General features: G+C 39.9%; 1 protein-coding gene across 6 annotated transcripts; it reads left to right on the top strand.

Moving 5' to 3' along the window:
* The first annotated feature begins 35,824 nt into the window (after positions 1-35,824).
* Positions 35,825-108,985, top strand: CPEB2 (cytoplasmic polyadenylation element binding protein 2). Of its 6 annotated transcripts, none has more exons than XM_043906170.1 (12): positions 35,825-37,653; positions 40,579-40,860; positions 41,637-41,726; positions 50,149-50,239; positions 71,374-71,424; positions 78,825-78,848; positions 90,417-90,563; positions 91,902-91,991; positions 97,297-97,415; positions 97,682-97,796; positions 99,691-99,872; positions 105,000-108,985. In XM_043906170.1, the coding sequence occupies exons 1-12, from the start codon at positions 35,962-35,964 to the stop codon at positions 105,225-105,227; spliced, it is 3,111 nt and encodes a 1,036-aa protein (XP_043762105.1). In that variant the 5' UTR covers positions 35,825-35,961; the 3' UTR covers positions 105,228-108,985. The 6 variants fall into 6 exon arrangements, with proteins under 6 accessions (XP_043762105.1, XP_043762103.1, XP_043762107.1 ...); XM_043906168.1 differs by having other exon boundaries at positions 90,393-90,563; XM_043906172.1 differs by lacking the exon at positions 41,637-41,726 and having other exon boundaries at positions 90,393-90,563.
* Positions 108,986-144,179: the final 35,194 nt, after the last annotated feature.

The following is a 144,179-nucleotide window of genomic DNA, read 5'->3' as shown; positions in this document are numbered from 1 at the left end:
CCCATGGACTACAGTACACCAGGCTCCTCTGTCCTCCACTGTCTCCTGGAGTTTGCTCAGATTCAGGTCCATCTAGTCAGTGATGCTATCTAACCATCTCATCCTTTGTCCTTCCCTTCTCCTCCTGCCCTCAATCTTTCCCAGCATCAGGATCTCTTCTAGTGAGTCATCTCTTCTCATCAGGTGGCCAAAGTATTGGAGCTTCAGCTCCAGGATCAATCCTTCCAATGAATATTCAGGGTTGATTTCCTTTCAGACTGACAGATTTAGAGGCCATACTTACTTTATTCAGAAAAGAAAATACCCTTATGGGATTGCACAGAAAGTTAATCTGTTTTTGGAACCGGAATTACCCATTATTGAATAGAGATTGTCATTAGGAAAGTTGACATTGCTTTTTAGCCACCAAAACTATAACATCAATAAGACAACTTTCTAAGGTTTTCCTCTTGAAATGAGATCACTCACCACATTCCAGAGCTCTGCAGCCCCAGCTGACCCTCGGCCTGTGTGTTGTCTGCATCTCTGGTCAGTACCTAGCACAAGGAGCCCAGAACACGAAGGCTCAGTGCCAAGGCTTGGAGAACACACCCTCTTAGATGGGACAGCTGAGGACGAGAGAGCTAGAAGAGGTGGAGAGGAGATGTTTTGGGAATTCAGGGGAATGAACCACAAATAACCATTATGGGAGTGGCACTGATAAGCCGAGACTCCCAGACAGGCTGTCAAATGCAGGACAGTCAGCTTTTTCCTTATCTTGCTTCAAACCTTGGCTTCTAGCTTAACCTTGGCTTTTCCAGTGCAGATGGCTCAGTGTGATCTTTACCACCCCAGTTCCTGACTGATGTTATCATCCATCCATCCATCCATCCTTAGTCAAGGACATACTGAGTACAGAGTGCACTTGGATCACAGTTTCTACTAACAGAATGCCCCTTACAGTGAGTATATATTTTGCTATACTAATTTGTAATGTTAGCCAATGCAAATCACTTTGGGAGGGAGGGGTAAATTAGGAGTTTGGGATTAACATATACACCCTACTATATATAAAATAATCAACAAAGACCTACTAGAGATCACAGGGAACTTTACTCAATATTTTGTAATAACCTAAATGGGAAAAATATCTGAAAAAGAATAGATATGTGTATATGTATAACTTTGCCGTACACCTGAAACTAATACAACATTGTAAATAAATTCTATTCCAATATAAGGTTAAAAAAAATTAAGCCGAAAAAAGAAAAAGCCAAACCAAAGCTTTTTTGACTGATTTTAGTTTAAAGCCCCCATATCTGTGACTCACCCTAGAGGAGCAGCAAATGGCAACCTAGTCCAGTATTTCAAACATGGGAGAAAGCCAGCTTGAACTGACTTTGCAAAAAATGAGTTACTGCTGTTATCATTATACAATGGTTGGGGTATTTCCCGAGTTACTATATTGCTCAGAGAGTTTGGCATCAGAGACAATGGGGACCAGACACTCATGTGGCATTTGAACTCATCTCTTTGGCTCTTTCCTGCTTATTGGCTTGAGACATCTCTCTCTTGGTGCTGACTTGCTTTTACTGTTTGGTGGGGAGCACAGCGATCAGAAAATTCTGAGTTTTATATCTCACAGCTTCAATCAATAGAAAATGACTGATTCAAGTCTCAAACTCCCCAAGTCCAAAAAGCCTAAGGATTGGGACTCACTGGCTCTGGAAATATCCACTGACCACTCTTGCACCAATAATTGATGATGTAAGAACTGGGGTTCCATGATTGACCAAGCTTGAGTCTGAGCCCAGTCCTGACCCAACCCTGAGTTTATATTAACTTGGCACCTCCCACCAGAAGAATAATAGAAGGCATAATTCCTAGAAGAAGGGAATGTTATTCCCAGAAGAAAAAAATATGCCAGCCAAAAACAAAGGGGGTTAAAATACAGAGGTAAAAATTATTGGTATAGTCAATTGGAAGAGATATTTATCTATCAAGATTAAACATATATAATCTTATCCCAATTCAATGGATATGAGTTTGAGCAAACTCCAGGAGATAGTGAAGGACAGGGAAATCAGGTATGCTTCAGTCCATGGGGTCGCAAAGGGTTGCACATGACTTAGCGACTGCACAACACCACCACCAAATCTTAACCATTATTTCTACTTCTAGTCATTTACTCTAAAAAAATTGCATATACACACACAAAATGAGATTAACTAAATTAATTTATTCAATAGATCTTTGGTGTAAACTGTATGCTCTGTACTAGAGCTGAAATACTAGTGGTAAAAAAGGAAAAGTTTCCTGCATTTGTATTGATCAAGCATTCTGTTCAATTTCTAGACTTCACAACTGCACAACGCAAATGTATTTTCTGTTTGTACCCAAGGAGTTTTCATTATCTTCAAAGTTCCATTGGTGATACCGTATATCAGATTATGTCTAATTTTTATGAAATTATACACTTTACAAAGAACTTTCTCATCTAATATCTCATTTGCAGCAACACTGTGACTGAAAGACAGGCATTACTATTATTTTCATCATCACTCAATCACTAGAGCCTAGTAGGATGCAAAGTATACAGCAGGCACCAAATAAAAGTTTGCTGGAGGAATCAAAGTCAGGAGGCATGGTTGAAAACACAGAGATAATGGGCAGCAATCTAAGTTATCCAACCCAAGATCGCCACTTCAAGTTCTTGGGTTTTTCCAGCTACATTATGTTCACAATTTCTAGAATCATCCAATCATAAGATTTTAGGTAACCCATTTTACTTTGTGGGGCTTCCTGGTGACTCAGATGATAAAGAACATACCTGCAATGCAGGAGACCTGGGTTCAATCCTTGGGTCCAGAAGATTCCCTGGAGAAGGAGATGGCTACCACTCCAGCATTCTTGCCTGGAGAATCTCATGGACAGAGGAGCCTGGCAGGACACAGTCCATGGGGTCGAAAAAGAGTTGGACACGACTAGACGACTAACACTTTCACTTCATTTTACTTTGTAGCTGCCATAGAAAATTAGCTATTTTATTGATGATTGCTTCACAAAACATGAACCGTTCTAAAATAGAGAGTGCATGTGTTCTCAGTCATGTCCAACTCTTTGTGATCCCGCTGGAGCCCTTCAGGCTCCTCTGTCCATGGAATTTTGCAGACAAGAATACTGGAGTTGGTTGCCATTACTTTCTCCAGGGGATCTTCCTGACCCAGGGATCTAACCCACGTCTCCTGCATTGTCAGACAGGTCCTTCACTGACTCAGCTGTTTGTGCTGTGAGCTCAGTTGCTCAGTCATATCTGAATCTTTGCAACACCATGGATTGTAGCCCGCCAGGCTCCTCTGTCCATGGGATTCTCCAGGCAAGGATACTGGAGCAGGTTGCCATTTCACAAGCTCGTTTTTCTCACATAACCTAAAACCAATAACAACTAGAGCTCAAAGACTGGAGTATAGAAAGAAGTGTTGGTAACACTCAGATCTGAGCCTGACAAGACATCTAAGACTTGTGTTTCAATCTTAACCACATATGTGTGACTTGGACATGAAATTAGGTGATTATTCTAATTAAAAGCCGACTCTTTCTGGCTGAAATATGTGATGATACATCGACTTTTTCAGGCACACCTGCTGTATAATTATGGATATCCAAGGTTGTGTTTTAGTTGACTCTGAAGGGCAGGGATACACATTGCAAAACAAAGTCATTTCAGGCAGTTCTCTGAGCAATTGAGCGTTTTAGGCTCCATAGGTTGCAAACTTAATTACAACAAAGAACAAGCATTAGTGCTTTCACATGATGAAATGAGTCAACAGAGGAGAGTGTGTTCAGGCGCACCCTCTTTCTTAGAGAAGTAAGACTCAGCAAATGCCATGACATGACTTTGCAGATGCCTAGTTAAAATCAATGCATACGGACTGCAGAAAAGGAAAGTCTGGTCTTAGGCAATCGCTTTGTACTGAAGGTCGGCTAACGAAACCAGTCCTTAGACGGGACATAGCACGATGAGTGAGAGATGGCTAGATACCCCACTGACTCAACAGACATGAGTTTGAGCAAACTCCAGGAGATGGTGAAGGACAAGGAAGCTTGGTGCGCTGCAGTCCATGGGGTCATAGAGTCAGACATGACTGAGAGACTTAGCAAAAACAACACTATCCTTTCAGATTACAAAGAATAACAAACACACATAGTCCCTCACCTAATTTTTTTCTGCCTAATTTGCATCTTAGTTTCTTTTCTATCATCTTTAGCATCAATAATAAATACTTAGTGAGTGAATATCGTATGCACTGCATGACTCTTGTACTAATCTGGTCAGAGGACCCAGTTCTAGAGAGTGAATTCTATAATGGGGAAAATGTTGTACTCTCTCAATTCCACAACCAATTCAGTTCTACAACTTATCTGAGAAGAACACCCAAAGGCATGTGCCTCACCTAATTTTAATAATAGTCTGTGTGGTGGAAAGCTAATGGACTTTAGAATGTCAAAAACCCTGGGTACAAATTCCAGCCTTTGCTTTGAATGACCTTGCAAAAGCCATTTAATCTCTCTAAACCTCAGATTTCTAATCCACAAAAATCAGGTTGATAATAATATTTACCTTCCAAGATTTAAGTCACAAATGTATTTAATCACCCCAGTAGAGTCCTAACACCAAATAAATGTTGAATAAATACATGGATGTATGCCAGTTTGTTTACCATTCACCTGTTGAAGGACATCTGGGTGGTTTCCAGTTTTTCTCATAACAAATAAAACTTTTTTGAACATTCCTGTACAGGCCTTTGTATAAACATGAATTTTCATTTCCCTGAGATAAATATCCTAGACCGTAATTGCTGGACTATATGGCAGTTGCATATTAGGTTATAAAAAATTTGCCAAGCTGTTTTCAAGAGTGGCTGTACAATTTTACATTCCCACCAGCCACAAGCACATGGACAGATCCAGTTTCTTCATATTCTCACTAGCATATGGTATTGTCACTATTTTTCATTTGATCCATTCTGATAGCTGGGTAGTAATATCTCATGGTGGATTTAATTTGCATAGTTGCTTGGACTGCAAGGAAATCAAACCAGTCAATCCTGGGGGAAATCAACCCTGAAAATTCATTGGAAGGACTGATGTTGAAGCTGAAGCTCCAATACTTTAGCCACCTGATATGAAGAACAGACTCATTGGAAAAGACCCTGATGCTGGGAAAGATTGAGGGAAAGAGAAGAAGGGAGTGGCAGAGGATGAGATGTTTAGACAGGATCACTGAGTCAATGGAAGTGAATCTGAGCAGATTCCGGGAGATAGTGAAGGACAGGGAAACCTGGCATGCTGAAGTCCATGGGGTCGCAAAGAGTCATATACAACTTTGGGACAGAACAACAACAACAGGGGCTAATGATATTAAACAAGTTTTCATGTGAAAATTGCCCATCTGTCTGTCCTCTTTTGTGAAATGTCTGTTCCTGCCCTTTGCTCATTTTCTAGCCAGGTTGTTCATTTCTTTGATGTTGAATTTTGAGAATTCTTCAAATATTCCAGATGTTAATCCTTTGTCCGACAAGTGTTTGCAAATTCTTCCTCCTGCCTGTATCTTGTCTTCATATCCACTTTAAAAAGCTATTCCCTATAAGTTTCTAATTTTGATGAAGTCCAGTTTACCCATTTTTTAAAGAATTTTATGGATTGTGATTTTAGTGTGACCTAGTCCTGGGTCACAAAGATTCTTGCCTACATTCTCTTCTAAAAGATTAGTGGTTTTATGTTTTATGTTTACGTCTATGATCCATTTTTGGTCTGCACCTGTGGCATTTTCAGGTTCTAGCTTTTCCAGCTCTAATTTTCAGGTAGATAAGGCAAAAAGAACACCCAAGAATCTCACAACCTTTTTTTCCCTTGATTCCAAGGTCCCTTGACAGTTTGTCATCTCTTTACCTTTCAAGTGGTCTATATTTACTTTTGTATAATGTCCAGGCCTATTAGGAGTATTATTAATAAGTAGGAGGAGGAGGAAAAATCATCTTTTCTATTGTTATGGAAGTAGAAGTTCTGAAGATTCATTTTTAATAACATTTTATTGTAAAGACAATTTTGAGTGAAATATGAAATGAAATGTTAAAGCTAGGGAAAACAAATGGTTTCTTATAATGCTTACTGATATTAGCATGGAAATTACACACAAGATTAAGATTTGCAGGCGGCATTCATTTGTCACAGTCATAGCAAAAGCAGGTACATGTCCTGCTATGGATCCAAGCTAAAGCCTAGTCTTGGTAGGGAGATAGATAGCTGCCTATGGGTGTGTGGTTTGATGGTGTTAAGTAAGCCAGACTTCCTCAAATAAATCCTCTCTCTGGCTGGTGCATAGCGTTACCAGGCTTAAGCTTTATCCCCTAAGCCTATGTCTATAATACCTGTTGAAGAATAAACATCCATGGAGAATATATGGTACTATTCATGACCCCAAGAGTGCCGTATGCTGTGAGCACTCACTGTAGACAGGAACAATCAGATACTTAGCAGAAGCAAGTAGATATGAAAACAGGTCATCACAACCTCCAAATATGCCCATTCAGGTACACACACGCACAGTCACATACTTACATCTCTAACAAGCAGCTGAAGGAACAAATACACATGCCCAATTTAAATGGAATTTTGGATTATAACGAATACGTTTATTGACAACTGCTTGATGTGCTGAAAAGGTCACAAGAAATTGAATATGATACATCTTCTACCCTGGCTGGAGGAGAGATTTGGTGTCCTCTGCTCTCCTTCTGCCATTCAGGAACTCAGCTCAATAAGTATTTATTAAGCACTTACTATATGACAGGCACCACATAATATACTAGAGATAAGGACTTATAAATCACTTCTCTATGCTGTCTCCTAGTTGATGGTTCTTATACCAAAAAGATGTTCCGAGGAAATTGGCTTTCTTTATCATAAATCTGTATTGCATTTTGGAAATTGCTTTCCCTTATCGCTACCCATTAATTCTTAAAATAAGGTGGACCCATAACCCATTATTGTCCTTATTTAACAAATGGAGGGAAGCGAGGCCCAGAAACCTGTGTCTTTCCCATAGTCCCACATGGAGTCCATGCTTAGTCATTCAGTTGTGTCTGACTCTTTCTGACCCCATGGACTGTAGCTTGTCAGGCTCCTCTGTCCATGGGATTCTCCAGGCAAGAATGCTGGTGTGGGTTGCCATTTCCTTCTCCAGGAGATCTTCCAGAGCCAGGGATCAAACCCTTGCCTCCTATATTGAAGGCAGATTCTTTATCTGCTGAGCCATAGAGGAAGCCCCCCACAAGAAGTATTAGCCTTAAATAGTGGTCTTCTGACCCCCAAGCCCAGGATACTCTTCACATCACAGCTTGACAATGCTCAGTTCCTGAGAGCCATTTCCCCTAGAGATCTGTCATCCTTTTGTTAAAATCCCACCTTATGTTTATTTTTCTAACTCCTTCCACCAGATCAAAAACTCCATGAGAGTGGGGACTTTATTATTATGAAAGTGAAAGTCGCTCAGTCATGTCTGACTCTTTGCAACCCCATGGACTGTCCTTGGAATTCTCCAGGCCAGAATACTGGAGTGGGTAGCCTTTCCCTTCTCCAGGGGATCTTCCCGACCCAGGAATCGAACTGGAGTCTCCCGCATTGCTGGAAGAATCTTTACCAACTGAGATATCAGGGAAGTTATTATAACTCAATGTAATTTTAGACACTTGTCTTTATTGGCGTTCCATTGCTATTTGTTGGATTCATTTGAATGACTACATGAGGATATAGATTCTGAAATAAAAAAATAATCCTTATGTTCCTCCTTGTTGTCAATCAGTCTGCTTCAGTCCCTTCCTAGCTTTGTGAACTCAGATAAATCAATGGCATTTTCTTAGTGTAGGCTTCTCTTTTGCAAAATAGGCAAAATAATAATGCTTACTTTGTTGAGTTGCTGTGAATATAGGAGATATTCAATAAATGGTAACTCTCTTTCTAAAATATGTAAAATTCCTAGGTTAGTGTTTGTAATGGAGCAGGCCCCCCTCCCACATTACTTGCAATCTCCCAACTAGATAGGGAACTTCTTGAGGACAAGGACTTGCCTATTTAAAACCAATAGCGCAGTGCTTTATATTTATCAGACATTGGAAAGAGATTTGTTAAGTGAATAGATGAATGAACATAATACTGTAAAAAAAAAATGCTTAAAAAATGCTTAATTATCAGTGTTACAAAATATGTAACTTTACTAAGAGCAAGTTGATACAGTATTTTGGCAGTACAGTAAATCTATATATGGTGATGGTTTAGTTGCTAAGTCGTATCAGACTCTTGCAACCCCATGGACTGTAGCCCACCAGGCCCTTCTGTCCATGGGATTTTCCAGGCAAAAATAGTGGAGTGGGTTGCCATTTCCTTCTCCAAAATCTATATATATCTTTTGACTGAAAGAAAACATATGATCATCAATCACTCTGAATCTTTTCATTTTAACATGTTTACCCTATTGTTTATTTTACCTTTAAAGTTCCCATCAGCTCCCTACTATCTGCCTTTAACCTTTCCTGGGAACTAATTGTTCATCCATGCATGCAATTAACATTTACTGAGCACTCTCTGTCTACCACAAACCAGGGCATAAAGATTCATAAGACCATCTCTGTGTCTCTAAAGGATTTATACCCTACAAGGAAAAACCAGTGTATAAACAATTTATAATTAATGGAGGTGTTATGATAGAAGTACGAAAAAGCGCTATGGTTTATAAGAGTGATTCATCCTGCCTGGGGACTTGGCTTATGAAGCATACGTGTGGGAAAGTGATTTTTCTTTCTGTAAACTGAATTGACTTAGTGGTAATAAAAATAGTTTCCATTTGTATAGTACTTTGCAAAGTGCTTTCACATCCATTTGTTTCTTTTAATCCTCACAATGAAGGTTCTATAGTTGTGTGTGTGTGTATGTTTTATAAATTCATCAAAAAAAGGTAGCTATGAAGCCAACAGATAAACAATATGGAAATTCATTCTAAAGCCAGTGCATGCATGCTAAGTAGCTCGTTGTGACCAATTCTTTGTGACCCCATGGACTGTAGCCCACCAGACCATTCTCCAGGCAAGAATACTGGAGTGGGTTCTCATGCCCTCTTCTAGGGGATCTTTCCAACTCAGGGATCAAACCCTCTTATGTCTCCTGCATCGGTAGGTGGGTTGTTTACTACTAGCGCCACCTGGCAAAGCCCCTAGGTAGATGACATAAGTTGAAACTGGAAATAAGACTCTGTTGGAGCTTCACAGACATCATTCCAAGAAAAGCCAAAAGTAAAGACCTGTTCCTTCCCCTTTGTCCTCAGTGTCATTGCCTACTTCAGGCCGAAATTGCCGTCTTGCTCAAAGGTTATTATAACAACTTTCTAGCTGAATCTAGGTGGATTTGTCTCATCTCTGACCGAGCCTGGTAATTTTTAAATGCAAATCGAAGCATGTCATTCTCTTGTTTAAAGTTCTTGTATCCTATAGAGCTCCCTACTTCCTCTAGAATAAAGTTCAAATGCTTTTGTATAGTATATAAATTCATCATCTAAACCTGCCAAATTCTTCAAATTCTTTGTTATTCTCTTCCAATATTTTTAACATTTGCTCAGAGATATCCACTATTTGCACTTCTACCCCTTTATAGTGTCTTTGGCCCAGAATGCCTCTAACTCTCCATCATTCTGTCTGGCAAAATGCTGGCGGACACAGGAGTTGTGGCTTTTGCCAGTTGTTGTTTGTATATGGACTCATGTAACAGTAACAGCCTAATCCTAACATGAATTTGGCTCTTGCTTTTCTTTTCTTAATTCATCACTGCATAAGATACAGTTTAGGAACCACTAGACTAGCATTTCCTTTTAAGATCTCAGGAAGAGATCACTATACCTTTTATTACATATCAAAGACTTATGACATTTATATTCATTTAACCTAGAACTAAAGTGTATTCTCTTGTGAGCATATTCTGGGCTATATGCTAAAAAACCAGTCAGAGATAAGTCAAAACAAGGCAGACAGGAGTCTATCATGGATCTTACTTACACTCAATGAAACAAAGGGACAATAAGATAAGTGAATAAATTAATCTCATAGATGAAGATAAGGGCTAATAAGGAAATAAAGAACTGTCTGGGAAGAGAGGCATTTTGGAGAAGATGGTCCATGAAGGTCTCTATGAGGAAATTTCATTTCAGATGAGACTTGAAAGATGAGGACCTAGCTATGTAGCTGGAAGAAGAGTCTGCTGGGCCAAAGGAGGATTTTAGAGTGACTGAAGAACTGAACAACCAATGTGGGCGCACATAGTGAGAGAGGGAAGGTGATGGGAGTTGACAGTAGATTATGCAGGACCTGGTTGGTGGGCAAAGGCGAGGAAACCACTGAAAGGTTTTTTAGCAAGTGAACAATGACCTTGACTGCAATACCAGCTGCAGGGAGCAAGGTGAGGAATGAGACCAGTTATAAAGCTATGACATCAGCAAGGCCATTTTGGAGGACAGCAAATAGAAACAAGGGTGAGTTTTAAGTTTTTGGCCTAAAGTAATAGGAAGGATGATGGAGGCATTTACTGAGATAAAAGAGACTGAGGGGAAAAAATAGAGCAAAATTGAGAGTTTCTTTTCGGACATGTTAAATTTGAGATATCTATGAGCCAATCAGGAGCTATCAAGTAGACAGTTGGATAAATAAATTCATACTTCAGAAATGAGTCCTGATCTAGATCTATCAGTGTGGGAGTTTTTAATACATAGATGGACTAAGATGAATTAATGCCTTAAATGTATTACTGAAATAATTCATGGAAAATAGCAGACACTTGGCATGTAGCAAATATGCTCAAAGTATATTAGTTAGAGGACGCTGCTTATGGTTAGAAAATTCTTCACACAAATTTTTTCTACTAAGAATAAACTGCTCTTGTATCATTTTCTTCCCACTAGTAATAGAAAACACCCAGTAGTTTTAATAAGGTATGTGTGTACTTGGAGACTTATTTACAATGTTTTATGTATTCATATGCAGGAATACAAGAGAATAAAGAGAAAAGTCAACTACTGTAACAAATGCATGGCTATATAACAATATATTATATCAAATAGATTGCATATCACAGAACATAATTTACTTTAAAAACTATTTTTAAGAAACTGAATGGAAAGACAGATTCTTCAGATTTTCAGAATCTTAGCACCTACATACAAAAAATACATTCCAGAATTCTGATAATTTATAACACAGTAGATTAATTATTTTTATGTTATGGGATGCTATGTTATGTTATGGAATTACAGTTATGATTAAGAAAATGTGGTTTCACCTCAAACATCCTGTCTCTGCTGTTTACTTGATGTGTGATCTTGGGAAAATTATGTAACACCTGGGCTGTTCAATTTTCCTCTTCTGTAAAATACAAATAATTATAATACCTATGGAATCAGGTTGTCAACACAATGTGTAAAATGATATGTAAAATGCATAGCACAGTGCCTAAAGTAATCAATAAATGATCCATCCATCTCTGTGGTTCTAAACCCTGGATAACTATTAGAATTACCTGGGGAGTTTTCAAAATACTATGTCCAGGCTTCACCCAAGCAAACTAAATCAGAATCTCTGGGGGTAGGATTCAGGCCAAAAGCAAATTAAAAAACAAAAAAAGCTCCCTAGATAATTCTAATGGGTGTCAGGGTTGAGAACCACAATCTAAAAATTAATGTTATATATGATATATGAGAATATAATTTTTGTATTGAAAAGTTCATAAAATATGGTGTGATGCTGATTAAACAAGTGGCCAAAAGAAATTCAAAACTTGTCTAATAATTTTGGGAAAAAAAAAACAGTAAACTGAAAGTAGATAAATGATAATTAAAGACATTGTCCAGCATCTCTGGAGTAAGATGCCCCCACCCAGCTCCCAACCCCACCTCTTAGCAGCTTTGTAACTTCAGGCAAATTACTCAACTCCTGCTTCCTCATTCGCAAAGTAGGGATAATGATGGCGCCTACCTTTCATTGTGTCGTTAGATCACCGGATGATTTAATATTTATAAAATGCTTAGAACAACACTGGGCATACAATAAGCACTATGTATTTGGTCTTTCTATTTTAAGTGCTTGGAGTTAAATAACACTGGCCATTAATACTGAATCTTGGTAATGTGCTTTGGCATGGAGTTAGAACTGGAAGCATGTGCTATATGAAAGCTCTGGGGTGATCATTTAAAAAAAAAATTCTTTACAATTTATTTCAAAGATCAGACTGATCCTACGTTCATAGCTCTCTCTCCTCCTAGAAGATGATATGTTAATCTTGCCAGGATGTGCATAAAATACCAAAAAATATGCTAATAAAAGGGGGGTTCCCTGGTGGCTCAGATGGTAAAGAATCTGCCTGTAATGTAGAAGACCCGGGATCAATCTCTGAGTTGGAAAGATCCCCTGGAGGAAGAAATAGCAACCCCCTCTGATAACCTTGCCTGGGAAATCCCAAGGACAGAGGAACCTGGTGGGTACAGTCCATGAGGTTGCAAAGAGTTGGACATGACTGAGAGACTAACACTCACTTTCACGTTAATAAATGCACCCACTGTCCCTGAAGCTCTGACACTCAAATATTATCTGGTGAACTACAGGGAATTTTTAAAACAAGATCACCAAATACAGGTGCTGTGTTGTGTTTAGGTGGATCCTAAGATCCTGGAGGTGGATCTTCCAGAGATTTTCCTCTCTGTCACACCTGGTCTGGCCCTAGCCTATTTCTCTACTTTGTTCTAATAGCCTCAATTCATACCCTTGCCCCATGCAGGAAACCTTCTTTCTACTTCCCCCAAGTTCAGCTGTTTTCCTCCTCCAGTCCTTTACTACTATGAGCCCTCCTCCTGGAAAGCTCTTCTTATTTTCCTCTGACCATCCCACCCCCAACCTGCATCTTTTAAGACTCAGTTCAGGTACCAACCTCTTCTGTGAAGCCTGTCCTGGTGCCCCAGGTGGAGGTAGGCATTTCTTTTTTTGGTGACTGCTTATACCATGAACGTTAGGCTTCCCAGGTGGCTCAGTGATAAAGAATCTGCCTGATAAGCAGAAGATGTGGGTTTAATCCCTGGGTTGGAAAGATCCCCTGGAGAAGGAAAGGGCAACCCACTCCACATCCTTGACTGGGAAATCCCATGGACAGAGCAGCCTGGGGGGGCTACAATCTAAGAGGTCACAAAGGAGTGGGACACAACCTAGCAACAAAACGGCAACAGTACCGTGAACACATGGCCATTTTAGAGATCAGGAACCTTTAAAATGTGTTTGAGTGTTTTTAAAGGTCAGGAACACTTATTTGATTTATTTCCAAATATATGCATTTAATCATCAACACCTAGCACAGAATTGGGCTCATTCAAGTGCCTTCATTGACTTTCAGAAAGGAAGGAAGGGAGAAAGGGAACGAAGAAGAAATGGTGTCCATTTGTACGGTGTTTAACGGAGAGGTGTCATCCGTGGGCACGAATGAAGCACTAGGAATTTATGGTGGTTGAAGCCGTCAGCTCCTCATAGACCCCAGACACCATCACGCCTCTGCCGCACCGGGAGCCCCTGCTCCAGATTTCAGTGAGGCTCCGAGGTCTGAGGGAAGTGGAAGAAGTGTGACTCAGAGCCACCCAAGGGACAGTGCATCTATACACATTGTAAGTTCTCTCGCTCTCCCATTTCCCAAATTGACTCCCGTCTCTGGAAGATTTTCCAAAGTCCCATCATTTCTTGGAAGTGTTCCCCAGTGTTGCAGAGACAGAGTCATGAGACCCACAGCACTTTTCGCACAGTTACATCAGAACCCCTGGGATTTTGGCTCTATGATTAGCTCTGTGGTTTCAGGCCAGCTGCTTAACAATCCTGTGCCTCAGTCCACTCACCTTTAATATGAGGACAATAACAGCATTTATCGTAGGTCTATAAGGTGGATTAAATGTTTAGAGTAGCACCTTGTATGCAGAGAGCTCTGTGTGTGTGTGTGGGTACTAAGTCGCTTCAGTCGTGTCCAACTGTTTGTGACCCTGTAGTCTGCAGCCTATGGGCTGTAGCCCACCAGGCTCCTCTGTCCATGGGATTCTCCAGGAAAGAATGCTGGAGTGAGTAGCCATTCCCTTCTTCAGGGGCTCTTCCCTATCCAGAGGTTGAACCTGGGTGTCCTGCATTGCAGGCAGATTTTTTACCGTCTGAGACACCAGGGAAGCCCATAAATAAACACGTCTACTTATAAAACAGGAGATTTCTCATCTCTGAATTCTCTGTGGTATTTGCTCCTTCAGAGTCTACGCTAGCAGTGGTGAAACTTGGTAAGATAACCCATCTAGCATAACGGCAGAGAAATGACAAGCCAACATGGCCTCAGATTCATAAAATTCCAATGAGGCAGTAACTGCCAGAGGCACCAGCACTGTATTTTTTTAAAATGAAATGAGCTGAACACAAATATAAAGCTTATTATGAATCTCATTTTCAGTTCTTCGGAAATCTTTCACGAGTCTCTGCTATCTAAGGAGATCGTCAAAGGAGAGTCTATGTGTAGTAGGGGATTAGGTTAGACAAATGCCTATAGAAATTCAATATCCATCTTTCTCCTTTCAATTCTGCTATGAAGAGAAGAAATCTTATCCTCCTTAGTAAATGAGCTTACAGAGACCTCTAAAGTGGCAGAGGTCATTAGACTGTATAGGGACCCTGAACACTATGCCTAAGGACAGATTCCAGGTTATGTCCCCAGCAAGGGTGAATAGATATATCAACAGATTATTTTTCATTGACATCTAAAATCAACAAACCAATCATTTTTTACCAATCATGAGAGCTGTGCCTAAACATTGAGCATTCATGATTACTAATAAAAGAGACCATTCAGCAGCTTTACGACCCATTTTGAACTTAAATAAAAAAAAAAAAATGCTTGAGTTTGCTTTTTGTCTAACACATTTCTGTAGTCTAAAATAAATATAAAATAAAGAGCAAGTGATAATTCACTAGCAAAAAAAAAAAAGCATAAAGCCAGAGATGTGCATTAAAATGATGTGTAACATAACCACATTCATTTAAGGAAGTATTCCAATATCAGAGGGCAAAGCTCAACAATGCAAAAACACAATTACTTTTTGCACCAACCTAATAGCTGTGTTTCCTCATGAATTCTCTCATTGGAAAACACCCTGATGCTGGGAAAGACTGAAGGCAAAAGGACAAGGGAGATGGTTGGATGGCATCACTGACTCAGTGGGCGTGAATCTGAGCAAACTCTGGGAGACAGTGAAGGACAGGGAAGCCTGTCATGCCGCAGTACATGAGGTCCCAAAGAGGTGGACACAGCTTAGCGACTGAACAACAATAGCAACAAGCTGTGTTTCTTCATGAGTTCATGTACTTTAACTTTCATTTACTTAACAAAAAGAATTTCCCCTCCCTCCATCTCACAAAGTTACTTGGAGGCTATTAGAATTAACTCTGAAAGCAACCCCAAACTGTCAAGGGCCAAACGGATGTCACTCTGACTCTACTCATTCCAGAATTCCAGAGAATGGGAGTTATGGGCCAGCAGCCTTTGGTGTTGGACTGCCTGAGTTCAAATATGAGCTCGCACTCACTAACTGTGACCTTGAACACGTGCATGCTTCCATTTCCCCATCTGTGAAATATGAAATGGATGGGCATCTGTATGGCAGTTACAACAATGACTAGAACCTAGGAAAACTTTCCGTGAAAAGTGAGGATGTGATTCAGTAAGGGCTTTTTAAATTTAGCTTTTCCTGGACTATAGTTGATTTACAATGTTGTGTTAGTTTCAGGTGTACACCAAAGCAATTCAATCGTATACATATATACATCTCTCTCTCCATATATATATATATAGTCTCCATCCTTTTTCAGATTCTTTTCCCATATAGGCTATTACAGAATATTGAGTAGAGTTCCCTGTGCTATAAGTGGCCACCCCTCAACTATGTATAAACTTTGAGGATGCTGAAGAATGGACAAGATCTAGTTCCCACCTTTAGAGGTCTCATAGACTCAGGAGCAGCAGACACAGAGGTAAACAAATGTTATAACGGAGATAAAATGTGGTATGGCACAAGGCACAGAGCCATTCCTAATCCCATGCTCTGTCCTTTTGTCTTTCTTCTGCTTCCCTGCTCTTCATAGACAAATTTCCCTGATAACCACATCTACTTTTGAGGCTTAAGTGATAAACTGTGCTCCCGCAGAGCTAAGACCCACAGCCGAGGACTCCACCCTCACAATCCCTGTGAGGTATCCCCTGTGAGGATGCCTGCAGGGTATCCCCATGTGGCTTCCTCCCATCACCCACTCCTGAATCTAACCTCTTTCAACTAATCCCTCCACCTAATTAATGATCAGGCCATGATAAGTCTATCAGAGAAACATGGCCCACTTCTCAATCCCTATACATATCTGCTGTGTTCATCTTGACTATTTTAAGAGCTTCCTATGCATCTCTGGGCCTCGAGTCTCAACTTCCCTACCCTCCACTCATTCCCCATTCAGCCACCTGAGTTCTTCTAAAGCCTGTACCTGTTTTCACAGTACTTAGTCTGGTAAATGGTTTCCCACTGCCAACCCTATTGAATTTGCATCTTCTTAGGTCTACAGGACTCTAAACTCAAATCTCAAGCTCCATTATAATTTAATTCATACTTCTCAGATTTCAAAAAAAAAAAAAAAAGAAACCTCATGTACCTTTCTAGAACACACATGTACCTTCTATTCTCTCCACTTTTGCTCTTGTTGACCCTCTCTGCTATTTCAAATATCCTATCTTCCAGCTATCCATCTACTAACCTGTTTCATCCTTCAATGTCCAGCTCAAATGCCGCCTAATGTATATTGCTTTCCCAGATTAACAAGAATCCTCCAAGACTTCTCATTCTTTAACCTAGATTTACACATACCATGTAGGTTGAACCATATGATTTACCATATTTTGGGTAGGTCAAAAATGGTCAAATAACAGCAGTTTCAAATAATTCAACCTATAATTCAACTGAACATGTTTTCTGACACCATTTATCCTGCTTCAGTAGACTTTCTTATACCCTGTCTTCATCCTTGCATGCCCAGTGCTTAGCGGTGACAGAAAAGTAAATGCTCAAAAAATGCTTGAAGAATTCAAGATAATTGATATGTAAGGATCTTAGTACTTCACTAAGTTCCCTTAAGCCTGTATCCATCTTGTTCTCAATCCTCTGGAGCCTGACAAGGTTAAAGTCAGTCACCCAAGACTGTCTTCTCAAGTCAGGAGTGTAGGTATCCTTTCTTCATTTCTATCAGGACCTCACTCTATCTACCAATTAATAATTGCCTAACCTAGAGTGATAATTGGCTCAGAGATGGTAAAGAATCTGCCTGCAATGTGGGAGACCTGAGTTCAACCCCTGCGTTGGGAAGATCTCCTGGAGAAGGGTATGGCAACCCACTCCAGTATTCTTGCCTGGAGAATCCTGTGGACAGAGGAGCCTGGCGGGCTACAGTCCATGGGGTCGGAAAGAGTCGGATACAGCTGAGCGACTAAGCACATAGACAAACCATAGAGGGAAAAACCCACCCCCAGGGTCATCTTTTCTTTAAGTACATGTGTGTTCAGTCGCTCAGTCTTATTCGACTTGTCTCGAGCCCATGGACTGTAGCCCGCCAGGCTCCTCTGTCCATGGGATTTCCCAGGTGAGAATACTGGAGTGGGTTGCCATTTCCTTCTCCAGGGGATCTTCCAACCCAGGGATCGAACCTGCATCTTCTGCGTCTCCTGCAACGGCAGGCAGATTCTTTACCACTGAGCCGCTTGGGAAGCCCTTTCTTTAGGCAGCAAGTGTGTAATTTGTAATGTTAATCTTTCAGGACATTCACTCATTCATCATTTAATCATTGGTGTGCAATTGGTCCTGAGAATACAGCAGTAAATGAGGCAACCAGAGACGATGAATTTAGAGTGCCTTTGTTCTTCAGTCGGGTCTACAGACATTTCTCCCTGAGAATCACCTAAAGATATTTTAAACATTTGAACAATATTTGCTATACTTAACACTTTCAAATGTCTTGTAAGCTGTCTAAAATTTTTAGCATAAGCTGAAATTGTTACAAAGGATGTGATTTTCACATATATTAATAATTTTACTTATATATTACTATATTAATGTAAATGTATCAAATGAAATTTGTATATTATAAATTAAATGCTCAAGACTAGTTATTTAACAGTATATTATTGATAAAAAGTATTTTGTAAAATTTGGAAATTTTAGGCCTTTCCTCTCTGTTTTTCAACTCACATTTCCATAATACTTTCTCCCTGGATTTTATACACATATATTAAATCAAAACTGTAGAACTGCATAGCTAGGTCAATTTACAAAAATATCCCTGGCAAACAAGAAGCTGAATTACACTTTCTTTCAGAAAAAAAATCCTCACTTATTATACCAGTTCAAATAGATATACTAATAAGCGCTACCAGACACATTATAAAAAACACTGAAAAATAAGTTACAAAATGAATCCTATAAAACAGATTATAAGTATTAAAAATTAAAATAATGTAGATCTAATATGAATAATTAATTCATTTTCCATAAATTATAAAAATAAGATAAAGCAATATGTTTGCTCTCAGCAACTAATTTATAATAAAACAATAAATGTATAGTTTATGAAATAATGAAAATATCATTCCTCTAGTAAGAGTGTGTATCTCTGTCCAGTCAAAGGCAAAGAATGGTTACATGAAGCAAAGATGACCTAACTATATACCATCACAAGAGACACAAAGATGTGAAAAGTTGAAAGTAAAAGGACAGAAAAATATATCCCATATGACGAGCATCCAGAAGTGAGCCGACGTGGCGACAGTTCAGTTCAGTCTCAGTCACGTGCAACTCTTTGCAACCCCATTGACTCAGCATGCCAGGCTTCCCCGTCCATCACCAACTCCCAGAGCTTGTTCAAACTTATGTCCATTGAGTCAGTGATGCCATCCAACCATCTCATCCTCTGTCATCCCCTTCTCCCACCTTCAGTCTTTCCTAGCATGAGGCTATTTTCCAATAAATCAGTTCTTTGTATGGGGCAGCCAAAGTATTGGAGCTTCAGCTTCAGCATCAGTCCTTCCAAAGAATATTCAGGCCTGATTTCCCTTAGGATTGAATGAGGGTCCAAGGGACCCTCAAGAGTCTTCTCCAACACCACAGTTCAAAAGCATCAATTCTTCGGTGCTCAGCTCTCTTTATGGTCCAACTCTCACATCCATATATGACTACCAGCAAAACCGTAGCTTTGACTGGACAGACCTTTGTCGGTAAAGTAATGTCTCTGCTTTTTAATATGCTGCCTAGGTTGGTAATAGCTTTACTTCCAAGGAGCAACTGTCTTTTAATTTCATGGCTGCAGTCACCATCTGCAGTGATTTTGCAGCCCAAGAAAATAAAGTCTGTCACTGTTTTGTTTCCCCATCTATTTGCCATGAAGTGATGGGACTGGATGTTATGATCCTAGTTTTTGAATGCTGAGTTTTAAGCCAGCTTTTTCACTCTCCTCTTTCACTTTCCTCAAGATGCTCTTTAGTTCCTCTTTGCTTTCTGCCATAAGGGTGGTGTCATCTGCATATCTGAGGTTATTGATATTTCTCCCTACAGTAGTATAAGGCAAAAAAATCTTTGAGACAAACTTTGTTACTAGAGACAAAAAAAGGACATAATAATAAAAGGGTCAGTTTATCAGGAAGACAAAATAAGTATAAACAATGCATCTAACAACAGAGCACCCCAAAACATGAAGTAAAGCACATAAATTAAAAGGAAAATAGAAAATTCAACAATAATATTTGAAAAGTTCAATATCCCACTTTCAACAATGGGTAGAACAACCAGTCAGATAAACAATGAAATAGAAAATGTAAGCACTGTAAACCAACTAAATGTAACAGACATCTACAGAGCACCCCAATCAACAACAAGCAGAATACACATTCTTCTCAAGTACACATGGAACACTTTCCAGGATATATTAGGAGGCCATAAAACAAATCTCAATTAATTTAAAAGTATCTCAGGTGGCGCTAGTGGCAAAGAATTGGCCTACCAATGCAGGAGACAAGGGTTTGACTCTCGGTTTGGGAAGAACCCCTGGAGGAGGAAACAGTGATCCAATCCAATATTCTTTCCTGGAAAACTCCATGGACAGAGGATCTTGGCAGGCTATAGTCCATAGGGCTGCAAAGAGTAAGGCACGATTGAGTGACTGAGCATGCACACACAATTTAAAAATATTTAAATTATACAGTGTTCTTTGACCACAATGAAATGAAATGAAAACTCATAACGATAGAAAGAAATTTGAGAAATGAAAAGTTAAAAAACTCTCCTAAGTAATAAATGAGTCAAAGAAGAAATCACAAGGCAAATTTGAGATAAATGAAAATAAAACCACACAAACCAAAACTCATGAGATGCCACTTAAACAGCAATCAGAGGGAAACTTAGAGCTATAATGCTTATTTTTTACAAGAAGAATAAATATCTAAGATCAAAAACCTGAACTTCCATCTTAAGAAATTAAAAAAAGAAGAAGCTAAAACAAAAGCAGGCAGGAAGAACATAATAAAAATTAGAGCACAAATAAATAAAATAGAGAATAGAAGTACTAGTGAACATCAATGAAATAAAAAGCTAGTGCTCTGAAAAAGATCAACAAAATTAACCTCTAGTTAACCTGGCCATGAAAAAAGGCAAGGACTCAGATTACTGAAATCTGGAATAAAAGAGGGGACCTCAGTACTAACCTCAGAAATAAAAAGAATTGTAAGGGAATAGTCGGAGAAGGCAATGGCAACCCTCTCCAGTACTCTTGCCTGGAAAACCCCATGGGCAGAGGAGCCCGGTAGGCTACGGTCCATGGGGTCTCGAAGAGTCGGACACGACTGAGTGACTTCACTTTCACTTTTCACTTTCATGCATTGGAGAAGGAAATGGCAACCCACTCCAGTGTTCTTGCCTGGAGAATCCCAGGGACGGGGGAGCCTGGAGGGCTGCCATCAACGGGGTCAGTGTCGCACACGACTGAACTGACTTAGCAGCAGCAGCAGCAAGGGTGTAATATGAGTAATCTTATGACATTAAATTTGATAACCTAGATGAAACAGATAAATTCTAAGAAAAACACAAGCAACGGAAACTGAAATTAGAAAAAAAAAAATCTGAATAGACTTATAACAAGGAAAGAGATATCATTAGCAATTTTAAAACTTTCCACAAAGGAAAATCTAGTCCTAGATGGCTTCAATAGTGAATTCAACCACACATACAGACAAGAACTAATACCAATCCTTCACACACTCTTACAAAAAATTTGAAGAGGAAGGAACACTTCCCAGCTCATTCTATGACACCAGTATTACATTGAGACCTAAACCAGACAAAGACATGACGGGAAAACTACAGGCCAATATTCTTTGTGTGTGCTGTGCGTGCTACATCCCTTCAGCTGTGTCCAACTCTTTGCGACCCTATGGGCCACAGCCCGCGAGGCTCCTCTGCACATGGGGATTTTCCAGGCAAGAATACTAGAGTCGGATGGGATGGGCAGGGAGGCGGGAGGGGGGATCGGGATGGGAAACACATGTAAATCAATGGCTGATTCATGTCAATGTATGACAAAAACCACTACAATATTGTAAAGTAATTAGCCTCCAACTAATAAAAATAAATGGGAAAAAAAATAAAGTATTATAGAACTCATCGAAAAAAAAAAAAAAAAGAATACTAGGGTCGGTTGCCATGCCCTCGTCCAAGGGATCTTCCCAACCCAGTGACTGAATCCACGTCTCTTATTTCTCCTGCATTGGCAGGCAGGTTCTTTACCCCAAGCACCACCTCAGTTCAGTTCAGTTCAGTCACTCAGTAAGTCTGAATCTTGGCGACCCCATGGACTATAGCAAACCAGACTTCCCTGTCCATCACCAGCTCCCAGAGTTTGCTCAAACTTATGTCCATTGAGTTGGTGATGCCATCCATCCATCTCATCCTCTGTCGTCCCCTTCTCCTCCGGACTTCAGTATTTCCCAGCATCAAGGTCTTTTCCAAGGGACTATTAAGAGTCTTCTCTACCACCATAGTTCAAAAGCGTCAATTCTTCAGTGCTCAGAAGAAGAATTATGGACCAGAATAAGAGAGTCATAGTCCAACTCTCACATCCATATGTGACTTCTGGAAAAACCATAGCTTTGACTAGACAGACATTACTTTACCAACAAAGGTCTATCTAGCCAGAGCTATGGTTTTTTTCAATAGTCATCTATGGATGAGAGTTGGATCATAAAGAAAGCTGAGTGCCAAAGAACTGATACTTTTGAACTGTAGTGTTGGAGAAGACTCTTGAGAGTCGCTTGGATGGCAAGGAGATCCAACCAGTCAATCCTCAAGGAAATCAGTCCTGAATATTCATTGGAAGGACTGCTGCTGAAGCTGAAACTCCAATACTTTGGCCTCCTGATGTGAAGAACTGACTCAGTGGAAAAGACCCTGATGCTGGTAAAGATTGAGGGCAGGAGGAGAAGGAGACAACAGAGGATGAGATGGTTTGGATGGCATCACCGACTCAATGCACATAAGTTTGAGCAAGCTCTGGGAGTTGGTGGTGGACAGGGAAGCCTGGCATGCTGCAGTCCATAGGGTCGCCAAGATTTGGACACAACTGACTGACAGACTGAACTGAACTGATACAGTTGCACACTATGACAAAGAGGAATTTTTCCCAGAAATGCAAGATTGGTTTAACATTCAAAACTTAATCAAACAATATTAATAGAAAAAACTGCAGAAACCACAAGGATCTCAATAGATGCAGCAAAGGAATAACTTTTATATCAGCTACATGAATAAATGATAATCCTTTGCATGCATTGTACAGGAGACAGGGATCAAGACCATCCTCAAGAAAAAGAGAAATGGCTGTCTGAGGAAAACTTACAAATAGCTATGAAAAGAAGAGAAGCAAAAAGCAAAGGAGAAAAGGAAAGATATACTCATTTGAATGCAGAGTTCCAAAGAATAGCAAGGAGAGATAAGAAAGCCTTCCCCAGTAATCAGTACAAAGAAATAGAGGAAAACAATAGAATGGGAAAGACTAGGGATCTCTTCAAGAAAATTAGAGATACCAAGGGAACATTTCATGCAAAGATGGGCTCAATAAAGGACAGACATGGTATGAACCTAACAGAAGCAGGAGGTATTAAGAAGAGGTGGCAAGAATATACAGAAGAACTGTACAAAAAAGATCTTCACAACCCAGATAATCACAGTGGTGTGATCACTCACCTACAGCCAGACATCCTGGAATGTGAAGTCAAGTGGGCCTTAGGAAGCATCACTATGAACAAAGCTAGTGGAGGAGATGGAATTCCATTTGAGCTATTTCAAACCCTGAAAGATGATGCTGTGAAAGTGTTGCACTCAGTATGTCAGCAAATTTGGAAAACTCAGCAGTGGCCACAGGACTGGAAAAGGGCAGTTTTTATTCCAATCCCTAAGAAAGGCAATGCCAAAGAATGCTCAAACTACCGCACAATTGCACTCATCTCACACACTAGTAAAGTAATGCTCAAAATTCTCCAAGCCAGGCTTCAGCAATACATGAACCACGAACTTCCAGATGTTCAAGCTGGTTTTAGAAAAGGCAGAGGAACCAGAGACCAAATTGCCAACATCTGCTGAATCATCAAAAAAGCAAGAGAGTTCCAGAAAAACATCTATTTCTGCTTTATTGACTACGCTAAAGACTTTGACTGTGTAGATCACAATAAATTGTGGAAAATTCTGAAAGAAATGGGAATACCAGACCACCTGACCTGCCTCTTGAGAAATCTGTATGCAGGTAAGGAAGCAACAGTTAGAACTGGACATGGAACAACAGACTGCTTCCAAATAGGAAAAGGAGTATGTCAAAGCTGTATATTCTCACCTTGCTTTTTTAATTTATATGCAGAGTACATCATGCGAAATGTTGGACTGGAAGAAGCACAAGCTGGAATTAAGATTGCCGGGAGAAATATCAATAATCTCAAATATGCAGATGACACCACCCTTATGGCAGAAAGTGAAGAAGAACTATAAGAGTCTCTTGATGAAAGTGAAAGAGGAGAGGGAAAAAGTTGGCTTAAAGCTCAACATTCAGAAAACTAAGATCATGGCATCTGGTCCCATTACTTCATGGCAAATAGATGGAGAAACAGTGGAAACAGTGGCAGACTTTATTTTTGGGGCTCCAAAATCACTGCAGATGGTGACTGCAGCCATGAAATAAAAAGACACTTACTCCTTGGAAGAAAAGTTACGACCAACCTAGACAGCAAATTGCAAAGCAGAGACATTGCTTTGCCAACAAAGATCCATCTAGTCAAAGCTATGGTTTTTCCAGTAGTCATGTATGGATGTTAGAGTTGGACTATAAAGAAAGCTGAGCACTGAAGAATTGATGCTTTTTAACTGTGGTGTTGGAGAAGACTCTTGAGAGTCCTTTGGACAGCAAAGAGATCAAACCAGTCCATCCTAAAGGAGATCAGTCCTGAATGTTCATTGGAAGGACTGATGCTGAAGCTGAAACTCCAATCCTTTGGCCACCTGATGTGAAGAGCTGACTCATTGGAAAAGACCCTGATGCTGGTAAAGACTGAGGGCAGGAGGAGAAGGGGGCGACAGAGGTTGAGATGGTTGGATGGCATCACCGATTCGATGGACATGAGTTTAAACAAGTTCTGGGCGTTGGTGATGGACAGGGAGGCCTGGTGTGCTACAGTCCATGGGGTCGCAAAGAGTCGGACACGACTGAGCGACTGAACTGAACTGAACTGAACTGACTTTGCATACATTGAATTAAAGGAAATATACTACTCAAGTTAACTTCACCCTCTTGTTTTTCCTCTTTCAATGGTGCTTCATATGTAGCTCTCATTATATTTTTCTTGGATTGAGATGGTCTGACTGTGTCCTAATTTCAAGACCAGTGGTCTCGTGGTATAACATGTTTTTTGGGCATAGTTCCCTATGTTATTTATCAGAGGAGAAAACAGACTGACAAACGGTAACCTGACTAGGTTAACACACTCCACCCTTTAGGTGTTAGAACTGGTAATGGAATTCAGTTTTTCCCATAAAGACAGAGTTTGTTCTGTTTATGTCGCTGGTTTTCCTTAGAGGTTAATTAGTCAATGAAGATGTTTAATATTTAACATTTAGAAGTTCTTTCTTCCTTTCAAATATAGAAAGAATTTAGTCTCCTTACATTTTCCCATTTTTGGAGTGCATCTTGACTTTCCTCTGCATAGAATAATTTATCAGTAGAAAGAGTTAAGCTTTCGAGAATGTGAATAAAAAAAAAAGAATTAAATGCGGTATATCCAATATACACTATCATACCTCATTCTTCTAATAGGAGGAAAATGAGTAAGCTTATTTGAGAATTATTTCTGAATTTTCACGGGATACAAATTTTGAAAACAGGAAGCTTTCACTCCGAGGTCACTGCTATCAACTGTTACTCTTTCAGTTTGGAGTTACTGGGAATGCTTTGAGGGTTGTCTTCTCCATTGTGTATCCTTTGGTAGCATAGCCACCAATGTTTTTAGGGCTTGTCACCATGACTGTTTTGTGCTAACATGTTGCATGTTTTGAGTGACAGCCTGATGCCCAAGTAACAGAGCAGGAGACTAAGAAATAGGAAGGTGGGGGCACTCAGTCCAGCTTATGCCAACTACCTAGGCAAATTATTTTGTTCCTGGGCTTCAGTTTTCCAAGTGTAAAATAGGGATATTGTTTGCTTTTGCTTTATCTACTCACAAAATATATTCTGACAAGTATGGGGGCGGTGGGGGGGAAAACGGGGCTTCCATAGGAGGTGCTAGTGGTAAAGAACCCACTTACTAATTCAGAAGACATAAGAGCCTGGGGTTAGACCCCTGGGTAGGGAAGATCCTTTGGAGGAGGGCATAGCAACCCACTCCAGTACTGTTGCCTGGAGAATCCCATGGACAGAGGAGCCTATCAGGCTATAGTCCATGGGGTTGCAAAGAGTCAGACATGACTGAAGCCACTTAGCATGCACGCACATGGAGATAACAAATGAACATCTCATCGCAAGCCAGGGTTACAGTGTGTTTCAGTGTGGTTTCTTCTACCTTCTCGCCGAAGTTGCCTTACCTCAATATCCCACATGCATGCCATTGCTCCACCCATGACTGGCCTAGCAAGTCTATGTTGCAGCACATAGGACTCCAATTTAGTAGGTCAGTTTCAGCCTCGAATCTCACTGTTCAAGAATCTGTCAAGATAATTAGAGCTGCAAGTTATGGTAACTAGTATTAACAGTAAACACCGATTTACAGTATCTCTGACTGCGCAGAATAATGCACGTGCCTTCCGTTTTGTTCCTGGTTGTATCCCCAGTGCCTCGTAGTGGCTGGCACATAGTAGGCACTCAATAGTGGATACATAAATGCATCAACAAGAACTAGGAAAATAAACATAGAAAGCCACTGCCTCCAAAGATTTATAATCTAGTCAAATTGACTAGATCTCAGTTCAGTTCAGTTCAGTCGCTCAGTCATGTCCAACTCTTTGCGACACATGGACTGCAGCATGCCAGGCCTTCCTGGCCATCACCAACTCCCGGAGTTTACTCAAACATGTCAGTTGAGTTGGTGATGCCATACAACCATCTCATCCTACGTCGTCCCCTTCTCCTCCTGCCCTCAATCTTTCCCAGCATCAGGGTCTTTTCCAGTGAGTCAGCTCTTCACATCAGGTGGCCAAAGTATTGGAGTTTCAGCTTCAACATCAGTTCTTCCAATGAATATTCAGGACTGATTTCCTTTAGGATGGACTGGTTGGATCTCCTTGCAGTCCAAGGGACTCTCTAGAGTCTTCTCCAACACCACAGTTCAAAAGCATCAATTCTTCAGTACTCAGTTCTTTATAGTCCAACTCTCACGTCCATACATGATTACTGGAAAACCATAGCTTTGACTAGATGGACCTTTGTTGGCAAAGCAATGTCCCTGCTTTTTAATATGCTGTCTAGGTTAGTCATAACTTTTCTTCCAAGGAGTAAGTGTCTTTTTATTTCATGGCTGCAGTCACCATCTGCAGTGATTTTGGAGCCCCCCAAAATGAAGTCTGCCACTGTTTCCACTGTTTCCCCATCTATTTGCCATAAAGTTATGGGACCAGATGCCAGGATTTTAGTTTTCTGAATGTTGAGCTAGATCTAGTCTAGTCAAACTGACTATAATCTAGTCAGATACATTCCAGTCAAATTGACGAAGCCTAAAGACAGAAGGTGAGACCAATGAAACTGTTAAGTCAGTCTACCCAAGTGTTCAGGAGCACCATGGCATGAATTAGAGGTTGAAGTTTTCTTCTCTAGGTGGGAGCGCTGGACTTGAATAACAAATCTCCCAGGCTTCATAAAGGGTAACACTTCCTGGAAAACCTTTTATTTTGGTTTGGGGGCTATACTTTATCAGAAGGGGGAAGATTCTAGATATTTGTCTCTGTAAATGAATGAGTTCATCCTTGGGTGGCATAGTGGGTGGAGTGAAAACTGCAATAGAAAAATGGATCTTTCAGTTTAGTGTCATCAGAGAAAATGCAGGGAAGTTGAGTGAGGTTTTCCTTTTATTTATTTATTTATTTTTCCTTCAGCAACATAACTCTTAATGCCACTATGCTGTGCTTAGTTGATCATTCATGTCTAACTCTGTGATCCCATGGACTATAGCCCGTCAGGCTCCTCTGTCCATGGGGATTCTCCAGGCAAGAATACTGAAGTGGGTGGCCATATCCTTCTCCAGGGGATCTTCCCAAGCCAGGAATTGAACCGGGGTCTCCTGCATTGTCGGCGGGTTCTTTACCAGCTGAGCCACCAGGGAAACCTGGTAGCTTAATGCTACCATTCTCTAGATAACAGCACATCCCTTTTAAATGTGCTCTAGAAACATTTTCTTCCTTCTTTTCCTTCCTCCCCCTCCCTCCCCACTGCCTTCCTTCCTTTCTTCTCTCCTTTCATCTTTCCTTCCTACAGCATTAATTGCATGATGAATAATTAATAATCAATAAACATTTATTGGGAACCATGCTCCAGGTACTGTGACAGAATCATGACCTATAAAGCAACTCACAGTCTAAAAGGGCAGATAGTCAAGGAAGTATATTAATAATTATGTCCATGTGACACATAACAATAAAAAATTATTACAATAATGTTCAGAGTGTAGAACAGGTCTCAACTCACTGTACCAGGGGGAGTCAAAAAAGACAGGCATTTAGGCTGGAAGGAAAGGAAGCATTAGATGATGAAAAGAGGCATTCCAGGAACTAGAAGCATCATGTGCAAAGGCTCAGAGTTATGAAATGACATGGCTGAGTCAGCAAATCTGGTAGGATGGAGAGTGACAGGTGATCAAGGCAAAGTGGAAAGCTGAAAGTAAGTCCTGAAGGGACCTGTCTGCTAGCAAGTTTGGACTTGATACTGTGGAAGTTAGGTAGGGAGTGGTTATTGACAAGGACAGTGTAACAGGATCATAGTTGCTTTGAGGACTATTAGAGGGGAAAGAATCAGAAGAGGAACTGTAGGGAAGTCAGCTAAGAGGTTGTTGCACTAGGGCAGGAAAGAAGAAAGATTCAGAGCTAAAACATGGGGAGAAGGAGAGAGAGCTAAAACATGGGGAGAGCTAAAACATGAATGGGGAGAAGGCTAAGGGGTCTGCCTTTGATTCTACAGTAGAATTGACATACAGTAGCTACCAATTACTTTTGGAGACGGAGAGACAGAGAAGAGGACAACTCAAGTTTCCAGCTCGAAAACCTAGTTGTGTAATGATGCAATCAGTCAGACAGGGAGAAAAAGAGGAGGGAGATGGTAAGTTCAAGTATGTGTGCATCCTAAGTCACTTCACTCATGTCCAACCCTTTGTGACCCTATGGACTGCAGCCCGCCACACTCCTCGGTCCATAAGACTTCCCAGGCAAGAGTACTGGAGTGGGTCACCATTCCCTCCTCCAGGGGATCTTCCCAACCCAGGGATCGAACCCTCCTCTCTGGTGTCTCCTGCATTGGCAGGCAGGTTCTTTACCACTAATTCAGGTATGGACACACAGAATTCCTGGGTCTGAGACAGATGATGTTTTAAAACATGATCATGCTAAAGTCATCTAGAAAGAGAATGCAGAAGTAGAGAAGAGGACCAAGAACATAAGATAAGGACTGTAAGATAGAGATCTGTAAAAAGAAAGGAAGATGGAGGAGAGGATGAAAGAAGGTTTAGAAAAGCAGCAGAAGAACTAGAAGCAGGACGAACAACCTGAAGATGATGTTACCATGGGATGTTGTCTAAATAAAGCACCCTGAAGTTGGACAGCATCCGTGTGGACCTTAATTTCTATTCCCTCCCACCCCCACCCCATAGCCAAGACTAATGAGCTCCCATCTGTTGACTAACCCTTTCCCACGGTGTGGGGTCACATTCACAGGCTGGGCAGCAGGAATAACCGTAGTCAAGGCCTAGCATCTGAGTCGAGGCTCAGCATCATCTCTGTCTCATTGTCCCGTTGCCTAAACTTGTTCTGTTTCCACGAGCTGGCGTCATGATTCCCTGTTTTTGTTCAAGTTCCTGTACCGAATCCCTGTGTTTTCTTCTCTTTCCTCAGTAACCCAGTCCCTGGAGCCTGAGTCCTTCTCTAGGTTCCTAAGACAGAAATCCTGTCCCTTGGAGTCCAGATTATCTATCCCCTGATGTTAAAATTAGGAGTTGCCCTATCTGTCTTTGCTCATGTATCCTATCGATGCCTGGAGCTCTCTTGCCTTGCTTATAATTCCTCGGAGCATCGGGGTGGTGTTTGGGAAGCTCTTGCCAACCAGCAACTGATAAAGGGGCTCTCATATTACTACAGTATATTTATAGCTATTAGTTCCTAAAACTATTTGTTAATTCACAGTGCCTTCCTGCAGTGCATGCCTTTGACAACACTTGGGTGCCTACTGTGTGCCAGAATTGTTCCAGGTGCTGAGGATGCAATGGTGAACAAAACGATGTGCCTTCTGAAAACTGGGGAGGACAGATAAACAGTTGAAGTACAGAGTGGGCCCCACGGAGAAAAATCAAACTGCCTGTGAGGGAGAAGGGGGACTTTCCAGGTGGCGCGGTAGTCAAGAATCTGCCTACCATTGCAGGAGACACAAGAGATACAGGTTCGATCCCTGGGTCAGGAAGATCCCCCGGAGAAGGGAATGGCAACCCATTCCAGTATTCTTGCCTGGAAAATTCCATGGACAGAAGGGTCTGGCAGGCTACAGTCCATGAGGTTGCAAAGAGTCGGACATGACTGAATGACTGAGCACACATGAGGGAGAAGGAGGCTGGAATGGAGGGCGGGGGGTGCTGTTTTACAACAACAGGCAGGGAAGATAGATAGCACTGAGAAAATGAGCTTGAGCAGATAACTCCAAGTAGAGAGAGAGATTAAAAAAGAAAAAACAAAAAAAGTGAAGAGTGAGCCCTGCTGGTATCAAGGGGACAAGTATTCCAGACAGTGGGAATTGCAAGAGCTAAGGCCCTGAGGCTAACTTGGCCTGGAATGTTAAAGAAATAAGCATTACACTGTAGGGTAGAAGTTGTCAGTAGGATCAGTGAGGGCAGGAGGCCATGACGAAGAACTTTCCAGTTATTGAAAATGTTCTGACTTTTATTTAAATCAGGATTTCACCAGAGGAACTGATGTCATCTGTCTGGAAGTAGCATTTCGGCTGCCTCATGGAGAGTAGACTGTAGACAAGAGCCAAAGCTGGGTCACTGGTTAGGATTTGAGAGCAATGATCCAGAGGGGACAGCATGGTGGCCTGGACCACGTTGCTTGAGGTGGGAGTGGTGAGAAGTGGTTGGATTGTGGTATAACTTAGAGGTTGGACACGCAGCATGAAATGATGGCTTGGATATCCTGTTTTAAAAAAGAAGTCAAGAAGGATCCCAAAGTTTTTGGCCTAAGTAGCTACAACAGTGGAGGGATATTTACCCAGATGGGGATTAATGAGGTTGTTGTTGTTCAGTTGTTAACTTCTGACTGTTTGAGACCCCATGGACTGCAGCATGCCAGGCTCTCCTGTCCGCCACTGTATCTCTAGGAGTTTGCTTAAATTGATGTCCATTAAGTCAGTGATATTATCTAACCAACTCATCCTCTGCTGCTCCCTGCTTCTCCTGCCTTCAATCTTTTCCAGGGTCAGGGTCTCTTCCAATGAGTGGGCTCCTCCCATCAGGGGGCCCAAGTATTAGAGCTTCAGCTTCAGCATGAGTCTTTCCAATGAATATTCAGGACTGATTTCCTTTAGAATGACTGGTTTGATTTCCTTGCAGTCCAATAAGGAAGTGGGGAGTTTAACTCAGGCCATGTTAAATTCGGGATGTCTATGAAGCTGTGTCCCGAGCAAGCAAGGATGTGGTCCACCAGTGGAGGGCTGGGCTTAGACCGGAAGTGGGGTGAGGACAGGCCCTCCATGTACCAGGGGGAAGGTGAGGTATCAGGGGACAGATGCAGAGACTGGAAAGGGGAGCCATGAGGACCTGGGGAAGCTCACCTATAACTGCTTCTATCTTCTCAGCAAAATAGGAAGCCAAGTGAGCAATTGAGGGTGAGGACAGGAGGTGTAAGCAGGATTTAAGACAGAGAAAGTGAGAAGTAGTCTTCTAGAACAGTGTTCTTCAATTTCAGCTCATGACCTAATCATGAGTCTAAAATTAGAGATTTGAAATCATCCTGCTTTTTTAACTTATATGAAGAGAACATCAGGTGAAATGCCAGGCTGGATGAAGCACAAGTTGGAATCAAGATTGCTGGGAGACATCCACAACTTCTGATATGTATATGATACCACCCTTATGGCAGAAAGCAAAGAGGAACTAATGAGCCTCTCAATAAAAGTGAAAGAGAGTGAAAAAGTTGGACTAAAACTCAACATTCAGAAAACTAAGATCATGGTATCCAGTTCCATCACTTCATGGCAAAAAGATAGGGAAACAACAGAAACAGTGAGAGAGTTTCTTTTCTTGGGCTCCAAAATCACTGCAGATGGTGACTGCAGCTATGGAAGTAAAAGACGCTTGCTCCTTGGAAGAAAAGCTGTGACCAATCTAGACAGCATATTAAAAAGCAGAGACAGTACTTTACCAACAAAAGTCTGTCTAGTCAAAGCTACGGTCTTTCCAATAGTCATGTATGGATGCGAGAGTTGGACCATAAAGCAAGCTGGTCACTGAAGAATTGATCCTTTTGAACCGTGGAGTTGGAGAAGGCTCTTGAGAGTCTCTCGGACAGCAAGGAGATCAAACCAGTCAATCCTAAATGAAATCAATCCTGAGTATTCATTGGAAGGAGTGATGATGAAGCTAAAGCTCTAATACTTTGGCCACCTGATGCAAGGAACTGACTCAGAAAAGACCCTGATGCTGGGAAAGATTGAAAGCAGGAGGAGAAGGGGATGACAGAGGATGAGATGGTTGGATGGCATCACCAACTCCATGGACATGAGTTTGAGCAAGCTCTGGGAGTTGGTGATAGACAGGGAAGCCTGGTGTGTTGCAGTCTATGAGATGGCAAAGAGTTGGACATGACTTATCGACTGAACTGACTAGTGATTTTAAAAAGTGATTTTAAAAGAGTTTGCCCCATGTACTGAGGTAAAATTGCCTAATAAAAGCTTTATCTCAGGTGCATGTGTATATATGTGTGTCCTGGGTTGTAGCAAAATATTTTTAAAACCACTGGCCCAGGCCAGTGGCTGGAAATGAACAAGGGACTGTCAAATTCAAGCCACGGACTGAGTTACTGGTGATGCAACTAATATACTTTCATGTAAAAATGATTAGAATATAGACTCATAAGATCTTGGTTTTGGACTTGCTAGAGCAGTAGTCCCCAACCTTTTTGGCACCAGGGACCGGTTTTGTGGAAGACAATTTTCCCATGGATGGGGTGGGGGGATGGTTTCAGGATGATTCAAGCACATTACATTTATTGTGCACTTTATTTCTATTATTATTACATCAGTTTCACCTCAGATCATTAGGCATCAGATCCTGGAGGTTGGGGACTCCTGGGCTAGGGGTCCCCAACCTCTTTCCTCCCATGCAGGTCTACCTGCACTGCAGGGAAACTATTTTCAATGATAGGATACTCATCAGCTTAAAAGTTCTAGCTTTCAGAATATAACTTGGGACCCTCAAAACACAATCTGAGATGTTACTGTGGTGAGTAGAGGACATGGCAGTGGAACTTCAGGATTCAGTGTACTTACTATGAAGTTTGACCTTATTACATAATACCAAACTTGATGGTATTTTTCCATTTTGGAGAGCTCGGAATGTTCTAAACTGAAACTAGTCTCAGCACACTAAGAAGTCTTGTTTTTGTTCAAACTTTAGCCCAGAAGGGCACCATTTGGCTTTTAAATGTATGCTCTCTCTACATTGCACTAACTGCAATTTTAATGGATGATTGAGCTAATTTCAGTGCCTGCCTTTTCAAGATTTGTCTTGGATCCTCAGATGAGTCCAGTCAAGTGTAACTTTACTTAGGAAAAAAAAAAATTTGTTCATTTTAAGATTTTTATATGCCTCAGTTGCTGAACATTTTCCTTGCAAAATGGATTAGTGAGTATTAACAGATATGTCAACAGGTGTTGTGAAAATAGCTATTTATATTTTTAATTCTGAGGAGCTCAGGTTATTTTCCAGACATTGCTAACTTAGAGTAAAAAAGGAATTCTCTGGTTTTATATTTTGCTTGATTGTTAAAAATGGTTTCGAGATTACTAATTCAAACCAATTTTCTATACATCCACTGATTTCTAAACCATTTATGAGTTGTTTTTTAAAAGTACTTTCTCCTTATTTGAAGGCAATGTCAAACTTAGTTCATTAGACAGGAAAGCATAGACGTTATATATAGAATGTATTTTCCCCATGGAATGTTTTTCTCTCCACTGTATTTATTTTGATTTGTATAAATTTGAAACACTGAAGTAACAAAAGCGGGAATGAAATTTAACTAATAGAAAATGAGGACTCATAAAAATGAACACTCCTGCCTACAGCAGTAGAAATGTGCTAATTAACAACACGGAATATTTAATCTTAGTTCAGTTGTAAACCCAAACCAGGTAGACTCCAAACCCATTTCTATTGCTTTTGAGATTATCAGTCTATGTTACTTTCTAGAGTTTTTTCAGTAGTTTTTCTCTGAACGCCAAGAAAAGTTAAAATGGCAAAAGAGGAACATAAAATTCAGTAGCTTACTAGTATGGATCACTCTGCTGTTCCTTTATCTAGACCCTCATCCATCTATCTATCATCTATCTTATCTATCTATCTATCTATCTTAAATGTTTCTTTAGGAAATACACATGTTGAGGGCCTCTTCTGTCACTTCCAACAAGAGCTCTACCATGGAAAGCTCTCCTCTTCCCGTTTTGCAAGTCTCAACAAGTCTGCTGCTGAGTCAGAATCTCCTTTTCCTCCCTGTTGTCAAGAAGTCTTTCTCCCTTGAAAATTCATAAAGCTTTGGAAATAGTTGAGTCTCCCGGGGGAAGGGGCGGGGATGCCAGAACAAGCGCGGCCGGGGAGGAGTTGCGCTTTCCCGACCCGGAGGGCTGGGGAGCGGACCCAGCTTTCCCCGGGAGCTCGCCGCAGGGCCCGCCGTGTGCGCATCTGCGTGTAAACCGCCGCGCGGGGCCGCGGGGCTTGCGGGGACTTTTGTTCGTCACCACTGAAGTGAAAACGCTTGGGACGAGGCCGGGGCTTCGTGTTTCCACGACAAGGAACACTTCCCCGCGGCGGCGGGAGGGCGGATGACAGCACGCGCAGCGAGAGGCTTAAAAAAAAAAAAAAAGGAAACCCGCACGAAAAGGCGTTTTCCAGGGCAAGCCGCCCGGCGGCCTGCGAGGCGACCGAGCCCTGCACACGCGAGCCGGTCAGAGGCCTCCAGCGCCAAGTCCCGAGGGGACGCGAGGCGCCGGGGTCCCCGCGCGGCCGCCGACGCGGAGAACCACTCCCGGGCCTCAGTTTCCCCCGCGGGCCAGCACCGCCTAGGGCGGACCCCTATCCCGGCAGCCGGGGGCTCCCGTGACCCCGGGCGGGGCCCTGAGGGAGACGCGGTCGGAGGGCAGGTGGCGCGCGCGACCTGCCGCAGATTCCGCCGGGACCCCGCGCCAGGAGGGGCGGTTGCCCAGGAACCGTTCGAGCCTCGCGCACGCGCGCGTGCTTGTTCTCGTGAGCGCGCGCCAAGCGCTCAGGCGTCGCCAGCCCCACGCCGGTCCAACCGGCCGCTCCTTTTCCCGGACGCGGGGGTAGCCTGACGAGACGCGTCGCTCGCGCTCGCGCCCGCGCTCCCCGCCCCACCCCGGCCCTCCCGAGAGCGCGAGCGCGTCCCCGGCCCTCATCTGTATATTCATGAGAGGCGGGGCGGCGGCGGCAGGGGCGGGGCAGTGGGGGGCGCGGCGGCCGCGGGCCCGCGCGTGCCGGGACGCACCGCGGGGGGCGGCGCGATTGTGAGGTGGCGCTGACGCACGTTCCGGGCTTCTTAAGCGGCCTGGGCGGCGGCGGCCGCGGCGGCGGAGCCCGAGCCGGTCTCGGGGGGTGGCGGTGAGCGCCGCGAGAGGTGGCGGGGGCCGAAGTCGGTGCCCCCCTGGCTCAGTCACGGTGTCCCTCTCTCACTGACTTCCCCCGCCCCACCTCCTTCCACCACGGCCGCGCCGCCTCAGATCCGGTGGCTTCTTAGGCAGGGCGGCGGCGGCGGCGGACGGGGCGCGTCTCCTCCCGCGGCCGCCGGCCTGATAAATGAGGGACTTCGGCTTTGGGGTGCTGCACACCGCCCCTCTCCGAAGCAACAGCCCCGGGTCCCTGTTCAGCGGCGGAGCGTACTGTCCCTCCGCCGCGGGACCCGCCGCCCCGCTGCCCTCCGCCACGCCCTTCGGCCCGCTCTCGCCGCCGCCGTTGCCTGTCACCGGCTTCTCCGAGGCCGCCTCCCCCTTGTCGATCCCCCTCCGCTGCGGCGGCGCGGACCGCTCGGCTGCCGCCGCCGTCGTCGCTTCCTCTTCCTCCCCGTTCCTGGCGCATCAGCAGACCATGCAGGATGAGCTGCTGCTGGGGCTGACACAGCAGCCGGCGCGGCCGCTCTCGGGGGCGGCGGCCACGGAGAAACTCCCCAACCACCACCCCAGCGGCGGCACGAACGCGGGTGTGACCCACCTCCTCCCCTCCCAGGACTTCAAACCGAGTCTGCACCACCCCTCCTCCTCCTCCGCCTCCTGCTGCTGCTGCCGCCGCACCTCCTCCCCGCAGGACTTCAGTAAGCGGCAGCAGCAGCAGCTGAGCAGCCAGAAGAGGAAAGAGTTCAGCCCTCCCCATCTTCCCCACCCTCCGGACTCGAAGCCGCTGCCGCCGCCGCTCCACTGCCCGGGCCGGTTCAGCCCGCCGCCGCCACCGCCGCCGCCGCCACCGCCCGGCCAGCTCCTCCAGCCGGCGCCGCTCGCCCAGCGCCAGCCGCCGCCGCCGCCGCCGCCGTTCAGCCTCCCGCATCCGCAGCACCTCCCGCCGCAGGACTTCGCCCAGCGGCAGCGCCCGGCCGACCTGACCCCGCTCCCGCAGCTCCAGCCTTCGCCGCCCGCAGCCCCGCGGCGCCGCCACGGAGGCGCGGGCAGCCCTCGCAAGACCCCGGCCGCGGGCGAGGGCAGCGCCGCCGAGCCCCCTAATGCGGGCTTGGCCCCCTCGACGCCGCCGGTGAACCCCGCGCCGGGCTCCATGGAGTCCCCCAACCACCCTCTGCTCAACAGTCCCAGTAACCTCCTGCCCGGCGGGGCGCTCGGCGCGGGCGCCTTCAGCAGCCTGCAGAGCCCGGACCTTCCGCACCCGGGCGGCGGCGGCGGCGGCAGCAGCGGGGGCGGGGGGCCCCCCGGAGGCGGAGGGGGAGGCGGCTCCGCGTCGCCGCCGCCGCTGCCCGGCTTCGGCACCCCCTGGTCGGTGCAGACCGCGTCGCCGCCGCCCCAGTCCCAGCCGCCGCCGCCGCCCCAGCAGCCGCCGCCGCCGCCGCCGCCCCAGCAGCCGCCGCAGCCGCAGCCGCAGCCGCCGGGCTCGTCGGCCGCCACCCCGGGTGGCGGTGGCGGCGGCGGCGGCTCGCTCAGCGCCATGCCGCCGCCCAGCCCCGATTCGGAGAACGGCTTCTACCCCGGGCTGCCGTCGTCCATGAACCCGGCCTTCTTCCCGAGCTTCTCGCCTGTGTCCCCGCACGGCTGCGCGGGGCTCAGCGTGCCGGCGAGCGGCGGCGGCGGGGGCGGCTTCGGGGGCCCTTTCTCGGCGGCCGCCGTGCCCCCGCCGCCCGCCATGAATTTACCTCAGCAGCAGCCCCCGCCGCCCGCGGCGCCGCAGCAGCCGCAGAGCCGGAGGTCGCCAGTCAGCCCGCAGCTCCAGCAGCAGCACCAGGCGGCGGCCGCCGCCTTCCTGCAGCAGAGGAACTCCTACAACCACCACCAGGTAACGGCGGACGGCCGGCGGCCCGGTTGCGTCGCGGGGCCGGGGAGACCGCGGGCGGGGCGGCCGGAGACCGGGCTCGGCCCGAGCGGCTCCGAGGAGCCGCGGCGAGGGCCGCTCGCCCGAGGGAGTGGGACGCGGAGGGCGGTGAAGGGCCACGGGACTCGGGCCGCCGGCCGCCGGCGGGGCGGGAGGGCTGTGGCCACCGTGGGCTGTGAGGCTCCGGAGGCGGGCCCGGCTGGAAGTGGCTCCGGCCGGGCGCCCCCTCGAACGCCCCGGCCTGGCGCTGGGGGCTGGGGCCGAAGCGGAATGGCGCCGGGGCCGGGGCGGCGGGCGTCCGGGCGCGACGTCCCCTCCGGTCCCGCGGAGCGATCGACCCCAGGACTCCGCCGGCTCCCCTCTGGCCGGCCGGCCGGGCGGCCGACCGGCCGGTCGACTTCCCCGAGCCCGGGAGACGCGACGAGGCGGCCGTGGTTCGGGGACCGCGGGACCGGCGGGCACGGGCGGCGGCCTCGGGTGGAGCGGCTGTGGGAAGCGAACTGGGGAAGGAGGAGAAGGATTACCGGAGGCCACGCGTGTGGGCAGCCCGTGAGCCTCCGCCGCCGTCCAGTGAGGGAACGGGCGGAACGGCCTTTTTGCTTTGGGGTTTCTTTCCTCCTGAATTGGCCGGAGGGAGCCGTCGCGGGCGAGGCGGTGGCCGCCCGCACCGCCTAACCCGGTGGGACCCGCGTCGGCGAGCGGCCGCCCGGCAGCACTCCTCCCGCCGACCTGCCTCCCTGCCGGCGCGGGTCCGGCCCGAGCTGTCAGATGCTTGAGGAGATAGATGCTCCAAGGTCGTTTCACTTTCTGTGCCTTTCAAGGTTTGGGTATTATCTTGTAAGTTTTAAAACTAAACGAGCCTGCGATTAGTGTGTTACCTTGAAGAGAAGACTTTTCCATTTTTTTTTTTTTTTTGGTGGCCTTAACCTTCTCTTGAATGATAGGGTGTGTATATTTTAAGGGGGTAGTGTAACTATGAAATCACAACGCGCAGGTTATTCATCCGGGTCCTTTCTGAAATTCAAGGTCTGTGTTATCCTGTCAGGACAACGTCTTGAGAGACCGCTGGGTTGGTTAGTTGACATTGAAAGAGTATTTTGTTGTTCTTTTTTTTTTTTTTATCTAGTCAGCATTTATTAAAGTGCTTATTCTGTCTAAGGCCACTTCAGTGATTAAAGATTGAGGAGCAAAATTGGACCTTAACCTTAAGTATTAACTTACTGATGTAACTTTTTCCATTGACCAGTTAGTTTTTAAGGATTAACCTTTTCAAGAGGTGACTACTATCTAAATTAGCCCAAGTAACAGTTAACAGTTTATTTAAATTAATCAGAATAACAGTTAACAGCTTTTGTTGAATCACTCCACTGGTTTCTCCCTGAGAAAGGAGAATGTGGCCTGTAAGAGTTGAAATTAGGTAATTTTGAAATAGTATGCCACTTTTCCATGATTTACCTGATCTTGAAGAACTATCTTTTGGATGTCAGGGTCTTTCTGTTTTAACTAGAAACTTGTCCCGGCTATTATCAATAGGTATGTTTGTGTTCTTGAGGCCATGGACTATTATTAGAAGACTGTATACAGAGATCCATATTTAACTGTAATCTGCTTTTTGTCAAAAAGAAGGGTCTCGAAATGGAGTGTTAAAGGTCACCCAGCTATTAAATGGAATTTTAGATCACTGCAAGAGAAGTTTGAGCACTGTGTCCATGAGGAAAGTAAGGCCCTCAAGAATGAGGGATTTGTCCATGGACCCTTAGCTATGCTTTTGAAGTATGTAGAGTGGGAAAGGGTAGTATATATTCATGGTTATATTAGCATTAAAAATTTTTTTAAAACAGATACTATAGACCAGGTTTACCAAAAAAATAGATTTAAGAGTGCTTGACTTAACAGTAACTTATTAACTTATATAGTAACTCCATGACCCATACTCCCTTTGGCTCAATGTTAGCACAAAATTATTATAAGCTTATTGTCAATTGACAATTGCTAGTAATTAATACTCTTCAAAATCTACAGTTATAGCCTCTTGGAGAATTTTTCATTCTTTGATCACTTAACTTTTCTTGCCATTGGTTCTGTTTTGGAATATAATTTATTTTTGAAAATGGATGACATTAATGGAGACTTGTATTATTAAGATCTCTACTAGAATGATCAAAGTATATAGTTATCTCAGTGTATCTGCCTATGGATAATAGCAGATAATAACAGTTTCTTGGATAGTTAAGTGAAATAACAACTACAAAAATTTCAAAGAAAGTACATTAAAACTGGAATAAAATTTTTTAAAAGTTGAATAAACAGTGCAAAAAAAAAAAAGAGAGAGACATTTCTTGTATTTTCTCTGTCCCCCAAAGGCATTTTTATTCCATGCAATAGAATAAAGCCAAATGTTATTAACCACTTTTACAGTGATATAACTTGTTTTAGAAACGTAAAGTCTAAATATTTCACTCATATGGTTGGCGTATTTTAATGAATAAAACCCTATTTCTAGTGGTATGCTTAGCAGAATATGATTGCGTAAAGATCATAGTGTAAATTATATCTTAAGGATCTTCAAAGTTAATTTCAATTTTTATCTTTAGCTTTTTCTTCATATCTGTCATGTATATGGCTCTCTCTGAAGGGGAAAACAAGTAATTGCATGGTTCTATGTTAGTAATTGTCATGAAATATCTGCTTGCTTCATTATAATTTATGTAGACGAGAGTAGGAAAAGACACCTAGCATTAAGTGAGTGTGTTTTCATACACAAGGTCTCAAGTCTATTAAATGCTTATTTTTTAAAAGATTATATAAATTCTTACCTCAGGCCTAAGTTTGGATTTCAATTATAAACTCTTTAAATGCCTATAATTTAAATAGATGTATTTTCCCCAGCCTCTTCTGAAACAATCTCCTTGGAGCAACCATCAAAGCAGTGGCTGGGGCACTGGAAGTATGTCCTGGGGAGCAATGCATGGCAGAGATCATCGTAGAACTGGAAACATGGGAATTCCAGGAACTATGAATCAGATATCTCCATTGAAGAAACCGTTTTCTGGTAATGTCATAGCACCACCGAAATTCACTCGCTCTACTCCATCACTGACTCCAAAATCTTGGATTGAAGATAATGTGTTCAGAACTGACAACAATAGTAATACACTCTTACCCTTACAGGTAAGAATGGTGTGTAAATGGCCTTGTTTCTAATGTTAATCTTTCAATATAGGAAATTGGGTGGTGGTAGTAGTCATAGTATGATAAAGTTCATGGATTAAAATGAGAAAGCTCAAATGTTTAAGTGTCTGATTTAATTATCACAGGATAAAATACCTATACAGAGAAAATGAGACTTAAAAAAAAATTTTCTAAACACATAATAGAAAATAAGCTTCATAAAGTGTAGAAGAACCCTGCTATATTTCTTAAATTCACATTGAAGCTTTTTAATTGGCAGCTCCTTGAAAATGCCTTAATTTATTAATCTTTAATAGGCCACCAAAATGAGTTTCTCCTCCAATATAGCTGAACTAAAATATTTAGTAATTGTTCATGAATTTGACTATGATCAGCTGTATGTATATTCAAATATAGTTAGTGCAGCTCTGATCGAGGCAAAATAATATTAGGATGTTTTACATTGAATTCAAATTTGTTCACTGATTCAGTGACTTTTTCTAAATGTGGCCTAATATTTATGATGATTAGACATTTTTTCAGACCTTTAATATTTTGTTGATATTTTAAGTTAATGAAGTCCCCTTATATTATTTAAAATGAGAATATCTTTCCTTTAACACTGTTAGAGGATGGAACAAAGATACAAGATAGAACTTTTGATTGTTTTTTTTTTTCTTTTCATTCTTTGTTCCTTTTCTTTTTCTTTTTTTTTTGTGGGTGGGTATGGGGAAGAGAACTGCTTGTTTCTGATGAAAACTTCTATGCTATTGAAGGTGAGATCTAGTTTGCAGTTGCCAGCTTGGGGCTCAGATTCACTCCAAGATAGTTGGTGCACTGCAGCCGGAACATCCAGAATAGACCAGGTAGGCTGCACAGTGTGTACTTACCAGGATTTTGGCTAGGGGTTTAGTATTTGTATTGTGAGTAGGATTTAGTATGTACTTTTCACTTATACTTGTTTAAGCATATGTCAGAAAGCGTGAAAGCAATTTATTTTTAAAGGATTCACTTAAATTATTTAAAGTGTTTCGTTTTTAAATTTGAAAATAACTCATAATCTTTATACATTTCCTGAACGTAATTGTTTTTGGAAAAAGGAATCATGTACCCAAGTGCACCTGACTTTAAACATCAGTCAAACTGAATACCTTTTATTTCTTTTCAGAATCATTTAAACTGAACATATTTTATGTCTTCTCAGAATCATTTGCAGTTAGGTATAAAATCATATGTTTGTTTAACATCTAATCATACATTTCATAAATGTTTTATAGAATTTTTTGGCACACTGTTTCATGAAACATGCTGTATGTGTCTTGAGATATATGCTTCTAAGAAAACCCTTAGTTCAGTTTTTCACCTTTATAAAAAAAGTTTATGGTATTTCTCTAAATTTTGTTAGTGCTATGAAATGCACTTATCTTTTCCCAAATAATCAGTTCCTTATAGAAAAGAAACTGAGTCAAACATCTGAGAGTCAAGTCTTGATCGAATTGCCTTCAAGTCCTTTATGGTTACAGAATGCTCTCTTTCTTCCTGCAGATGAAATTTGAATGCGAACTGGGTACAGGTGATGAGAATTGTTTGCAGGACAAGTAGGACACTCAGTCCTCACAAAAGAGGATTCTTTATTACAGAGCCCAAGTGTGAATGACCATAGACTTGACTCTGTGGGGGTCCAGTGAATGGAGCTCTGTTATCCGTAGTTACTTTATCAACATGAAATGATTTTACAAGTAAGGACTGTATAAACAGATTAATATTACATTTGAAAATACCTTTCTAACCTGTAGGGTTGGCAGTAACTTCAGTAATTAGCCATTAGCACTTGTTTTAAATAAGTCCGCCTATTTACCAAAGTAGTCCTGCCAGGATCTCCAGTTAGAAATAAGTACGTATCTCATGTAATTTGTAATTTGTTATCTTGTTAATGTTGCAGTGTAATCCATCCTATTTCTACTCTCCTCTCTTCTCTGGCACAGTTAGGCTATATTAGTGGCATTTTCAAGTAATGGTGTTCAAATTAAATACATAAATGCCTAGGAGATGGTATGCTAAAAGAGAAAAACTGGTAATTATTTTGAAGGTGTCAAGGGACATGTTTTTAGACAAGAAAGGACATAATTATGTGAAGAGGTTGTACCAGGAGGAAGCAAGAGGATATGTGAGCGAGATGTGTATCTGTGGAGGAAAAATAAGACAAAGATGTCAGTGAGGATCCATGGGGCTTTGGGGGGCAGATGTTGAGAGATTAGGTTATTAAGATGGCTTCAGTGGGTAGAAAAATGCTGCGGTAGATAGAGGTCATAATGAAAGGGAAATTTTCAAACTGGGCTCTGCAGAGATGCCCATGAGACTCCCACAGGATGAGGGCTGTCAGCCCTCCCATTCAGCTTCTCTGCTCTTATCTATGCCCTTAGGATTCAAGGTAAATTCACTTTAAGAAAAAGGATGTTGATGCGTAAGGATAATTTTTTTTAATTTTTATTTTTTGGTAAATTGTTGAGATATTGGCAATCCCTATGGATTCCTGAGCCTGAGATATGAGGATGAAGTTGAAGAGAATGGTGAAGAAAAAGATAGTGGAAAGTGAACTGACCTAGAAGAAAAGGAGATCTGAAACCTGAATCATCTTCCTCTCACAAGTTTTTTGATATTGGATGACACATTTTATGGGCTTTCATCTCTTTGGGTCATAGTCTGCCTATCTGTAAGAGGAATGTCTAGAACTAGATCCTGTAAGGCCTTTGTAGCCAGCTCTTGTGCTTTCTTTCATCTATTGTGGCCATGTCTTTTGCTCCCTGCTTCCTAATCCCCCTCCTTTATTTTTAGAATGCAAGGGTCTTGCTTTATTTGGGGGGCAGGGAGAGCAATGGGCATTGGTCCCACGCAGTGGAGGTACTCTATGACGTCCCACCTGGCCTTAAAAGCAATGTTGTTTTTTCTTTCAGTACCCTAAGGGTACTTATTATACAAAATTTGTTCAGGGTTCCTATCTTTCCATAAAAGGTTGAGGTATTTGAAGTTGAGGTTCTTAGAAATACAGCAGCAGCTACAAACTGCAATTGGTATCTTAAACAGTTGGGTAGTTCCTCACTATTTTGCAAAGTTAAAATTATAGAAAATACTTAGACACTAAAATATCTGGGGAGATTATTTTCATTTCTGATCTTTTTTCATCATATACAATATTTTTATACTAATGCATTTTAGTTAACAAATACATTATTTAAAAACATTTAACTTTTAAAATTTCCTTAAGTCTCAAATTGATTTAAGTCTAAAATGTAGTAAACCGTAGAACTGAAGTCTTAATTCTTGTACCTGGCCTAACCTATACCAACAATGGGACGTGTAATTGAATTTAGTAAATGGAAAAGAAATAGTTTTGTACGTTGGTTTTATTTCAGTTGTATGTAAAATTTTCACATTGGCATTTCCTTATTTAAAATACCCCCTCTTTTTTTTTTTTATCAAAAAACTTCAGATTAAAAACTTTTTAAAAACAAATATAAATTGTTATATTCATTTCTGAGTTTAAAATGAATGTATTTTTGTTAGTTTTTTTAAGGCTAAATATAATACTACTTTTGTTTAAAATGCTATTTGCTACTCTTGCTAATATGCTAAGTCATACTCAAAAGTATGAATTCTAAGTTACCTTCAACTTGAATTTTCAGGCAGATAAACAGGCTACAGTATATTTATTCATTAATACTGGAATATTTTCAATGGAGAGCGAATATACTAGGAGCTGTTATTACTTAGTTTATATATGGCATATCAGTTTTCTGTAAACAAACCAACACCGTGCCTTTAAAACTGTATTATAGCCTGTAAAGCCTGTGAGAGTTGGCCTGCTCTTTAGCTGAGTGTATGTGTGTGTGTATATATATATTTTTTTTCCAGCTCTAGACTTGGGGTCTTATAGATGTTCTCCCTGCAATTCCTGGGAATGTACATAAACTACCTTGACTTAACTGAAGATATTTTTTGCTGATCTTTAATATCCAGGCTATTATGATAAATGTGATAATCTGGGGACCTCTGAGAAAAATACATTCTTTGGAGACAAGAAACAAGGCCAAGGCCAAGTTTTCATTTAGTGAAACTTTCCTCAAATTGTGATTCTTAAACTAGATGAGTTATAGGGACATCGGTAGTTGTGAAACTACCTACTGAAAATAAGGTAGGATGGGATCTCTTATTATCTGTGCTTATGTAATGAATTCTTTTTATGTTTCCTATCTGTGTTCAGTTCTTTACTTGTACTTGATACTTTCTTACACCAGGTATTTTTTTACTTACCTTTCCATTTTATTTAACCATTGTGGGTACTAAATTAGCTTTGGCTATTTGGGGCTTGATTCCACCCCCACCCCCCACCCCCCACCAAATCACTGTTACAGCTCTTTGTTGAGGATTAGAATAATAAAGGAAGATCAAGAAGTGTATATTCATTGTATATGCAGTAGTACTTTACCCTGGAGATATGTCCGGGGAGATACTGTTCTTTGCTTTTGAGAAGATGAAAGTCCGGTTGGATGAATAAGGGATATCTCTGTGTGGAGCAAGCAGAGACTCGGGTGGGAGCCTATGAGGTGGAGAGCTGCATTGCGTACTGAGGCAGAGCAGCACAGTACCTGCTGCTCGGTCAGTAAGTGCAGTGGCAGAGTGTAATCAGGAGAACTAAGCACAGAAATACAGCAAAAGCTGATCTTTCTACTTAGGCAGAAGAATATATGCCCGAGCCATCTGATATAACTTTACATATGATGTTATGGAGTTTTTCTATGGGCTTCTCTGGTAGCTCAGATGGTGAAGAACCTGTCTGCAGTGCTGGAGACCCAGGTTCAACCCCTGGATTGGAAAGATCCCCGGAAGAGGGCATGGCAACCCACTCCAGTATTCTTGCCTGGAGAATCCCATGGACAGAGGAGCCTGGTGGACTTTCTGTAATCTGCCTCTTTTTTCATAGGGAGAATACATCATCGCCAAAAGGAAAAGCTTCTACTTACCCACTTCTTTTGAAATAAATAGGGTTTTGATTATGTCAAAGCAAAAATACAACATCCCATAAAAAAGTTCCCATTTAACTAAGTTCAAGTTCCTTTTGTTGTATTTTAACGTCACTGTTGACCTCATTAGTTACCTTCAGTGTTTATAATCTTTCCCAGGTCATCCTTTTTAAAGTTAGAATGACTTTGTTCTTTCTGTCTTTCTAGGAGTTCGTTGTTGCTTCCATAAGTCTTTGTGGCAAAATGTCTGTATTTAAAGCAAACTATTAGAATATAAGAGATAGTAGTTTTTTTTTTACCACTGTGTTCTAATTTTTGCCTGTTCATTGTTGTGGGATACTGTAATCTCAGTTTCTGAAAGCCCATTTAGTTGGTTCTTTGCCACATAGCTTTCATATTTCTGCAGTAGATTTGGATAAACTTTTTCTGGTAGATTCTTTCTTTTGTGAAATGTATTGGCTGTTTTTAAATAACCATGTAGTAATAAATGTAAATTACATTGCTGTGATTCCCCATCTTTTTATGATAATCAGTATTCCTGTGTTTATGGTAACTTTAAAATGGATTCAGGATTTCCATTTAGCTTTTGAACCAATGGGAGTTTACATGAACACAATTTGTTCCAATGTCCCTATTCCTGAAGAATGCATGAGTATTTGACTTTTAATCAGATATGTTTCTGTTTTTTTTTTTTTCCAGAAGTTATATTTTAATCCCCACACTTTACTTAATGGAATTATCTGTATTTTTTTTTTTAATGTGAATAACCTCCAGGTTCCATTACCCAGAAAGTAACTTTTGCGAGGTCATGAGCTCTTTGTCTGCTCAAGGCTATTTTGTATTTGGTGATTTAAAAATCATGTGGGCTGCAGCTGATGCTTAATAAAGTATAACTAAGTTAATAGTTTTAAAATAGCTTGCTGTTTTCTTTTCTGAAATAGGAGTTTGTTTCATGATGAAAGACTTGATATGCAAAGGAAAATAAGGGACTTTATAAGTCGGCATCTCACTGTTTCAGTTGGATATAGGCATTAAAGCTAAAGCTGCTAATCCATGTGGCTTTTTTTATTTTAAAAATAAGAGTTGCCAGAGTTGATACATTTATTGAATAACTTGCTTATATATTTTCTCTTCATACCTTAAATATTATCCATGGCCCATTTACAGTATGTATAGGATTCTGCATTAATTTTGTTGTGCTCTAAAGCAAGTTCATACTCCTTGGAATGGAAGTAGAGGCTGGCCAAATAAATACATAAACAAAAGTTGTATGGGAAATTCAAATTTGGGTGGTATTAGTCACCATTACGGAGAAGGCAATGGCACCCCACTCCAGTACTCTTGCCTGGAAAATCCCATGGACAGAGGAGCCTGGTAGGCTGCGGTCCATGGGGTCACTAAGAGTTGGACACGACTGAGTGACTTCACTTTCACTTTTCACTTTCCTGTGTTGGAGAAGGAAATGGCAACCCACTCCAGTGTTCTTGCCTGGAGAAGCCCAGGGATGGGGGATCCTGGTGGGCTGACGTCTGTGGGGTCGCACAGAGTTGGACACAACTGAAGTGACTTAGCAGCAGCAGTCACCATTAATTAAGTTCATAGGTTGGCTGAAGACAGGGCATGGTCTGATTCTGTTCAGAAAACATAAGCCTGAGAAAATAGCCCTGAACCATAATACATTTCTTTGTAAGAATTTAAGATCAATAGACTATAAAGTGTCTATGTTGTATTCCATCTTAGAACCCTTTGATATAGCATACTTTTTTAAAGATTTGTTTGTTTAATTACATGAACAATTTTTGTCATGCCAGTTTACTTTTTAAATTCCATATTTTAAATACATTTTGGAACTTTGAATATAATATTTAATCTTCCATTGTGTGGTTGGAAATTCTCAAGTCGACAGACAGCAAGGTCACATTATTACTTGATACATGTCTCAGTTTAGTTACTTAACGTTTTGAGTACCTAGTCCATGGAGGATTCTCAGAAGATTTGCAGTCCTTTGTAATTACCACCTAAAAGTGCAGTCTTTGCCCTCACTGAGCTCAACTTAAACTTTTGCAAAGTTTTTATGGTAAAAATAAAGTACTGTTCATTCAACAAACATTTGAGAGATAGCTATATTCCATAATTAGCAGGTCCCTACCCCTGATTAACTTAGAAATTCATTGACAGATGCAGGAAAACCAACAAATTAGTTATGACCTCATACAGTAGAAGCACAAAAGATGGACTTAATTGGATAGATTACAAAAATTGCATGTCATTTCTGCCCGAGTTTTTCTGTATTCCAGTTTTATTTATTATATACTACTGTGAGTCTTTTGCTTTTCCATTATTTCTATTATTTTTAAAGTGGACTTTAGAGATCATCTAGTTTGATGCGATTATTTTATTTTTTCGAAGATGGAACAAAGCCTAAAAAGGTTAAGTAGCTTCAGGTTAAGAAGCACAATGCTTCTTAAAGTGTGGTCTTTGGACCAGCAGTCTCGGGATCAGCTGGGTACTTACTGGAAATAAAATTCTCAGAGGCCACTCCAGACCTATTGAATCAGTTGACGAGTCCCAGCAACTTATATGTCTGACAAGGCTTCCACATGTTTCTGAAGCATGCTTAAGTGTGAGAGTCGTTGTTAAAGCGACTGTGCCCCCATCCCCAGTCAAGGTCATTGTTCTAGGGAACACCTATTACTGGTGGGTGTGTGACATCTACGGAGTCTAAGTTAAACTAAGTAAGGGGTGCTAATGTAGCTACTGATGAAGCTCCAGCAGGATCCTCCAGGTCTAGTATTCTTTCCATCATTCACTGTTGCTTTGCAGTTTCAAATTCTCTGACAGTGACTTGTTTAGTCTGCAGTGGTGATCTGCCTGCCCCCTCCTTCCCCCCGTCTCTGCAAAAAAAAAAAAAAAAAAGCCTGCAACCCTCATTGAAACATCAGAGGAGAATTAAAAAAAGTCAACATACTCTCAGAAAAGCTTCTTATGTATTTCCTCGACTTTCTAAAAGAGTGGTTCTGGATCTTCTCTGGATTGTGGACTCCTTTGGAAAACTAAGGAAAGCCATAAACCTTTTCAGGAAACAATCACATATACATGTCCATACAGAGTATTACATCATCTCACAGATGGCATGGTCCTTGAAGCTCAGGGACCTTGGTTAAGCCTCATTCTGATTTCTGTGGAGACTTTTTTCCCCAACTTTTCTGGTTCTTCCTTTCCTTTTTCTGTGTTCATCATTCTTTGAGAGTTGGAAATGACCTGCCTGCTCAACCTTCTCCTCATTTACATACAACACATAAGCACCAGATAGGGTACACACTTAAACCTAAATGAGTGGGACTAACATGGACATAATTTGGGAACAGACTGCTTGGCAATTAGGGGGCACAGGCCAGGGCTTGCTGTGGTGGCTCCCTGTGTATATTTGTTCAAGTTTATTGAATGTATTTTGAACAGAATACAATATAAATTCATGAGCATTACAGAATCAGATTCCTTCTAGTAAGCAAGTTGAGGGGTTTGACATTCAGCAAACAAAACTTCCAACTACACAAAAGACTTTATTCTGAGATGATATAGGAAATTTGCTGCGGTGAAAATCCTTTCACCTTTTTCTCCCCTGCTTTCATTTTTTGCAACAGTGGGTAGAGGGAAGAGGAGATTTGGAAGTGCAGAGATCAATATGTTAGGATTATTCTTGATGTTTGTCTTTGTTCTGAAATTGGTATTTCATGCTTTTAATTTTTACTGTTTAAGATGCTTATGCATTCTTTTATGAAATTCTGACTATTAGATAGCATACAATGTTTGATGTTTAAAGTATGGTGCATTATGGAGCCTTTTCACCCCAAATATTTATTTTTCAAGGGCCAGTGTCCAAATTCCTATATATATGTGAAAAGTTTAAAAGCTAAATAACAACTGAAAATGCTTTCTGTGTGTATAAGATTTCAGAAGTATTTATAAGTTGAGAATGATAACAACAGAAATTGTTTTTACTCTATTGCATTAATACTGCTGATTAAGATACTTTTGATATGTGATTTTGGAGATAAATGTATGAAATCTGTTGTTCTCCAGTACAAGAGATATTAATATTAAGCTCAGGATATCCTTAGCTATTGATACTGTCTTGGGTTGCAAACTGACTAGTAATATTATATTAGTCAAATGTCCTAATTTATGTAAGAGATAGTACATTAATCATCACTTTTTGAAACAATTTGTGTAGACTATATTCTTTTTTGTTTTCCTTCTCTTCCAGGATCGAAGTAGAATGTATGACAGTTTGAATATGCACTCTCTGGAAAATTCCCTCATTGATATTATGAGAGCAGAGCATGATCCTCTTAAGGGTAGGTGACTTTTTTATTTTCTTATGTCGTCCAGCATTTTGTCTGCTTACCTTACCATTTCTCATATGAAAATGAGCACTAAGTAACACCTGTCTCATCTATAAAATTCTAAATTTGTTAACAAGAATCTTTATTTTTATGAAAGATCATATTTTTACCTTGGTAGCTGCTTTAACTTTATGCTGATTTGTAGAGAGAGATGGAAAAACCTAAATTTCTTGACTTGTTATTTAAGAAAAAGCCACTTTTTAGAGATAACTCAGTTCACCCAAGGATGAAGAATGGCTCTGAAGGCATTATAGTCACTATTCTAGAATTCTTTCAAATACAGAAATATTAAAAAAGAAAAAAAACTTTCTTAGAATACTTGCATTTGCAGTTTGCAGTAATTCCAGCCTAAAATTGTCATAAGTTAACTTCCTTTCTCATTTTCCTTCCTGCTGTCATGTTGTAGGGACTTGAAAGGGTTTTGAGGTAAAGAAGCTATTCATAAAAGTTAGGGCAAATTAGGTAAAAGAATCAGCGCACGTAAGGTTATACTGTCAGCCTTATCACAGTTACAGTTAATTGTAACTGAAGAAATTGTGTTAACAAACTTGTTTTCATTTGTCTGCATGTTACACGTTAATGATTATATTTATTCATACAAAATATATTCTTACCTTTTATATTATTGATGAGAATCTAGCAAACTGTGTGAACTTGAGTCATGAGAAATATTAGTGTCTGTTGCTGCATAATGAATAGTCCCCAAACTTAGCAGCTTCAGACAACAATAAACATTTATTACCTTACACAGTTTTGTGGGCCAGGCAGGAATCAGGGACACTTTAACTGGTTGGTTCTGGCTCAGGGTCTTTCAAACCGTTCTCTTTTTAATTCTGTAAAGCCGAGGATTTCCTTGTAAGAGTCAGCCTAAAAACTCTGGAACTCAAGAGTTGGCAGCAAGGCGATGGCTCTGGCTGAGCTGGCAGTACTGACCAGCTATCTCAACACTTTTTGTTCTGCCTCTGGGTTTTGCTTGTAAAGGAGTTTCTTATCTTTCTGTTTCCTTTGTTGGTGAGGACTTTGAGAAGCTCTGGGGATTTTGGTAATTGTCGATGATGTGTAACGATGCTAATTCTCTTCACAAACTAATTAAGATAGTTTTACTTTGATTATTATTATTTTTTTTTTTTCTGAGGGAAATTGCCTCTAACCAAATTCAGCCTAGCTTTTTGAGTATTTGAGGTCTTGTTTTGTTTTGTTTTTTTTTTATCCCAGTTACTCCAACAGTTCCAGGGACATTTTCCCTGGATCCACTGTTTAAGAATAGAAGCTGGCAAGCAGCTTATGATTATGAAGACCTTCTCTCTGTTGATTTCATTGCCTTCTATAGAAAGAAAATGCTTAGAAATTCTAATATTGATAAAGTCAATATTAACTGTAACCAGTGGATAATTAAAACTTTTTTTTCATCATTGTTTCTCCCAGTCTTCCTTAAAGAAGCCCTTTGACTATGTTAAGAGAAAACATTGATTATATACTCACTATTAATTATCCCAGTTTTTCTGTTTTTCTAGCCTATTTTATAATAAAAGGGGAAGGAAAAAGACTTTGAAAGACTAGAAAGAAGACTTTGAAAAAGAAAATAAGCAGTATGAGGCTAAAAGGAATTTAATATCAATAATTGAAATACTCGAATGAATTCAGAATTCTTCTGTTAGGGGAAAAAAAGGCTCATTAACCACCTTTAGGAATCATGGTAACACATCTCTGTTTCTAATTGGAACATTTTATGTTCCACATTTTTTATGTCAGGGAATAGAGAAGAAAACAAAAGAAAGCATTTGAGCATGCTTCTCCATAGAATTGAGAAATAAGACTGGTACTTTTGCCAAATTGCCATCATATACCTTTCTAAAATTGGAGCTTCCCAGATGACCCTAGTGGTAAAGAACTCACCTGCCAATGCATGAGATGTAAGAGACGCAGGTTCTATCTTGGATCAGGAAGAGCCCTTGGAAAAGGGAATGGCCACCCACTCCAGTATTCTTGCCTGGAGAATCCCATGGACAGAGGAGCCTGGTGAGCTGCAGTCCATGAAATGTAGCAGAGTTGGCTACAACTGAAGCGACTTAGCACACCCACACACATGCATCTTTCTAAGATTATCTTGATATCCAAGTGCTGTCACCTAGTTTTTTCTTTTATTACTAGTACAAATTTTCTCACCTCCTGGGATTTGTCATCCTGGGTATCTTACCCCCACACACTGATCATTACACATTTTCTTGGGGCTGGGCCTCAGTAAAAATTTAGGAAAGCAAGGTTGTGACATACAGAAGAAACCAATCTCTGAATTTATTTCACCTCCTTTCCATTCCTGATCTTTAGGGCATCATTTCAGCCTCTGTCCTATCTCTCGTATCTCATCTTTTCATCACCTTCAGAAAGTTCTGTTCTCTACTTAGCATATGAAAATTCTTTTCTCTAAAAAAGCAGAATGAATCTTATTTTATCCTTCTAAAATATTTTTCAATAACCCAACCAGTTGCTATGTCTTCCTTATGGAATCTAATGAACAGAGAGGTGAGACTTGTGGGGTAAATGAAAAACTGAAAATAAAAATGAATTTCTTATTTCCCTTTGTGTAAGTGGTGACAGTTTCTTGAAAATTTTCTGTGCAAACTTGAGTGGTGAAAGATTGTATTAGTTATACACTGCTGCATAAAAAATTACTCCCAAATTTACTGGCCTGAAGCTACAATGAACCTTTATTATCACCTGCAGTTTCTGTGGTTTAGAACTCGGAAGCTCTTGAGTAGGTTAGTTCTGGCGAGGATCTTAGGAGGTAGCAGTTAGGAGAGCAGTGAGGCGGCAGTCATCTGAAGGTCTGACTAAGGCAGGGGGATCCTTTTCCAAGATGACTTACTTATGTGGCTGGCAAGTTGGCGCAAGCTGTTGGCAGAACACAGTTCATCACAGACCTCTGCTCAGGACTGCCAAACTGTCCTCCAAGTGTGGCCCCCGCCACCCCTAGAGCAAATGATAAAGCTCGAAGCAGGTGCCCCAGTGTTTTCTAGGATTTAGCTTCAGTAGTCTCATGCCATCATTTCCTGACAGCATACTAGCCATGTAGATCACCCTGCTCAGCTCGGCGGAGTCTGTTGCCCAAGAGCTGTGAGTCCTGGGAGGCAAAGAGCAGCAGAGGCAGTCATGGAGGCTGCCTTCCACAGAGATGAAAGGCAGAAACAAAATTTGCATTGGGTTCTGCTGTTCTAAAGGAAAAGAAAAACTGCGTCAGGTAAGAGTTTATGTTGGTAGACAGAAAAGCAATCTGGCAGCCCTCTGGAATCCAAAAAAGTCCATGGCCAGTTACTGGCGTGACTGTTGACTGATTAGACTGACGGAAGGACCCTCCTGCCCCTACTTTAGCCCAGAATGCAAGCCTGGTGGTTTTTACAGGTCAGTAGAGAACCTCCATTGTTTACTGTTAAGGTCTTTCTAGTCTAGCATGGCAGGGGCAATGGTCTTGTCACGGCTCTGAGGATGTGAAGTGCTGACAGCCATAGGTGAAACCCTGGATGCATTCTATTCCAGAAAGTGTGCTTACTTTTGTACTAGGCAGTATCCAAGAGCCCGCTGTGTGTTATGTGAAACAGACACGGTCTCTGTTCTTGTGGAATGTACAGCCGAAGAGGAAGAGAGACCTTCTAGTTACATGTGTGATATGCATAGATACATATAACACATTAGTATAACATAGTATAAACATGCAGTAGGGCTTCCCAGGTGGCCCAGTGGTGAAGAGCAATCCGCCTGCCAGTGCAGGAGACATTGGAAGCTTGGATTTGATCCCTGGATAGGGAAGGTCCCTTGGAGGAGGAAATGGCAACCCACTCCAGTATTCTTGCCTGGGAAATCCCATGGACAGAGGAACCTGGTGGGCTCGATTATGTACACATAACGGTAAGGATTAGAATACTATGGAGGGGAGGCTATGAAGTGTTTGGAGGTAATAAGTGGAGGTACCTAAGGTAGATGTGGAGCAGGTTGTGTTCAAGAGCTTGTCATAACTGAGGAACTGACAGCAGACTTGTCCTGGCATAGCTGTTTGGGGCTGCCTGACGGTGACTGGGTGTGACGCTGCTCAGCCAGTCCTCTGAGGGCGGGGGAGTCTTTGCTCTGGGCTGTGAACACTAACACACTGTTTTACGTTTCTGTAGTACGAGTGGCACTGACGGCTCTGTTTTATTTATTCTGCAGTGACTTCTCCTCATGAACATCCATTTTCTGGTGACTGTCTTTAATTTTTGACAAATATTTTCCTTTTCATAGGAAGGACAATTATGAATTCTTTTAATGGTTAAAGTAAATCATGCTGTGCCAAGTAAAGTTTTGTGATTTTGCAATTTTGTGTTTGCATACCTATGTTAAATAATCTGTGATCTTTTTTCTGTATGTGTGGGTCAATTCATTCCCCTTTAAACAAAAGAACAAGTCAGTGATTATTGTTAATCTCTCTCCCCTCTCTGCCCTCAGCAGTTTACAAAAAAGGTCTTACTGTGTAAGCATTTTTACCCCAAATTGCCTACCCCTCCTCCAAATCATAAGGGCAAACAAAAAATTTACGCACATAAAAGATTATTTGAGAACAGCAGGAAGAAATGTAGTTTATTTAGCAGTCTTAGGAGGTTCTGTGTCAGCAAATCACAATGCCTTTACTAATGTTCTCTGAACTATTAAGGGGAATTCAAGAAAAAGGATTTAGAGCATGATTTTTCAATATTGACATATTTTTAGAAGTGAATGCCTTTAAAATGTTTTTCTTTACTGTGCTTTCGTATATCGTAGCATCATTTTTATTTCTTGATTGCTAAAGTCCTGAAGAAAAAAATCTCTGCTTATTTTAAGGAAAATAATCCTTGAGGAAATAAGGAATGACTTCTATAAATGCTAAGTGGTCCTGGTGGTATCAACTAAATTCTTGCCTCTTTTCAAGACATTTCTTTTCCCTCTGATATTCTCCTCACTTACCTTAGTATACAATGGAAGTTGTTGCTCAGTTACTAAGGCCTATCCCACTCTGCAGTCCATGGTCCTGTCCAGGGACAGGCTTCCCTGTCCTTCACTATCTCCCAGAGTTTGCTCAAACTCATGTCCATTGAGTCAGTGATGCCATCCAACATCTCATTCTCTGTCGCCCTCTTCTCCTGCCCTCAGTCTTTTCCAGCAGCAGGGTCTTTTCCTGTGAGTCTGTTCTTATCAGGTAGCCAAAGTTTTGGAGCTTCAGCATCAGTCCTTCCAATGAATTTTCAGGACTGATTTGCTTTAGGATTGACTGGTTTGATGTCATTGCAGTCCAAGGGACTCTCAAGAGTCTTCTCCAACACCATAGCTTAAAAGCACCAATTCTTCAGCTCTCAGCCTTCTTTATGGTCCACCTCTCACCTCCATACATGACTTCTGGAAAAGCCATAGCTTTGACTATTCAGACCTTTGCCGGCAAAATGATGCCTCTGCTTTTTATTTTTTCTTCATTTATTTTTATTAGTTGGAGGCTAATTACTTTACAGTATTGTAGTGGTTTTTGCCATACATTGACATAAATCAGCCATGGATTTACATGTGTTCCCCTTAATATGCTGTCTCGATTTGTCATGGCTTTCCTTCCAAGGAGCAAGCATCTTTTAATTTCATGGCTGCAGTCACTATCCTCAGTGATTTTGCAGCCCAGGAAAATAAAATCTGCCACAGTTTCCACTTTGCCCCTTCTATTTGCCATGAAGTTACGAGTCTGGATGCCATGATCTTGGTATTTTGAGTGCTGAGTTTTAAGTCATCTTTTTCACTCTCCTCTTTCATCCTCATCAAGAGGCTCTTTAGTTCCTCTTCACTTTCTGCCATTAGAGGGATATCATCTGCATATCTGAGGTTGTAGATATTTCTCCCTGCAGTCTTAATTCCAGCTTGTAATTCATCCCACCTAACATTCCGCATGATGCACTCTGCATAGAAGTTAAATAAGCAGGTGACAGTATACAGCCTTGATGGACTCCTTGCCCGATTTGGAACCAATCTGTTATTCCATGTCTGGTTCTTACTGTTGCTTCTTGACCTGCATACAGGTTTCTCAGGAGGCAGGTCAGGTGGTCTGGTCTTCCCATCTTTTTAAGAATTTTCCACAGTTTGTTGTGATCCATACAGTCAAAGGCTTTGGCGTAGACAGCGAAGCAGAAGTAGATGTTCTCCCGGAATTCTGTTGCTTTCTCTGTGATCCAGTGAATTTTGGCAATTTGATTTCTGGTTCCTCTGTTTTTTCTAAATCCAGCTTGTACATCTGAAATTTCTCAGTTCATGTACTGCTGGAGCCTAGCTTGATGGAATTTGAACATTACCTTGCTAGCATGTGAAATAAGTTCAATTGTGTTAGTTTGGACATTCTTTGATAGTACCCTTCTTTGAGATTGGAGTGAAAATTGATTTTTTCCAGTCCTGTGGCCACTGCTGAGTTTTACAAATCTGCTGACATATTGAGTGTAACAGCATCATCTTTTAGGATTTTAAATAGCTCAGCTGGAATTCTGTCACCTCCACTAGCACTGTTGGTAGTAATGCTTCCTAAGGCCCACTTGACTTCACGTTCCAGGATGTTTGGCTGTAGGTGAGTGATCACACCATTGTGATTACCTCGGTCATTAAGACCTTTTTTTTATAGTTCTTCTCTGTATTCTTGCCACATCTTCTTAATATCTTTTACTTTTGATGGGTCCTTGCCATTTCTGTCTTTTATTGTGCCTGTCCTTGCATGAAATGTTCCCTTGGTATTTCCAATTTTCTTGAAGAGATTGCCAGTCTTTCCCATTCTATTGTTTTCCTCTGTTTCTTTGCATTGTTCACTTAAGAAGACTTTCTTTTCTCTCCTTGCTGTTCTGTGGAACTCTGCCAGTGCAGGAGATGTGAGAGACCCAGGTTCAATCCCTGGGCCAGGGAGATTCCCCTTGAGGAGGAAATGGCAGCCCACTCCAGTATTCTTGCCTGGGAAATCCCATGGACAGAGGAGCCTTGTGGGCTACAGTCCATGGGGTCGCAAAGAGTGGGACACGACTCAGCATCTGAGCACATCAGTAGCTATCACATTGTACTCATCAGGTGAAGCCACAGTTTAAAATTGAAGTACAGAGTCACAAAGTAACTTGTATCAATTTCTAAAAGTCTGGTGTGAGAACTTACATTTTTGAGCTTAAGAGCTTCTAGCACCTTGCCTGGTTGTCCAGCAGTTGAGACTTCACCTTCCAGTGCAGGAAGTGTGGGTTCGATTTCTGGTTGGGGGGCCAAGATCCCACCTGCCTTGTGACTGAAAAAACCCAAACATAAAGCAGAAGGAATATTGTAATAAATTCAAAAAAGACTTTAAAATTTTTCCATATTAAAAAAAATCTTAAACCAATCAAATTTCATAATTAAAAAAAATTATTACTTCTAAGCTGGACAGAGGTTCTCAGAGTTGGAGAGCATGTTTAACATGTAGCTTTCAGGGCCCTGCTCCTAGAAATTAGGCATGGCAGGTTATGTGAAGAGTACACTTTTGAGAAACTCTCCTCTAATAGAACAAGATCAAAGAAATCTATAAGAAGTTTAAAAAATTTGAATGGTATTTATTAAAATAGAGCAGAGTGAAAAATAAAACTGATACCAGCAATATCCATGCCAAAGTATAGTTACCTTCCTCCTCTTAAACTGCCCTCACTTATTAGTAACTCTGATAGTCATGTATTTCCCAGAACCATTTTGCTTTTCTTCAGCCACCTGTGTTGCTTGAAGTCAAAATTTTCACATGTGCCGAAAAATAGTATAGATGAAAATCATTTTATTAGAATGTTTTCCAAAACAAGATAATAGATTGCTATGTATGCTTTCAGTTTTTAAGTAAAATGTTTCTTTTTATTTTAAAAAGGAGTAAGTAGAATTTACACATTCTTTCCCTTTTACTTCATTGATTTTGTGTTCTTTTTCCTGTAGGTCACTGGCCTTTGATAAAGAGGAAAAGAATAATTATCTTTGGACTAAATTATATAGAAGCCATATACACTTTATTAAATGTGTTCTGATTTTAAGAGGTGATCACTGTTGTGATATACTTGATACCTTTACCCCCAACTACTCAGAATTTAGTTCATTTTAAGGGTACAATTTATTAGAGTAGAACTTCTGTTGTCAGTGTTACCTGCAGATTGAAAAGGAAATTTTGAAAGTGTGATTGTAAAAGTTCTTGTTGTAGAAGATTCATTTGAAATACGATATCTTGGATAGAGATTTTAAACTTTAATTTCAGTTCAGTCGCTCAGTGGTGTCCGACTCTTTGAGACCTCATGAATTGTAGCACGCCAGGCCTCCCTGTCCGTCACCAACTCCCAGAGTCCACCCAAACCCACATCCATCGAGTTGATGATGCCATCCAACCATCTCATCCTCTGTCGTCCCCTTCTCCTCCTGCCCTCAGTCTTTCCCAGCACCAGGGTCTTTTCACATGAGTCAGCTCTTTGCATCAGGTGGCCAAAGTATTGGAGTTTCAGATTCAACATCAGTCCTTCCAATGAACACCCAGGACTGATCTCCTTTAGGATGGACTGGTTGGATCTCCTTGCAGTCCAAGGGACTCTCAAGAGTCTTCTCCAACACCACAGTTCAAAAGCATCAATTCTTTGGTGCTCAGCTTTCTTTATAGTCCAGCTCTCACATCCGCACATGACCGCTGGAAAAACCATAGCCTTGACTAGACGGACCTTTGTTGGCAAAGTAATGTCTCTGCTTTTTAATATGCTGTCTAGGTTGGTCATAACTTTACTTCCAAGGAGTAAGCGTCTTAATTTCGTGGCTGCAATCCCATCTGCAATGATTTTGGAGCCCAGAAAAATAGTCAGCCACTGTTTCCACCATTTCCCCATCTGTCTGCCATGAAGTGATGGGACCGGATGCCATGATCTTAGTTTTCTGAATGTTGAGCTTTAAGCCAACTTTTTCACTCTCCTCTTTCACTTTCATCAAGAGGCTCTTTAGATCTTCACTTTCTGCTGTAAGGGTGGTGTCATCTGCATATCTGAGGTTATTGATATTTCTCCCAGAAATCTTGATTCCAGCTTGTGCTTCCTCCAGCCCAGCATTTCTCATGATGTACTCTGCAAATAAGTTAAATAAGCAGGGTGACAATATACAGCCTTGACATATTCCTTTTTCTATTTGGAACCAGTCTTAGCAACAATATTTTGAGTTTTTATTTCTTCCAAGCATCTTTAAGTAGTCAGCTAAATGAGTTGACTTACATAAGATTACAGTTTCTTTTCTAAAAACTAAAAACTATTGCACAGAAATGACAATGAATTTTCTTAAAACTCACATTTATTCAAAGCATATGTGTACTTATTAAAAGTTTATTACTCACGCAAAACATCTACCCTAGAACTTTAAATATGGGCTTACAGCCCTTATTTTTAAATTGAAAATAAAAGCAGAAAGAATATTGTTTATATAGAACCTGAAGTGATAAAACAAATACATGGGATAACTGGGCCTATGAATTTTAGCAGCATATAGTATTTGAAAAGTATCTGAGAATCTCTAATGAAAGGTTTTCCTGCAAGATATAGGACATTATTCTTTTAAATGTTTTCCTTATTTCAAAAAAGTAGTGTGTATTCATTAAAGGAAATTTGGAAAAACTTGGGGAAAAAAGTTTTTAAATTATCAATAATTCCACAAGCTAAAATAACCATGTTTAATATTTTTGGTATATAATTTTTGTCATTTTTTCTTTTTAAATATATAAACATAAGATATTTGAGATATTCAAATAGTTACCTTCTCTCTAACCTTGTTAACTTTCAAAAAGTTAGTTTAAAAAACATATGTACATAGATTACAAGGTAAAATAGTGCCATAAGGTTTATAGAAGGAAAAAATAGAAGTCTTTCTTCATTCTTCTCTACTTCTGATTTCTGTTCCTTGGATGTAGCCACTTCAACTGTACCTATTCTTTGTGTAATTATTTATAAATAATATGCTTATGCTTTATAGTTCCTACATTTTAGGTATTGTCTGTAGGCTCTCTACTTTGATTTACCCATACCCCCAACATTTTCACTGCTTTGTCCTCTAAAAATTATTTTAGGACCACTTTTGTTTAGAGGTTGCAATTACTGTGATAATACAAATGCTATTTACAGGTGAACCTCATATGTTTTGTACTGTAACATTTTCTTTCTCATATAACTTTGTTTTTCCTGGAATTCATCTCTGTCTCTTTTGGTTTGTTTGCTTAGTTTTCTAAGTACTTACACTAATTCATCCCAGAATATATTTGTAAAACACTGAAGCTTCTCTTTTAACATGTAAAACGTGTAAAAACATCAAATAGTCATGTAAGTTGTCTTTTTTCCACCTCCCCCCTCCTCCCCCCCGCCCCTGCCCCGGTGGTGTGAGTATCCTTGTAGCCCATCATAACTGTCATTTTAGGGTTTCCCTAAGCCCAGGAATTCCTTTTTCCTTTGGGATTCATGTCCTAATTTCCATGTTCTTTCTTAATGGTTTATATATGTTTTATTGGGCCTATCTTACAGCCTTGTTTCAGATGGGATATCAATTTTGAGGCTTGTATGTATGAAAACATGTTTATTCTACCTACATAAGATGGTAGGCTTGTGTGGAATTATGTATTAGTGATTTAGAATGTTGAAAGCAATGCTTCATTACTTCCAGGGTTAAATTTAACACCATTCTAAAACCTGTTCATTTGTATGATGGTCTTGTTTTCTGTATTTTAATTTTAATTTTTTTACTGGAAGCTTTTTAGAATATTTTCATGCCTGTGGTTCTGAAATTTTGTACTAATGAATTTGGTCTTCCCATGTATGATGGTGGGGGACTTTACCTATCTGTCTTCTTCCTCTTTCTTCCATCCATCTTTCCTTCTTTCATTCCATTTTATTGTTTTATTTCTTGTACTGCACATTAGTTGAGTCCTCCTATTTCAGAGATTAATTTCCTTCAGTTCTTGGGAATTTTGGGTACTTTTTTTTTTTTATAATTTCTTCTCTTCTATTTTTTATATTACCCCTCTCTGAAATTGCTTTTCTTGAAATATTAAGTCTCCTATATTCACCATTTGGTTTTCTAACTTTCATGACTTTATCTTTTGTTTTGCTTTTGGAAGTGTTTCCTCATCTCTTACTTTCAATCCTTCTAATGATTTTTTTATTTAAAAAATTTTCTCTGAATGACTTTTAAGACCCTCTTTAGAAAAATTCTCAGAACTTTCTTATTTTTATTCTTTGATATTATTTCTCTGAAGTATTTAAACAATTATTTTTCCAGTTCCTTGTATTGTCTATGCTTCTTTTAAGTTCCTCTTTTGTAATTATTTGGTTTTGTTCTTTTTTTTTTCTCATGCTGGAGACTTTTGTTAAGTATCTTATGATCCTTTGCTGTCCATTCATTTTTAAAGATAAACAGAAATGGTTATTGGAAACTGTGTGTAGTTACAGCTTATGATCTAGTGAGCATTACTGTAAGTGGATCTGCATGTCACAGTATCTGTGTTCATATATTTTCTTTTGATCTGGGGAATGGACTTGGATGTCTGCCTTCCATTCTTCTGCCTGGAAGCTGTAGTCCTGCCTAGTTAGCCTTCTTAGAAGAGCCAGAGAAGGGGCTGCATGTGTCTCTGCTGAACCAATCATCCGCCTCCCAGTTTTCAGTTCTAGTCATATCTACTCTGAGTGATAACCAGAGCTGCTTATTTCTCAACTTTTGGGGGCTTTCGCTGTAGTAAACAGCTTATTTCTTGATAATCTTCCCCACGTACACACCAGGTTATCTTTAGTGTTTTCGGTGATTTCTGGTCTCCGCAGTCAACTACCACTCAGCCATTCACGTTCACAGCTTTTGAAAATGTTGATATGATTCTTCTGTGATCCTGTCCAATCCTCTTTGTCCTAATGGTGGTTATGCCTCTTTAAAACTTCTATGCTGTCATTTTAGGGGTTTCAGAAAGCAGCAGAAATATTCAGTCCTCCATGTTCAGTTGGAAGACTCTATAACCCCTGGTTCAGGTACCTCCTTAGTGAAGCTTCTTTGACACTCTAGTCAGTAGTGGGTTACTTTGTAAGAATTGCTAAGCAACCATGTTGATTTTCAATTGGAGCACTTTTCTCATTTATTTTTGATTCAGTTATTTTTTTTCAGTGTATATTTCTATTCACATGATAGTGTATCATGGGAACATTGACCACTTCTGTTTTTGCTTTATCTTGAATCAGCATCTGTATTAGTGCCAACCAAATAGAACAAGCTCAGTATATTATTGGTTGAAAGATTAAACATTGCTCCACCAAATTTTTTTATCAATATTTATTTAGAACTTTTAAAATCATTTACATGCATGCAAAATAGTTTGTATAACCATTCCCCTACAGTTGTACATTTGGGTATTTGAATTTTTAAATGAAAGTTAATGAGCTTTTTCTGAGTTTATTTCCATAGAATAGACATTACATTTGTTTTCAAGGCACTAGACACATGTTGCCAACTTTTTTTTTCCCCCAAAGTGTGAAAGTGTTAGTCACTCAGTCTTGTCCGACTCTTTACGACCCTGTGGACTATAGCCATCTGGCTCCTCTGTCCATGGAATTCTCCAGGGAAGCATACTGGAGTGGGTTGCCATTCCCTTCTCCATGGGATCTTCCTGACCCATTGATTGGACCAAGGATTGAACCTGGGTCCCTTGCATTGCAGGCAGATTCTTTACTATCTGAGCCACCATGGAGGCAAGGTTTCTTTTGACTCCTGCTACAGCAAAAGGGAGTGAAAACAAGTAACAGGTTTTCATTGTTCCCTCCCATGCTTCCTGAGGCGGGGGTGAACTGGTCCTTTAAATGGCGTGAAGGTAGGGGTGGATCTGTGGGTCAGGCCAGCGGGTGGCCTAAGTGGTCCACCCACCGTTGGTGGCCCTGGAGGCGCTGTGTGCAGGGATCGATCATGCACAGGACCCTGCTTTTGTTCCTGAAGCCTTAGAAGTGGCAGTTGAGCTTTTTATATTTTTGTATCTTATTGTTCATAATGTGCTGCAACCGCATATGTAGGCACTTTATTTTTAGTTCCGTATGGTTTCTTTGTATTCTGATGCTCAAAGAGACCTTTGTGCAGGTGAACTCACTGCAGCAAAGGGTCCCAGGTCCCAGCCTGTCTCAATAAGCATAAGAAGGAAGGAAACTCATGTATCCTCCTGGGTGAGGGGCAGAGTCTCAGTTTGGAAGTGGGATCCTTCTTTCTCTGGCTCTAAAACAGTGTCTTTTGAAAACCCGGTTGCTGCCTGACCTGTGGTGGTTGGTTGATGCTGTCTCTGCTACTGGGAGACTCTTGTGTTCCAACTCTTGTGGGATCGGACCATGGTTGTGACCAGCAGTCTTAATATTCCCTCAGTGTGACTAAGGTTATTGTTTTATTACTTTTTATTGGAGTATAGTTGCATTACAGTGTTGTGTTAGCTTCTGCTGTGAAGTGAAGTGCATCAGCTCTGTGTACACACACCCGCTCTTCTTTGGACTTCCTTCCCATCTGGGTCCCTGTGGAGCGCTGAGCGCCCTGGGCATGCAGGAGGCGCTCACTGGTTGTCTGCTTTATGCACACTAGTGTGTCTGTGCCAACCCAGTCTCCTAAATCATCCCACCCCCCACTTTTGCCAATTTATTTTTAAGTTTTATGTCAGTTTATACTACCACTGATGATGTTTGATTGCCCATTTGTTATTCTCAATATTCCTTTTGTTAATAAACCCTTTTATAATTTAAAGTTTTGTGACCATTAGCGCAACATGATTTTAACATTTAATTGCATATATCAATTATTACCAGTTTTACTGAAGTGATTTTACAGTAATACATTATCTTACCAGATGATTAACGACTTTAGTTTAGGCCTTTATTGTTTTTGTCTTTCTCTGTGGTTATACTTTAAAGAAAGTTATTCATATTCTATGTTCCTTGGTGTTTACAGACCCCAGGGACTGTAGCCCTCACAAGTCTCCTCTGTCCATGGGGATTCTCCAGGCAAGAATGCTGGAGTGGGTTACCATGCCCTCCTCCAGGGGATCTTCCCAACCCAGGGATCAAACCCAGGTCTCCCGCATTGCAGGCAGATTCTTTGCCAGCTGAGCCAGCAGGGAAGCCCAAGAGTACTGGAGTGGGTATCCTATCCCTTCTCCAGGGAATCTTCCCAACCCAGGAATCGACCCAGGGTCTCCTGCACTGCAGGCGGATTCTTTACCAGCTGAGCTACTGGAGAAGCCCTCCTAATGTATGGTCTAGTATTAACTGGATAAAGGTTTTGAAAGTTATTAAGTGAAGAAAGTTATGATGGGATCCTTATTTAAGAGTGAATTAGCTTGATTAATTTTCCTCGAAACTAAAGTAGACTGGTGGCTTTTATTAGATGAAGGTAAGGAATGCTCCTGTTGCTTTCTTGGGATCTGGATCTAAGGGTCTTTCCTATGTTTGTATGATCTTATTCTTAGGTTTTTATGAGGCATGCATTGAGATTTGGGAGTGAGGTCAGGAATGACTGACCTTCCCTTTGGATCTGAGCAGAGATTGAAGTTATTCAAGGTTGGTAATGACCACATTCTGAGTGGATTTTACCAGGCTTCCTGTGAACCATTTTTTTTTTTCCTAATTGGATTTCAAAATAAAGGTGAAATGTAGATAATGAAAGATACATGAGAAGAGTCTTCCAAAGCAGTGGGAGCAATGCTTTGTTTAAAGCACATAAAAAGGAAGTATTAGTTCTTATTTAAGAGTGTTGTGTATGTGTTGGTTTAATATATGTACCCAGTATGTAACATATCATACCTGTCATTTATTGATCACTTGATACATGCTAAGCTCTGTTCTGAGGACTCTACATGTATGTATTAATTTAGTTAATTATCACAACTAAGGGTAGATATTTAGCTTTAATTTACAGTTGGATAATTGTGGTGGCTTACTAATAATACATATCTAAATTTCATTGCTAGTAGTTGGTGGAATTTAATAGTTCTTGAGTTTGTGCTTTGAACCACCACACCATACCACCTCTCTTACTAGTTGGTTAACTATTCTAACTCAAACTCTGAATGTGTGATTTTTTTTTCCCCTGTTTAAAAGAGTTGGCAGAACGTGTGGCATTGTTGCTCAGCAACTTTCTCATCACTAATGAGAAATTGGTCGGCATCATTAACTGTGAATATTGGGGCTTTGAAGATCATTTTTTGGATGCATTCATTAAAGAAAAAGAAAACAGTTGTGGAGATGGGAAAAATTAATCTTGGCAAAGAGCAAAATTAGGACTTGTCTTTTTCTCTCCCCTCCCCATATTTAAGGGGTTTAGAAGTGAACTGATGAAAGCTTGTTTTGTGATTTTTTTTTTTTAATTTACTGAATGTCTTTTCCATGCCTCACATACAGATGCATATTTAGGTCCTGTGCTTTAGATCGAGCTCATAGTTCACATAACAGAATGAGATTTTTTTTCATCCATTTAATAAATATTTGAATCTGTTATGTACCAAGCTCTGTGTTACATACTAGAGAAAGAGTAGGGAATAAAAAATGACAGTCTTGCCCTCATGGGTCTGGTTAATGAAGGACAGAGACAACAGAAATCAGTGTTGTCAATCAATCTGCCTTCTGTTTGAAGGCAGAAGCATAGTGTCAAGGGTACAGAGAAAGAATGAAGCTGCTGCTTTAGACAGGATTGTCTGTGATGGCATCTGTTAAAGACCTAACTTAAGTGAGAGGTGTGACTTTGGTCATATGTAGGCAAGTGCATTTTGGATCCAAAAGGGGAGGAAGTATACAGATCCTGAAATGAGAATGTTCCTGGCATGTTTGAGTAATAGCAGAAGCCACTGCGGTTAGAATGGTAGACGATGAAGGGTCAGATAAATGGGGGAGGGTTTTAAGCAATAGAGCAACATAAGCCGACTTAGGTTTTAGAAGGATCACTGCTGAGTGGAGACAAGACTGTGAGGTTATTCTGGCCATCTGTGAGGAGATGGAGATGGCTTAGGCCAGGCAGACAGTGAAGGAGCTGGTGAAGAGTAGTCAGGTTGGGCAGTGTGTTGATAAGAGAAAAAATACTGTATACTAATCTAGGGAAATACAGAGTTAGAGTAGAGAGTTGCAGTTAAGAGATATAACATGAGTGTCATCTGCTTAGAGATGACATATGAAGTTTTGGTAGCAGATAATGTCATCCAGGGAGACAGTGTAGAGAGAGAAATCTGAGGATTGACCACGGGAGCTTTAGCATTTAAGGGTTGAGAAGAGGAGGAAGATAAATTACTTGCAAAGAAGACCTTAGGAGTGGCTGCTGATAGAGGAGAACCAAGAGAACATGGGATCCGGGACAGGAAGTAAGACTATAGGTTGAACGGGCTTCCCTAGTGGCTTAGCGGTGAAGAATTCGCCTGCCAATGCAGGAAACGTGGATTCAACTCCTTGGTCAGGGCCATCCCCTAGAGTAGGAAACGGCAACCCACTCCAGTATTTTTGCCTAGAAAATCCCATGGACAGAGGATCCTGGTGGGCTACAGTCCATGAGGTCACAGAAGAGTTGGACACAGCTTAGCAACTAAATTCATCAAATGGGTATCTTCTCATTAACTAGAAGCTTTAAATTTGAGAATACACAATCATTAAGAGATGTTGGGGAAATGATTGCTTCATTCTGTCCTTCCTAATTCATATTTCTATAGCTTTAAAAGAATGTTTATAAATCTAAGGAAACATGAAATAGATGTTATCATTTTGTCACTAATAAGTTCTTTGTGTTGGTAGTGTGAATAGTCTAATATTGGCTTAACTTATTGCATGTCTTTAAATATTGACCTGTGAATAATTTATCTTTATTTTATAGTTGGTAAGTTGTATGCAATTGTCATATTTGTCAGTGTTTTTTGATGTGGTAATATGCATCTAAAATGGCTAACATGAATTAGTCTTTTTGTATATGTATTACGCATATTGTTAAAAATCAGACTAATAAGACAATTTTTAAGGTATTGTGGGTCTTCTAGTTATTCACCAACACCTAAGAATACAGATTTTTCAAAATTATTTATTTTCCACTTTATAGTATTTTAATGTAAAAGAGACCAAGAGGGAGTGTATACCTATTTCTTTAGATATGTTAAAACCATCATGACACTACTATATTTTGTCATATTTTTACAATCATAAATAATAGCCCAATTAACTAAAATTCAATTTGCTCAAATTCGTTGCTAGAGGACTTTATCTGTAAAGTTAACTTCTTCTGGTATAACTGAGAATTCCTAAGTAGCTTAAATATGATAGGCGTTTTCTCTTTTACATAAACATAAGACTCGGAGAAGTAGTGTTGTGGTTCTCATGGGTCTGGGGTCCTTCAGTCTGGTAGTCTTCACACCCAGCTTCTGCCTCATGATCTAAGATAGCTGATTTGGTTGAGCCATTGCATATGCATTCCAGAAAGCAGGAGAAATGGTAAAGAAAAGGGAAGAGCTTCCCTTTTAAGGATACTTGCCAGAAACTTCAGTTACCAGTTTTGTTTTACATTTGTTGACCACACGTTAGATACGTGGGCACACTTGACTACAAGAAAGGTTGGGAAAATCTATAATTTTTTTCCCTGTGGGCAGCTCTCTGTCTGCCCATTTGTGTGCCCTAGTATTGACAAAACAGGTGTTAATCTACAACTACCTCTGTGCCACAGGCCTTTAGACAATAGGAGGAAACTGGTTTTATAGCAATGTGGCTTTTTTCTGTTTTTTTTTTTTTTTATGTATTAAAGGATAAGTTATCTATGCTGCATAATCATTCTGTGAATATTTTCATTGAATGAATTTTTTTGTACAACCAACCATGCATACTTTGATCCAGGTTGTTATTAGCTAGGAGGTCATTGCTAAGATAGTGTTAAGTGTGTAGGTCATCTGCCTGGATCGAATCCTGCCAGTGCTGCAATCTTGGGCTAGATGTTTTAACTTTTGGGGGCAAGGTTTATCTTCCAGTGGGAAGATAATGGTACCTAAGTCAGGATTGTTGTGAGGGTTAAGTAATTCGCTGTAAAGAACTTAGAAAAGCTCCTGCTGCTGCTGCTGCTAAGTTGTGTCTGACTCTGTGTGACCCCATAGACGGCAGCCCCTAAGGCTCCCCCGTCCCTGGGATTCTCCAGGCAAGAACACTGGAGTGGGTTGCCATTTCCTTCTCCAAGAAAAGCTCCTGGTACATCATAAACCCGCCAAGTGCAAGTGTTAGTTGTTCAGTTGTGTCTGACTCTTCACAACCCCATGGACTGTAGCCTGCCAGGCTCTTCTGTCTGTGGAATTCTCCAGGCAAGAATCCTGGAGTGGGTTAGGCCAATCCATTCTCCAGGGAAGCCCATAAAACCTCCAGTGTTAGTTATTACTGTCAATTGGCAGATTCTTAATGAAAGTAATTTTAATACTATCCCTTGTAAAATAGATGGGCTTCCCTCATGGCTCAGACGGTGAAGAATCTGCCTGCAACGCAGGAGACCTGGATTCTACCCCTGGGTTGGGGAGATCCTCTGGAGAAGGGAATGGCAACCCATTCCAGTATTCTTGCCTAGAAAATCCCATGGAGAGAGGAGCCTGGTAGGCTACATACAGTCCGACACGACTGAGCAACTAACACTCACTCACTCACTCACATGTAAAATAGAGCTGTGAAAGTTTACTTGTAAAGATGTATTAGTATTTCACTATGGTAGAGGAAAAGTAACTAGGTAATTTTAAAACAAATCTAAATCTGCTTATTTCAATTTGGAGTATTTTATTATCTCGAGAAATTTTCTTCTTTGAAGAATTATATTTTAGAACATATTTACGCATGTCTATCCATTTGCAAATAGAATATCTGTTTATTGAACTTTCCACATAAGATGTGCCTTTTAAGTCCATTCAGAGCCAAGAAGTCAAAAGACTATTAGTAATGAAAATATCTTGTTACCTGTGTCTTGGGATAAAAAATAAAGTCAACAGTGAACCTATTAGAGGATAATTATGTGGCAGTTGGAAGTTGAGTGTCTTTTGAAGTGGAACTAGGCTTAAGGCTTTGCTTAGTTTGCTTTTGTTGGAAATCTTGCTTGAATCCCTGGACTTGGTTAAATACTCATTTGTGTTTTTGTTTTTTTAATATAGGCTACTGTACATAACTGTTTACCCTTGGCTAAGTGTATTGTAATTGTTTATTTGTGTCTGTCTCACCTACCGCATCATAAGCAGAGACTATCTCACTAGTGTTTGTATCCTTAGTATCAGTGTACAGACTAATGAACTTGTTACACTGAACAGAGCAATACAGGTTGCCACTTTGTTAGGGGTTTTGGTTTTCAGTCTCAAGTATAAGGGTGATTTTTTTTTTTTTGTAGCCTTAAATTGTTCTCTAAATTTGGTCATCTGCAACAAGATGTTTAGAAATAGGCATATTTCCAAAATAAACTATGATCCTTCAAAGTAATGTTCCACACTGTTGAAATATCCAGTTCAAGAGAGCTCTGCTTCCTAACTCTATCTTATGCCCTTTGTACTTACTCTCCTGTTTCTCATTCCATACTAAAGTATCACATCAGTAAACTTATTTGTATGGTATTCCATTAACTAATGTCATGTTGCGTGAAACTTAGGCGTCAATAAGGGCTGGTAAATTGTCCTTTGAAGGTCAGAAACATTTAGTTTAAGTTCAGTGTGAAAACGAAGTGTTTAGTTAAATTAGAACTCAGATGACGTGTGTGTGTGTATGTATAGGTATATGTGTGTGTGTGTGTATATATATATATTCACACACATATACACACACAAATATGTATATATCTGCTTATCTGTTTTAACATCAAAATTGGATTACCTTTGCCACTTGCTCTTGCACCAGACATGATAAAATTCTTTAACTTCATAATTAAAAGCCAGTAGAAAATATCTGTTTTGTGTGGGATATTTTGAAGAGGACCCTCAAAATATAAAGCACTTGCTGAGGTGGTTACTCTGTACTCCTTACAAATCATGTCAGGTTCATTGACAGTCGTTGGTTTCTCCTTCTGGTATCAATACACTGCACTGTGTCATAGTGTCTTTTTCAAGGGCTGTGCTAAAAGTTTCTAAAATGCAATCTCACAGATATTTAATTTTTCAAAGTTTTCTGAGCAGACTTTAATGTACGTTTCTAATAGTCTATCACAGATTCAGTCATTCAAGGAAAATCCTATATTTTCACGGACTACAAACAAATGATCATCCTCACTATTGGGATTTAATCAAATAAATGTTGATGTAAAACATCATGTAATACATGAACAGTTGTTCATGTATAACTTTTTATCTTCCATAGCAGTATATAGTAGTTGTCCCTTCTGTATTTTTCTAAATGCAAAATTCCCTAATGAAGGATTACTCAAAAAGAAGTATTCACGCTCCTAAGCTTTAATATTTGCATTTTTTATGTTTTTATTTTTGTCTCATTTATAAACTTTGAATAATACCAAACAGTATTAAATTTCCAATATTATTTGTAGTAAAACCTTTAAGATGTTTTTATTAAGCTTTATTTAAATTCAGCTTATAAAATCATATTGAATTCAAGAGTAAGTTGAGAAGAGTTTTTGTGGCTTATTTGTGTGTGTGTGTGTGTGTGTTTTTAAGAATATAAGTTTCTGTCCTTCAAATATGATTTTTGGGAAAATAGACCTTTAGAGAGAATTGCAAACAGATTTGAGAATTTTTTTTTTTTTAATTTTCACATCCTGTATTAAGTTTGAAAGACTAGGATTACCTACATTGTTTTTATATTCCAAAAAAACAAAACTTGGTTCCATAAGGGTTGCCCCCAAATCACATTGTGCTCTTATAGTCTTAGAACTAAAAGTTCACTGTTTTCATTTTCAACTTGCAAAGGTAGTTTCAGTTAATACACTTTGAACTAAACATTAATTTTTTATTCCTGAAGAACTGTACTATGCTCAGTAAATTTATTCTCCTTACTCCCCTTCCTTTTTTTTTTCTTTTTTGCTTTTCAAATAGCTCCATAATCTTCAAACTTCCCTTTCCCATCTTTTTAAAGGTCGATTGAGCTATCCACATCCAGGAACTGACAATCTATTGATGTTAAATGGTAAGTTTTTATAAAACATTTTATGTTTTCAATTGATTTATATAAAGATGACTGAATACATGTTTCTCTAAACCTTCCCCATACATACAAGTTAATCATTTTATAAGTATAAAAATGAAGCTGCAACTCTTCCTGTATAGAAAATAGAATTAGGAGTTTGAGCATATTCTCACTGGCAAAGCAGCCATTGAAGCATACTTGTGACAGCATGATTTGAATCAATGGTTATGACTACGGAAGCAGTCCTGAGTTTGAATATCAGCTTTCCAGTTTATTGTGTTAACTTGTTTAAGTAACTTCCATGAGCCTTAGCTTCCCATCTGTGAAATGGGAATAGCAGTCTCAAAGTTCATTATGAGAATTAAATGAGATACTATTTACAAAGTGTGTAGAACCTGTTATTATATATTATAACACTTGTGTTTATGTTCAACTGGGAAATATACTGGTGATTCTCTAAATATGCTAGTCAGACTTAATTTTTTTCTAGTTATAAAGTTTACACAGTGAATTTTACTCTCATGAAAAAGAATAAATAGACTTTCATTAAAGTTGTTTTCTTTCTGTTGGACAAATATTGCATTTGGAGTCACAGTACCTAGCACTTCCACGACCTTGGAGTAGACACAGCAGGATTAAAATACCCTTCGCAAAGGTTGCTTTTATTTATTTATTTATTTTTAAATTTTAAATAGCATTTATTTATTGTAGAGTATGTTCAAGGGGCAGGTCTGAGAAGAGGGAAGAAGGATGAAGAAGGAATGGTAAAGATAGTATAGGACTTCCTTTAAAATACATAATTAATTGCTAGAGTGGCTTGACACTTCTTCAACTAAAGCTTTGCTTAAAAAAGTTGGCAATGAAGTTGGGAAACAAAGAGTGAAAAAACAGCCAGTGTGAAGCTAGACCATGTGAACTCTAGTGTTAAGTAAAAATTAATATTAAGTAAAGATGGAAAGATAGGAAGAAAGTCTAGGCTACCTAGGAGATAGTCAAGGTAGATAGGATTATGGAATAAAAGAAGAATTGAAGAAGCAAAGAGTTAAGTGAGGTGACAGATTGATTTGTTCAACATTTGACCTTTCTGTAGTGAATACCCATCACATGCTAGCCTAGTCTAATCACTGGTTTATTTATTCCTGAGGATCTTCTAGGATGGTTAGAAGTAGAATTGTCACAGTATTAACAGACTCTGCACTCTAGACTGAGGTCATGTTCACTCTAGGCCTTACAGAGGTCTAGCAGTCTATAGACTTTGACCAGAAAGGCACTGGAAATTACATTCCAGGACTTCTTCATTTAGCCTTTTTTCTACCATGGAATTAACAAACCATATCGTCATTTAAGCAGCTGGTCTCTGAATTCTAAATCTGTGATTGAAAATTATATTGTTGAAATTGAGTTTACAAAACAGAAAATAGACCATAGTCTTTATTACTTTTATGGCTTGATTTATAAAATAATAACTTTAGGTAATGATACACTTTTAATACGCTGATCCTGACTTCCTTAAATCCTTTTCTTTTGGAACAGTCTGTGTGGTAAATAAAGATCATTCACATTTCTATTTTTAACTTCTAAGAAAAGCTATTCAGTTGAAAAGTTAATTTGCATATGTTTCACGTATTCTGTTAAAATCTATCTGAAGGAAAGTGCTGTATGAGATAATTTGTTAGATCATTCACAGATGTTCTTAGACTGCTGAATACATAGTAAAATAGAATGATTCAGAAGTGTATCGTAATCACAATAGAATGTGTTGGTTCTATGTGAACAGAGCTTAGTAGCCACACTATTTTTACAGTTTGTACTTTTGGTTGCACTAAACATTATTAAATGAATTGACTTCTTCAGTTGTCTAAAACCTTTATAAATAATCTAGATGTTGAGTGTTTCATCACATAGTAGACCTAATCATATTTTATTAAATATATATATTTTCAAAAATGACTTTGAAAGAGTAAAAATCATGTCCTATGAATAGATGAAAGACTTGGATTTGTTTGGAGAATAATAAAATTAAGGCACACAGGAGTTACGTCGTATGGACAAATCTGTTCTTTATGTTAGCATCCTTTACAGAATTCCATTTTAGGCTTATAGTACATACTCAATACAGTAAGCCATCCTGGAAATTCTGAACTTTTTGCCAGGGACTAGGAGAGAAAAATGATGATGAATCTAGGACATCAGAAGTGTTTAGGCCAATACAAACAACTGGATCCAGAGAGGGGGAAAAAAAAAAAAAAAAAAACCTTTGCTTATCTGGGATCCTTGGTTAAGAGGAAAAGCAAGAGCAGAAAATAAGGTATATTTATAGGGTAAGAAAGTATTAAATGTTAAGAATGTAGGGTTTTTTGTAGATGTCAAGGTTATTGAAGAGAGAAGTGAGAATTAAGTGATATTAATATCAAACTTCTGCCTATACTGAGTTATTATGAAATATTATTGATTAAAGAAATTATAGCATCTCAGTGCATAGACCTGCTTTTTAAATTGTTGGTCTTTTTAGTTTGTCACAAATTTAACTCACCATTAGGCAACTGATTTAGTAATATTATTTAACCAACAAGCATAGCTGATATTATTGACCTTTAAAATCAACATTGGTAATAAATTCTGCATCAGTATTCCTTTCATGTGGTGGTTGAGCAATAGTTGGCAGTGGTCGGAATTACAGACTCTGGAGCCAGGGTATCTGGGTTTAAACCCAAGTTCGCTATTTCTAACTGTGTCACCTTGGGTGGTTTACCTAACTTTCCTTTGTCTCTGAATCCTCATGTGTAAAAGAGAGACAGCATTCTGCCTGCCTCAGAAGGATCTTGTGAGAAGTGAGTGATTTTGTTCACATGAAGCATTTAGAACAGTTCCTGACAGTAAAAGTTGGTTGTGGTAATGGGTGATAAACAGTGACAAAATAACTTTGAAAGAGTAAAAATTGTGTCTTGTGCATAAATGAAGAAGCTGGATCTGTTTGGGGAATATAAAATTAAGAGAAGACTTAACTGGAATTTTCAAGCGTTTGAAGGAAGGTTATTTATAGTGGACAAAGACTTATGTTACTTCAGAAAGCCTAGCTAGAACCATTTTGAAGAAGCTCAAAGTTGGAGTCAATGAAAATAAAATGATTTCCTCAAGCAGTGTTTCTCAAGTGTGGTATACTTGCCCTTTGTGGCACCCAGGATGACTTTTGATGGTGCACAAATGCACATTAAAATAAACACATGCCTATTGCAGTTTAAGATCATTCCTTAGCTAATACAGGAGTGGCGGAAATCTGTGATGTTCTAGTGGTGCTAGGCTTGAGTCCATTAAAAGATAATGTATAAACTCAGGTCTAGGGGTTATGAAGATAAGGCAGACGATGTAAAGGTCTTGTGATTCTGCTTTCCTGAGTAATTAGCATGATAGCTAAACATGTAAATACTCCTTTTAAGTAAGGAATAATAAAGGACAAACAGGGACTGGAGTAAAGGTCAGGAAGTTGGTCAAAATTGGTGAGACTCTGAAGTACCCCTGGCAAATCTGTTAACTCTGAGCCTCTGTTTACTCAGATAAAAAAAAGTTATAATCCCATTCCTGTATGTCTCATGAAGTTGTTCTTTAGATTTTTTTTTTTCCACAGATTTTAACAGTAAAAAATGTCATAGAGATATAACTGCAAATAGGCTCCTACAATAGACCGTGTTCCTCAATTCAGTTAGAAATCCAGTTGACTAGTGAACACTGCCATTGTTAAATAATTCAGATATTGTGGAAGAGTCCAGCTTTAACATCTAGGAGTACCTTAGGGAAGTTGCATTATATAGCAATGGATAGATTGTCTAAAAACCAAGTCTGATGTTAGAATGACAGCTTTAATGTTTGTATTTCTAAGTGTATAAATCTTAATTTTTAATTAACAGTAGTAAAAAAAAAATTTTCTAGGAGTAATACAAAATGGTGTATCATTGGAGTATTTCTTTCTATTACTGTACTCCCTTCACATGTCTCCCAAGGAAAATGGCTTACATTTTTATTAGTACATGTGATTTTTCAAAAGGGGAACAGAGCAGAAGTGTGTGAGGGGGTAGCAGGCTGGTTTGAAATTCAGATTTGTTGTGATTAACCACATACACCAATGTTTGTAATCAAGAGTTTGCTCTATTTTAGGAGGAAATTATGTATATCTTTTAATTAAGAAAATGTACTCAGTAATGAAATTGTTTTCAGTATATTCAGTCATGAAAATAGGAAACTTGAGTATGCAATCAGTTCTTTTTTGATGCTGATGGAAGTGAAGTAGATGGGAATATTTCTCTCCTTGGTTTTGGCTTTTTAGAACAAAACATAATGTCTTTAGCTTCACACCAAGAAAACGGTAACCTTTAAATATTTCCAGCTGATTTGGTATGTTTACCTATCCCTTCCTCCAGTTGCAGTAATTCAGGCACCACAGACTGTTGCTGAGAGTAAATACCTAAGGGCACAAAAGTCCTAAGGAGAAGGTTAGAATTATCCTGTTTTCTTTTTAAGTAGCTGCCGGTTAGAATCAAAACAGATTATTGGTAACCAGGGCCAAACTGTAACATCCCTTGTATAGGAAGGATCTTCAGGCTTTTCTCACATCCTTATTACCTTCATTGAAAGCAAAGAAATATATATATTTGTGTGTCTATAATATATATTTTAACACACATACATACATATATACATATATATATATATATACACATGTATGTTAAATAGCCAGTTTGTCACTTTTTATAATGCTTTATAAATCTATGTACCTGAAATTTAATACTCTTAAGTACAGTGTTTTTATACTACAAATTATTTGCTTTTTTTTCCTCTAAATCATATTCTAAATGAGTTTGGGAGGCGCATACTGCTTAAAGAAGTCTGTTTTAATTAAAACATAATGATTACTAGACATGTAATGATTTTCTTTTCTCACTGCAGATTTCTGATAATTCTGATTTGGTTACAGTGGAACATATCCATGAAATTCACATAGAAATACTAGTAGGAAAGTTGAGTACACACACCATTGTTTAGCATAATGGTAGGAGATTGGTTATTTCCATGACAGGGAATAGGGAATGTTTCACATGGTTTAGCTTCATCTGCAGTCAGTTCTATTTTTGGTAATGTAGAGACTTGGAATCTGAGAGTTGTCCAAGAAATAAGGGCAATAGCTCTTTACAGGATTCTAAAATTCCTCAGGTATGAGATAGTTGGAGAAACTTTCTAAGTAATGTGTTCAAGCCTAGAAATGAGATGAAACCTAAGATGCTGTGAACATTTGTGCATATTTTCACTATTTTAGTTTTGACTAGCCTCAGCTAAGAACATAAAAGCTAAGACCATAAACTGGTTATGATGTCATTAATTTTCTCAATAGATCATGATTTATGTTGTACAGTTGCTAAGTCATGTGACCCATGGACTGGAGTGCACCAGTCTTCCCTGTCCTTCACTGTCTCCTGGAGTTTGTACATTATTACTTAGTCATAATTTTATAATATGACATTAAATTTGATGAAAAGTTTTATTTTCTTTTGAATATTTGACCCTCTACAACCATGAATGAAATTCCCCAAAGCAAATTTATATTAGATTAATGCCTTTAGATAAGCAGGAAGCCCAACTTTTGATTTAAGCTTTGAAGTGCTTTGGGGCCTATTGACCACTTTGATGCTGAATACAGCTATGAAGACTTCAGGGAATTCATCCTTCCATAGCCTGTTCTTGATAACTCCTTTTATAATTCCTAGTGTCTGATTTTCCATAGTTGATCTTCAGTCTCTTTGAGACCCTGTTTTTCTTAAGGACTATATGTCTCAGAAGACCTAGATGACAAAATTCCAAATGCCACTTCCACTACTACCCTCACCCTAAACTAATATATAGATCAGTTAAGCTATATATTAATATAATCTGTATATATACATAAACATACACAGAGGGAAGGTACATATAAATGTGTATATAGGTGAGGTAAATCTGCCAGGTTTTGAGGTAACTGGAGCTCATGGACAGGTTAAGTCTGCATTTATATAACAGAAGACAGTAGTCTGTACATACAGTATACGTAACTAAAGACAGTAAAATGCAGGGATGTTAATGAAGTTACTTTATATAAAAGACTAATACAAACCTTACATTTACTGGCTTATTTCTTGAAATAAAAACGATTAAGACTTTTCAAGTTTGGTTCTCCCCTTTTTATTATAGGGGAACTAAGACTGTAGCCCCACCCTGTAGACACACTTCTTTATATTAAAACCTTAGTATAATTTTTTTTTAATTTTGTAAAATCTCTACAATAGAATGTGTTTAATGATGTAAAATGTTTTCCTTTGATCTTTAAATTTCATCCTTTGGAGACACTACATTTCTGACAACCTTTAATATGTATTTTGACTTGAAATTTTTCAATAACAGATTTTTCCCAGACCTAAAAAAATTGATGAATATGAATTAAGATCTTGATTTTGACAGTCATTTTTGGTTTACTGCTAATTCTAGAGTAGAAATACTCATAGTATACTCGAATTTGGGAGTTATTTAAAAACAAGTTATAGATTTTATCAAACTGGTACTATAAATTGCAGTGTTTTTTCTCCATGAGGAATCTGTAAACTGCTAGTAACACAGGTTGAAATACTTTCTGCTTTACACTTTTAAAGGTTTAACATATGTACTGTTCTTTGAAGATACTAATAATAAGTTTGTATTGGAATCCCTCTTACTCGAGATGTGGAGACAATAAACACTTAGCTGTTATAAAATGTACCGAAAAGATTGAAAGCATTATTAGTCTGTCATTGATCATTTCTTCACTTAAGCAAGTTTGAACACACGAGTCTTGTATTCTGTCTATCTAAGCTCTGTAGACTTCAGCAGACCAGTTCAATATTGTTTTATCTTTTCACTCTTCTGTGTCTTCCAGTTATTTTTCCATGCAGGGCTTTGCATAAAAAGTGATGTTGACCTGAATTACTAGTTGAACATTATATATTGTATCACTTTTTATAATAAGTAGAAAAGTAAGGATTGAAGTTGTCTCCATTCATTGGGAAAAATATTTGGGATGCTATTTAACCATAAAGTGTTACATATTCCTATCCCAATTAGATGAAACAAATATTTATTCATGAGTTTTAACATAATTGAGAATAAATTTTGTATTTCCAGTTAATTTTACAGTTTTTATATGGTTCAGATGGCACATAAAAGAGTGCTTTGTAAATATTAAAATACCATACACATGTTGTGTGATGATATTGAGGTAGCTCTTAAGACAAAGTAGTTCTAATTTCCAGATGCCCACATAGCTTTCCATGTCACAAATGTTTGTCTATGTGGGCTTATTTTTAGTTCTGACATTTTACAATTTGTCCTTTGTTTACATGCAGCGAGGAGTTATGGGCGAAGACGAGGTAATTCATTTCTGTTTGCTATGGTGTAACTGTTTCTAATTGGGTTTTACTGATCAATGTTGTAATTATCCCACATTTATCATGCAATGTCTGGAAACTCACCGAAAAATTGTGTTTTGATTTCCACACTTACTTGTCCAAGTTTTGAACCCTAAATATCGTAACCTTTAAGGTACATTTTCATACTAATATGGTTATTTAATAAATTTTTCCATTATAAATGTCTAGATTTTAACCATTTTTAAAGTCATTTGTATATCTTTTAAAATCTGTTTATAGTTTTTTAAGAGATGTGTTTAGTAGATACTACTGAAGGTGACATGCAATATGAATTTTCTGCTCTCTCAATCTGTGATTGTCTTATCTATGGTATATAATTTATAGCTGTAGTTTATTAGTTTTATGTTTGATCCAGTTGAACATGGCAAATACCAAACAGATTACTAGTAACACTGACATATAGAAATCATGTTGCTCATACTTCTCTGTGTCTTAAAATAATCCTTTCTTTCTCTGTCTTAACACCACATGCACTTGCACTTTCTGTCTCTCTCTCTCTCACACACACACACACACACACTTTCTCTCTCGCACAAGAGTCTTCCCCTTTGGGTTCTTGTTTTCTTAAGGAAACGACTAGGACTATGCAATGCTACTCTATTCAGCTTCCTAGGAAAGCAGCTAACATTTTCTGTGGCTTAAACTTTGTTTTTCTTTTTCATGTGCAGAAATTGATAGGAAGAAAAGTAGATGTGATGATGGGATGAGAAGAAGCAAAAGTAACTTTCACTAGATTATCCTCTAAGTGGTGAATAGCCATACTACTTATGTGGTTGTTGTAAGTGCCAGTAACCATAGTACTCATGTAAAAGGGTTTTCCTTAGCTTGTAAAAACTCTTCCTTGAGCCATGGAGGATAGATAGTAACAATAGTGCCTTTTGATAAATTTTATGTATGTGTGCCAGTGCTTCAAATTCTTTTTATCTAGTCATGAGTGTGTTACTTTGAAAACAAACATGCAAAACTGTCATCATTGATGACAGAAACTAGTATTTTATACGTGTCAGTAATAGTTCCAGTTTTGTATTTCAACATTGTCTGAATTTAACTTCATTTTCAGAATCTAGTTTCTTGAAATGCTTCACTGAATCTCTTGGTTCTTAATTTTTCTAACTAAAAAATTAAGAGGATTTAGAGACTAACGACTTAGAAAACTGAAGCTGAATAACTTTCTAGAGATTGTTACTAGCAGCTGAGAAGAGGAGAAAAATTGAGAATTTTAGTACCTATTTTCAGTTCTGTGGACTATCTTATTTCACTGTGGTATTCTAATATGGAAATTTAGTTCTCTTGAAAAAATTGCATTTACTAAGAAACTGTAGAGCAATTTAGGATTCTTGTCTTTTTATATACGTTTCATCTTAGTGGGATTTATACACCTGATTTGGTATACACCAATGTAAATGTCATAATCTAGGAAGTTCTTTGAAACAAGGTATAGGAAAATAATGTTGTTTATCTTCTATTATCTTAATTTAATAATTGTAGACTATGACTGTATTAAGAAAAAAACAAAAATTTGTGCTTTACTCAAATATCTCTGTCCTCTGGGAGCCACAAAGACTTCTACTTCAGAGCTGCCTCCCAGCAGTGGAAGAAAGAAGACTCTCACTTGGCTTTAAGGCTTTTGGTAGAAGCCTTCTGTAGCACAGAGCTGACAGTTGTCGTACTTACTCGGCTTAGTTTAGCAGGAGGTGGAGTGTGGCAGCTAGGGCATGGTGGTGGATAACTTTTCCTCTCATGTTGTATAGCATTAGTAATTTTTCTAGTTGTTCCTCCTAGGAGTCTGCTTTTAAAATTTTAGATTTGATGGTCAGAGGAAAATATCCTGTGATAAAGCAAAATGGAAAAGAATATGAAAAAGAAAAAATATATATATATGTGTATACACACACACACACATATGTGTATAACTGAGTCACTCTGCTGTACAGCAGAAAATGAACACATTGTAAATCAACTATACGTTAATAAATTTGTTTAAAGTATACCCATTAGAAATAACTATTGAGAGATCTTATTTGAGTTTGAAAGTACTTTTAACACAGTAAGTAATAAAATATATTAAAAAAAAGAAAAGCACATACTAAAGGAGTGACTCAACAAGAAGTAGCCTGGCTTTCTTCCTGTTTTCTACTCACTTTTTCCTCTTCCTATGCTAGATGTTATAGCAATATCACATTAATAACCTTTTAACTATAAAAGGATTCCTTTTATGGGTTTCATATTTTAGATTTGGTCCATCAAAGGAAGTCCAATTATTTATTTAGTCATTTTTCTTTTCTTAAAAAAAAAAAAAAAAACTCATGCACATCAGATCTGTTGATGTGGAATGTGTCACAGTGAGCTGATACAATTTTTGCCAAAAAATAAGACATTGCCGTTTACCAGTGCATGGTGGGTGGACAGTATTATTTTCACAAGCATTTTGACTTTATAGACTAGTTTAAGAATAACTATTTTTTCTTCTTTTGTCACCTTTGACTCACCTTTAACCTCAGGCACAGAGTAGCTGTTTTCATTTAAAAGATTTCCCACTTGAGTGCAGTAAAAAGCAAATTACTACCAAAAGTGTATATTTTAATATCTTTAATAATGTCAGTATAAGAACTTTAAATCAAACTGCCTGCGGATATATGAAATATACCTTCAGTTCAGTTCAGTCGCTTAGTCTTGTCCAACTCTTTGCAACCCCATGAATCGCAGCACGCCAGGCCTCCCTGTTCATCACCAACTCCCGGAATTTACTCAAACTCATGTCCATCGAGTCGGTGATGCCATCCAGCCGTCTCATCCTCTGTCGTCCCCTTCTCCTCCTGCCCCGAGTCCCTCCCAGCATCAGGGTCTTTTCCAGTGAGTCAACTCTTCGCATGAGGTGGCCAAAGTATTGGAGTTTCAGCTTCAGCGTCAGTCCTTCCAATGAACACCCAGGACTGATCTCCTTTAGGATTTCCTGGTTGGATCTCCTTGCAGTCCAAGGGACTCTCAAGAGTCTTCTCCAACACCACAGTTCAAAAGCATCAATTTTTCGGTGCTCAGCTTTCTTCAGAGTCCAACTCTCACATCCATACATGACCACTGGAAAAACCATAGCCTTGACTAGACGGACCTTTGTTAGCAAAGTAATGTCTCTGCTTTTTAATATGCTATCTAGGTTGGTCGTAACTTTCCTTCAAAGGAGTAAGCGTCTTTTAATTTCATGGCTGCAGTCACCATCTGCAGTGATTTTGGAGCCCAAAAAAATAAAGTCTGACACTGCTTCCACTGTTTCCCCATCTATTTCCCATGAAGTGATGGGACCAGATGCCATGATCTTAGTTTTCTGAATGTTGAGCTTTAAGCCAACTTTTTCCCTCTCTTTCACTTTCATCAAGAGGCTTTTTAGTTCCTCTTCACTTTCTGCCATAAGGGTGGTGTCATCTGCATATCTGAGGTTATTGATATTTCTCCTGGCAATCTTGATTCCAGCTTATGCTTCTTCCAGCCCTTAGGAATAATCAAAATTTAAATATGCTAAAAGTAATTAAGAAAAGCAAAGATTTCTTCCCCTGCTTTTCGTTTGTATCCTGCCCCTACTCCTATGTATTTCTGTACCCTGGGAGCCACAAAAAGTTCTACTACAGTGCTGCCTGAGGACCAGGATTAGAAAGGAGAAAGACTCTTATGTCTATCATATATATTCAATGTTTATTCCATTCTGAGAGTGAACATACTGGTCTGAGCTTGGAGTAGGTTTGGAGGTTGTGAAAGAAGTGTGAAGTGTAACTTAAGCACTATCTCTCAATCTGAAATATTTCTATTACTGCAGCCTGTCCTTTTAATGCAATAATAGGGACAGGATTAAAATGCTGCTCTACTCCAGTGGAGTAAAAACATACAGAATTATGTTAAATAACAGAAATAAAGAATCTATTTTAGTTAGTGAAACTAAAAACCACAAAGCAATCTTTTCTAGCAGGCAGGCCCAAAGCTTTACTCAGTAGATTTTAGTATATTACATATGAAATGGGAAGATGGGAGAAATACTTTTAAAGGGAGTAAAATTATAGAGCTTTAATTAGAGTGGTTGGATTTATTCATACTGTGTATGTAGCCATTCATATTCCTGTGCCATAATGAGTAAGTATTAATAATACATTATAGTTAAAATATTGGTTAAAAATTGATCCAGGATTTTCTGTGATTAGATTTAATTTGAACTCATTTGACTCTTTAACAGTCTTATAAAATAGCCAGAGTAAGTATATACTCCTTGACATCACCACTACCAAATCCTTTCATGGTGACATAAAGGCTGACAATTTTCATCTTTGATAAATACTTTTTTCACCTTTTTATTGAATTATAATTTTCCTGCAATACTATTGGAGGAGGAAATGGCAACCCACTCCAGTATTCTTGCCTGGGAAATCCCATGGACAGAAGGAGTCTGGCAGGCTGCATTCCATGGGGTCACAAGAGTTGGACATGACGTAGCAAGTAAGTAACAGCAGCATACAATATGACTAGTTTTAGGTGTGCAGCGTGGTAATTCAGTATTTTATGGAAAATGACCACCATGATAAGTCTAGTAACCATCTGTCACCATACAAAATTAATACAGTATTATTAGCTGTATTTCCTATGCTGTCCATGATCGATAGATCTCTGTGTATACACTGGAAATTTAAACCTCTTTACTCCTTTTCCCTATTTCTATTTCGTTTATTCCACCTACCTCCCCTCTGGCAACCTCCAGTTTATTCTTTGTATCTATGAATATGTTTCTCTTCTGTTTTGTGTATTTGTGTTGTTTTTCAGATTCCACATATAAGTAAAATCATACAGTATCTTTCTTTGATATATTTCATTTAATGTAGTTAATACCTTCTAGGTCATCTGTGTTATTGCACATTGTAAGATTTCATCTTTTTAATGGCTGAGTAATATTCCAACAACATTGCATGAGTTGCCTTTTCTTCACATCCATGCCAACACTTGTTATTTCTTGTCCTTTTGTTATAGCCATTCTGACAGGAGTGAGTTGGCATCTCTTTGTGGTTTTGATTTGCATTTGCCTATTAATGAATGATGTTGAGTATCTTTTTGTGTATCTTTTGGCCATCTGGATGTCATCTCTGAAAAAAGGGCAGTTCAGGTCCTCTGCTTATTTAAAATTTGTTTTGTTGTTGATACTGTGTTGTATAAGTTCTCTATATGTTTTGGATATTAACCCCTTACTATCATCAGTAGATGTCATCTCCCATCCAGTTGATTGCTTTTTCATCTTGTTGATTTCCTTCACTATGCAAAGCTTTTTATCATTTGATGTAGTCCCATTTATTTATTTTTGCTTTTGTTGTCTTTGTCTGAGGAGACATATTCAAAAAAATATATTGCCTAAACCAGAGTCAGAGAGCTTACTGTCTCTGTTTTCTTGTAGGAGTTTTAGGTCTTATATTTAAGTCTTTAATCCATTTTACCTTTTTTCTGTATATGGTGTGAGAAAGTAATCCAGTTTCATTCTTTTCGTGTAGCTATTCCATTTTCCCAGTGCTGTTTTTTGAAGAGACTGTCTTTTCCCCTTGTGTGTTCTCGCCTTCATTGTCATGCAGATTAATTGATCATAAGCATGTTGGTTTATTTCTGAGCTTTGTTTTCTGTTCCATTGATCTATGTGTCCTTTCTTTGTCAGTACCATACTGTTTTTATTATTCTAGCTCTGTTGTATAGTTTAAAATCAAGAAGCCTGAGACCTCAAGCTTTGTTCTTCTTTCTTAAGACTGCTTTGGCTATTCAAAGTTTTGTTTTTTTGTTTTTTGGGGGGTTCTATGCAAATTTTAGAATCATTTGTTCTAATCATGTGAAAAATGTCATTAGTATCTTAATAGGGAGTGCATTGAATCTGTAGATTGCTTTGAATAGTATGGAAATTTTAACAATATTACTTCTAATCTAACCCTATTTTTCCATTTATTTCTGTCCTCTTCAATTTCTTTAGTTAGCACCTTATAGTTTTTAGAGTATAGGTCTTTCACCTCCTTAGTTAAGTTTGTTCATTGATATTTTATTCTTTTTTATGTGATTATAACTAGGATTATTTTCTTGTTTCCTCTTTCTGATAGTTTATTAGTGTGAACTCAATTTTAAGTCAAATATTGTCTAGCAGTTAGTTTACAAAGACATATAGGGTACTAAGTTTTAACTGATTTTTTAAAAATTAAATATCTTATTCCCCGTGAGAAAAGGACAAACATATTATTGGGACAAAATATTTTTAAGTAATAAGTATAGCTCCTGTCTCAGTTTTTTGGAGAAACATTCCGGATAGTGATTCTATCTAATCCCACAGGTGGTGCTTGAGAGAGATCAATTCCAGACCTATTTCTGTTGTTTTGATAGTTTTTTTTAATCCTTGCATATGAAATAAAATTCATACCATCACACTCGTGGGTTATTTAACCCAGTGGAGTGGCTGCTAGGATCTTGAAGAATGGGAGGAATATTCTTTCTTAATAATTAATACTTTGTTTTGCATTTGCTTTAATTTTTAAACCAATAATCAGTAAATAAAAGTACAGGATATACATTAAAATCAAAGAACTATGCTTACCTTTAAGCTATAAATTGACTAATTTTGCACAAATATTTTGTTTTCCTCTCCTGCCTGTCCCTGCTGTGTTTCTGTGTTGGAAAATGTCTTTATTCTGGGCATCTAGAATAAGGTTACCATCTGGAAAGCCAAGTATAATGATTAATTTTGGGCATATTAGCATAGCCGCCAGTGTCAAAGTTAGTAATTGCTCATTACTTCTCTAACTGCATCCATTTGTGCTACACATACACCTGCACACATAAGAGGACCAGATATTGAGGCGTAACTGTCTAATACAAGCATATATGTAAGTTTGTCTTTAGTTCCGTCTTCAGTTTAGGATGCTCACAGTAGAGTTTTTATTATTGCTTGTATAGAACAACAGTTTTTATACGAATATAGAGAAGTTCCATGCATTCTCTAATGATTTTTTTAAAATACTTTAAAGTGAGTAATTTGAACCATGATTGTATGGGTATGTGTTAGTCGCTCAGTCATGTCCGACTCTTTGCAACCCCATGGACTATAGCCTGCCAGACTTCTCTGTCCATGGAATTCTCCAGGCAAGAATACTGGAGTGGGAAGCCATCTCCTTCTCCAGGGGATCTTCCTGACCCAGGAATCAAACCCAGGTCTCCTGCTTTGCATCTTTACCATCTGAGCCACCTGGGAAGCCCCAAAGAATCATGAAATCATGATTAACATCATAAATGAGGCTCATATTTGTTGTGGCTACAGTTTTTCTAACTACAAAATCTTTACTGATTTCCTGGTTTTGGAGATGGTGTACTTTGAGTCCTGTTACAGGAATATACATTCTGTTATGTTGCTTTCATCTTGAAAGGAGATCTTGGTGACCTGTTGAATAGGCCTGGCAACATGGAGGCCATCTCACATTCTTTCACTGGCAGTGATTGGCCAACATTATATAGTCCTTTTTTGCTCTTTCATCTCTTATTGCTTCTGTCTATAATATTTATTGTAACTACCATATTTACTTTTTAAAATTTTATTGTACATTTTAGATATCTTAGTGTAAGCTAATTTGCTTGCATTTGTGTTTGTAAGTAGAGCTTTTCCTAACTTATTTTATAACCCTGATACTAAAACCTGACAAGAATATAAGAAAACTATATACCAGTATCCCTCATGAAATAGAGGTAGAAATTCTAAAGAAAATATTGATAGACTGAATCCAGAAATTTATAGAAATGAAATATGTATCATGATTAAGTGGGATTTATCCCAGAAATGTAAGATTGACATTTGAAAATCAGTTACTATAATTCACCACATAAACAGAAGGAATTAGAAATACCATGCATATATGCATGCAATAGAAATACCACAGTTATAGTAAGCATATCTGATAAAATTCAGCAGCTATTCATGATTTAAAAAACCTCTGAGGAAACTAGGAATAGATGGAAATTTCCTCAGTCTGTTAAAAACCATACATTTTGTGTTGATTGATGTCTGCTTTTTCATACTTAGTGTTGGTAATTTTAGTTTTCTTTTTTATTCATTCTTAGAAAGTATTTTTGAAGTAATGGAAGGCATAGTTATTTAGTGGTTCTTTTATAGTCATGTTAATTGGGTTACAGGGAAGGATAATTGGAAAGATGAAAAACAGTATTTTTGTTGATGATGTATGTTTAGTTAACTCCTCTTTTAAATGAGTATTTAACTCTAGAGCTTTTATGGCTTCTAGAAGGAAAGTGTTCATGATTTCCCAGCAATAAAGGTGATCTTGAGTATGGCCAGTATATGACATGTTCCCAGCCTTTTCATTGTATCTTTTGTTCATCTGAACTTTGATTAATAGATTTTAGACATAGATTACACTTAGATCTTTGATAGTTACTATATTAACTGCAGTATTTATTTTAGACAGTATCTATAGTTAAAATTCTATAGTTAGTAATACAGAATAGGGCTTCCCTTGTGGCTCAGCCGGTAAAGAATCTGCCTGCAATGCAGGAGACCTGGGTTCGATCCCTGGGTTGGGAATATCCCCTGGAGAAGGGAAAGGCTACCCACTCCAGTATTCTGGCCTGGAGAATAATTCATTAGTATATAATGAGTATACTTAAAATATTATAGTTAAGAGAAAAATTTTAAGTCATTTTGGGTCACCTCTCTGATATTGCTTATATAGTGATTTTCTTTATCACTGCATTCAGTATTTCTGTTTAAATATTGGCATGTCTGAAATAAGTATAAAATTTGGATTTATCATTTTAGCCAAAACCTAAATATCGATGTTGTTTCTCTGCCTCATCTTATCCTTCTTAAAATATAGAATTATTCATTTAAAGTCCAACCCTAGAAAGTTGAACTAGTTATTCATAATTAGTATTACTTGTGATGGTTCTTGATGAGGTTCTCTTTAAGGAAAATAGTTTCATTTTGAAGAGCTTTCTTTCTGTTGATCACAAGGAATATTGACATTTGTTTTTCATGGTCCTTATTCCTGATAGCAACGGTATTGGGAAAGTTAAATATTCATAGACTTACTCAGTGAATATGGGTATATTTCAGAACATCTTGTTAAATTGAATTTGAATATGCAGAATAATTTGTTTCCTATACCAAATATGATCTTTCCCCCTATTTTTGATCTTATAAAATTAAAATTCTTATTTCTAATATCTCACTAGCTATAGCTCACAGACATGTCACCCCCTCTTCAGCCCAACAACCCCAGTTCTGTGCAGGCCATCACATTTCAGATTGTGTTACATCAGTTGCATCGTTATGTACCATACTTTTCAAGATGATAACACATTAATGACACTTTATGTTGAATATTTATAATTTGTATATACTAAGACATACTACAGATTATATGCATTTTCTCCTCATTTAAAAAAATCCTTTATTCCATCTTGGGGAAAAATAAACCTTGCCTATATCCTTATTTTCTTTTTCTTTCTGTAATAAACTTCTTTGATGTCTGTACTTCACAAAACTCTACCTGCAGCTTTACTAATGCTACTACATTCAAAGATCATGCATGTCTTCAAATTATCATTTTTCTCAAATCATTATCTTAACATCTCACATAGTTCCTTCATTGCTTTTTTTATTCTTTCATTTCTCCCTTGTAAGTTTCCTGAGGTGCTCTCCTTATCATTTCTCACTGGGGTTCTTATCAGTGATGTTATAAAGAACATTAAGCTCTCACCAGTTTACTGGTGAGTTGACCTCAGATTACTTTCTCAGAAATGTGACTCTTCTTCTATCTCCACATTTCTGAGCATCTCAGATATTGAAGCTTCTGAACTTTCACATATCTAGGACACATTTCCCTTTCCTGTCGCAGTTTCAGGTCTTTACTGTCCTTGTATTTATTTAGTTAGTGATTTTTACCATTCATATTCTAAAACCTTTTGATTCCTCCTTTCCATTCTTTTTTTTCTGTTTCATTTCCCATCTACTTTTCACTGCTTCAGGTACCTCCAACTTTCCATCCTTCCTGAATTTTTGAAGGACTTCTAATTGGCTCATTTCTCACCACGTTAACCATATTTGCCAAGAGGAGTCTTCCTAAAATATAGGAAAAGTTATTACCTTGCTTGAACGCCTGTATTCAGTTGTTTTTTGTTTGTTCCTTTTTGTTTTGTTACTGACTAAATAAAATATGTCCTTTAGCCTGGCATTCAAGGCTAAGTGTTCTGTCTAGCCCAAGGTGCTTTTCTAGCTTTTATTTTCCTTTTTTCCAACATGTTTCAGCCAACATGACTCATTTCTTAAATAAATTCATTTTTCCCTTCTCTCTCTTATGTTTCTCCTTCCACTTGAAAAATTTGTTCAAAACCATTTTCTGACAAATATTCTACTAGTCTGAAGTGAAGTTGCTCAGTCGTGTCCGACTCTATGCAACCCCATGGACTGTAGCCTACCAGGCTCCTCTGTCCATGGGATTTTCCAGGCAAGAGTACTGGAATGCATTGCCATTTCCTTCTCCAGGGGATCTTCCCAACCCAGGGATTGAACACGGGTCTCCTGCATCGCAGACAGATGCTTTACCATCTGAGCCACCAGGGAAGCCCCCCATTCTACTAGCCTACCTTCTGTTAACTCCCTAAGTACTACTATTTTCCCCTTTTATCACAACTACTGTCCAGTTTCACTTGGAGATTTAAGAAATTGCCTGTTGATTAGCCAGTTACTCCCTTCCTCCAGCACACTTCCTCTGAAGCACTTTAGAGACTGTTTGACCAGGTCATCTTATTTACTTATTTATTGTGAACCCCACAGAATCCAGCATCAGGATTGCTGCAGAGGATTATATATTCTGTTCCTGTACAAGGGTGTGTCCTGAAGGGTGGGCTCAGGTGGGGACCGAAGCCCTGGAGGGGAGCGTCTCCTGTTGTGCACATGTGCAGAATCTCTGTCCACCCTGTCATGTAGCTGACACACATGCAATGCATCAAGATCTTATATGCAAGTACAACTTGGCACTTTCATCCTTCATTACTATCGTCTGCAAGTGTTTTGTTTGTTTGTTTGTTTTCTTATCTGTTTAGTCTGTGTCGTTTCTTCCTGCCACCAATTTCTAAAAGGTTTCTCCCGTTACATATCCAGTCTAACCATCCCCATACAGCAGATTCTTGCCATTTTCCATTAAAAAATCAAAGTGATCTACTGTTTGTTCATGACATAATTGTTGTCATATGACCATGTTTATTTCTAAGTCATCCCTCAGACAACGTCTCTCTTGAATTCAAGTAATTGAACTTTTAAGGTATCTGAATGTTCCTTAATTTTTGATACCTATGTCACTTTCATTTTTTATTTTTCCACTTTCATTTTTAAGCCTTTAATTTATTGTTGCTCTTTTTATTCCTGACTTTTATCACTTTCTTAGATCTGAGATTCAGGTTATATTTGTTCTTATATTTTAGGTCGTTCTTCCCTCTTTCCAATAGATGATGGCTTGCTGGATGATGGGCATAATGATCAAGTTGGTGTTTTAAATTCACCCACATGTTATTCCGCTCATCAGAATGGAGAGCGAATAGAACGTTTCTCTCGAAAAGTTTTTGTTGGTGGTCTTCCTCCAGACATTGATGAAGGTAAAATGATGACTTGTGATACTAAGAAAAAAACCTAAAATATAGTGTGAATGGGGATGTAAGTTTGTTTCTTTACTTTGTATCTTTTACCTATTGTTACTGTATTTTTTATAAATCAGATTTTCATTTAGTTCATATCTGTTATTTTTTTAAATATAGAACATATTTAAATACATTAAACTTTTTGTTGTATATATTTATTTAAAATTTTTTAAAACTTTTTGTATGACCATAACACATATGACCAAACTTTTTGTATGTATGTAACATAACCATACATAAAAAACTTTCCATATGACTGTAATGCATGTGCGCATGTGCGCACACACACACACACCACACACAATGAATTAAAGGTAACCAACCATGAAACTTTAATGTATAAGAATCAAAAATTCAACTTAAGTGTAAATGTACTTTTAGAAACAGATGAGACTATACAACCTAAACAAGGAATGGAAACAGTACATAAACAGAAAATTCAGATTTTATAAAGAATAATAAGTATATGTAAAAATTATCCTGTGTTATAATAACTAAAGAAAGATAATTCAAGATAAATTTAAAATACTGAAACTAATACTTGTGAGACTGTAGGAAATCTGCCACTCTCGTTGACAATGTAATAATAGAGAAAATATTACTACATTTGGGGAATTTTTTCAGTTATAATTCAAATGTCCACAAACTTATTCTGTACATTAACCTATACCAAAAAGTTTCCATGTGATAAATAAGCTTGAATGTGTCATTGAATTTGACCTGTACATCTTTCAGTGAAACTACCAGGCATGTATCAGACCCTAGAATATTTTAGAAATATTATAGCTTTATGTGTCTAGTTCAGCAGACCTTTTTCTTCCTACAATATGTTACTTTATCAAGCAGTAATGTATCTCTTTATGGATCTTTAATTTGATATAATGTCAGCATATTTTTCAAGTCAGTGATATTTATGATTGCTATACTGTCAATCCCTTAGTGTCCATACGGTATTATATAATATTTTAGAAGTCATGCTGAATTGACTATTCTAACCAATGTGCTGCTTAAAAACTACTTTGACTAAATAGATTAAATTTTATGTATCATTTTAATGAGGATATTAGACATTTTTTCTAGTATTTATATTTTGGGGCTTATATTTATATTATCTTTGGCTATTTGGTACTTTAAACTATTAAATCTTAATATGTTTCTAGTATTTATATTATATTTTATCTTAGGCTATTTGGTACTTTAAAATATTAAATCTTTTAAAATAACATAAAATACAGGATTTTTTTAGAATGAATCATTAAAATTAATTCCTAATGCATGTTATTGTACTTTCTTAAGATGAAATAACTGCTAGCTTCAGAAGATTTGGACCTTTGGTCGTGGATTGGCCTCATAAAGCAGAAAGCAAGTCCTATTTTCCACCAAAAGGTAAGAGGTTTTTTTCTGTTACTCTTTGCTAGGGAATAAGTTAAATGAGAGCTGAAGAAACAATTTGTCTTCCCTAGTAGCTCAGACAGTAAAGAATCTGCCTGCAATGCAGGAGACCTAGGTTCAATCCCTGAGTAGGGAAGACCCTTTCCCTTTCACAAAGAAATAATATCAGTTACTCTCTGTTTTCTTTTAGAATTGAATATGAGTACATCTTTGTATAAAAACTAATAGAGTAATTTGTAGAGGTTGGTAACAATGTATTGAGTGAGGCAGAATGTTTCTGAAAACTATTTCAGTTTCACTTCAAGCCAGTCAAGAATCATCAGAGACTTGCTATGCCTTCTCTGTAATGATTTGATAATGATTTCAAAGGCTTGTATCAACAAATATTTGAGTCTTTTTTCTGCCTAAGGTATACTTCTCAGTAGCTTGGGCACAGACATTTAAAAAAATTTCTCTGCTCAGTGAAATTAAGAAGTGTGTCAATTCAGTCGCTCAGTCATGTCTGACTCTTTGCAACCCCTTGAACTGTAGCACGCCAGGCCTCTCTGTCCATCACCAACTCCCGGAGTTCACCCAAACCCATGTCCATCAAGTCGATGATGCCATCCAACCATCTCATCCTCTATTGTCCCCTTCTGCTCCTGCCTTCAATCTTTCCCAGCATCAGGGTCTTTTCAAATGAGTCAGCTCTTCACATCAGGTGGCCAAAGTATTGGAGTTTCAGCTGAAACATCAGTCCTTCTAATGAACACCCAGGACTGATCTCCTTTAGGATTGCCTGGTTGGATCTCCTTGCAGTCCAAGGGACTCAAGAGTCTTCTCCAACACCACAGTTCAAAAGCACCAGTTCTTCGGTGCTCAGCTTTCTTTATAGTCCAACTCTCACATCCATACATGACCACTGGAAAAACCATAGCCTTGACTAGATGGACCTTTGTTGGCAAAGTAATGTCTCTGCTTTGTAATATGCTGTCTAGGTTGGTCATAACTTTCCTTCCAAGGAGTAAGCGTCTTTTAATTTCATGGCTGCAGTCACCATCTGCAGTGATTTTGGAGCCCCAAAAATAAAGTCTGCCACTGTTTCCACTGTTTCTCCATCTGTTTGCCATGAAGTGATGGGACCAGATGCCATGCTCTTAGTTTTCTGAAAGTTGAGATTTAACCCAACTTTTTCACCCTCCTCTTTCACTTTCATCAAGAGGCTCTTTAGTTCTTCTTCACTTTCTGCCATAAGGATGGTGTCATCTGCATATCTGAGGTTGTTAAATGTATGAAGTGAGAATAAAATATAAACCCATGAATATTTTAAGTATTGCAAGATGTCCTTAAGTGTTCCAGAGATGACAAGAGATCAGTACATACTCTGTTGGTAAATTTAGATAGAGAAGAAAATAAATGGTCAGGAAAAACTTAGTTACATAAAGAGATAAGGTGTGCACAGTTACATAGTGCTAGGATACTGCGGTGACTGATCCAGAGAAGAGGCATCACAAATGGAGCTAACATTCCTTTGAGCAAAGTGATGCCACCATCAGTGGGCAGAGGATGAATCACCTGCCTAGAGTGAGCAGGGGGAGAGAATTTAGCCTGAATCCAGCCACTCATGGCAGATCCTCGTAGGTGAATAAAAGAAAGGGGGAGATTGAAAGACTTTACTTTGAATATCATTCAAATGTAATTTTAGAAATGAAAAAGTACACCATTATTCTCATGGCTGAATGGATTTTTCAAGCCTGGGAAAAGATTCCAGTAGATCTGTTGAATAAGCTGATTTTGACTTTGGGTTAGGAAACACGTCAGAGTCACTGGCATCCAAAAACCAGCTCAGGGTTTCTGGTGATGAATTGTTCAGGCATCTCTCCTTTATCATTGAGAATTACAGAACTCCCGTGAGTGGCTGAGGTCGTTTTTTAGAGAAATGGAATAATGCAGTGATTTTTAGATATGTGATTTATATATATGTATATAAGGTGTGTATATATATATATACACACCCTAAACCCTGGGAGTTAGTGATGGACAGGGAGGCCTGGCATGCTGCAGTCCATGGGGTCGCAAAGAGTCAGACACGACTGAGCGACTGAACTGAACTGAACCTTTAAATCTTATGGAATCCTTGATAATATACATGTTTCAATGCTGTTCTCTCAGAAACAGATTGCCAGTCCAGCCCAGGTTGGATGCATGAGACAAGTGCTCGGGGCTGGTGCACTGGGATGACCCAGAGGGATGCGATGGGGAGGGAGGTGGGAGGAGGGTTCAGGACGGGGAACACATGTAAATCCATGGCTGATTCATGTCAATGTATGGCAAAAACCACTACAATATTGTAAAGTAATTAGCCTCCAACTAATAAAAATAAACGAAAAAAATAAAATAAAATTCAAGAGATTACCAGGAAAAAAAGGGAAAAAGAAATCTTATGGAATCCTTCGAGCCTGGATCTCAGGCAGCTTTTAGAATCTACTTCTAGCTATGGACCTCTCTCCATGTACTCTAAATTTTCACATGATTTTGGACTTTGCTGGACCGGGAGGTCTTGCATCCTTGGTTTAGAGAGAAAGCTAGCTTCGCGTATTGATGTAGAAGTTCCTTTCTTAGCTTGGTTTTAATCTGTTCACAGTGTTATGATCTTGCCTTTTATAGTTTATTTTACCAAATGTTCAATAAAAATGCCTGTTAGTTCTGGATGTTTCTGCCTAAATTACCATCATCCTTTGTCTGGACTATGTCAGACATATGACTTAGTCTGTCCACATCTCTGGATATCCCCAATGTTTCTCCCACAACACAGCTAGAGTTATATCTATTAATGTCAGAACCTATTAATGTCAAATTTTTCCAGTAATCTGTCAGACTGTGTCTTTACTCACCTTTGTATCCTCAGTAATTCATGGATTGAAAGTTGCCTAATAAGAAATATAAACAACTAGAAATACTGTAGGATGGTTTATCCTTTGACCTGAAGTAGGTAGAAGAAAGCTTCACTGTGAAAATTTGAACTAAATCTAAAGGAGACTATGCAATTTATATAGATGAAAAAGTTGTTCAGTAGAGTTACAAGCAGGAATTGAAGTACAAGTTTAGAAAGGTACTGGAATTAGTTTCTGTCAAGACACATACACATTTTCTGCATGGACTTCTTGTTCAGATAAAGGGGTGGATTTAAGCCTAGTGAGATAGGTTGACACTGATTTCATGAAACAGAAAAGCTGTTGTCATTGTTGCTATCGCAGTTATTGTAGTTTTGTGATGGTTGTTATTTTCTCAAACTGAAAATAAGAAGAAAAAAAAATCAGCAGTGGCAAATCATAGTATTTTGGTACAGTTACAGTTGATTGTACCCATTGCCAAAGACCAGTGTTCCTAAACCTTGCATGTTCATGCATTTTTGTCATTGCTGGAATTCATCATTCCGTGGTTTGGGAAACACTGGTGTGGAAACATCCAGTTGATGAAGTTGCCTTGTAATTGAGGTAGTGACTTGAGCCCTTGAATGCTGAACCACACTTACACACACCTGTCCTTTGAAGTGAATAAGGTTCACCTTGTGTAAACGTTGTTGTTCGCCAAGTCATGGGGGACTGTTTGCAACTCCATGGATTGAATGTAAACATTAGTTTGCACTAATAAATTCTAAAGAACATGTTAGGTGGTATTTTTGGCGAGACTATTTTAATATTTAGTGGCTTGCCTTAGCTAGATCAAAATTTACCTGCCATATTGCTTAATTAATTTTTGTGATACAAATGTTTCTTTCCTAATCATAAAAATTATTTTGCAATTTAAAATATTAATATAAAAACTAGCATCATAAAACATAACATTAAAATTTAATTTAAAATTCTATTTTAGTAAATTGATCTTATACCCCTCCATTATTACAAAACAGTTATAGCTCTCAGAACCATAGCTTGTATCAAAAGTAATGCCTTCACATATAGAAAGCCAGTCTTTATTTTATCATTTTTTCAAGCCTATTTAAGTTATTTCTAGCAATTATAAAAGTCTAAGATATGATCTTAGATAATCTTACATAATCATACATATGGAAGTTTCTATTTGTGTAGAAATAGAAATGGTTTGATTGCTTATTTGTGCAATCAGATATAGTAATTTTATTAAAATGAAGTATTTCTTTTGTGTATCATATCAGATCTTTGTGGCACTAAAAGTGATTATTAGCAATAAGCTGTGTTTTTTTGACTTCTGGTAAGACATGACCTCACTCTTCCTGTTGTTTAATGGAACAGACCTGGATGGCCTGTTTGATGGCATTTTCATACTGGGGCTAGATTTCATTGCTCTAAATTTGTTTGCATAGAAATCTTGTCAAGGGAAAGGGGTCACTTACAGTTATCTGCTACTGGGAATAATCACAAAATAGTAAACTTGTAAATTTTGATGCCTTCTTTTTATAATGAAGTCTGTTCTGCCTGCTGGATACATAATATTTGATTAAAGATTGACAACTGGTTGTCACAAGGAAAGGAGGAAGGGCATATTTCCAAAAAAGCATAGGAATCTAAGCAAGAACTTGACTGCAAAGTGCAAACCCAGTCTCCAGACTGTTTGGAAAAAGTGTTCTGCTGCTCAGCCACTTTGAGACTTGATTTAAAAGTCTGACCCATCCTGAAGGAATCTGTTTCATTCCAGCCTCCCTAAGGGAGTTTTCTTAGTATCATTTAGAAGTGGTCAGGTTGACTGTGGAATTTTCCTCTACTTACAGGAATTCCAGGGCCTTTCCACGTGTGCTCCTTCCACCTGCCCAAAAGTATGCTGTAGAACTTGTCTTTCCCTGAGGGCACATGAAAAAAATTGTAGCTTCTGCTGGGCTCAACCGGTTAATCCAGCCAAATTCTTTAAGGAGACAGTATCATGGGAGACCTTAGAGCAGATCTAGGTTTGAAATTAATCAGCCAACTACTTGCTTATGTGACTTTGGGCAAGTGATTCAACCACTTGACACCTCAGGGTTTGTTTTGTTTTTCTTTTTCTTTTTTTCTGTAAATTGGGAATAATGTTTGATAGATTTACCCTGAGAATCAAATATTTATGTGAAGCTCTTAGTACAGTATCAGATACTAAATGCTCTATACAAAATAGTTAATTTACTGAGTATTTGTATTGTGTATATTCTATAGGATGTTGTGTTCTCCGATAGAAACATGATGATTGTAGTCCTATTTGATAGTTCATTTTTTATCTACTTCAAAGGCATGTGTTTTTTAAACATTACTGAAGTTTGGGATGAAATCACTGACCTTGACTTACTGCCTCATTTTCATGGCTGTTACAGGCTATGCATTCCTTCTCTTTCAAGAAGAGAGCTCTGTTCAGGCACTGATTGATGCTTGTATTGAAGAGGATGGAAAACTCTATCTGTGTGTTTCCAGCCCAACCATCAAGGACAAACCTGTAAGTAAATGCTACTCGAACTTGAAGCTACAGATGAAAGTTTTTCAAAAACTGTTTTGAAATGATTATTAGTGAAAAAACTACTGCGTTAAGAGCTCAGTTTTTAAAAGTTCATATAACTTACAGTATCTAGATTAAAATATTAACAATTTGTTTCCAAAACCATCTATCCAAAATTCTGAATTATGAAAGCACCACAATTGGCAGAAAGCTCATCAGCTATTAAAGAAGCGAGACCTAAGGCCGTAATGTCATCTTCTTCACAGGTTCAGATCCGTCCTTGGAATTTGAGTGATAGTGATTTTGTGATGGATGGTTCTCAGCCTTTGGATCCTCGAAAAACAATTTTTGTTGGAGGTGTTCCTAGGCCATTACGGGCTGGTAAGTAGAATGTTAACAAATTTTGTTTTTTTACAAAAATCATTTAAACATGAATTGATTCAGTAAACATGGGGCACCTAGTGTGTACATGTCACCACTGGATCAGCGAAGGGCAGATTCTCCGCCAACAGCTGCTGCTACAGAAGTGAGACAAATTCTAAAAACTGCTCTTGAGACCATTAAGGAACTGGAGAATAGTACAACCATCTATCAATATGTATAGCTAACTCCAGATAGACTCTATAAGGAGAATCCACTCAGGCCTTTAAGTCTGCTTAAATGTAACTCTCAAAGATGTGAGAATTTGGGGTCTGTTTATTTGATGCAGGTTGATTCTGATATCTGAAAGACACTTTAGATAATTGAATGATAAACTTCTGTTCATCGGGCATCAGAATCCAGAGATCTACCAGAAGATGTCATATGGTACATAATTACAGACATAAATGCCCACAGTACAAGCAGGTTTTATGATACTGTGCACCCTTGTGAAGTGTGTTAGCTCCTTGCATCACTGAGAACACCCTCTTCCAGCATGGGAAGTGCATGTTAAAGGACTATTCACACGTGTAAATACTTACAGGTATACCTACTACAAAGAAGCACTGCAGGAAACAGAAGGGCATAAAGCAAGGAAATGTGATGTAGCCTAATATTTTCAAAATACTTGTATTTGAGCTGACATATGAAGATTGAACAGAAGGAGATTGTGTGGAGTGTGTTTCAGACAAAGGGGTCAGCATACTCAAAGATGTTTGGTGGAGGGAGGCCGAGTGCATCAGAGGGACTGAGGGGAGCCCAGAGTCACCATTTGCGGTATAAGGAATGAAGGGAGAGACAGAAGACACTGAAAAAGTAAAAGCAGTCTGATCATAAAAGTCTAACAGCTAATTTTGATATTTATCCTCAGAGTAGTGGGAGACAAATGAAGAGTTTTTAAGTAAAGGTGAGAGACATATCATATTTGCGTTTTTGAAAGACTAGTTTAGCTGATGACTTGTGGAGGGGAGAGTCGAGTTGAGAGTAGATATAGGTGGACCAATTCAGGAACCTGTTATTACAGTCCAGGAGACAGTTAGCAGTGGCTTGGATTAGTGCTGGTGGTGGTAGAGGAGCCAAGTGAACAAGTGTTACAGGTATTTATGAAGTAGACGCAGAGGCTCAATCTCAGTTTTCAGTCTTAAGCTACTAGGTAGACAGTGGTACCATTACCGAGAAGATCAAGAACACTGGAGTAGGTTGGAAGAAGATTGTGGTTTTGAAGACTAGTTTGTGCCTCCATTAAGAGTTCCAAAGAAGAAATTTCAGTTTAGCCATTGGTATCTGCTATATCTTCAAGAGAATCACTCTTGGTGCTGTTTCGAAAATAAACTGGGGAGTGGGAGGAGCACGGATCAGAAACGAAGTGATAAAGCTATTGCCATGATCTGATAAAAAATAACAATACCTTGAAACAGGATGTTAGTCATGGAGGGAGAATGGTTGGATTCTAGATATGTCTGAAAATCAAGTTCATGGGTTTGCATGCACTGTGGGAAACAGAAAAAAACAAGAAGGATGAAGCCAAGCTTCTTGAGTTGGCAACTTCATCTTTTCCATCACTTACTGAGTCAGTGAAAACACACGGGGGCATGCTTAGACAGATAGCGAAAGGTCAAGAGCACCATGTAGAACACAGTGTGTGCTACAGTGTCTGTTAAATATCAGTATGACTGGTCCAGTGGACAGCTGAGTGTTCCACTTCTGTGGTGAGAGCAGATGGGCCCTAGTGTACAAGACAGAGGACTGGATCTAGAAGAGAGCATTATCCTATTGACTTTCACTTAAAAACATACTTTAACTGTTGATTCACTGTGTTCTCTCCATTTGATGTGCACTTCTTTTCGTTTTCCAGTGGAGCTTGCTATGATCATGGACCGGCTGTATGGTGGTGTGTGTTATGCAGGGATTGATACAGATCCAGAGCTGAAATATCCAAAAGGTGCTGGTCGAGTTGCTTTCTCCAATCAGCAGAGCTACATTGCTGCCATCAGTGCTCGGTTCGTTCAGCTTCAGCACGGTGATATTGATAAACGCGTAAGTTGCATATTGGAAAACCATTCAAGTCCTGTAATAAACTGCTGATCCAAAGCTTACTGGGCTTCCCTGGTAACTTAGATGGTAAAGAATCTGCCTGCAGTGCAGGAGACCTGGGTTCAATCCCTGGGTCAGGAAGATCACATGGAGAAGGGACTGGCAACCCACTCCAGTATTCTTGCCTGGAGATTTCCATGGACAGAGGAGCCTGGCAACTACAGTTCATAGGGTCACAAAGAGTCGGACACAACTAAGTGACCAACACTTGCACTTTCACACTTTCCAAAGCTTGCTCTCCTACAGAGTTAATAATGCAATTCAAAAACTGAGTGCTTATTTTTATACTCCTTTAGCTGTTAAAGAGTATTATATCAAAAGATCCCTGAATTGTGAAATTCTTGACCAGACATTAAACTTTAGGTATGATACACAGAATTTAAATATCATTTTAAAGCTATTTCAGAAAATATATCAGCCAACAGGTGTCTTAATATCTTTCTAACTGTGGAGGCAGAGCTTGTACTCTGGGGCCAGGCTCCCTGGGATCCCATTTCCACCCTGTGCTCAGTAACCCTGGGCAAATGAACCTTCTTCACACCTCTTATTCTTCACGCACAAGATGGAAAACAATAATAGTATCTCTTTGACAGTTATTTTGAGGAATAAATGAATTCACATCTGTAGAAGCACTCAGAACAGAGATAGGCACTAGTGTTAGATGTTACTTACTTTTCATTTTTCATAAAATCTAAAATAAAACCCATTGTGTGTATTTCCCTAAATATATGCAATAACAAATGTAAATATCTAAATAAGCCAAGTATACAAATAAACTAAATACACAGATGATTGTCTGAACTTTAAACATTTACTCTCTAGTAGCACTGCTAGGTCATCATAGTAAAAATTTTCAGGAAGTCCTATGGATTATAAATGAAAGCCCCCCTACTGAATAATTTCTAATACTTATTACCAACCATTTAAAATAGGAAAAAGAAGTGAACAAAACTCAATTGATTATTTTCAAATCTATTTCATGCTATAAAATTGTGGGTACTTCCTGAATAATCATGTTTACTTTTGTAGTACAGATGAGATACACTAAAAACATGAGGTAAATTAACTTTCTTATATCCATTATAGTAGATATAACTTGAGTGGGTTCTTGTTTACCCAGTGTAAGTTTCTTGAAGCTTATTCTCTGGGGCTGTTTGCAAATTAAAAGACTATTTTAGGGGCAGAGGAGCTGGTTAATTAATACCTGTTGACTAGACCATAGACTCTAGGAGTAGTCACAATTTAATTATGAAGCCATGCCATTTAGGAGCAAAGTACAGCATCAGTTTAGTTCACATATACAAAGTGGCATGCTTGTTTGCCATTGTTACTTAAAATATTGCCCCAAAAAAGAAAGAAAAAAAAATAAGTATCTAAGAAACAGAGCTCTGCTTTTATCCAGGCATGCTATGAAAAATTTTTTTAACTGATTTGAACCTTAGAGTCTCTCTCATCCATTGGTTTTCAACCTCCACTGCACAGTAAAGTTGCCTGGGAATGAGGACAGCCTCGACGTCTGGGTCCCAGCCTGTGGAGGGTCTGTGGTAACTGTCTGGGATGCACCCAGGGCAGGAGTGATGTGTAAAGCCTCTGGGTGATTCTAAGGCTCAGCTGTGCTTTATGCTACTCATCTAGTCAACTGTGCTTTAGACCACCAAGCTAGTCTCAGCTGATCTCACTTGCTTTTTCAGACAAGTGAGAGGGTTTAATATACAGAAGCAGAGGAAAACAATTATTGTACTATCATACCTCATACCTCTTTGTTTCCAAAATGATAGTGGAGGACAAAATTATTTAGGGCAGAGTATTGATTCTTAAAGAGAAACCTCGATGCAAAGCAAGTGAATTGAGAAACTCTTCTTAAAAAGGCCTTGAACTACTGAGAGAAATGTTTGCTTTTTAAAGATATGTGCTACTAAGGTATTGATATGCCTTCAACTTTATTGGAAAGAATTTGAGCCTTAAATATTTTATAAGTCATTATACAAAAAAATTAAATTACTAATCTTTATACCTTTCATCTCACTAATTGAACCATAAAATCAGATTACATTTAAATTTATCTGAAATGCAAATATAGTATATTTATTTGGAGGGAATTAAAATTGTTTATTCACTGCATTTTTTAGGCTCATGAATACTTTGAAATTTAGTTTCATTTTCCCAATAGCTGTGAAGAACAGTCACCACAAATGTATAAATCATTTTTATTTATTATATTTTATTCAATGGGTAGTATAATTCACTCTGGCGTCTGGTAGTCACTGAAATGAATTGTGTTACACTTCAGCTTGGCTAGTTATTAGTTACTTTGTTAGTTATGAACCCAGGTGATGGTGTGTCACAGTGCCTCTGTGGTGGAAAAGGGAAGACATTCTAATAAAAAATAAGAAGAATGAAGAATCATTGAAACTCCTTTTCACACATTCAAGCATTGATAGAGATTATGAATCACAAATAGGTTTTGATCATATTCTAAAATCATAGATTTGAAATCCATTTTTTCATCTTTGTAGGTTTTAAATTAAGTAGATTTGTTGTTTGTCTTTCACTCACTGAGTCTTAATCCAATTCGTTGTGACCCCATGGACTGTAGCTCGCCAGATTAGCTGTATAAAATAACATCTAGAATTTAAAAATACAGATAATTGAAATAATTGTTTTACATTGTCACCCAGTATTTTATTAAGTATTATGAAAATTAAATAAACAGCAGAGACACTGTGCTTAAAATCTTATGGTGATAAAGGCAAGACCAAAAAAAAAAAAAACACACACAAGAGAGAAACCCAGAAAAAATATTTTAAGTGTGTATCTACGAAGACATTCATGTAGTTTCAGCTTTGTGTTATATGTGCCGCCAGATAGTACTGAACATTGAGCAAATGCAGGTGATCCTTTTGCTCACAGTTTATCCTACAGTGCAGTGAGACCCAGCAGTTCTCATAATGCCTTGATCTATTCTTTGGTTACAGTAATGCACTTCCTTAATTATAGTTACAGTGAGGTAATGAGTCAAAAATAATAGCCTGCCAATCAACATAGAATCTGTAAAGGAAAAAGGTAGAAGACAAAGATGGAGCATACAAATTTTAGAATTTGTGTCAAAGATCATTTTAAAAATCAAAAGCCAATGGAAAGAAAGAAAGATTAAAAATCCTTAACTGGCGAAGAGGACTTATAAGCTAGTTTTAAAAAAGAAAACACCAGCAGGAAAATATGCAAAAAATATAGACAGTTCAGGAAAGCAAAATGTCCGATATATATAAAGTATACAGTCTAGTGGCTCAAACGGTGAAGAATCTGCCTGCAGTGCAGGAGACCTGGGTTCAATCCCTGGGTTGGGAGGACCCCCTGGAGAAGGGAATGGCAACCCACTCCAGTATTCTTGCCTGGAGAATTCCATGAACAGAAGGGCCTGGTGGGCCACAGTTCATGGGGTCACAAAGAGTTGGACATGACTGAACAACTAACTTTCACTTTTTTTTTTTTCATGTTTTTCCTAACCCTAACCGTGAAATATTAGGTTAACCAGAAAGTTCCTTTGGGTTTTTCAAAAGATTGTACTGAAAATGTACTTTTTGACCAACACAATACAAATACAAACAAAAATGTTATTCCATTACTTTCCTATCAAATGTTTTACAGTTCTTTTCATCAGTCAACTAGGTGGTTTCCAGTTTGTTGTTGTTATTTTTGTTCAAAATAATGCTGAAAAAATACCCTTATATATTTATTTTCTATACACGTGCAAGTATTTTAGTAGAATACACTCAAAATAGAAATAATCAGGTCATTATTTTTTTACCTTGGGCAAACCAAGCCATTTAAACACTCAATTTTCTCTCCTCTCAGGAAATGCAAAGATCTTAGACTGCCTGGCACTATTCAGTCAGATAAAAGCAGTAACCTGTCATTCATAAAGTTCTCACAAGCCAGAAAGTAAGGCCATTACAGCTAATAGTGGCCAGTGCTAATTTACAGAGTATTTACCAGGTACCAAGCACTGTCTTACGTGCTTTTGCTTGCATCATCTAATCCTCACAACTCTAGGAAGCAGGGTCTAGTGCCTTTCTCATCTCACAGGTACGGAAAGTGAGGTCAAGAGGTTTAGCATCAAGAGCTGACTTAAGTCTGAGACCTTCTCCTGAGTCATGCTTTCACAGTGAGACTTTGACTTCTGTCTTACTAGTTCTCAGAAGTCTGGACATGCCCTTCATAGAATCATCCACAGCTCTGGTTTGTTGGCACCAGTTATTTTTGAGCAGGGCATCCTCTCACCTACAGGAGAGCAGCGTTGCCCGGACCAGGGGCTGTTACGGTTTTCCATCCCACTGGTGGGGCTGGGAAGAGAGAACAAAGGTGCAAGTGTATTTGTCTTCCATGCTCTGCTCATTTTGACTCACAGTTACCCTCATCTCTGAAAAGATCAACACACAGGTGTTTTAAAGATGTCAACTTCAAGAAAAGTGAGGGTGGAATGTTTTGTGAATCAATTAGGATTTTATAGTTTTTATAAATTATTTTTTGTCTTTGGGGAGTAAAGTTGTGTAAATAGTATGCAGTTAATAGTTGTCAGAAGAAATATATCAAAATACAATAAAATTACCACACTAAGTGCTTATTGAGTCACATGGTCAATTATGAACCTAAGACGTATAAAAAGATTACTGCAAGAACAAAATGATGTACTTTAACTACAAGGTGGTGAAGCTGGGCTTCCCTCATAGTTCAGTTGGTAAAAACTCTTCCTGCAATGCAGGAGACCTGGGTTCGATTCCTGGGTCAGGAAGATACTCTGGAGAAGGAAATGGCAACCCACTCCAGTATTCTTGCCTGGAGAATCCCATGGACAGAGGAGCCTGGCGGGCTACAGTCTATGGGATCTCAAGAGTCAGTCACGACTTTGCGATAAAACCACCATGGGAAGCTGTCACCCTAGGAAACTGCCGCCTCCTTTCAGCATTAGTGCCGCTCCATCTCTCTAGAGGACTGCATGAGCCTCTTAAATCGGTGCTGAAGTGGCGTCTGAAGCAGACCTGACGGGACTTGTCTCCCCTCCTTTTCCAGGTGGAGGTGAAGCCATACGTGCTGGATGACCAGATGTGTGATGAGTGCCAGGGCGCACGCTGCGGGGGGAAGTTTGCCCCCTTTTTCTGTGCCAATGTCACTTGCCTGCAGTACTACTGTGAGTTTTGCTGGGCAAACATCCACTCCCGTGCAGGACGCGAGTTCCATAAGCCATTGGTCAAGGAGGGTGCTGATCGCCCCCGGCAGATCCACTTCCGCTGGAACTAGGAGCAGCTGACCGGCCTCCGTTCAGCAAGGAGAGAAAGGGTGCATGTGGCTTCCTGTGTCTGAAGATATGACGTGCAGAAGAAATAAGTGCATTCTTCTGCTTTCACCCCAGCTATCAATACATGCATCTTTATCAGCAGCCAAAACACTACAGGCCTCTTGTTTTCACCAAAACCCTACATCTCAGGCTTACTGATTTTTGTGATATTTTCATGTTAAAATAAAATGTTCTTTTGTATTTTCTCCAAGTTATTTTTATATGTAAAGTTAAAGTTAGATATGAGAATGTTTTGCGTAGGGGCAAACAGTCTGCTGCTATATAGTGGGTGAAGCGTGCACTTATTTCTAAACGTGGGTTTTTAACTTTAAGATCTGCCCCAGTAATTTACCAAAGGTAGCAAAATAATAGTGAAGATGGAATATGTCTGCTACAAAGGCTTATTTTTATTGTTGCTATTTTCAGTGTATACATAAACTAAAAAATTAGGGTTGTTTTTTTGCTCTCCATTTTGACTTGCAAGAAATAATACCTCAAGATAATCTGATTTATTAGCTATTTTTAAACATTTTTAATCACAAGCTGTATTAGCTTTGCTGCTATATAGGTGTTATGTGTAAATGCCACCTATTAATACGGGATTGAAAACGTTAGAGACACACTGCATTGCAGATAAAATGCAGGCAGCACAATATGGCCTAAACTGCCATAGTTTTAGAATGTGAAAAAAAAAATGCATGTTTACTTACCTGTATACACCATATGCATGCACTAGAATTATTAACAAGAGGTGAGGTATTGCAAATGTTCAAAAAAGCTCTCTTGAACTAGGTAGCATGAACAAATTATAAAATTTGTTTAAAAAAAGCAAACTTGCATGCATTATTGTGACTTCAAGTTAAAAAACAATGTCCTACATGTGTACAATATGCAAATTAGTTTTAGATTAGAGAGTGCAGCCATTTTGTGATCTGGTCGGTAGTGGAATTCGATTTTATGCAGACTGGATGTAATATTTGTAATCCCTGTGCAATTTTGTGATGTGCGGTTCTAATTCATGTGCAGTGATATAGTATAGATAAAAGATTGAGGAAAAGAACAGTACTAGAATTTTAAAGAAAGTTGATTTTAGCCCCTTTGATAGTTCATGGTTAAGACATCCTTTATAAACCAAAGATGGCCAGCACACTGCTAACCGGTCACCAAATGTAAGGCCCACAGGAAGCCCATATTTAAACAAAGGAACTTTATCAAAGAATGCAAAACTATAATAAACCTAAGTAAAGTCAAAATGGAGATGGGGAAATATACAGATGGCTAGTTGCATAAAATTCAATTTTACCTTAAAGATAATGGTGAAATCTGGCTTAAACTTGCTTATGTGTTTGACCTATGTATATTGGGGTCTTCTGTCTAAACTGGGGTCACTGTTGCATGGAAATTGTTGTTCTTAATGGTTAAAAATTGCTTTTTTTAAATTTTGATGAAGGAATTTTGGTAATGACTTTGCTTGCAGTTTTTTTGAGAAAGTGGCATGGAAACATGCAATAGTTAGTTTCTCTTGGTACTGAACACTATTAGAATATCATTAGTGATGTTTTTTCTCTTTAGAGCATTTTTAAAGCAACTAGCCCCTATATTTTAATGTAAGAGCTACTCTGCAATCTAAGCAAAGCGTCCAGCAATGGTAGATGTTTTTAAAATGCTGAAATAAGATTCTTGACTCTAAAGAGAGAAAATTACAAGGGTGTTGCCTTATTGCAGCCCCTTGGGACAATCCTTCACATGAGCAAAGTGTTGATCTTAATATTGGTTGTCTATGGTGTGCTTTTTTGTACTGTAAAAATATGTGGTTCATGTCTAACTCTGCTGTTTTATTGTGGTTGTGGTTCAAGTTTTTAATGTTTAAAGTTGATGCTGTTTTCAGAAGAGCTTTTTACTAATTTATTTGTCGATGTTCCCTATTTGTTACTTAACCATGATCCTCCAGATTTTTGGAGTATTCTTTTCTAACCTTAACCCTGCCAACCTTGATCCATTTGACATTTGTTATGCACTATTTTTATATCTCTGTGAGAGATTTTTTCCAACAGTCAGCTATTTTATGGCACACTTTTTTTGACTGAAGACATCTCCTTTGCTATACCTCAATTTTTGGAATTTAGAAAAGAAATCAGTAGTTTTGCAATGTTAATTATTTAGATATTTAATTTCGCAGATTTTTTAACTTTATTTTCATAATTTCTGCTTAATGTTTAAAATTGAAGAGCCTTTTTGTGTATTAAATAATGAACACTAAAATAAATTATATGATGAAAATAATTGGAGATGTTGAAAATCAGTTTCCCTTCTTAAACAGAAATAAATATTGGAAATGAAGGGAAATGTAATAGAACACCCTTTTCGCCATGGGTAAAAATCACAGAAATGTATGGTTTGTTTTACCTTCATTTCTGTTACAATTAAAGCTTGTTAGTCTGATCTTTTACTGCTCCCCACCTCACCCCTACCTCTTTTTTTTTTTTTTCGTTTTACGTACTGCATTCTTATTTTCTGTTAAACACTGTATTGGAGTTTTTTTTTTTTTTTAATTTACAGATCATATTTATTTTACTATTTTTGTAGAAAATTATTAATTTTGATTGTATTTTTGTATTTTCAAAGCTTCTTCACTTGTGTTCCCTAAATGTTCATATTGCTGCCCAAAAGTATGACTGTGGAGGAAAAAAAAAAACTTTAAAAATCCACACTTTTTGTTAAGAAGGAAACATTTAACATTTATATATTTGTGTATGGAAGACACTTGACATTTTATCCCTGTTGCATCTGGCTGCACAGAGCCTCTCCTCAAAGATGCTACAAAACTTGAATATAACACATTTTGGAAGGCTGACTAACCTCGATTCTGTGTTGTGATGTGCAATACTGTTTCTAATGTTTGTATAAAAAAAAAATAACAGTGTAAACCTTTTTAATGCAAATTTATTTTTTTCATTGCATATTTTGCAGATTTTATCCACAGTGTCATTTTTTACTGTCAGAAAAGATACCCCTTTTGTCATTGCAACTATTTTTTAAATCCAGAAATCTTTGTACTGATGTAAATGATTGTAGTTATTTTGGATAGTGTTTTGCTAACAAAAGGAGAGACTTTTTTCATGCATATTTCTATTTTGTTTTTTTGGGTTTTATTTTATTTTAATAGTAGTAAAATATACTTGGAATAATTTTTCATATTCTTGTCATTAATATTATTTTGTATTTTTATGTGGAAATATATAATTTTATGACACTAATTGCTAAAGTTTATTTTATGTTGAATTATTTTTGGAGCTGAAATCTTTGTAATATTAAAGCAACTAGTTTCTAATTCCCAGTTTCTGTATAGAATCGCACAAGTGGTTTATGGAGTGTTTGGATTGTAATTATAAATGGTTCTTTGATATGCAAATTAATATTTTCAGTTGATTTTATTTTATATTCCTAATGAGGTGTTAAAGCCGTTTTTTATTTTTTTCTAAATAAAAAGAGAACCCATGCTTTTATGGACACTAGGTAAACGCCTTCAGCTTAAATTTTTTTGTTAAAATATTTTAGTTTATTTTATTGTTATCTTCCAGGTGTCTAAATCTCCAGTCTGTCTGTTGTACTGGTAATTTAACTCTGTAATGGAATAGTTTGCTGCCAACTATTTATATTAAGTAATTTTTAAATATTTGTAATATTGTTGACTGACTAATAAACTATTAAGTTATTGGCATAGTTGTGGAATCTTTACTCTTCAGTTCAAATCTATCAAAATACCCATCAACACCAGTAAAATCTTTTTCAGAGAGCTGAGTGACATGGCTGCTCTATATGGACTACAAAAGAACCTTGGAACTGGTTCAGCCCCAAAGACCTTTGGCCTCAGTTCTTCTCCTCACCTCCCCCTAAACCCCCACACACATACCATAGAAATTTTGGTATTATAGTCATCACCAGATAGTGCAACCACATCCAAATTGATGCTGCACTTAAAACTGAGAAACTTGACCATTTGCAAAATGCATAATTTCCATGACGCCTTCTCAGATACCATCTAGTTGAGAACCACTGTCATAAAATTTTCCTACTTATTTTCTGCACAGTCTGAGTTCTTCGGCCACCACCTTGTAGAGGGAGAAAGAAGGACAGATTCAGAATAAGTGGCATGGGATCGAGGTCCTCAGCCTAATGAGGGTTAGGACAGATCTCCTTTTGACTTGAACAGCATTGGCGTTCTACTTGAAAACTGATGTTCAGGCAGGGGGCCGGGGAAGGAAAGGATCCATTGCTTTTTAAAAAGTACTGAGTGCAACTGGTTTTTTTGTTTTACCTACAAAGACTTCCCTATAACTCAAACGGTAAAGAATCTGCCTGCCAGGCAGGAGACCAGGGTTTGATCCCTGGGTTGGAAAGTTCCTCTGGAGAAGGGAATGGCAATCCACTCCAGTATTCTTGCCTGGAGAATTCCACGGGCAGAGAAGCCTGGTGGGCTACAGTCCGTGGGATCACAAAGAGTTGGACAGGACTGAGCAACTAACACAGTCCACAAGGACACAGGTGTCCCAGAGAGGGTAAAACTACTTCTTCATATTCTACAAGACCTCACAGAAATGCCTTAACTGGGTTAATCCTGACACTGCAAGGAAACTGTGCCTCTTCATACGTAAGTGGCCTGTGCTGCCATTTTGCTGTTTAGAATTTTAGTTTCTCTTGTGAACCCAACAAGTTCCCTTCCACCGCAAAAGCAGAGAGCCTCCTCTCCATTCTGATCTACTTTTAAGACTTAGCAGGAATTTCTGAGCCTCTTATCTCTTTTCCCCACTGCTGACGTAAAGATCATTTATCTTTCTGTGCTCCCCTATCCTGTTACTTAAGAATAAACTTCGAATACCAGCTAAGGACTGGACACTAACCAGGTAGGATCCTTGGATGCCAGGCCTTGTAAGTTGAAAGGTTAATTCAAGCTCATCATAGTCAATGCACATCAATTGCTATAGGAAACAATTTCTGCTGAAACGACTTCTTCAGAATGGTTTTACTGGATTAAGAATTTCACTTAGGTGTTAGCATTTGACTTGAATTTTTGTATGACCAAAGAATTTAAAGAACTCAAAATTGAATGTAAACTATTTCTGAGAGAAATACTTGAAGATCTATTTCACCAAAAGGAAGAATTTCCAATTTGGAATTTCCAAAATGAGAAGAATGATGAAGGTGGTGAATATTCATAACAAGCTACTTTGAACCACACCTGAGCTTGTTAATAAGGTGACTTTTGGAAAGCAACTAAGGATGGGAAACCACCCAGTGATTAGAGGATTGGAACTTTCAGTCCCCTTCACCCCGCCTGCCCCCAACCTGGCCCACATCCAGGAAGGGGAATGGGACTGTGAGTTGAATCAATCGCCAGTGGACTGCAATTTAATCAATCGTGCCAAAGTAAGGAGGCCTCCATGAAAAAGCCAAAAGACAGGGTTTGGAGAGCTGTGAGCACCTTAGCAGTGAGCTCAGGGAAAGTAGCTGAGTCCGGAGAGAGCTTGGAAGCTCTTTCCCCCACCTTGCCCTGGGCGTCTCTGCCATCTGGCTCTTCCTAAGTTATATTATTTTATAATAAACTGGTAATTATTGAAACCCAAGGAGGAGTGGTTGGAACCTTCAGTCTGTAGCCACTGGGTCAGAACCACAGCTGACAGTCTGGACTTCGCCTGACGCGGAAGGAGGGGGACCGTCTTGTAAGTCCGAGCCTGACTTCATCTGGGGGTTCTGGCACTATCACCAGGGAGATAGTGTCCGAGCTGAGCTGAACTGTAGGGCATTCACATGGTGTCAAAGAATTGCTAGTGATGTGTTGGGGATAAAAAGTCCCCCGATGACTCAGCGGTAAAGAAGCCGCCTGCAATGCAGGAGACACAGGAGATTCCTGGTGGGGAAGATAAGGGCATGGCAACCCACTCCAGTATTCTTGCCTGAAGAATCACATGGACAGAGGAGCCTGGCGGGCTACAATTCTTGGGGTTACAAAGAGTGGGACATGACTGAAGTGATTTAGCATGCACACATACACACGTGTTGGAAAAAAACACATTGTCATTGATATCAAAGTCGTAACATGGGTGCTGGACACTGTTGTGGGTCTAATGTATAGTTAAGTCCTAAAGAGTCACTCAGTTGTATCTGACTCTCTGTGACCCCAAGGACTGTAGCCCAACAGGCTCCTCTGTCCATGGGATTTCCCAGGTGAGAATACTAGAGTGATTTGCCCTTTCCTTCTCAAAAGTCCTAAAGAATAGAGACGTAATCTAAAATAGCATCATTAAGAATAAAACTCAATTTAAACAAAGCCAAAACCTAGATGAACATTTGAAATGATAACAAAGGCCATGTTTGGGGTGAGGAAGATAGATTATAGATATTGATTAATTTATTGTAAACAAACTATTTTCAAATTGTAATATGAAATATGTATCTCTTTGAAAAGTCAAATACACAATTACCAGAATAAAACATTGGCCCACCACCTTTTCATCCCCACTTTTCATTCCTGAGAAGCAATGAATTTGAAGTGTTAACACTTTTACAGTATCATGCTATTTACCTCCTTCCAGCTAAGTAACGCACTTCCGCTCTTCTTTTTCAGCTTAAGACCTCGTTGGCTTCCTAAAATGACTGTACGTGGTTTGTTTCCAGACACACCCCCCGCATGTACCTAACATACACATCCAAACAGGCTGTTCATTTTGTGAATAATTCATCACACTGATGATTATCATTTCTGCATTTTTTCTGTAGCTTTTATACCTCACTTAAAAACTTATTTTTAAATGAGCAAGGAAACGCCATTTCCTTTAGTAGGACAAGAGTGAGAATTCCATAGGAAGAAATGCAAAATCAAAATCAGAAACAGATTCCATGGTACCTGAATCCCAGATCTATAGAATTTTTTTAAAAGCTGCCTTGTGAACTGTTAAGTACATATAGAAAATATTAAGCATCAATATGCATTATGAGTAATTTTAAAACTCAGAAAGAAAATTGTTAAAAGCAGGGACTTGGATATCTGTACAACAATGTTCACAGCGGCATCTCTCACAATAGTAAAAAGGTGGAAACAGCATAAGTGACCACTGACAAATGAACGGATAAACAGAATGTAATACCGACATACAATGAAGTATGATTCCAACTTACGAGGAAGGGAGGTCTGACACGTGCTACCATATGGGTGAACTTTGAAGGCAAGATACCAAGTGAAATAAGTGAAGTTGCTCAGTCGTGTCCGACTCTTTGTGACCCCATGGACCATAGCCTACCAGGATTCTCCATTCATGGGATCTTCCAGGCAAGAGTACTGGAGTGGGTTGCCTTTTCCATCTCCAGGGGATCTTCCCGACCCAGGGATCGAACCCAGGTTTCCCACATTTCGGGCAGACGCTTTACCATTTGAACCACTGTTCAATGTAGGCCAGTTGCAAAAGGTCACACTGTGATTTCATCATATGAGCTACCAAAAGTAGTCAGCTTCTGAGAGACAGAAAATGGAATGGAGATTGCCAGGATCTGAGGGAAAGGGGGTTAGTGCTTAATGGGGACAGAGCTTCAGTTTGACATAATGAAAAAATTCCAGAAATGGGTAGTGGTGATTGTACAATGATGTGAACATACCACTGAACCACACACTTAGTTCAGAAAGGTACATTTTATGTTATGTATATTCCACTACATTAAAAAAAAGAAGAGGAAGAAAATTGACAGTATCCAAATTGACAGGATCTTTCTTTGTCCCCTCAGTCATAACCACCCTTCCCATCCTCTCTGAAGCAACCACTTTTGCAGCCTTTTTATATTTCAGTATAGTTTATCACCCAAGCCTGAATTCCAAAATGACATCGCTTTTAAACTTTCAGTAAATGGAATTAAAACAATGCATGCATCTACTTTTTGCTCTCCATTATTTTGTGTCAGATCCATCTACGTTGTCTATAGCTAGAGTTCATTTTCATTGCTGGATAGCATTTTATCATATAAATATCTAACTGTTATTGATGGGCATTTAGTTATTTTCAGATTTTGGCTATTTCAAACAGTGCTGCTATAAATGTTATTGTATTTCATTATTATTGTTATTGTATGCATGCATGCCTCAGTTTCTACAGTATAATACCCAGGAGTGAATCACTTGGGTCAGAGGGATACAGGAGCTTCTACACGCTCAGGAATGTGATGTTTTTTAAAGTGGTTTTCCTGGCTTGTGCACTCATTAACAATGTATGGAAGCTTTGATTTTCCACATCCTAGTCCCTACAGGTTTGGTCCATCTTTATTGCCAATCTGTGGTAGTTTTCATCTCTTGGATTCCTAATGAGTTTGAGCAGGGCTGAGTAGTTGCAACAGAGGATGGTGCGGGTCTACCTAGTCATTTACAAAAGCAGGGTGAGAGAACACAGTCTTAGAGAACAAACTTCCTGTGTCCGCGGGCAGGGCGGCGGAGGGAAGGATGAGGAGAAGGGATGGCTGGGGAGTTTGGGATGGGCATGTACCACTGTTAGATTTAAAATGGATAACCAAACAAGGTCCTGCTATGTAGCACAGGGAGCCTTGCTCAGTGTTATGTGGCAGCCTGGCTGGGGGGGAGTTCAGGAGAATGGGGACATGTGGGACTGAGTCCCTTTGCTGTCCGCCTAAAACTATCACAACACTGTGAGTGAGCTATACTCCAATATAAAATAAAAAGTTAAGTAGAACAGGGCGCCAACCCCTAGACTGTGGGCAACATGTCTGCTCACTTTTATAACCAGCATCAGGTACCATGTCTGGCTCATTCAAAGGTACCTGCCACAGAAAATTATCTACACAGATGTACAGAACAGAATTTTGGACTCTGTGGGAGAAGGCGAGGATGGGATGTTTCGAGAGAACAACATCGAAACATGTATATTATCTAGGGTGAAACAGATCACCAGCCCAGGCTGGATGCATGAGACAAGTGCTCGGGGCTGGTGCACTGGGAAGACCCAGAGGGATGGGGTGGGGAGGGAGGTGGGAGGGGGGATGGGGATGGGGAATACATGTAAATCCATGGCTGATTCATGTCAATGTATGACAAAAACCACTACAATATTGTAAAGTAATTAGCCTCCAACTAATAAAACTAAATGAAAAAAAAAAAAAAAGGTACCTGCCACAGAAAATTATCTACAATTTTAATTTTCAAGGGTTGAATATATCCTTTAGACCTTTTATTTCTATTATTGTCAATCACGTGAAATGTTTGATTATAACCAGTAGTATGAGCCACTCAGTAAACATATTGAGAAACCCATTTAGCACTGATGAACTTGAGAAATTTCACACACAACATAGCCCCAAAGACCAGACAGGAACTGTTCTCGTATATGTCTTTTTTTGATCTCATCCTTTAAAGGAATATGTAATTATGTACAAGGTAAGCTGCCAAACGGAAACTTCTGTTAAGTAAAATGCATGCACCGTGCCAATTTACTTAATATTAGTCTTGACCATGTTAATGTTTTTAACCCTCCCTACCAGATGACAGGCTTCCCAGCTGACTCAGTGGTAAAGAATCTGCCTGCCAAGGTAGGAGACACAGGAGATGCAGTTTTGATCCCTAGGTAGGGAAGATCCCCTGGAGGAAAAAAAGACAACCTACTCTAGTATTCCTGCCAGGATAATCCCATGGACAGAGAAGCCTGGTGGGCTACAGTCCATGGGTTTGCAAAGAGACAGACATGACTGAGCAACTGTTCACACAGACAAACACCAGATGATGAATGATTCAAGATACATTGCCTTCCAGAAACAGGATCGTGCACCAGCCATGATGTGGCCAGATGTGGTTGCAAGTAGACCAGTACAGCTTAACCACCAGGACCGTCCTGCTGTATTCCATTGTCATCACCCAGATTTTCTCCTTTTCATATGTTATTTCACCACTTATGTTAATTTTTGCAGCAAGCACTAGCTTGTATTGTTTTGTTTCTCTTTTTCACATTGGTACTTATAAAGTTCACACGTTTTAAATATACAGCTGGACGAATTTGGGCAACTGTATACCATCACAATCACCATGACAACCAAACTACAGAACCGCTCCCTCTCTCTGCAATGTTCCTTGTGCCTATTACACGACACACGTCCTTCTTCTCACACCCCAGCCTCCAGCAACCACAGTTCTACTTTCTCTGACAATAGATTTGCTAAAATCTCATATAATCAAAATCACGCAGTACATAGCATTTTGTGTTTCCCTTTTTCACTTAGAGTTGTTTCTGAAATTTATCCCTGTGTTGTCCATAATAATATATCATCCTCCTCTTGTTTCAGATTACTATTCCATCCTACACAATTTGTTTGCCTGCTCATCAGCTGATGGACCTTTGGATTTCTTCCAGTTTTTGGCTAGAATGTTCACACATTTTTATGGGAATATATGAAAGAGATGGGAATACCCAACCACCTCACCTGCCTCTTGAGAAATCTGTATGCAGGTCAGGAAGCAAAAGTTAGAACTAAACATGGAACAACAGACTGGTTCCAAATAGGAAAAGGAGTACGTCAAGGCTGTGTATTGTCACCCTGCTTATTTAACTTATATGCAGAGTACATCATGAGAAATGCTGGGCTGGAAGAAGCCCAAGCTGGAATCAAGATTGCCAGGAGAAATATCAATAACCTCAGAAACGCAGATGACACCACCTTATGGCAGAAGGTGAAGAAGAACTAAAGAACCTCTTAATGAAAGTGAAAGAGGAGAGGGAAAAAGTTGACTTAAAGCTCAACATTCAGAAAACTAAGATCATGGCATCCAGTCCCATCACTTCAAGGCAAGTAGATGGAGAAACAGTGGAAACAGTGGCAGACTTTATTTCTCTGGGCCCCCAAATCACTGCAGATGGTAACTGCAGACATGAAATTAAAAGATGCTTACTCCTTGGAAGGAAAGTTATGACCAACCTAGACAGCATATTACAAAGCAGAGACATTACATTGCCAACAAAGGTCTGTCTAGTCAAGGCTATGGTTTTTCCAGTGGTCATGTATAGATGTGAGAGTTGGACTATAAAGAAAGCTGAGGACTGGAGAATTGATGCTTTTGAACTGTGGTGTTAGAGAAGACTCTCGAGAGTCCCTTGGACTGCAAGGAGATCCAACCAGTCCATCCTAAAGGAGATCAGTCCTGGGTGTTCATTGGAAGGACTGATGTTGAAGCTGAAACTCCAATACTTTGGCCACCTGATGCAAAGAGCTGACTCATTGGAAAAGGCCTTGATGCTGGGAGAGATTGAGGGCAGGAGGAGAAGGGGAAGACAGACGATGAGATGGTTGGATGGCATCACCGATGCAATGGACATGGGTTTGGGTGGACTCCGGGAGTTGGTGATGGACAGGGAGGCCTGGCATGCTATGGTCCATGGGGTCGCAAAGAGTCAGACATGACTGAGTGACTGAACTGAACTGAACTGATGTTTTCATTTCTCTTGGATGAATATCTAAAAGTGAAATTGCTTAATTACATTAAATATATGTATGAAGTTTTGTAAGGCGCTGCCATATGCTTTTTCAAAGTGGCCTTACCACTTTGCATTCCACTAGCAATGCATGAGTTTCAACTGCTGTATGTTCCCACTGGAGAAGGGAATGGCAAGCCACTTCAGCATTCTTGCCTTGAGAACCCCATGAACAGTATGAAAAGGTAAAAAGATATGACATTGAAAGATGAACTCCCCAGTTCGGTAGGTACCCAATATGCTACTGGATAAGAGTGGAGAAATAACTCCAGAAAGAATGAAGAGGCTGAGCCAGAGTGAAAACAATGCCCAGTTGTGGGTGTGATTGTTGATGGAGGTAAAGTCTGATGCTGTAAACAGCAATATTGCATAGGGACCTGGAATGTTAGGTTCATGAATCAAGGTAATTAGAAGTGATCAAAAAGGAGATGGCAAGAGTGAACGTGGACATTTTAGGAATCAGTGAACTAAAATAGACTGGAATGGGTGAATTTAATTCAGATGACCATTATATCTATTACTGTGGGCAAAAATCCCTTATAAGAAATGGAGTAGCCCTCATAGTCAAAAAACAATCTGAAATGCAATACTTGGATGCAATCTCAAAAACGACAGAATGGTCTCTGCTCATTTCTGGGGGAACAGAGATTATTGCCAGGAGAAATATCAATAACGTCAGATATGCCAATGATACCACCCTTATGACAGAAAGCAAAGAGCAACTAAAAAGTCTCTTGATGAAGGTGAAAGAGGAGAGTGAAAAAAGCTAGCTTAAAACTCAACGTTCAAAAAACTAAGATCATGGCATCTGGGCCCATCGCTTCATGGCAAATTGATGGGGAAACAATGGAAACAGTGACAGACTATTTTGGGGGGCTCCAAAATCACTGCAGATTGTGACTGCAGCCATGAAATTAAAAGACGCTTGCTCCTTGGAAGAACTATGACCAACATAGCATGTTAAAAAGCAGAGGCATCACTTGGCCAACAAAGGTTCATATAGTCAAAGCTATGGTTTTTCCAGTTGTCATGTACGTACGGGTGTGAGAGTTGGACCATAAAGAAAGCTGAGTGCCAAAGAATTGATGCTTTCAAATTGGTGCTTGGGAAGATTCTGGAGATTCCCTTGGACAGCAAAGAGATCAAACCTCAATCTGGAAGGAAATCAACTCTGAATTTTCATTGGAAGGACTGATGCTGAAACTGAAGTTCCAATACTTTGGCCACCTGATGGGGAGAGGTGACTCATTGGAAAAAACCTTGATGCTGGGAAATATTGAAGGCAGGAGGAGAAGGGGATGACAGAGGATGAAACAGTTAAATAGAATCACCGACTTGATGGACATGAGTTTGAGCAAGCTCTGGGAGATAGCGGGGTACAGGAATGCCTGGCATGCTGCAGTCCATGGAATCACGAAGAGTCCAACAAGACTGAGCTACTAAACAGCAACAACAATGTTCCCACCAAAGTTTGGTATATTGTTGATTGTTTTTTTTTTTTTTTTGTATCATTTTAGTGAATATGAACTGGTATCTTTCTATTCATTTGCCATTAATTCTTGATGACTAATGACATTGACATCTTTTCATCTGCTTATTACATGTATGCGTGCTAAGTCACTTTGGTTGTGTCCAACTCTTTGTGACCTTATGGCCTATAGCCCGCCAGGCTCCTCTGTCAATGAAATTCTCCACTCAGGAAGATCCCCTAGAGAAGGAAATGGCAACCCCCTCTAGGACTCTTGCCTGCAAAATCCCCTGACAGAGGAGGCCCGTGGGCTACAGTCCATGGAGTCACAGAGAGTCGGACACAACTAAGTGATTAAGCAGAGCAGCAACTAAACAAGAACAATTACTACAACTTCAACAGTGACTGAAACTTCAAGTTAGACTTCCATTAATGTATAAAACAATTCCTGACTTAGACTAAAATAAATTTTAACCAGAAGGAATCAAGCACCTCAGATTTTAGAAAATATACCTTTGAACACTGTATAATGCTTCAAGTATGTTTAAAAAGTATTTCCTACTGAACAGTGAAGTTGAATCTTGCACCTACTGCTCATTCAATTATCTCTAAACTGAGTACTTACTGAGTAAGGAATGCCATCAACTGAGTTAGATAATGTTAGCAATCCAACTGTCAGTCAGTTAGTTCAGTCACTCAGTCGCGTCCGACTCTTTACGACCCCGTGGACTGCAGCATGCCAGGCATCCCTATCCATCATCAACTCAAATCCATGTCCATTGAGTCGATGATGCCATCCAACCATCTTATCCTCTGTCATCCCCTTCTCCTCCTGCCCTCAATCTTTCCCAGCATCAGGGTCTTTTCAAATGAGTCAGCTCTTCACATCAGGTGGCCAAAGTATTGGAGTTTCAGCTTCAGCATCAGTCCTTCCAATGAATATTCAGAACTGATTTCCTTTAGGATGGACTGGTTGGATCTCCTTGCAGTCCAAGGGACTCTCCACAGTCTTCTCCAACACCACAATTCAAAAGCATCAATTCTTCGGCACTTAGCTTTCTTTATAGTCCAACTCTAATATCCATACATGACTACTGGAAAAACCATAGCTTTGACTAGTAGTCAGTTTTCCAGAGGCAGAACCAATAGCATATGTATAGATATATAAGAGGTGGAAAAGGGCATGGCAACCCCCTCCAGTATTATTGCCTGGAGAATCCCATGGACAGAGGAGACGCATGGTCTACAGTCCACAGGGTTGCAAAGAGTTGGACACAACTGAAGCGACTTCGCTCACACAGAGATTCATTTGGGAAATCGGCTCATGTGATTATGGAGGCTGACATAAGCCCCAGTCTGCCATCTGCAAGCCAGAGTCTGAAGACCTGAGCCAGGTGTTTCAGCGCCAGAGAGCAGGAGAAGAGGGACATCCGAAAGGGGTCCAGGGGACTTCCACTGTGGCTCAGTGGGGAAGACTCCACCGGCCAAGGCAGAGCACATGGGCTCCATCCCTGGTCTGGAAAGACCACGCCTCGAAGCAGCAAAGGCCGTGTACACAACTGTTGAGCCTGTGCTCTGGAGCTTGTGAGCCGTGACTGCTGAGTCCACGAGCTGCGACCACTGAGGCCCACGTGCCTGCAGCCTGTACTTCGCAACAAGAGAAGCCACTGCAGTGAGAAACTCGCGCAAGCAACAGAGAGGAACCCATGCTCGCCACAACTAGAGAAAGCCCATGCAGTAACGAAGACCCAGGGTGGCCAAAAATAAACTTAAATAAATACATAGAAAGAAAGTGGGGCGGGCATGTCCCTCCAGCGTGACTTCATAATCTGAAATAGACAGGGTGTGATATAGCGAGGGGATCGGGAGTGCATCGGGGTTAAAGCACACTGTTCCATGTGCGGTCCCGTCGTCTTGGGTGCCCCTTCGCTTCCCAAGGCCACGACAAGCTCTTTCTGACTCAGGTCCTTCTCGTCACTTCTTTCCTCTGCCTGCCATGGTCTTCCCCATGTCTCTTCTCAGGCTGTAGCCTTAGCTTCCACAAGGCCTCCTTTGCTCACCCATTCTGCAGTGGGTCCCTCCTTTTCACCTTCATCCCAGTGTCTTCTCTGGTTCCTGGGTAACCCAGTGGGAATCCATAATCATTGTGTTGACCTGATTGTTTCCACACTTCCAAAGTCAGCACCCTTGCCTACCTCGGTCACTCTCACAGGCCCAACATTTGGAAGGGTGCCTGGCATGTAGTAGAAATTGTTATCCACAAGGGAATAAATACAGGTGGTATGGATGCATAACAAGTGGTGGTGATAGAAAAGACAATTGTTTTTAATTAAAAACTGTGTGGAATCAAGTGTCAGATGTGTTCAAGTCATGTTTAAGTTTTATAGCTATATATCTCTTAGCTAGACAAATAATATTATTAAAATTCCTAAAAAAGACTTTATTATTGTACATCTGAGGCTTCCCTGGTGGCTCAGTTGGTAAAGAATCAACCTGCAATATAGGAGACCGCCTGTAATGCAGGAAATGTGGGTTCAATACCTGGGTCAGGAAGATCCCCTGGAGAAGGAAATGGCTACCCACTCCAGTATTCTGGCCTGGAAAATTCCTAGGGACAGAGGAGCCTGGTGGGCTACAGTGCATGGGGTCAAAACAGTTGGACATGGTTTAGCAAGTAAACCACGCCATCATTGCACATGTGAAACACTTTAGTATATTACTTCCCCTCCACATAGGAATAATAATTTCTATCATGACGTGAGGTTCACCAAGAACTTAACATTGTTGCAGAATGGAATGTAATCCACCTGAAATCCTTTCAAGACGCTCCCTTTGTTTTATAAGCGAATTAGTCCTCTGGATTTTACCTGAAGATAGGGATTAGATCTGCTTCTATTTAATTGGGCATAACATCCTATTTCATGAGTTTGGGGTATCAGTGGGTAGATATAGACTTATCTCACCACAATTCATCAATTGTCACTTTGCACAATCACTGTTGTGGTGAAAAGTTGTGTATGTGTTGGCCTTGTTCAACTCAAATCATCTAACTCTCTCAGTAAAAGTTCCCTACAGGGAACTGCTGTGGGCAAGATTCATGCTTTTTCTAATTTGTTTGGGCGTGTGTAAGTGGGAGGAGAGAGGGGGCCCAGCTGGAGTGATTGAAAGCATTAGAGTTATCCCTTGTGTTTTATAGTTCTTCCCTCCATACTTTTTGCAAAGGATTTCATTTCATGCTTTCCTGGACACTATATACTGAAATAAATAACAAATAATCGATGTTTTCCTCCAAGCTCTCAGAGTAGTTGGGGGAAGGCAGATCTCATGTAACCTGGGAATGTATCATGAGTGAATCCTTCTCCATAATCATTTACAGATTTTTTATAGAGTGTATCACTTCTAAGTATATTGATCTTAAGAACAAGAAATGCAATAATAACAGCTACCCTTCACTGAGTCCCAGCCACTGTTCTAGACATTCTGCATAAGAAAGAAGAGGGCTGGACTTCCCTGGTGGTCCCAGGCATGATTAGGACTCCACACTTCCATTGCAGGCGGCATAGGTTCGATCCCTGGTCAGGGAACTAAGATCCCACATGCCCCGTGGCATAGCCAGAAAATAAAATTAAATAAATAAGACACTTGCTTATAACTTCTCTAAAATAAATAAAGAATACAGAAAAGGGGGACTGTTGAATGCCTATTATGCACAAGGCTTGATATACGCTATATCCTGCTTTCCCATTATAACCCCATATGATGTAAGTACTGTTATTCCCACTTTGCAAATGATAACACTGAGGCACAGAGAGCTCAAGCCCCCCACTCAAGGTCATACAGGTAATAAATGAAGGTGTAGGGTCTTCAGCACAGGCACATCTGACGCCAGGGATCACGCTTCTAAGGGGTGCACCGTATTAACATTTTCCACAAGATGAGAAAACAGCCTCAGAGATACAAATCGCCCGAGATCACAGTCTTCAGCTGACATGGAAATGATCCTGAATCCAAACCTGAGACCTGAGCACATGGGAACAGAAGAAAAAGCAGGAGATGTTCAGTGCCCATGGGCCTGTGCGCAAGGCTGACTCCAAGGTTTTGGTCCAGGTTAGGATTTCTTAGTTATAGAAAGGGCAACATTTAATAGGGGTATATATATCTCAGAAACCATGCGAACTTTATAGGATTAGCCAAATTAGCCCTCACACCAACCCTTTAGGGCTTCCCTGATGGCTCAGATGGTAAAGAAGCCACCAGCAACATAGGAGACCCGGGTTCAATCCCTAGGGTTGGGAAGGTCCCCTGGAGAAGGGAATGGTTACCCACTCCAGTATTCTTGCCTGGAGAATCCCATGGACAGAGGAGCCTGCAGAGCTAAGGTCCACGGGGTCACAAAGTGTGGGACACAGCTGAGTGACTAATACACACACATGTTTCAGAAAACATACAAATTTCGTAGGATTAGCCAAATTAACCCTCACACCAACCCTTTAAAATAGACAATACTTTTGCCCATTTTACAGATGAGGAAGCTGATATTTAGAAGTTTTAAGCACCTGTTCAAAGCCACACTCTTTATACCAGCATTTATTTCAGCACCATAGCTTTCAAATTCCTTATCACAAATAACATCATTTGTTAAGGGTGAACATTGGAATGGAAATGTCCAAAAGTTCCAAATTATGAGACAGTGGGACAACATATGCTGAACAGTGCCGTGTACATAATAGGTACTCATTTAACATTTAGTAAGTGAACTGCATTGAACAAAGAAAATGCAGAATGGGCAAGTTTCTCTTTAAATACACTGCAGAAGAAAAGGGAACACCATTCAAAGATCTGAATTTGGGATGCAAAATCAGTCCCTGCTGAAATAGAAATGCAAAGACAATGTTTCCCATCCATATCTTCTGGTCTGTGCTCCTACCTCCACTGGGCCACAGGCCTTGCTGTGATTTTCTCCCAGTCCTGCTTCTCGTCCCAGTCTTATTCCGTCCCAAGTCTTCAGGCCACAAACTCCACTGGAAGCCCCTTCTTCCACCTTACGTCCTCTCGAGTATGTCCCATCAAAGGTTGCCTACAAACATGATGATGATGATGATGTAAATGAGACTGTGTTTACTGAAATGCTTGCTCTATGACAGGGGCTATGGTAAGCACTTCATATTTACAATGAAAATAAATCCCATTGATAGATGAAGAGACCGACAAACAGAAAGGTTCAGTAAATTGTGCAATATCACACAGCTAGAAAAGGCTAGAGATCCTTCTGCTAAGGTGCTGACGTAGTAAGACTCTTTTTATTGAAGTGCAGTTGCCTTACAATACTATATTAGTTTCAGTTTTACAATATGATGATTTCATATTTCCATGGATTATACTCCACTTTAGTTTATTACAAAATAATGGCTGTATTTCCCTGTGCTGGACAATATATCCTTGTTGCTTGTTTGTTTCATCCATCGTGGTATCTATCCACTAATCTCCTACCCCTTTCTTGCCTCTCCCTGTTCTCTCTCCCCAGTGGGAACCACTAGCTTGTCCTCTGTATGTGTGAATTTCTGTTTTGTTACATTCGTTCATTTATTCTATTTTTTAGGTTCCACATATAAGTGATAACATAGAATATTTTTTTCTCTATCTGACTTATTCCACTAAACAGTATACCCTCTAGGTCCATACACATTGTTGCAAGTGGCAGAATTTCATTCTTTTTTAAAGTTGAACAATATTCCATTATGTATATGTATATATATATATGGTATATATACACCATATCTTCTTTATCCATTCATCTGTTGATGGATGTTTAGCTTGCTTTTTATATCTTCACAATTATAAATAACACTACCATGAACATTGCAGTGCACACATCTTTTTGGATTACTGCAGTTCAGTCGCTAAATTGTCTGACTCTTTGTGACCCCGTGGACTGCAGCATGCCAAGATTCCCTGCCCTTCACTATCTCCTGGAGTTTGCTCAAACTCATGTCCATTGAGTCATCCAACCAACTTATCCTCTGTCACCCCTTTCTCCAACTGCCCTCAATCTTTCCCAGCATCAGGGTCTTTTCCAATGAGTCAGCTCTTCGCATCAGGTGGCCGAAGTATTGGAGCTTCAGCTTCAGCATCAGTCCTTCCAATGGAAGTGATGTCTATGCTTTTTAATGTGCCATCTAGGTTTGTCACCTTTTTGGATTAGTGTTTCTGTATTTTAGATATATTCCCAGCAGTGGATTTGCTGGAACATGTGGTAACTCTGGGCTTCCCAGGTGGTGCCAGTGGTAAAGAACATGCCTGCCAATTTGTGAGATATAAGAGATGTGGTTCAATCCCTGGGTCAGGAAGATTCCCCCATAGAAGGGAATAGCAACCCACTCCAGTATCCTTGCCTAGAAAATCCCATGGACAGAGGAGCTTGGTGGGCTACAGTCCATGGGGTCACAAAAGGGTCGGACACAACTGAGCACACATGCACAGTGTTATATAATACGGATGTACTACAGGTTGTTTAAACAGTCACCCACTGAGGGATATATCTGTCTTGTTTCCAGTTTGGGGCTATTACAAAAAAAGATGCTACAAACATTCTGCTGTTGATTTCTACTTTGATTCAGTGGAAGCTCAATAACACATCCTGTATATTTTAGTTCTTCTCAGTTTGGTAGAAAGAAAGAAAGTGAAGTCGTTCAGTCGTGTCCGACTCTTTGCAACCTCATGGACTGTAACCTACCAGGCTCCTCCGTCCATGGAATTTTCCAGACAAGAGTACTGGAGTGGGTTGCCATTTTGGTTTAATGGCCCAGGAGATGGTCCTTCTTGGTATATGTTTGGCTGATACTAGTCAGATCTATTTTAAGAATGTTAAAAACAAGCCACAACACCTGAGGCTCCCTTGCATGGTTCTTGGCTCTTGGCTTGAGGAAAGTAGCACCTCCTTCTGGGCCCACCTGGCTCAGAGCGCCACTTCCATTGGCACTGTTTCAGTGCCCCAGGAGCCAACAGAACCGCTTTGCTGTTTCTCTGCCTTTTATGTATCGTCTGAGTCAGTGCATAGCCTCACTGAGCTGCCTAACAGAGGCGACTAAGGAAGCATGACTCATACAGTCATGTGATATCCTGGATCGGATTCTGGAACTGGAAAAAAAAAAAAAGGACATTAGGGAAAAACTGAGGACATATAAGTAAATTATGAGCTTGACTTCATGTATTAAGTTGGTTCATTAATGGTGACACGTGTACCATGATCATAAGATGTTAATAATAAAGGAACTTGGATGTAGGGTATAAGGGGAACTATCTTTGCAATCATTCTATATAGACTCTAGAACTCTTCTTTTTAAAACGTTCATTTAAAAAAGACATCCCCCCTTCAAATTCCTGTTGTTCTTGGTTCAGACCTGCCTCTTTCTGTTTCATAATTTCTTGTTTTTTTTTTTCCTTTATGGATGTGATGTTTTCCTTTATTGTTTTGAGGATTTAATCCATATTGTTTAAATGCTTTCTGAGAAGATGATCCTAATACCTACAATTCCTCAACGCTGAAGTCCCTGTCCATTGAGTTTGCAGATAATCTTTTGTGATAATTGTTTCAGGAACAGACTTTATAATTTCTGTTTGTGGATTCATCTTGAGTAGGTATTTCTTATGTCTCCCCCTCACTGATGATACCTTCTGGGTCTGGTGGTTTTCCAGTTGATGCCCCCTGGGGTACTGAATTTTCCCCGATCAGAACCAGGTTTTTTAAATTGGTGTCTCTTACTCTATAGCGCTTTCAGAGTTGGAGATATTGGCTTAGATCTCAATTTGGGGGGAGCCACCCAATAGGAACTGTAAATTTAGAAAGAGTGAAACAAACAAGCAAAGAGGGAACCAGGGGGAATAAATACACAACATAGGAAACCTTTGGTTCACCAGCTCACGCACACTTGCCCTCACCTGGAATCCCAGCCACAGCTCTGGTGATCAATTCCATTCAGGTTTCGACTTGCTTCTGGCTGATGGTGCCTCCACTCATGTACACACCATTCTGCCTTTGTTCTTTGCCCCAGATCTTCTCTGATGCCTGTGACAGCCTGTTCAACACCCATCCATGAGAAACATAGAAATATGGGGGCAATTAACAGCCCATGAGGTGAACTTCAGGGAATGAAGACTGGAGACAATGGTTAATTACTTCTCCCCAGCAGCCTTCTGCTAGAAAACGCTGAGGCACATTCTGTCTTCTTCTCAGGATCTCTGAGCCACCAGGAGCACAGGTAAATTGTTCAGTGCAGCAGACCCCACTGAGGCCCTTATATTCACGTCCCCGCCTCTCTTATTTTATTCTAAGTCTTCACTCCACTTCCAAACCAAACTACCAACACATAAACCTTAATCTGCTTTGTGAGGAAACTGGGATAAGACACACCCTGACCTCATTAAAAATCAACAAGACATCAGAGGGCAATTGTGCCCACTGATGAAGTCCCTAATAGTCAGCCTCTTGAGTCCCAAAGCAGGGCAGAGGAGGGCTGAAAGTGAATCTGATAAAACAGATAACCAATGAGAGCCTACTATATAGCTCAGTGAACCTTAATGCTCTGCAGAGACCTAAATGGGAAGGAAATCCACAAAGAGGGAATATATGTATACGAAAGATTGATTCACTTTGCTGAAAAACAGGAACAAACACGGCATTGTAAAGCAAACATACTCCAATAAAAATTAATTTTTAAAAAGTGGATCTGAAGGGTCAAACAGAAAATGAAAAGAATACTCCCCCAAAACTTATTACTCTCAATCCTAGGGCCAAATAAAATTTTGTCAGCCTGCCAAAATGCTCTTTGCATACAAATACTCCAATTCAGATGTAAAAGGACTAGTCTAAGAAAGTGATGTGACCCCCAGGTGCAAAGAACTTTCAACCAAAACGAGATGATTTGAAATTATAAAATATATGGAGGAGAGCTGAGCAGAGACCAGTCACCACTTGGCAGTAACATTGTCGGGCACGCTGAAACATCAAAAAGGAGATCCATAAGATATTCTTCAGTGACTGTTCAAGTTCAAAGTCAGGGCCTTGCTGTTGTTGAGTCATTAAGTCGTGTCTGGCTCTTTTGTGACCCCACGGACTGTAGCCCACCAGGCTCCTTTATCCACGGGATTTCCCAGGCAAGAATACTGCAGTGGATCACCATTTCCTTCTCCAGGATACCTTCCCCACCCAAAGATCAAACCCGTGTCTCCTGCATTGGCAGAATTACCACTGAGCCACCTGGGAAGTCAGGGCATAGCTTTCTACTGATAAAATGGAAACCCCCGTCCTCCACGGGGTGAGGTGAGCAGTGATCACTGAGATGCACTCACATGCTTTGGAAATGTGCTTCCAATCAGGCACCGCTAACAAAGCACGTCCTTCAACCCACAGGAAGATCCAGTACGCTAGGGCAGAGGGAGAGACATTCCAGAACAGAGCTGTGGTGTGTGTGGCTAGGGGTGGGGTAAGGAGAGGTTTGTAGTCTGTAGTCTCCAAAATTAGGTGCTAAAGTGAGCAGGTATGCAACCTGGAGACCCCAGATGGAACATGACCCTCAGTTCAGCCCTCCGGGGACAGGACCTAAACAGAGCCTTTGTTCGATGTTTGGCACATTGTTCCCAAGTCAGCTGTGGTCTGGTGTGGGGACACATATGACACCCTCAGGGAAAACTGGGCTTGGAAGAAGCAGCAGGTCCAGCCCATGCAGGAGAAACAGAGGTGATGGTGCGTTCTTTCAGCAGGCAAGGCTGTTCCCTACACACCAGGATGCTTCTACCAGTCCAAGGTCCTTTTGGAAAAGGAAGAGCAGCTCTCCTGGCTGGTCCTGGCTATGAGCAGACCCTTTTATATGCAAGGTTGTTGTGAGAAATTGGCTCCTATTGACTGTCAGATGATTGCTTTGATTTGATTTTGTGGAGTGGCGTAGTTTTGTAAGAAGTCAGGTAAGTACCGAGACAGTATGTTTGCTTCCAGCCAGAAGCCTCAGCAGGAATTGAAGCTCTAACAATAATAACGTCAGCTCTGCTCATTATCTCATTTAATCCTGAGAGCCTCCCCACGAGGGAGGTGCTAATATTAACCCCAAATCATGCTTGTGCAAATGAGGCCCAGAGAGGTGGAGTCCTGTTCCCAAGGCTACAAAGCCCGCAAGTGGCCCATTTGGGATTCAGACCAAAGCCTCTCATTGAGTTTTGTCTACACTAGCTGCAGGACCTCAGCAAATCTCCTTACTCCATTTGAGGGCCAGTCTCCAAATGTCTTACATTGTACCTCATGATGTTTATAAGTTTTAGGGGAGGATCACATTAATTTTAATAGTCATTTCTAGAGAACCCACTGCATTCATTCAGGACATTGCATATCAAAGAGAAATTGCCCAGAACAATGCCTGGCACCAGATGGGTTTATTCAGCTGAGTATGAAAGTGAATATGTCAGTCTTTGCCTTTCCCAACACCCAGACCTTGGTGGCTCACTGGTAAAGAAGTGAAGTGAAGTTGCTCAGTTATGTCTGACTCTTTGTGACTCCATGGACTGCAGCCTACCAGGCTCCTCAGTCCATGGAATTTTTCAGGCAAGGGTACTGGAATGGGTTGCCATTTCCTTCTCCAGGGGATCTTCCCGATCCAGGGATCGAACCCAGATCTCTCCCATTGCAGGCCAAGGTTTTACTGTCTGCGCCACCAGGGAAGCCCCAGTGGTAAACAATCTGCCTGCAATGCAGGAGACCTGAGAGACATGGGTTCAATCCCTGGGTTGGGAAGATCCCCCAGAGAAGGGCATGGCAACCCACTTCAGTATTCTTGCTTGGAGAATCCCATGGACCAAGGAGCCTGGCGGGTTATAGTCCATGGGTAGCAAAGAGTCGGACATGCCTGGAGTAACTAAGCATGCATGCACTGTTTTCTGGCCCCCAAGGTGCTCAGAGTAAATTCCAAACTGCTCCTCAAGCCTATGAAGCTACACCTGCCCTCATTCCTGCCCACTCTTGACCTTATTTCCTAACGCCCCTCTCCCACTCAGCTCCAGCTACCCTGGCGAGCTGTCCTCCTTAAGATCCCCAAGTAACGTCCCATCTGCCTGGCATCTTTGTCACTGGGATGACTCCCTGACTTCATTCAGGCTTGTGCACAAATATCTCCTCAGGGAGGTTTTCCCTGACAATGTCACTGAAATAGAACCCTCACCACATATTCCCTATAATTTTTCTTCCTAGTATGTTTCATTGCCTAAAGTTTATTATTTATTTATTAAATAATAAATTATTATTTTACAATTATAAATTTATTAAATAAATAAATTTATTTATTATTTTCCAGCCTCATCTGTTCAATCTCTAGACTGTAAGCTCTATAAGGCTATGGACTTTGTCTTGCTTTTTCTCTAGGGTCTAGAACTATGCCTGACACATATGAATCAGATGTATTTACACACATACAAATATACATGCACACATACAACTATATATACAGAGGACGAGATGGTTGGATGGCATCATGGACTCAATGGACACAAGTTTGAGCAAGCTCCAGGAGATGGTGAAGGACAGGTAAGCCCGGTGTCCTGCAGTCCATGGGGGTCACAAAGAGTCAGACATGACTGAGCAAATGAATAACAACAAATATACATGCACAATGTAGATACCTGTATAGATATAAATGTGTACACATAGAAAGCTGTATTAAGAGACACATATATATAAACATATGTGTGCATTTATTGAATGCTTGAATGAGATAATTAATATTAATATAATGCTACTGTGATCACAATTTTAACACAGTTCAGTTCAGTTTAGTCGCTCAGTCATGTCTGACTCTTTGGGACCCCCATGGACTGCAGGACGCCAGGCCTCCCTGTCCATCACTAACTCCTGGAGCTTACTCTAACTCATATCCATTGAGTCGGTGATGCCATTCAACCATCTCATCCTCTATCATCCCCTTCTCCTCCCGCCTTCAATCTTTCCCAACATCAGGGTCTTTTCAAATGAGTCAGTTCTTCACATCAGGTGGCCAAAGTATTGGAGTTTCAGCTTCAGCATCAGTCCTTCCAATGAATATTCAGGACTGATTTCCTTTAGGATGGGCTGCTTTGATCTCCTTGCAGTCCAAGGGACTCTCAAGAGTCTTCTCCAACACCACAGTTCAAAAGCATCAATTCTTTAGCACTCAGCTTTCTTTATAGTCCAACTCTCATATTCGTACATGACTACTGGAAAAACCATAACTTTGACTAGGCAGGCCTTTGCTGGCAAAGTAATGTCTCTCCTTTTTAATATGCTGTCTGGGTTGGTCATAACTTTTCTTCCAAGCAGCAATCATCTTTTAATTTCATGGCTGCAGTGATGGTTAATGTTATGGTCAACTTGACTGAGCCATGCAGGGTCCAGGTATTTGCTTGAACATTATTCTGAGTGTGTCTTGGAGGGCCTTTCTGAATGAGATTAACATTTGAGTCAATAGACTGAGTAGAGCAGATTGCCCTTCACCATGTGGGTGGGCCTCACCCAATCTACTGAAGACCTGGATGGAAGAGAATCTGGGTGAGGGAGAATTCACTCTCTGCCTGGTTTCAAGCTGGGACATTGAGTGCCTATGGCACTTGGACTGGAACTTACACCATCACCACTCCTGGCTCCAGGCCTTTGGACATGGACCAGAACCACACCACTGGCTCTCTTGGGCCATTAGTTTAGATATGGCAGATTATGGGTCTTTTCGTCCTCCTTCATCACCCAAGACAAACCTTTGTAATAAATCTCTTTCCCCATAATGTCTATCTCTTATTGACTCTGTTTTTCTGGAGAATGCTAACACAACACATTTTATAGTTTTTAAGGCAGTTACTCTGATCTTTTTTTAAATTATGTATTATAAAAGTAGTCGTGTATGAATGTGAGAGTTGGACCATAAAGAAGGCTGAGCGCCAAAGAACTGATGCCTTTGAACAGCAGTGGTGAAGACTCTTGAGAGTCCCTTGGACTATAAGGAGATCAAACCAGTCAGTCTTAGAGGAGGTCAATCCTAAATTTTCATTGCAAAAACTGATGCTGAAGCTGAAGCTCCAATACGTTGGCCACCTGATGAGAAGTGCCAACTAACTGGAAGAGACCCTGATGCTGGGAAAGATGGAAGACAGGAGGAGAAGGAGATGACAGAGGATGAGATGGGTGGATGGCATCACTGACTCAATGGACATGAGTTTGGGCAAGATTTGGGAGATGATGAAGGACAGGGAAGTCCTACGTGCTGCCATCCATGGGGTCACAAAGAGTTAGACATGACTGGGGCAATGAAAAATAACAACAAATATAGATGTAGTATTTTGTAGAAATTTAGAAAGTTAAAAGAACTTTTTAAAAAATTTACATTTTTATTTTTTTGTTTATGGGTGTGCTGGGTCTTTGTTGCTGCCCAGGCTTTTCTGCAGTTGCAACAAGGGGTGGGGAGGCTACTCCTTAGCTGTGATGCAAGGGCGTCTCATTGCGGTGGCTTCTCATGGGGCAGAATACAGGATCTAGGGCACCCAGGCTTCAGCAATTGCAGTTCCTGGACTCTAGAGCACAAACTCAGTAGTTCTGGTACAGGGGCTTTGTTCCCCCATGACATGTGGGATCTTTTCAGATCAGGGATTGAACCCGTGTCTCTGGCATTGGCAGGCAGATTCTTTACCACTGAGCCACCACGGAAGACCTAAAAAGAAAATCTTGATAACCCCACTATTCAAATCTAACTATTATACATGTTTTATTGCATTTCCTTCCAGCATTTCTCTACCCATACAATTGTTGCTTTTCAAGATGTAATTATACTGTATATAATTTTATATCATCATTTTTTCATATTAAATTATAGAGACTTCTCATTGTTAGTTTAGTCTTCATAACCATCATTTCTAATATCTTCCAAGAGGAGAGTATATGTGCCATCATTGATTTAAATTCCCCCTGCTTGTTGAAAATTTAATTTGTTTCCATTTTTCATTATTACAGCAATAAACATCTGCTGACATAAAGTGTTTTCCATATTTAGAATTATTTCCTGAAGATAAATTGTCAAAAGTGGAACAATTGCATCAAAGTGTACTGCTTTACTTAAGGCTCTTGCTACAAACTTCCACAAAGTTTTCTAAAGAGGTCTTTTCAATTTATATTCTCCCAAACAGAATATGAGCCTGTCTATTGCACACACATTGTAAATTCTCTCCCAGGATGAAATCGAATGACCACATATATTGGGAGAATCTCGTCTCTGGAAGTCCCAGGAAGCCTCGGGGTCTCCTTTCCTGGCTTTCTCACCGCGTCCCAAGGCTTTCTGCTCCAAGCAGCAGAACCACATCTGTGAAATGGCCTAAACCTTGGGCAGTGAGTCATTCCCTAGCCAAGAGGAAATCCTGCGGTGGGGCTGTCTCTAAAAAGCTTTGTGTTTTTCCATTTGGTCCATCCTCAGTGAGTCAGGCAGGCAGCTGCTGCAACCCCAGATCCAGGCATCACATTGTCCTCCCACCACCCAGCACGCCAGAGGGCACGTTCTCCTTTGGCCAACTCCTTGGCTGGGTTGACATCATGGAGTCATGCATTCTTCAAACTGGGGTACATTTTGGAGGTTCCCATGACTCCTCTTTGCTCCATAGCTTCCTAGAATGACTCACAGAACTCAGGAGGGTGCAATACTTGTAACAGCAGTTTTATAAAGGACGGAGTTCAGAACAGCCAGATGAAGATGTAAATAGGGCAGGGACCAAGAGAGTCCTGAATGCAACGCCCCTGTGCTTTCTCCCCATTGAATCAGGACCTGTCACTCTCCCAACAAATGTCTTCCCCACCCAGGATGCTCCAACAAGCTTCACTATCCAGCTTTATCCTGAAGCCTTAGGAGCTTCCCTTGTAGTTCAGTCAGTAAAGAATCTGCCTGCAATGCAGAAGACCTGAGTTCGATTCCTGGATCGGGAAGGTCCTCTGGAGAAGGAAATGGCAACCCACTCCAGTAATCTCACCTGGAGAATCCCATGGATAGAGGAGCCTGGCTACAGTCCATGGGGTTGCAAGAGTTGAATACAATTTAGTGACTAAACCAGCACCATTGTGTAGACATGATTGATAAATCGTGGCCACGTGGCTGAACTCAGCCTCCAGCACGCTTTCCTTCTCTAGAAGACCAAGCTGGCTCAAAGTCTCAACCCTCTAATCATGTGGTTGGTCTTTGCAGGGGCCAGTCCTCATCTTGAAGTATCTAGAGGCCAAACATGAGTCATCTCATGATTTTAAGTTAAGGTGTGGCCCAAGGGATCCATGGTAAAACAGACAAATTTATCACTTGGGAAATTACAAGGGTTTTAGAAGCTCAATACTAGGAACTCTGGACAAAAACCAGACAAATAATTAACTCTGCAGCACCAGTTCATGTCTGTTGACATCCCAAGAATGCTCTCTCTTTATCACAGATAGTGCTACCACCTGGATTAATGGTCCATTTTTATGACTTCTGTTCTCTATGATATGATGACCACTGGGAAGAAAGATTTCCCATTGAGCCTGTCACTACTGTTGTTCAGATACTAAGTTGTGTCTGACTCTTTGCAACCCCATGGACTGCAGCACATCAGACTTCCCTGTCCTCCACTATCTCCCAGAGTCTGCTCAAATTTATGGCCATTGAGTCGGTGATGCCATCCAACCATCTCATCCTCTGTCACCCCCTTCTCCTCCTGCCCTCAATCTTTCCCAGCATCAGGGTCTTTTCTAATGAGTTGGCTCTTTGCATCAAGTAGCCAAAGTACTGGTGCTTCAGCTTCAACATCAGTCCTTCCAATGTATATTCAGGGTTGGTCTCCTTTTGGATCAACTGGTTTGTGGTTATCTCTAATCTTTTTTCTGTTCCTGCATGGGAACAAGGCAGATTTTTATTCAAATTGTGTGAATATTCTAGTAAAGATGTATAAATATGCACAATTCTTTTGGTCAAAGTTATTGCTTGATATTTTGTAATTAACTGCCATTCTGCTTTTTACTTATGCTTCCCTTATGTTTCAAACTTGTAATTGCTGGCTTGGAGAAATGCCACTGATTTTTATATATTTATTTTCTCTTTGGTTTCTTTACTCATGAACTCATTAATTCTAATAGCATTTTGGTTGATTTATTTGGATTTTTTAAAGTACTAAATTGTATCATCCTCATATAATGATATCTTTTTAATACTTGCAGCCCTTATTTCTGGCTATTTAGACTGTTCTGGACATGAAGAATAAAATTAAATAGTAGCTTGATTTTATTCTTGTCAATACCAAAACTTCTGATGCTTTATCATTAAGCACAACATTGGCTGTTTGGAAATGCTTTGCCATGCTAATGGTGTAGACTTCAAGTTCTTACATATTTAGCATTTTTATTATTAATCTATGTTAACTTTTATTTATTGGTATTTAACATCTTTAATTTTTGCATGTTATTTATCTTTAGGAAGCTAGTAGCAGAATTTATTTTGTATTTTTTGTATAAAGGTAGTATGCCTTGGAGTTATCTTTCTAGAATGTGGGGTCATCTTTAACAGTCAATTCTATCATTTTTATAAAATCAAAGGTGCTTTTAGTCAAAGCTACATTTTTTTCCAGTAGTCATGTAGGGATGTGAGAGGTGGACCTTAAAGAAGGCTGAGTGCCAGGGAACTGATGCTTTTGAATTGTGGTGTTGGAGAAGACTCTTGAGAGTCCTTTGGACCACAAGGAGATCAAATCAGTCAATCCTGGAGGAAATCAACCCTGAAGTTTCATTGGAAGGACTCATGCTGAAGGTGAAGCTCCAATACTTTGGCCACCAGATGTGAAGAGCTGACTCATTTGAAAAGACCTTGATGCTGGGAAAGATTGAAGGCAGGAGGAGAAGAGGACGACAGAGGATGAGATGGTCGGATGGCATCACTGACTCAACTGACATGAGTTTGAAGAAACTCCAGGAGATATGAAGGACAGAGGAGACTGGCAAGCTGCAGTCGTGGGATTGCAAAGAGTTGGACATGACTTAGAGACCGAACAACAACAAGAACAGTTTAAGAACCCTTCCAGATATTTTGACAGGTATCTTTTTGCATGAGCTCTACCTTACTAACAGATTCAGGGTTCTGCTGCTTGCAGCAGGTGAAACCAGATAAACTGCAAGGTCTGCTCTAGCACTTTGTAAAGAGTCAGTGACATCACATAGGCTGTGTTTTAGGAAACAAATGTCCCACCGTATCAGGGCCAGGAATCTATGACCCACGGGCTAAATCCCACTCCTTACCACTGGTTTTTGTAAATATAGTTTTATTAGAATACAATCTTTTTTATTTTTTGCTTCATCACGTAACTTTTTGTACAAAAGAAAATGTGTAATATTTGTGAAAATCATAGTCATGATAATAAAACAAACAAAATAAATCCCACTGGTGATTTAAACATCATCCCAGTGCTCCTCCCATATCCTCTTCCTCCCTCTTAAATGTAAATATTCCCCTGAAACTGGTGTTAATGACTTCCTTGTCTTTGGGGAGGTAATTTTTCCGTGTGTGTATGTGTCCCCAAACAGTGCATTATCTAATTTTGCTCATTTATGACTTTTATAAGAATGAAATTGCTCTCCATTTTTCAACTGAATATGATGCTTCTAATATTCACCCAGGTGGATGTTCTGCTGTAGTTCATTTATTTTCCCTGATGTGTAGTTTTCCATCGCACTAATAGATCACAATTTATCACTCCACTCTGCCAGCGTGATTTGTTCCTAGTTTTCTCGTTATGACAAAGAAGACTGCTGTGAACGTTCTTACATGAGTCTCCAGACGCACGTGGACAGCAGATTCTAGAAGCAGAACCCCTGAATAACAAAGCACGTGCCTGTTCTGCTTTGTAAGATGTTGCCAAGTTGTTTTCCAGAGTGTCTCTGCCTATGGATCACAGTCACTGATGTCCATTCACGCAGGAGTCATCAATGGCTGTTTTTGCCTTATACGAAGAATTAAGTAATTGCAAAATAGATGGTATGGCCCACATAGCATAAAATATTTACTAACTAGGCCTTACAGAGAAGTTCACCTGTTATAAATATCAATCAGCCATCTGAGAAAAAAGAAAAGGGGAGAAGTGATTCTACCATCAAAAAAGCTCAAGAAGTGGTATACGTCCTGGTAAAAATTTAAATTTTACTCTGAGTAAAAAAAAAAAAATCTGGAAACCTCTATAAAGATAAAACATACATATATGTGTGTGAGCTCACAAATATATATATATATCAATTTGATTTTATACCATTATTGTACAAAGTTTTTCAAGCTACAAATCTGTTTTTCATTGAAGAAATATTTGTATCTCTCAGCACACTGATACTTGTGGGTTTTGTGTGTTTTTGATAGAAATTGAAAGTGTTAGTTACTCAGTCATGTCTGACTCTTTGAGACCCCATGGACTGCAGCCTGCCAGGGTCCTCTGTCCATGGGATTCTCCAGGCAAGAATACTGGAGTGGGTTGACATTCCTTTCTCCAAGGGATCTTCCCGACCCAGGGATCGAACCTGAGTCTCCTGTGTCTCCTGCATTGTAGGCAGCTTCTTTACTGCTGAGCCACCAGGGCTGTCTTATGACTGCCATACACTTGCATATTTCTTCTTCTTATCCTCCCATTTCTTAACCTCTTAATCTGTTTGTGTGTTAGTCACTCAGTCGTGTCTGACCCTTTGTGACCCTATGGACTGTAGCCCAATAGGCTCCTCTGTCCATGGGATTTTCCAGGCAAGAATACTGGAGTGGTTGCCATTTCCTTCTCCAGGGAATCTTCCCAACCCAGGGATTGAATCCAAGTCTCCCGTATTGCAGGCAGACTGTTTACTTATTGAGCCACCAGGGAAGCCCCTTGATCTGGTTGATGGCCTTTAAAAAATTACTTTTACAATTTTACTTCTGGTTTCTCTCTGATCTGTTAGCCACAGAGACGATTTGCAGTGACCATAGCTGCTGCTACAGTCAGCTCTGATTCATGATAATGGATAATATTATAATATTATCATTATCATCACACTCATAATATTCACAAGGCAGCCACTGGGGAGGCCACGTACAGAGGATGCTTCTTGGAAGTCAGGAAAAGAAACAGTGGTCCCACCTAACTTTGACCTTTGGCAAGTTCCTTGACTTCTATTAGCTGACTTGTTTCTCTTTTACAGAAATAAGAATTGCTGCCTGACCAGATGAGGAGGCTAACTTGAGTTAATCCTTGTGGCATGGCTAGGCTGTTTCCTTCAACATAGCAAATGCTTACCAAGAGCACAGAATTGCTGACACCATCAAAAGAAGGTTTTCAATTGAGGTTGAGAACGTGGATTCACATGTGGGTTCCGTCCCCAGGCCCCCTCTTTCCCACTTCTGTCATACAAATAAGTTTCTCTACCTCTTCTCCCACCTCGAAAATGAGGATAATCATGGCTGCACAGGGTTCTCCTGAGGATTTAACAAGATGAGCATGAAAAATGCTGGATATCCAGTAAATGAGAATTACTACATGCATTATTAACATTATGGTCATAGAGTCATCATGCTAGAGTAAAAAGAACAGTGAATCATGCATCATAGGATTCTGCTTCTAGTCCTAACTTACCACGTGTCCATGGTCTGGTTATCTAGTTTCTCTGAGCTTCCATTTCTATGTCCTTATTTATCTTTATTGAAACAGAGTTGCTACAGAGCACTTCCCATCAGTTTTAGGTTTTTAGGTTGTCTTCAGATAATGGACCCTTTTACTGCCTGATCCAGGATGAGCCTCTCCCACTGCTGGGATGGACTGGGTACCCACAGACAATGTACAGCTTCTATGAACTTTGGCCACAGCTGTGTCCATCCTTCCTATGGATTCTTGGACACTCAACTGACTCTTCTATAAAACAGATGTACTAATCGCTTCCTAATAGGATTCTTGTGAAAAATAAGTAAGAAGAGAATATAATACTTTAAAAGCTTGGTAATAGCATAAACCATTATTAGTTTAAGGGTAAAGATGGTCCTGTTCATCTTTTTTAGGTTTAGCAATGAAACAATGGCAGGAGATTTGTTGATATTTGTAAAAATGATTGAGTGGAATCTCTTGTCTTTGAACCTCACTCATTTCACAGGTGATCCTTAGGACCTCAGAAGATGTTTGTTTAAAGGTATCAGGAAAGATAAGACATTGTTCCCACCCACCTTCCCCCAGGTTGTCCTTTAGATGGACACTGTGGGTTGGGTCCTAGATGGGCAGTAAGAGGAAAGGAGTTTTATATACTGAGTTCTTGTCTGAAGGGGGATCCACTGTCTCACCTATAGAATCTGCTTCCTGAATTCAGCTTTCTGCTGGAAAGACAAGGTGGCCAGAGCAGGGATCTGAGGGCATCTGGGCAGGAGTTCCAATCCAATTTTACTGCTTATGGGCTGTGCGATTCTGGACATTTTAATCAGCATCTCTGAACATAACTACTCTTCCCCACCAATGGGTGTAATATACTTTTTTGTGATCAGTTAATACAGCAACTTAATATCTAGAGCACAGTCAGGGCTCAATAAATATTAACTTGTTAATGCCTTCTTTCAAATCTTTTTGTGTGGTGTGGGGAGAGAGTGGGAGAAGGAGGCAAGAGAGAGAGCAAGAGAGACAGAGACTCCAAAGACAAGCCACGTGTGTCTGCAGAACCCAGCAGGTTTCTTGGGAAAGCCATAAAGAGCAAGAAGCACCTCTCTCCCCAGGCTGTGTCCATGGCCACGGGTTCATCCCTACTGTTTGCAGATGTGAAATTCGGGAATGGCAAATATTAGGCCGAAGCAAATGTGGCTTTTGTGACTTTCTTTGGGGCTGCTTTCTGAGAAGTGTCTCTTTGTGTGCTAACTCTCCACCTCTGCCTGTTCCCTGGCCTCGGAATGTGCCCCCACAGAAGAGACTGAATAGTCTCCCGGGTGATGAAGATGTCCTTGGCTTAGACTGTGCTGGTCTGGGCCTGAATGGCTGGTCTGGGATTAGTGAGCAGGAACTCCTGATGTTCAAGGCAGCTCTGGCCTCAAGATGACATGAACGGTGAGAGCGCCCAAAAGGCTGGCTGGCTCCTTGCCCCCATCCAGGATTTCAGTTTATTTTCATTTGCAAGGCATTTGGCTCAGAGGACACGGGGTCTTTGATTACGGTGTTGGGTGGCATATCTTCAACCCTTGAGAACCCTCCTGTGATGAACTGAATGTTTGTGTCCTCCTCAAATTTTTATGTTGAACCGTTAGCTCCCAAAGTGGTGGTATTAGGAGATGAGGCCTTTGGGAGGTAATTAGGATATCAGATGAGGTGATGAGGTAATGAGGATGGTGCCTTTGTGATACAATGAGTGCCCTTATAAGAAGTGATCATGGAGCTTGCTTTCTCTCTCTCTTTCTCTTAACCATGTGAGGATAAAGTAAACAGACAGCCTTCTGCAGAAAATTCTTACCAGGAACCAAATATGCCAAAAACGTCATCTTGGATTTCCCAGTTTCCAGACTGTGAGAAATAGATTTCTGCTGTTTTAACCACCCAGTCTATATTTTCTTATAGTAGCTAGCTACATAAAAATTATCACAGTATTTCAGCCTACAATACCCATTTATTTTCTCAGTTTTGTAGATCTAAAGTTCTTTTGCTTAGTTTACCTTAAGACTGAAATGGAGGTGTCAACCAGTCTGAGTTCTCACTGGAGGCTGTGGGGAAAAATCTGCTTCCAAACAAATTCAGTCTCCTGGCAGTATTCACTTCCTTGTGGCTGTAGGACTGAGGTCCCCATTTTCTTTTTGACTGTCAACCAGACTCACTCACACCTTTTAGAGGCCATCTGAATACCCTTCCATGTGCCCCCTCCATTGTCAAGTCATCAAAGGAGAATTTTTTGTGTGCTCAGCCTCCCTCACACTTTGAATCTCTGTCTTCCTCTGCCTTTGACCCTTAAACTCAGCTCTGATTAGGCCAGGCTCCAGATAACCTCCTCATCTTAATGAAAACTAATTCAAGACCTTTATTATATCTGAAAAATCCCTTCTCATCAGGACTTAGATTAGTGCTCACTGGAGACTAGGAGGAGGTGTGTGTACACTGGGGTCTGAGAAGCCCAGTTGTTGCTATTCAATCACTAAGTCACGTCTGACTCTTTGAGACCCCATGGACTGCAGCATGCCAGGCTCCCCTGTCTTTCCCCATCTCCCAGAGCTTGCTCAAACTCAAGTCCACTGAGTTGGTGATACTGTCCAACCATCTCATCTTCAATCATCCCCTTTTCCTCCTGCCTTCAGTCTTTCCCAGCATCAGGGTCTTTTCCAATGGGCCACCTTAAAATTCTGCTCACCACACCATGCTTCCCTCCTCTCCAATAATAGCACCAGATAAGGCCTCAAAGTTTTACAGTTCAGTGATGTCCAGTTGGCAAGTAAGATGCCCTTGACCTTAAAAAGTGATGCTCTTAATTCACCTCTTTAACTTGGCTTCCAAAGAGGGTGGATGTTTCTTCTCATCTTCTGTGTTCGCTGGTCTCATTCTCACAGCTTGAGGAGTGTTGCAGCATGATGCTTGGGCAAATATCAAGGCAGAGGCTAATTCTGCCACCTCTCAGGGATTCCCTGGGCATGATGCTTGATCCTTTTTTTTGGAGGTTTCGTGTAGCATGGGAGAGACTGTAGCTTCCTTATCCTAAATTTTTTGTGACATTGTTATTAAATAGAATAAGCTACCTTAGATATAGGGTTCAGGGAAGGAAGAAAAGGATCATTCACACTGAATGAAACCTTTAGAATAATAGTCTGTTTCCTTTGATTGAAAAGTGACAACACCATCAGACAACACAAGTCTATACTTGCCTGTTTCCATTATGGAAGGATGGATGTGGCAGCCTGGGCCAGTCATTTCTCCTCTCTTTAAACATTTCTTTGTGAACAACTTTCCACCTGTCAGAGAGGTGCCAACTGGAAGAAGAACACAGAGTTCCCACTGTATTAACAATGCTTCATTCCTTTACTTGGGTGTATAATATTCACATGTATAATATTTTATACATTTGCATATGTCTAGAAATTTTTATCCTGGCAAAATGCCCCCGTGGAGCCCTATAACTTCATATTAACCTGTTTAGATCTGTTTAGATCTGTGTCTACTGAACTTAAGGGCCAAAGAGAACAGGAAGATCACCTTGGTATCCCCAACCACATACATGGTTTCTAGAATAGCATTGGTTGTAAAGATCTATTTGTAGACTAAGTGGACACCAGTTTGGTGGTTTGTCAAGTTGTCTTACCTTTGTCCTTCCCATTCTCCAAATTCTACCCAAGCCTTTAACTGAGCTCAGGATGTCCCTTCCCTAAGTCTTGAGATTTTCACCAATGAGCACAGTCCCTGTTGGCATCTCTCAGACTGGTACAGATATTCTGTACCACCATCCCTGCATGCAACTGCTCCATCCAAAAACAAGGACCCTTCCATGATTTTTCCTTTCCATCCTCCCCTCCATGAACTGCACACATAGCCAATCTTGTTAATGACACCTCCGGAAGACATTCCCAAGTGACCTATGCTTCTCCATGCCCATTCTTGTTGGTCCTTAACAGACCAGCTTCGAGACACACGTCCTAACTTCCGCTCCGTCCAAGCAACTCCTTAACACCAAAATCCCAACAGGTGTACACCTGAATGATACCCCATTATGTCATCAGGGTACACGCATTTCCAGTTAATCTTAGAAAATAGGCTAAGAAATGCTGTCCAATATTAGTTTCAAAGATTTTGCGGCCACCCATTTCATAGCTTGGAAATACTAAAAAATATCATATGTGGACACATATATGTGGAATCTAGAAAGATGGTACAAGCAAACCTATTTGCAAGGCAGGAATAGAGACATAGATGTTGAAAGAGAACATGTCAAGAGGGGAAGGGAAAGGATGGACTGGGAGATGGAGATCAACATGCATACATGCGTAAAGCAGATGGCTAGTGGGAACCTGCTCTACAGTGTAGAGAGCTTCCCTCGCGAGGTGCTCTGGGATGACCGAGGGTGGGCTGGAGGGGTGGGAGGAGGGAGGTCCAAGAGAGAGGGGACGTATGTATACATATGACCGGGTCACTCTGTTGTACAGAAGAAGCTAACACAACATTGTAAAGCAACTAAGTAAGTAATTAAGTGTTAGTCACTCAGTCGTGCCCAACTCTTTGCGACCCCATGGACTGCAGCCCACCAGGCTCCTCTGTCCATGAGATTTTCCAGGCAAGGATACTGGAGTGGGTTGCCATTTCCTTCTCCATGGGATCTTCCCAACCCAGGGACAGAACCTGCGTCTCCTGCACTGCAGGCAGATTCTTTACCGATTGAGCTACAACGGAAGCCCAACTAAACCTCAGTTCAAATAAAAAAAAGAGAGAGAAAGAAATTGCAGCCCTGAATGATGAGGGATGGCTGAGCCTCCTTGCATGGCCCTGACACCCCAGGGTTGCGCCTGACAACTAGGCGCATACACGCACGGTCATGGCCCTGGGCAGCACACTTGGAGCCAAGGACTCCCCTATCGCCCTGGCGACTATCCAGTTTCTGCCATGGGGACCACATTCCAGAGGTGGGGAAATAGAACCAAAAGTGGGGAGCAGGCCCACAAGGCAACGTCAGAGCTAAGAGGGCGTCAAGGTTGTGGTAAAGGGGGTGGGCTTTATACTAAGCAGCAAAGCAGAGCGGGCTCCTGGGCAATCGCCCGCAGCTCAGGTGAGCAGTTCACCTTTGAGGTTTGGCCTGTGGGACAGCAGAACCACAATCCCATCTTGAAGGGCAGGATGGAGAACTGGATCAGGCCTGCAGACAGGATCCTGGCATCCAACAGCAAAGACGAGGGCCTAGAATATACTAGAATAGAAGTCAGGTTTATTCTAGTATAAATTCTAGAATACATTTATATTAGACAAGTATTCTAGTATATAGAGAATATATATGTATTCTATATACTACAATAGAGCCTGGTGGCTCAGATGGTAAAGAATCTGCATCTAGTGCAGGAGACCCGGGGTTCCATCCCTGGATCAGGAAGATCCCCTGGAGAAGGAATGACTACCCACTCCAGCATTCTTGCTTGGAGAATCCCCTGGACAGAGGAGCTTTGCAGGCTACCATCCATGGGGTCACAAAGAGTCAGACACAGTTATGGCTAGAACTCAGAGGAAAGAGCAATCCAGTAGGTCTGAGGAGGGTTCATGGAGAATTCCGCAACTGAGCAATCTTTAAGGAGGTCACCGAACAAGGAATAGGAGCTGACTTTTCAGGCGGAGAGGAGAGCCTGGGTACAAGGCACAAAAGCAGGTCTTCAGGGCTGGGGTGTTGGGGAGAGGTGGGCAGGCAGTGGATACACTGGTAAGTTGTGATGGGCTCCTGGAGCTCAGGAATGAAGGATGGTCTGATCACTGGTGATGGTCAGAAGGAGTCACACTTGGAATGTAGAGACACGTCTGGAGCGGGGACGCCACGCTGCAACACTCTACCATGGGGATACTTGAGGGGGAGAGGATGCCCCAGGGGATGGCGGTTCAGAATCTGCCCCTGAGACTTCCCATGGGTCTCTCTTCTGGGTCCCCTGGCACCCCAAGCTCACCTCTTCCACTGTACAGTCTACCACCGAAGCTCTGTATTTCTGTTTATTGTTTCATGGTGTGAGAGTCTAGCTTTCTTTCTAGGATACTCAGAGCCTAAAGACCAGTTAAATTTATTTTATTAATTTATTTAGTTGGCTACACCTGGTCTTCATTGTGCATGCAGGATTTTTAGTTTTGGCCTGTAAACTCCATTGTGGTGTGCGCGATCTAGTTCCCTGACCAGGGATCGAACTCAGGTCTCCTATGTTGGATGCACAGAGTCTTAGCCACTGGACCACCGGCAAAGTCCC

Source organism: Cervus elaphus, chromosome 6 (genome assembly GCF_910594005.1).
Source record: "Cervus elaphus chromosome 6, mCerEla1.1, whole genome shotgun sequence".
NCBI lineage: Eukaryota > Metazoa > Chordata > Mammalia > Artiodactyla > Cervidae > Cervus > Cervus elaphus.
Note: the sequence above shows the minus strand (reverse complement) of the source record. Positions and strands in the feature narration are given on the sequence as shown.

Excerpts from the sequence above, each read along its gene's own strand:
- CPEB2 (XM_043906168.1), top strand. The coding sequence starts at position 35,962 with ATGAGGGACTTCGGCTTTGGGGTGCTGCACACCGCCCCTCTCCGAAGC. Across the intron at positions 91,992-97,296 it reads GTCCTATTTTCCACCAAAAG|GCTATGCATTCCTTCTCTTT; the intron begins GTAAGAGGTTTT and ends TGGCTGTTACAG. Across the intron at positions 97,797-99,690 it reads TCCTAGGCCATTACGGGCTG|TGGAGCTTGCTATGATCATG; the intron begins GTAAGTAGAATG and ends TTCGTTTTCCAG.